Source organism: Scyliorhinus torazame, chromosome 4 (genome assembly GCF_047496885.1).
Source record: "Scyliorhinus torazame isolate Kashiwa2021f chromosome 4, sScyTor2.1, whole genome shotgun sequence".
NCBI classification, from domain to species: domain Eukaryota; kingdom Metazoa; phylum Chordata; class Chondrichthyes; order Carcharhiniformes; family Scyliorhinidae; genus Scyliorhinus; species Scyliorhinus torazame.
The window spans coordinates 72,413,134-72,557,312 of NC_092710.1; the positions used below are offsets into that span (position 1 = coordinate 72,413,134).

Consider the following 144,179-nt stretch of genomic DNA (forward strand, 5'->3'; position numbering starts at 1 on the left):
CTAATCCCAAAACCTCGTCCCACTTTCTGCCCAGACACACACAAGACAGACGCCAGGTAAGAGCCAATGAGAAACAAAATAAAACAGGGATTAAAGGGGTAGGTCTGAGGTGAGTTTTCACTCTGTGGTTGCAGTCTCTGGGAAATAGACGTACTCGAGAGCTCCAGGTTGGCACAATTCTGTCCTTCGACCATCAGATGGTGTTTCACCTCAGAATTCCTGGTCAGTGTAGTTCTCGCCGCCGGCCACCAGATGGTGATGTACACAGGATGCTCAGGTTGGTGCACTTCTGCCTTTCTTCCACCAGATGGAACTTTTGCCTCCCTGTGAGAACAATACAGCTTTGGTCCTGGAAGTTAGTAGTTTTTATTGGCTTGATTCCTGTACATTCCTGTTGGTGTCTACGCTCCTTTACACATAGGAAATTCTTCACAGATTTGGCTACAATGCTTCTTAAAATCATCCAGCAGAGAGAAAGGGTGACTTCTGGGTCCTTCCTTCGCCAGCTGCTGTACCGAACTGAACAAAAGATGGCAATCTCAAGAAGACCCGCCTTCTTCCCTGAAAGTTACCGACTGGCATCATCAACCACAGGCTGCAAAAGGAGGCCATTGAAAATTCCACCTGCACCGATTGGCTGCTTGCCAAGTCCATCAACCAAGATCACAGGTTCAGCCACGGAACCTAAAGGGGATGTTTTCGGACCAGCATATCTATGGGCAGCATGGTAGCACAGTGGTTGGCATTGTTGCTTCACAGGGCCAGGGTTCGATTCCTGATTGGGTCACTGTCTGTGCGGAGTCTGCACGTTCTCCCCGTGTCTCCGTGGGTTTCCTCCGGGTGCTCCGGTTTCCTCTCGCAAGACCGGAAAGACGTGCTTGTTAGGTAATTTGGACATTCTGAATTCTCCCTCTGTGTACCCGAACAGGCGCCGGAATGTGGCAACTAGGGGATTTTCACAGTAACTTCATTGCAGTGTTAATATAAGCCTACTTGTGACAATAAAGATTATTGTTATAAAAAGGGGTTTGTCCCAGTGTGAAAAAACTACGATTTAAACAGAAAACCCAAAGGCTGCAATAACTTTGCAGTAGCCAACCCTGAAGGATGTAGATCAGAACAGGCAGCAGGACGGGCATGAGAAGTGAATACTGGACAGGCGGACAATTCCTAACACTGGACAAAACCCTGCACCTCACTCGTGACACGGCCATACGGCGTTGGGGCTGACCTGGCACTCCGCGTGCCCAATGGCTCGGAGCGACGTCTCGCTTTTGCATCCCACAAGCGGGTGGACGCCAAGCGGAACTACGCCCAGATAGAACAGGAAGGCTTGGCAGTTGTGTGAGGAAATTCTACCAGTACGTTTATGGGCGGACGTTCACGGTATATACCGACCGCAAGCCCCTGCTGGGGGTTATTCAAGCCCCACAGTTTGGGGGGTTTGCCGAATCCCACATTTTGGCAACGGCGGGTGGGGAGTCCCACGGTTGGGGGCATGGCGAGGGGCGTCCCACAATTCCGGGGTGCGGGGCTGTGAGGAATCCCACAGTTTGGATGCGCGGGGAGGAGCCCTACACTTTGTTGGGGGGTGGGTGTGCAGTCCCACTATTCTGGTGGGAAGTGAGAAGCTCCATGGCTTTTGGGGTGAGGTGTCTCTCAGTTTTTTGGGGGGTGGGGGTGAGGTGTCTCACAGTTTTTGGGAGGGGTGGGGGTGAGGTGTCTCATAGTTTTTGGGGAGGTGGGGGTGAGGTGTCTCTCAGTTTTTGGGGGGGTGGGGGTCAGGTGTCTCACAGTTTTTTGGGGGGTGGGGTGAGGTGTCTCACAGTTTTTGGGAGGGGTGGGAGTGGGTGTGAGGTGTCTCACAGTTTTTGGGGTGGTGGGGGTGAGGTGTCTCACAGTTTTTTGGGGGCGGGGGTGAGGTGTCTCACAGTTTTTGGGAGGGGTGGGTGTGGGGGTGAGGTGTCTCACAGTTTTTGGGAGGCTGGGGGTGAGGTGTCTCACAGTTTTTAGGGGGGGTGGGGGTGAGGTGTCTCCCAGTTTTTGGGAGGGGTGGGGGTGGGGTTGAGGTGTCTCACAGTTTTTGGGAGGGGTGGGGGTGAGGTGTCTCACTGCTTTTGGGGGGGTGGGGGTGAGGTGTCTCACAGTCTTTGGGATGGGTGGGGGTGGGGGTGAGGTGTCTCACAGTTTTTTGGAGGGGTGGGGGTGAGGTGTCTCACAGTTTTTTGGAGGGGTGGGGGTGTGGGTGAGGTGTCTCACAGTTTTTTGGGGAGGTGGGGGTGGGGGTGAGGTGTCTCAGTTTTTTGGGGAGGTGGGGGTGAGGTGTCTCACAGTTTTTTGGGGAGGTGGGGGTGGGGGTGAGGTGTCTCACAGTTTTTTGGGGAGGTGGGGGTGAGGTGTCTCACAGTTTTTGGGGGGGGTGGGGATGAGGTGTCTCACAGTTTTTGGAGAGGTGGGGGTGTGGGTGAGGTGTCTCACAGTTTTTTGGGGAGGTGGGGGTGGGGGTGAGGTGTCTCATAGTTTTTGGGGGAGGTGGGGGTGGGGGTGAGGAGTCTCACAGTTTTTGGGGGCGGTGGAGGTGAGGTGTCTCACAGTTTTTTGGGGAGGTGGGGGTGGGGGTGAGGTGTCTCACAGTTTTTTGGGGAGGTGGGGGTGAGGTGTCTCACAGTTTTTGGGGGGTGGGGATGAGGTGTCGAACAGTTTTTTGGGGAGGTGGGGGTGGGGGTGAGGTGTCAAACAGTTTTTGGGGGGGGTAAGGATGAGGTGTCGAACAGTTTTTGGGGGAGGTGGGGGTGAGGTGTCTCACAGTTTTTTGGGGGGGTGGGGGTGAGGTGTCTCACAGTTTTTTGGAGGGGTGGGGGTAGGGGTGAGGTGTCTCACAGTTTTTTGGAGGGGTAGGGGTGGGGGTGAGGTGTCTCACAGTTTTTTGGGGAGGTGTGGGTGAGGTGTCTCAGTTTTTGGGGGGTGGGGGTGAGGTGTCTCACAGTTTTTTGGAGGGGTGGGGGTAGGGGTGAGGTGTCTCACAGTTTTTTGGAGGGGTGGGGGTGGGGTGAGGTGTCTCACAGTTTTTTGGGGAGGTGGGGATGGGGGTGAGGTGTCTCACAGTTTTTTGGAGGGGTGGGGGTAGGGGTGAGGTGTCTCACAGTTTTTTGGAGGGGTGGGGGTGGGGTGAGGTGTCTCACAGTTTTTTGGGGAGGTGGGGATGGGGGTGAGATGTCCCACAGCTTTGGTGGGGGGGAGGGGGGGGGGGTTGTGTGGGGTGAGATGTCTCACAGCTTTGGTGGGGGAGGGGGGGGGGGAGTGAGGAGTTCCAGTTTCCTCTAATTCCTCACAGCGGTCTTCATTCAAATCTCTGAGATATTAACCTGACCCCCCCAATCCGAATCACAATGTGCTAAGTTGCCTTTACAAAGCGCCTTTCACAAAGTCATGCACTCCAAGTTGCTCCTCGGGAATATTGACACCGAGCTATGGAAGTGGAGGTGTTATTTGTGAGAGGTGAGCAAAGCTCAGTCAAAGGAGCACCTTCAAACTGGAAGGAGAGGCGGAGAGAGAGAGGGAGAGAGAGAGCGGCAAGAGAGAGAGAGGGAGAGAAAGAGGCGGAGAGAGAGAGGATGAACGAGAGGATTGTCATAATATCCACTCATGTATGTAATGAGATGCAGACAGGCAGTAATTGACACACAGGATAACCAATGAACACACACGACACATACAACCAATCACCAGACAGGACACCACCACTATAAAGCACACAGGGCATTAAGACTCTCTCTCTCTCTACAGGACACAGCTACTGAGATAGTAAGAGTGCACAAGCCAGTGAGCACCATCTCCATGAGGTAGAGAGTTAGTCTGGCCAAGCCAGTAGGAGGTTATCGGTTAGATTGATAGAGTGTCAACTCACAGCAGACTGTGTACAGCAATCAGGAAGTTCAATAAAACAGTGTTGGACCATCTCCTGTGTCAGAAGCCTGGGCGAAATTCTCCCCCAACGGCGGGATGTCCGCCGACTGGCGCCAAAGACGGCGCCAATCAGACGGGCATCGCGCTGGCCCAAAGGTGCGGAATGCTCCGTATCTTTGGGGGCCGAGCCCCAACATTGAGGGGCTAGGCCGACGCCGGAGGGATTTCCGCCCCGCCAGCTGGCGGAAATGGCGTTTGTCTCCCCGTCAGCTGGCGCGGAAATGCGGCGCATGCGCGGGAGCGTCAGCGGCCGCTGTCAGTTTCCCAGCGCATGCGCGGGAGCGTCAGCGGCCGCTGTCAGTTTCCCAGCGCATGCGCGGGAGCGTCAGCGGCCGCTGTCAGTTTCCCGGCGCATGCGCGGGAGCGTCAGTGGCCGCTGTCAGTTTCCCGCGCATGCGCAGTGGGGAGAGTCTCTTCCGCCTCCGCCATGGTGGAGGCCGTAGCGGAGGCGGAAGGGAAAGAGTGCCCCCACGGCACAGGCCCGCCCGCGGATCAGTGGGCCCCAATCGCGGGCCAGGCCACTGTGGGGGCACCCCCCCGGGGTCAGATCGCCCCGCGCCCCCCCCAGGGCCCCGGAGCCCGCCCACGCCGCCTGGTCCCGCCGGTAAATACCAGGTTTGATTTACGCCTGGCGGGACAGGCAATTTCTGGGCGGCACTTCAGCCCATCCGGGCCGGAGAATTGAGCGGGGGGTCCCGCCAACCGGCGCGGCCCGATTCCCGCCCCCGCCCAATCTCCGGTACCGGAGACTTCGGCGGGGGCGGGGGCGGGATTCACGGCGGCCAACGGCCATTCTCCGACCCGGCGGGGGGTCGGAGAATGACGCCCCCTGTTTCTAGTTTCACTGCATCCAGTTGCAGTCAACGTTGAACCAACTGACGTCACACATCAGGGATTTTGGGCCTGGACAGCTGAAGGAACCAAAGCTGTAGTCAGAGATTGCAATGGTTGGGCTTTTTTTAAAGAGAGATGTACGAAATGAACAGTGTATTTCTGGAAGATTGCACAGGATGTCGGTGCTACGACTGTGGGAGTGACCTCCCCCTTTACCAACCCCGCCTATTAAAAGGTTCCGAGGTGTGACGTTCCAATCTCCGAATTTTCACTTCCTTCTCCGGTGCTGGGCTGCAGCCTGTCCTGTCCCGGGCCGGATCTGGTGGGGGTAAAATGGCAGCTTGTCGTCCCAGTGCCCGGGTTTTCCTCCTGCTGCCTCTCCTCTCTGCCGGTAAGAACCTGTTGTTGGATTCCTGTCTCACTCATCCTGTCAGCAGCCTTGAACGTGCCTTCGCCAGAGCTTCTCCCACTGCCTGCTCGCTGTCAGAGCGGCGAGACAGTAACAACACCCTGTCTTCCTCACCCCGAGCCCTGTCCATCCACTCGTCAACTCCCAGTTTATCAGCCCCTTCCCTCTGGCTCTTTCCATCTCTGTCATTCCTTAGCTTCCCTCTCTCGCTCCCTCCCTCTCCCCTTTCTCTTGCTCCCTTTTCTCTCCCCCTTTTCCCCTTTTCTCTCCCCCTTTTCCCCTTTCTCTCCCCTTTTCTCTCCCCCTTTTCCCCTTTCTCTCTCTCTCCCCCTTTCTCTCTCCCCTTTTCCTCTCCGTCCCACTTTTCTCTCTCTCCCACTTTTCTCTCGTCGCCCTTTTCTCTCTCCCATTATTTTGTTCTCGATATTTTCTCCTGTTTCTCTCTCTCTGCCTCAGTCAGTCTCTCTCTCTCTCGGTTTCCATTTGCTTACTTGTGAACCAGGCTGGGAGGAAGCTGAATAAAACCACCAGGTTTCCTGCTGTCGGCAAGTATCTGCCCTGGGAGTGTCCGAGATGCTCAGAGAGTCGTGGGGGACGGTGTCAGTGGGGTTTGGGGCGGGAATATCACAATCTCCTTGTCTGCAGCCCCCTTCCCGGCATCTCTGGAGAGGCAGCAAGGTGGGGGAAAGATGTCCATTTCTGTTGTGCCTTTTCGTACGAATGTAGTCAGGAATAGAAGGAAGCCAGTCTGTGTCCATTCCACCAAACTCCATTTCCCTCACATTTCCCCCATTATCCCTCGACAGATTAAACCTGTCAATCAGATTCAAACGGGTCAGAATCTCTGTCCCCAATTTCTTTCCTTTTTCTTTACGGGTTTCCAGTCATTTCTGTTTGTTTCCACTCTTTGCTTTTGTCTGTCAGCCATTCATCACACCCTCGCCTGCACGAAACACATTTGTTTCTTTACTTGACCCGTTACCACTTCCTTTGAGCGAGCAGCGTGAACTCTTTTTTTTAATCATTTAATCTCCCCAGTTTTCGAATCATGGAACTCCTACAGTGCAGAAGGCCTTTTGGCCCATCGACCCTGTCAACGATCTGAAAGAGCACTCTAGTTAGGCCCACGCCCCCGCCCTATCCCCGTAACCCCGCACAGTGATCATGGCCAATCCACTGAACCTCTACATCTTTGGACTGCGGGAGGAAATCGGAGCGCTCGGAGGAAACCCACACACATACGGGGAGAAAGGACATGTTGTGTTCTGTACTCTGGGATAACACAGGCTGCAACTGGATGCAGCTTTAACCAAAAGATACTCCAGACCTTGAAGTTAGTTCAATCTGATTTATTGAACCAGTAGCACAGTCAGCACAGTTCTCTCTGAGTTTGACTCTCTGCTAACTTAAGTGTGGTTACTCTGTCTGACTGAACCAGACTAGCTCTTAGCCTCGTGCTGGAGGTGTGATACTGTACATGCACCCTGATTCACTATGTAGATGTTCATCAGTGGAAAGAGGTGGAGTGTGAGTGCCTCGTGCCTTTTATAGCGAGATCCCACCCCTGAGTGTCCTGCCTACTCACTGGTCATGTCCTGTTCTCTGTGTTCATTAGCTGCCTGCCTGTATATCATTATTTGCATGTCTGCAGATCATGACAGGACAAACTCCACACACAGTCAGCCGAGGCCAGAATTGAATCCGGGTCCCTGGCGCTGTGACGCAGCAGTGATGGCCACTGTGTCGACCAATCACAGGCCTTCCCTCTGTTCTCCCATCCCCTGCACTCCCTCCCACTTCACGTAAACCCATTACAATTCCTATTATCTTCTATTTTGATCACGCAAGGCAACCTAAACCGTGAACTCTGTTGCTCTCTTAGCACCGATACGGCCAGGCCGGCTGAGCATTCCCAGCATTTTCACTTTGATCGGAAACCTCCGGCATCCGCAGTGTTTTGCTTTTGTGCAACACCCACCCTCCTGAATTCCCAGTCCCGAGACCGAGCGGTCAGCGATCCATCAGCCTTTTTGAATCTTTCTGTCCCTGACCATCCCTAACCTACCACAACTCTCCTTTCCTGCATTGTCCCTCATTCCCTGATTCCTTCACTACCCAAAATACAGTCTGGAATAAACCCCCCCCCTCACCCCATCCCCTCCGTTTCTGCCATCTTACCTTTCTGCCACTATTGGCACCTTCTCTAGTCCTGAACACTGTCGTTAACACTCCCCCTGTCTTGTGCCCAGGACATCATTGGGCAATCCCTCCCAGCTCCCACCTATCACGGACCTTCTATTTTCCTCCCCGCCCCTCCCCTTAAACATGTCCTCCTATCTTCAGCTTTGAATAATAATAAAAATTTTATTAGTGTCAATGCAACCTCAGGACTGACCCTCTGACAGTGCAGCACTCCCTCAGTACTGACCCACTGACAGTACAGAACTACCTCAGTACTGACCCTCTGACAGTGCAGCACTCCCTCAGTCTTGACTCTCTGACAGTGCAGCACTCCCTCAGTACTGACCCTCTGACAGTGCAGCACTCCCTCAGTACTGACACTCTGACAATGCAGCACTCCCTCAGTACCGACCCACTGACAGTGCAGAACTACCTCAGTACTGACCCTCTGACAGTGCAGCACTCCCTCAGTCTTGACTCTCTGACAGTGCAGCACTCCCTCAGTATTGACCCTCTGACAGTGCAGCACTCCCTCAGTACTGATCCTCTGACAGTGCAGCACTCCCTCAGTACTGACCCTCTGACAGTGCAGCACTCCCTCAGTACTGACCCTGACAATGCAGTACTCCCTCATTACTGACCCTCTGACAGTGCAGCACTCCCTCAGTACTGACCCTCTGACAGTGCAGCACTCCCTCAGCACTGACCCTCTGACAATGCAGCGCTCCCTCAGCACTGACCTTCTGACAGTACAGCACTCCCTCAGCACTGACCTTCTGACAGTGCAGCACTCCCTCAGTACTGACCCTCTGACTGTGCAGTGTTCCCTCAGTACTGATCCTCAGATCGAGCAGCACTCCTTCAGTCGTGATCCTCTGACAGTGCAGCACTCCTACAGTACTAACTGTCTGACAGTGCAGTGCTCCCTCAGTACTGACCCTCTGACATTGCAGCACTCCCTCAGTACTGACCGTCTGACAGTGCAGTGTTCCCTCAGTACGGACCCTCTGACAGTGCAGCGCTCCCTCAGTACTGACCCTCTGACAGTGGAGCACTCCCACAGTACTGACTCTCTGACAGTGCAGCGCTCCCTCAGTACTGACCGTCTGACAGTGCAGTGTTCCCTCAGTACGGACCCTCTGACAATGCATCACCCCCTCAGTACTGATCCTCTGACAGTGCAGTGCTCCCTTAGTCCTGACCCTCTGACAGTGCAGCGCTCCCTCAGTACTGAACATCTGACAATGCAGCGCTCCCTCAGTACTGACTCTCTGAAAGTGCAGCACTCCCTAAGTACTGACCCTCTGACTGTGCAGCGCTCCCTCAGCACTGACCCTCAGATAGAGCAGCACTCCCTCAGTACTCACCCTCTGACAGTGCAGCACTCCCTCAGTACTGACCCTCTGACAGAGCAGCACTCCCTCAGCACTGACCCTCTGAAAGTGCAGCACTCCCTCAGTATTGGCCCTCTGACAGTGCAGCTCTCCCTCAGTACTGACCCTCTGACAGAGCAGCACTCCCTCAGTACTGACCCTCTGATAGTGCAGCACTCCCTCAGTATTGGCCCTCTGACAGTGCAGCTCTCCCTCAGTACTGAACCTCTGACAGGGCAGCACTCCCTCAGCACTGACCCTCTGACAGTGCAGCACTCCCTCAGTATTGGCCCTCTGACAGTGCAGCTCTCCCTCAGTACTGACCCTCTGACAGTGCAGCACTCCCTCAGCACTGACCCTCTAACAGTGCAGCGCTCCCTCAGTACTGACCCTCTGACAGTGCAGCACTCCCTCAGTACAGACCCTCTGACAGTGCAGCACTCCCTCAGTACTGACCCTCTGACAGTGCAGCACTCCCTCAGTACTGACCCTCTGACAGTGCAGCACTCCCTCAGTACAGACCCTCTGACAGTGCAGCTCTCCCTCAGTACTGACCCTCTGACAGTGCAGCACTCCCTCAGCACTGACCCTCTGACAGTGCAGCGCTCCTCAGCACTGACCCTCTGACAGTGCAGCACTCTCTCAGCACTGATCCTCTGACAGTGCAACACTCCCTCAGTATTGGCCCTCAGTGCAATGCTCCCTCAGTACTTACCATCTGACAGTGCAGCACTCCCTCAGTACTGAGCCTCTGACAGTGCAACGCTCCCTCAGTACTGACCTTCTGAAAGTGCAGCACTCCCTCTGTACTGACTCTCTGACAGTGCAGCACTCCCTCAGTACTGACCCTCTGACTGTGCAGCACTCCCTCAGTACTGACCCTCTGATAATGCAGCACTCCCTCAGTACTGACCCTCTGACAGTGCAACACTCCCTCAGCACTGACCCTCTGACAGTGCAGCACTCCCTCAGCACTGACCCTCTGACAGTGCAGCTCTCCCTCAGGACAGACCGTCTGACTGTTCAGCACTCCCTCAGTACTGACTCTCTGACAGTGCAGCTCTCCATCAGTACTGACACTCTGACAGTGCAGCACTCCCTCAGTACTGACCCTCTGACAGTGCAGCACTCCCTCAGTACTGACCCTCTGACAGTGCAGCACTCCCTCAGTACTGACCCTCCGACAGTGCAGCACTCCCTCAGTACTGACTCTCTGACAGTGCAGAACTCCCTCGGTACTGACCCTCTGACAGTGCAGCACTCCCTCAGTACTGACCCTCTGACAGTGCAGCACTCCCTCAGTACTGACTCTCTGACAGTGCAGCACTCCCTCAGTACTGACACTTAGACAGTGCAGTATTCCCCTCAGTTCTGACCCTCTGACAGTGCAGCACTCACTCAGTACTGACCCTCTGACATTGCAGCACTCTGTCAGTACTGATCCTCTGACAGTGCAGCACTCCCTCAGTACTGACCCTCTGACAGTGCAGCACTCCCTCAGTACTGACCATCTGACAGCGCAGCACACCCTCAGTACTGACCATCTGACAGTGCAGCGCTCCTCAGCACTGACCATCTGACAGTGCAGCACTCCCTCAGTACTGAGCCTCTGACAGTGCAACGCTCCCTCAGTACTGACCTTCTGAAAGTGCAGCACTCCCTCTGTACTGACTCTCTGACAGTGCAGCACTCCCTCAGTACTGACCCTCTGACTGTGCAGCGCTCCCTCAGCACTGAGCCTGAGATAGAGCAGCACTCCCTCAGTACTCACCCTCTGACAGTGCAGCACTCCCTCAGTACTGACCCTCTGACAGAGCAGCAATCCCTCAGCACTGACCCTCTGAAAGTGCAGCACTCCCTCAGTATTGGCCCTCTGACAGTGCAGCTCTCCCTCAGTACTGACCCTCTGACAGAGCAGCACTCCCTCAGTACTGACCCTCTGATAGTGCAGCACTCCCTCAGTATTGGCCCTCTGACAGTGCAGCTCTCCCTCAGTACTGAACCTCTGACAGGGCAGCACTCCCTCAGCACTGACCCTCTGACAGTGCAGCACTCCCTCAGTATTGGCCCTCTGACAGTGCAGCTCTCCCTCAGTACTGACCCTCTGACAGTGCAGCACTCCCTCAGCACTGACCCTCTAACAGTGCAGCGCTCCCTCAGTACTGACCCTCTGACAGTGCAGCACTCCCTCAGTACAGACCCTCTGACAGTGCAGCACTCCCTCAGTACTGACCCTCTGACAGTGCAGCACTCCCTCAGTACTGACCCTCTGACAGTGCAGCACTCCCTCAGTACAGACCCTCTGACAGTGCAGCACTCCCTCAGTACTGACCCTCTGACAGTGCAGCACTCCCTCAGTACTGACCCTCTGACAGTGCAGCAGTCCCTCAGTACTGACTCTCTGACAGTGCAGAACTCCCTCTGTACTGACCCTCTGACAGTGCAGCACTCCCTCAGTACTGACCCTCTGACAGTGCAGCACTCCCTCAGTACTGACTCTCTGACAGTGCAGCACTCCCTCATTACTGACACTTAGACAGTGCAGCATTCCCCTCAGTTCTGACCCTCTGACAGTGCAGTGCTCCCTCAGTACTGACCCTCTGACAGTGCAGCACTCTGTCAGTACTGATCCTCTGACAGTGCAGCACTCCCTCAGTACTGACCCTCTGACAGTGCAGCACTCCCTCAGAACTGACCCTCTGACAGTGCAGCACTCTCTCAGTACTGACCATCTGACAGCACAGCACTCCCTCAGTACTGACCCTCTGACAGTGCAGCACTCCCTCAGTACTGACTCTCTGACAGTGCAGCACTCCCTCTGTACTGACCCTCTGACAGTGCAGCACTCCCTCAGTACTGACACTTAGACAGTGCAGCGCTCCCTCAGTACTGACCCTCTGACAGTGCAGTACTCCCTCAGTATTGGCCCTCTGATGGTGCAGCACCCCCCCATGTACTGACCCTCTGACAGTGCAGCACTCCCTCAGTATTGGCCCTCTGACAGTGCAATGCTCCCTCAGTACTTACCATCTGACAGTGCAGCACTCCCTCAGTACTGACGCTCTGATAATGCAGCACTCCCTCAGTACTGACCCTCTGACAGTGCAACACTCCCTCAGCACTGACCATCTGACAGTGCAGCACTCCCTCAGCACTGACCCTCTGACAGTGCAGCTCTCCCTCAGTACAGACCCTCTGACTGTGCAGCACTCCCTCAGTACTGACTCTCTGACACTGCAGCTCTCCCTCAGTACTGACACTCTGACAGTGCAGCACTCCCTCAGTACTGACCCTCTGACAGTGCAGCAATCTCTCAGTACTGACCCTCTGAAAGTGGAGCACTCTCTCAGTACTGACCATCTGACAGTGCAGCCCTCCCTCAGTACTGACCCTCTGACAGTGCAGCGCTCCCTCAGTACTGACACTCTGACAGTGCAGCACTCCCTCAGTGCTGATCCTCTGACAGTGCAGCACGCTCTCAGTACTGACCCTCTGACAGTGCAGCACTCCCTCAGCGCTGACTCTCTGACAGTGCAGCACTCTCTGAGTACTGACCATCTGACAGTGCAGCACTCCCTCAGTACTGACCCTCTGACAGTGCAGCACTCCCTCAGTACTGACCCTCTGACAGTGCAGCACTCCCTCAGTACTGACTCTCTGACAGTGCAGAACTCCCTCTGTACTGACCCTCTGACAGTGCAGCACTCCCTCAGTACTGACCCTCTGACAGTGCAGCACTCCCTCAGTACTGACTCTCTGACAGTGCAGCACTCCCTCAGTACTGACACTTAGACAGTGCAGCATTCCCCTCAGTTCTGACCCTCTGACAGTGCAGTGCTCCCTCAGTACTGACCCTCTGACAGTGCAGCACTCTGTCAGTACTGATCCTCTGACAGTGCAGCACTCCCTCAGTACTGACCCTCTGACAGTGCAGCACTCCCTCAGAACTGACCCTCTGACAGTGCAGCACTCTCTCAGTACTGACCATCTGACAGCACAGCACTCCCTCAGTACTGACCCTCTGACAGTGCAGCTCTCCCTCAGTACTGACCCTCTTACAGTGCAGCACTCCCTCAGTACTGACCCTCTGACAGTGCAGTACTCCCTCAGTACTGACCCTCTGACAGTGCAGCACTCCCTCAGCACTGAATCACTGGCAGTGCAGCACTCCCTCAGTACTGACCCTCTGACAGTGCAGCACTCCCTCAGTACTGACACTCTGACAGTGCAGCACTCCCTCTGTACTGACCCTCTGACAGTGCAGCACTCCCTCAGAACTGACCCTCTGACAGTGCGGTACTCCCTCAGTACTGACCCTCTGACAGTGCAGCACTCCCTCAGTACTGACTTTCTGGCAGTGCAGTACTCCCTCAGTACTGACCCGTTGACAGTGCAGCACTCCCTCAGTACTGACTCTCTGACAGTGCAGAACTCCCTCTGTACTGAACCTCTGACAGTGCAGCACTCCCTCAGTACTGACTCTCTGACAGTGCAGTACTCCCACAGTACTGACTCTCTGACAGTGCAGCACTCCCTCAGTACTGACACTTAGACAGTGCAGCGCTCTCTCAGTACTGACCCTCTGACAGTGCAGCACTCCCTCAGTACTGACACTTAGACAGTGCAGCGTGCCCTCAGCACTGACCCTCTGACAGTGCAGCACTCCCTCAGTACTGACCCTCTGACAGTGCAGCGTTCCCTCAGTACTGACCCTCTGACAGTGGAGCACTCCCACAGTACTGATCCTCTGACAATGCAGCACCCCCTCAGTACTGACCCTCTGACAGTGCAGTGCTCCCTCAGTCCTGACCCTCTGACAGTGCAGCGCTCCCTCAGTACTGAACATCTGACAGTGCAGCGCTCCCTCAGTACTGACTCTCTGAAAGTGCAGCACTCCCTAAGTACTGACCCTCTGACTGTGCAGCGCTCCCTCAGCACTGACCCTCAGATAGAGCAGCACTCCCTCAGTACTCACCCTCTGACAGTGCAGCACTCCCTCAGTATTGGCCCTCTGACAGTGCAGCTCTCCCTCAGTACTGACCCTCTGACAGTGCAGCACTCCCTCAGCACTGACCCTCTAACAGTGCAGCACTCCCTCAGTATTGACCCTCAGAGAGAGCAGCACTCCCTCAGTACTGACCCTCTGATAGTGCAGCACTCCCTCAGTATTGGCCCTCTGACAGTGCAGCACTCTCTCAGCACTGACCCTCTAACAGTGCAGCACTCCCTCAGTATTGACCCTCTGACAGAGCAGCACTCCCTCAGTACTGACCCTCTGATAGTGCAGCACTCCCTCAGTATTGGCCCTCTGACAGTGCAGCTCTCCCTGAGTACTGAACTTCTGACAGGGCAGCACTCCCTCAGCACTGACCCTTTGACAGTGCAGCACTCCCTCAGTATTGGCCCTCTGACAGTGCAGCTCTCCCTCAGTACTGACCCTCTGACAGTGCAGCACTCCCTCAGCACTGACCCTCTAACAGTGCAGCGCTCCCTCAGTACTGACCCTCTGACAGTGCAGCACTCCCTCAGTACAGACCCTCTGACAGTGCAGCACTCCCTCAGTACTGACCCTCTGACAGTGCAGCACTCCCTCAGTACTGACCCTCTGACAATGCAGCACTCCCTCAGTACAGACCCTCTGACAGTGCAGCTCTCCCTCAGTACTGACCCTCTGACAGTGCAGCACTCCCTCAGCACTGACCATCTGACAGTGCAGCGCTCCTCAGCACTGACCCTCTGACAGTGCAGCAAGCTCTCAGCACTGACCCTCTGACAGTGCAGCACTCCCTCAGTATTGGCCCTCTGACAGTGCAATGCTCCCTCAGTACTTACCATCTGACAGTGCAGCGCTCCCTCAGTACTGAGCCTCTGACAGTGCAACGCTCCCTCAGTACTGACCTTCTGAAAGTGCAGCACTCCCTCTGTACTGACTCTCTGACAGTGCAGCACTCCCTCAGTACTGACCCTCTGACTGTGCAGCACTCCCTCAGTACTGACCCTCTGATAATGCAGCACTCCCTCAGTACTGACCCTCTGACAGTGCAACACTCCCTCAGCACTGACCCGCTGACAGTGCAGCACTCCCTCAGCACTGACCCTCTGACAGTGCAGCTCTCCCTCAGTACAGACCCTCTGACAGTGCAGCTCTCCCTCAGTACTGACACTCTGACAGTGCAGCACTCCCTCAGTACTGACCCTCTGACAGTGCAGCACTCTCTCAGTACTGACACTCCGACAGTGCAGCACTCCCTCAGTGCTGATCCTCTGACAGTGCAGCACGCTCTCAGTACTGACCCTCTGACAGTGCAGCACTCCCTCAGCGCTGACCCTCTGACAGTGCAGCACTCTATGAGTACTGACCATCTGACAGTGCAGCTCTCCCTCAGTACTGACCCTCTGACAGTGCAGCACTCCCTCAGTACTGACGCTCCGACAGTGCAGCACTCCCTCAGTACTGACTCTCTGACAGTGCAGAACTCCCTCTGTACTGACCCTCTGACAGTGCAGCACTCCCTCAGTACTGACCCTCTGACAGTGCAGCACTCCCTCAGTACTGACTCTCTGACAGTGCAGCACTCCCTCAGTTCTGACACTTAGACAGTGCAGCATTCCCCTCAGTTCTGACCCTCTGACAGTGCAGCACTCACTCAGTACTGACCCTCTGACATTGCAGCACTCTGTCAGTACTGATCCTCTGACAGTGCAGCACTCCCTCAGTACTGACCCTCTGACAGTGCAGCACTCCCTCAGAACTGACCCTCTGACAGTGCAGTACTCCCTCAGTACTGACCCTCTGACAGTGCAGCACTCCCTCAGCATTGACTCTCTGGCAGTGCAGCACTCCATCAGTACTGACCCTCTGACAGTGCAGCACTCCCTCAGTACTGACTCTCTGACAGTGCAGCACTCCCTCTGTACTGACCCTCTGACAGTGCAGCACTCCCTCAGTACTGACACTTAGACAGTGCAGCGCTCCCTCAGTACTGACCCTCTGACAGTGCAGTACTCCCTCAGTACTGAACCTCTGACAGTGCAGCACTCCCTCAGTACTGACTCTCTGGCAGTGCAGCACTCCCTCAGTACTGACCCTCTGACAGTGCAGCACTCCCTCAGTGCTGACTCTCTGACAGTGCAGAACTCTCTCTGTACTGACCCTCTGACAGTGCAGCACTCCCTCAGTACTGACCCTCTGACAGTGCAGCACTCCCACAGTACTGACTCTCTGACAGTGCAGTACTCCCTCAGTACTGACACTTAGACAGTGCAGCGCTCTCTCAGTACTGACCCTCTGACAGTGCAGCACTCCCTCAGTACTGACCCTCTGACCGTGCAGCACCACCCCATGTACTGACCCTCTGACAGTGCAGCACTCCCTCAGTATTGGCCCTCTGACAGTGCAATGCTCCCTCAGTACTTACCATCTGACAGTGCAGCACTCCCTCAGTACTGACCCTCTGATAATGCAGCACTCCCTCAGTACTGACCCTCTGACAGTGCAACACTCCCTCAGCACTGACCATCTGACAGTGCAGCACTCCCTCAGCACTGACCCTCTGACAGTGCAGCTCTCCCTCAGTACAGACCCTCTGACTGTGCAGCACTCCCTCAGTACTGCCTCTCTGACACTGCAGCTCTCCCTCAGTACTGACACTCTGACAGTGCAGCACTCCCTCAGTGCTGATCCTCTGACAGTGCAGCACGCTCTCAGTACTGACCCTCTGACAGTGCAGCACTCCCTCAGCGCTGACTCTCTGACAGTGCAGCACTCTCTGAGTACTGACCATCTGACAGTGCAGCACTCCCTCAGTACTGACCCTCTGACAGTGCAGCACTCCCTCAGTACTGACCCTCTGACAGTGCAGCACTCCCTCAGTACTGAGTCTCTGACAGTGCAGAACTCCCTCTGTACTGACCCTCTGACAGTGCAGCACTCCCTCAGTACTGACCCTCTGACAGTGCAGCACTCCCTCAGTACTGACTCTCTGACAGTGCAGCACTCCCTCAGTACTGACACTTAGACAGTGCAGCATTCCCCTCAGTTCTGACCCTCTGACAGTGCAGTGCTCCCTCAGTACTGACCCTCTGACAGTGCAGCACTCCCTCAGTACTGACCCTCTGACAGTGCAGCACTTCCTCAGAACTGACCCTCTGACAGTGCAGCACTCTCTCAGTACTGACCATCTGACAGCACAGCTCTCCCTCAGTACTGACCCTCTGACAGTGCAGCTCTCCCTCAGTACTGACCCTCTGACAGTGCAGCACTCCCTCAGTACTGACCCTCTGACAGTGCAGTACTCCCTCAGTACTGACCCTCTGACAGTGCAGCACTCCCTCAGCACTGAATCACTGGCAGTGCAGCACTCCATCAGTACTGACCCTCTGACAATGCAACACTCCCTCAGTACTGACACTCTGACAGTGCAGCACTCCCTCTGTACTGACCCTCTGACAGTGCAGCACTCCCTCAGTACTGACACTTAGACAGTGCAGCGTTCCCTTAGTACTGACCCTCTGACACTGCGGTACTCCCTCTGTACTGACCCTCTGACAGTGCAGCACTCCCTCAGTACTGACTTTCTGGCAGTGCAGTACTCCCTCAGTACTGACCCTCTGACAGTGCAGCACTCCCTCAGTACTGACTCTCTGACAGTGCAGAACTCCCTCTGTACTGACCCTCTGACAGTGCAGCACTCCCTCAGTACTGACTCTCTGACAGTGCAGCACTCCCACAGTACTGACTCTCTGACAGTGCAGCACTCCCTCAGTACTGACACTTAGACAGTGCAGCGCTCTCTCAGTACTGACCCTCTGACAGTGCAGCACTCCCTCAGTAATGACCCTCTGACAGTGCAGCGATCCCTCAGTACTGACCCTCTGGCAGTGCAGCACACTCAGTACTGACCTTCTGACCGTGCAGCACCCCCCCATGTACTGACCCTCTGACAGTGTAGCACTCCCTCAGTATTGACCCTCTGACAGTGCAGCACTCCCTCAGTACTGACCTGCTGACAATGCAGCACTTCCTCAGTACTGACCCTCTGACAGTGCAGCACTCTGTCAGTACTGATCCTCTGACAGTGCAGCACTCCCTCAGTACTGACCCTCTGACAGTGCAGCACTCCCTCAGTACTGACCCTCTGACAGTGCAGCATTCCCTCAGTACTGACCCTCTGACAGTGCAGCACTCCCTCAGTACTGACCCTCTGACAGTGCAGCGCTCCCTCAGTACTGACTCTCTGACAGTGCAGCACTCTGTCAGTACTGATCCTCTGACAGTGCAGCACTCCCTCAGTACAGACCCTCTGACAGTGCAGCGCTTCCTCAGCACTGACCCTCTGACACTGCAGCACTCCCTCAGTACTGACCCTCTGACAGTGCAGCATTCCCCTCAGTACTGACCCTCTGACAGTGTAGTGCTCCCTCAGTTCTGACCCTCTGACAGTGCAGTGCTCCCTCAGTACTGACCTTCTGACAGTGCAGCGCTCCCTCAGTACAGACCCTCTGACAGTGCAGCGCTTCCTCAGCACTGACCCTCTCTACACTGCAGCACTCCCTCAGTACTGACCCTCTGAACGTGCAGCATTCCCCTCAGTACTGACCCTCTGACAGTGCAGCACTCCCTCAGCACTGACCCTCTGACACTGCAGCACTCCCTCAGTACTGACCCTCTGATAGTGCAGCATTCCCCTCAGTACTGACCTTCTGACAGTGCAGCACTACCTCAGTACTGACCCTCTGACAGTGCAGCACTCCCTCAGTACTGACCCTCTGACAGTGCAGCGCTCCCTCAGGACTGACCATCTGACAGTGCAGCACTCCCTCAGTACTGACCCTCTGACAGTGCAGCGCTCCCTCAGGACTGACCATCTGACAGTGCAGCGCTCCCTCAGTACTGACCCTCTGACAGTGCAGCACTTCCTCCGTACTGACCCTCTGACAGTGCAGCTCTCCCTCAGTACTGACCCTCTGACAGTGCAGCACTCCCTCCGTACTGACCCTCTGACAGTGCAGCTCTCCCTCAGTACTGACCCTCTGACAGTGCAGCACTCCCTCAGTACTGACCCTCTGACAGTGCAGTACTCCCTGAGTACTGACTCTCTGACAGTGCAGCGCTCCCTCAGTACTGACTCTCTGACAGTGCAGCACTCACTCAGTACTGACCCTCTGACAGTGCAGCACTCCCTCAGTACAGACCTTCTGTCAGTGCAGCACTACCTCAGTGCTGACCCTCTGACAGTGCAACGCTCCCTCAGTACTGACTCTCTGACAGTGCAACGGTCCCTCAGTACTGACCCTCTGACAGTGCAGCACTCCCTCAGTACTGACCCTCTGACAGTGCAGCACTCCCTCAGTACTGACCCTCTGACAGAGCAGCACTCACTCAGTACTGACCCTCTGACAGTGCAGCACTCCCTCATTACTGACTCTCTGGCAGTGCAGCGCTCCCTCAGTCCAGACCTTCCGTCAGTGCAGCACTCCCTCAGTACTGACTCCCTGTCAGTGCAGCACTCCCTCAGTACTGACCCTCTGACAGTGCAGCACTACCTCAGTGCTGACCCTCTGACAGTGCAACGCTCCCTCAGTACTGACTCTCTGACAGTGCAACGGTCCCTCAGTACTGACCCTCTGACAGTGCAGCACCCCCTCAGCACTCACTCTCTGTCAGTGCAGCACTCCCTCAGTGCTGACACTCTGACAGTGCAGCACTCCCTCAGCACTGACACTCTGACAGTGCAGCACTCCCTCAGTACAGACACTCTGTCAGTGCAGCACTCCCTCAGTGCTGACACTCTGACAGTGCAGCACTCCCTCAGCACTGACACTCTGACAGTGCAGCACTCCCTCAGCACTGACACTCTGTCAGTGCCGCACTCCCTCAGTGCTGACACTCTGACAGTGCGGCACTCCCTCAGTACTGACCCTCTGACAGTGCAGCACTCCCTCAGTACTGACCCTCTGCCAGTGCAGCACTCCCTCAGTACAGACCTTCTGTCAGTGCAGCACTCCCTCAGTACTGACACTCTGAAAGTGCAGCAATTCCTCAGTAATCACCCTCTGACAGTGCAGCACTCCCTCAGTACTGACCCTCTGACAGTGCAGCACTCCCTCAGTACTGACTCTCTGACAGTGCAGCACTCCATCTGTGCTGACCCACTGACAGTGCAGCACTCCCTCAGTACAGACCTTCTGTCAGTGCAGCACTCCCTCAGTACTGACTCCCTGTCAGTGCAGCACTCCCTCAGTACTGACCCTCTGACAGTGCAGCACTACCTCAGTGCTGACCCTCTGACAGTGCAACGCTCCCTCAGTACTGACTCTCTGACAGTGCAGCACCCCCTCAGCACTGACTCTCTGTCAGTGCAGCACTCCCTCAGTGCTGACACTCTGACAGTGCAGCACTCCCTCAGCACTGAGCCTCTGACAGTGCAACGCTCCCTCAGTACAGACCTTCTGAAAGTGCAGCTCTCCCTCAGTACTGACCCTCTGGCAGTGCAGCACTCCCTCTGTACTGACTCTCTGACAGTGCAGCACTCCCTCAGTACTGGCCGTCTGACACTGCAGCACTCCCCCAGTACTGACCCTCTGACTGTGCAGCACTCCCTCAGTACTGACCCTCTGATAATGCAGCACTCCCTCAGTACTGACCCTCTGACAGTGCAACACTCCCTCAGCACTGACCCTCTGACAGTGCAGCACTCCCTCAGCACTGACCCTCTGACAGTGCAGCTCTCCCCCAGTACAGACCATCTGACTGTGCAGCACTCCCTCAGTACTGACCATCTGACAGTGCAGCACTCCCACAGTACTGACCCTCTGACAGTGCAGCGCTCCCTCAGTACTGACACTCTGACAGTGCAGCACTCCCTCAGTTCTGACCCTCTGACAGTGCAGCACTCCCTCAGCGCTGACCTTCTGACAGTGCAGCACTCCCTCAGTACTGACCCTCTGACAGTGCAGCACTACCTCAGTACTGACCCTCTGACAGTGCAGCACTCCCTCAGTACTGACTCTCTGACAGTGCAGCACTCCCTCAGTACTGACCCACTGACAGTGCAGCACTCCCTCAGTATTGACCCTCTGACAGTGCAGCACTCCCTCAGTACTGACCCTCTGACAATGCAGCACTCCCTCAGTACTGACCCTCTGACAGTGCAGCACTCCCTCAGTACTGACCCTCTGACAATGCAGCACTCCCTCAGTACTGACCCTCTGACAGTGCAGCACTCCCTCAGTACTGACCATCTGAGCGTGCAGCATTCCCTCAGTAATGACTCTCTGACAGTGCAGCACTCTGTCAGTACTGATCCTCTGACAGTGCAGCACTCCCTCAGTACAGACCCTCTGACAGTGCAGCACTCCCTCAGCACTGAGCCTCTGACAGTGCAACGCTCCCTCAGTACTGACCTTCTGAAAGTGCAGCTCTCCCTCAGTACTGACCCTCTGGCAGTGCAGCACTCCCTCTGTACTGACTCTCTGACAGTGCAGCACTCCCTCAGTACTGGCCGTCTGACACTGCAGCACTCCCTCCGTACTGACCCTCTGACAGTGCAGCGCTCCCTCAGTACTGACCCTCTGACAGTGCAGTACTCCCTGAGTACTGGCCCTCTGACAGTGCAGCATTCCCTCAGTACTGACTCTCTGACAGTGCAGCACTCCCTCAGCACTGACTCTCTGGCAGTGCAGCACTCCCTCAGTACTGACCCTCAGACAGTGCAGCTCTCCCTCAGTACTGACCCTCTGACAGTGCAGCACTCCCTCCGTACTGACCCTCTGACAGTGCAGCACTCCCTCAGTACTGGCCCTCTGACAGTGCAGCATTCCCTCAGTACTGACTCTCTGACAGTGCAGCACTCCTTCAGCTCTGACTCTCTGGCAGTGCAGCACTTCCTCAGTACTGACCCTCTGACAGTGCAGCACTCCCTCAGTACTGACTCTCTGGCAGTGCAGCACTCCCTCAGTAATGACCCTCTGACAGTGCAGCACTCGCTCAGTACAGACCTTCTGTCAGTGCAGCACTCCCTCAGTACTGACACTCTGACAGTGCAGCACTCCCTCAGTACTGACTCTCAGACAGTGCAGCACTCCCTCAGTACTGACCCTCTGACAGTGCAGCACTCCCTCAGTACTGACCCTCTGACAGTGCAGCACTCCCTCAGTACAGACCTTCTGTCAGTGCAGCACTCCCTCAGTACTGACCCTCTGACAGTGCAGCTCTCCCTCAGTACCGACCCTCTGACAGTGCAGCACTCCCTCATTACTGACCCTCAGACAGTGCAGCACTCCCTCAGTACTGAAACTCTGAAAGTGCGGCACTCCCTCAGTAATCACCCACTGACAGTGCAGCACGCCCTCAGCACTGACCCTCTGACAGTGCAGCACTCCCTCAGTACTGACCCTCTGACAGTGCAGCACTCCCTCAGTACTGACACTCTGAAAGTGCGGCACTCCCTCAGTAATCACCCTCTGACAGTGCAGCACTCCCTCAGTACAGACCTTGTGTCAGTGCAGCACTCCCTCAGTACTGACTCCCTGTCAGTGCAGCACTCCCTCAGTACTGACCCTCTGACAGTGCAGCACTACCTCAGTGCTGACCCTCTGACAGTGCAACGCTCCCTCAGTACTGACCCTCTGACAGTGCAGCACTCCCTCAGTACTGACCCTCTGACAGTGCAGCACTCCCTCAGTACTGACCCTCTGACAGTGCAGCACTCCCTCAGTACTGACTCTCTGACAGTACAGCACTCCCTCAGTACTGACCCACTGACAGTGCAGCACTCCCTCAGTACTGACTCTCTGACAGTGCAGCACTCCCTCAGTACTGACCCACTGACAGTGCAGCACTCCCTCAGTACAGACCTTCTGTCAGTGCAGCACTCCCTCAGTACTGACCCTCTGACAGTGCAACGCTCCCTCAGTACTGACCCTCTGACAGTGCAGCACTCCCTCAGTACTGACCCTCTGACAGTGCAGCGCTCCCTCAGTACTGACCCTCTGACAGTGCAACGCTCCCTCAGTACTGACCCTCTGACAGTGCAGCACTCCCTCAGTACTGACCCTCTGACAGTGCAGCACTCCCTCAGTACTGACCCTCTGACAGTGACGCACTCCCTCAGTACTGACTCTCTGACAGTACAGCGCTCCCTCAGTACTGACCCACTGACAGTGCAGCACTCGCTCAGTACTGACTCCCTGTCAGTGCAGCACTCCCTCAGTACTGACCCTCTGACAATGCAGCACTACCTCAGTGCTGACCCTCTGACAGTGCTACGCTCCCTCAGTACTGACTCTCTGACAGTGCAACGGTCCCTCAGTACTGACCCTCTGACAGTGCAGCACCCCCTCAGCACTGACTCTCTGTCAGTGCAGCACTCCCTCAGCACTGACACTCTGACAGTGCAGCACTCCCTCAGTACAGACACTCTGTCAGTGCAGCACTCCCTCAGTGCTGACACTCTGACAGTGCAGCACTCCCTCAGCACTGACACTCTGACAGTGCAGCACTCCCTCAGCACTGACACTCTGTCAGTGCAGCACACCCTCAGTGCTGACACTCTGACAGTGCAGCACTCCGTCAGTACTGACCCTCTGACAGTGCAGCACTCCCTCAGTACTGACCCTCTGCCAGTGCAGCACTCCCTCAGTACAGACCTTCTGTCAGTGCAGTACTCACTCAGTACTGACACTCTGAAAGTGCGGCACTCCCTGAGTAATCACCCTCTGACAGTGCAGCACTCCCTCAGTACTGACCCTCTGACAGTGCAGCACTCCCTCAGTACTGACTCTGACAGTGCAGCACTCCATCTGTACTGACCCACTGACAGTGCAGCACTCCCTCAGTAAAGACCTTCTGTCAGTGCAGTACTCCCTCAGTACTGACTCCCTGTCAGTGCAGCACTCCCTCAGTACTGACCCTCTGACAGTGCAGCACTACCTCAGTGCTGACCCTCTGACAGTGCAACGCTCCCTCAGCACTGACTCTCTGTCAGTGCAGCACTCCCTCAGTGCTGACACTCTGACAGTGCAACGCTCCCTCAGTACTGACTCTCTGACAGTGCAATGCTCCCTCAGTACTTACCATCTGACAGTGCAGCACTCCCTCAGCACTGAGCCTCTGAAAGTGCAACGCTCCCTCAGTACTGACCTTCTGAAAGTGCAGCTCTCCCTCAGTACTGACCCTCTAGCAGTGCAGCACTCCCTCTGTACTGACTCTCTGACAGTGCAGCACTCCCTCAGTACTGGCCGTCTGACACTGCAGCACTCCCTCAGTACTGACCCTCTGACTGTGCAGCACTCCCTGAGTACTGACCCTCTGATAATGCAGCACTCCCTCAGTACTGACCCTCTGACAGTGCAACACTCCCTCAGCACTGACCCTCTGACAGTGCAGCACTCCCTCAGTACTGACCCTCTGACAGTGCAGCGCTCCCTCAGTACTGACCCTCTGACAGTGCAGCACTCCCTCAGCGCTGACCTTCTGATAATGCAGCACTCCCTCAGTACTGACCCTCTGACAGTGCAGCACTCCCTCAGCACTGACCCTCTAACAGTGCAGCGCTCCTCAGCACTGACCCTCTGACAGTGCAGCACTCCCTCAGTATAGACCTTCTGTCAGTGCAGCACTCCCTCAGTACTGACACTCTGAAAGTGCAGCACTCCCTCAGTAATCACCCTCTGACAGTGCAGCACTCCCTCAGTACTGACCCCCTGACAGTGCAGCACTCCCTAAGTACTGACTCTCTGACAGTGCAGCACTCCATCTGTACTGACCCACTGACAGTGCAGCACTCCCACAGTACAGACCTTCTGTCAGTGCAGCACTCCCTCAGTACTGACTCCCTGTCAGTGCAGCACTCCCTCAGTACTGACCCTCTGATAATGCAGCACTCCCTCAGTACTGACCCTCTGACAGTGCAACACTCCCTCAGCACTGACCCTCTGACAGTGCAGCACTCCCTCAGCACTGACCCTCTGACAGTGCAGCGCTCCCTCAGTACTGACCATCTGACAGTGCAGCACTCCCACAGTACTGACCCTCTGACAGTGCAGCGCTCCCTCAGTACTGACACTCTGACAGTGCAGCACTCCCTCAGTTCTGACCCTCTGACAGTGCAGCACTCCCTCAGCTCTGACCCTCTAACAGTGCAGCGCTCCTCAGCACTGACCCTCTGACAGTGCAGCACTCCCTCAGTAATCACCCTCTGACAGTGCAGCACTCCCTCAGTACTGACCCTCTGACAGTGCAGCACTCCCTAAGTACTGACTCTCTGACAGTGCAGCACTCCATCTGTACTGACCCACTGACAGTGCAGCACTCCCACAGTACAGACCTTCTGTCAGTGCAGCACTCCCTCAGTACTGACCCTCTGACAGTGCAGCACTCCATCTGTACTGACCCACTGACAGTGCAGCACTCCCACAGTACAGACCTTCTGTCAGTGCAGCACTCCCTCAGTACTGACCCTCTGATAATGCAGCACTCCCTCAGCACTGACCCTCTGACAGTGCAGCGCTCCCTCAGTACTGACCATCTGACAGTGCAGCGCTCCCTCAGTACTGACACTCTGACAGTGCAGCACTCCCTCAGTTCTGACCCTCTGACAGTGCAGCACTCCCTCAGTACTGACCCTCTGACAGTGCAGCGCTCCCTCAGTACTGACACTCTGACAGTGCAGCACTCCCTCAGCGCTGACCTTCTGACAGTGCAGCACTCCCTCAGTACTGACCCTCTGACAGTGCAGCACTCCCACAGTACTGACCCTCTGACAGTGCAGCGCTCCCTCAGTACTGACACTCTGACAGTGCAGCACTCCCTCAGTACTGACCCTCTGACAGTGCAGCACTACCTCAGTACTGACCCTCTGATAGTGCAGCACTCCCTCAGTATTGACTCTCTGACAGTGCAGCACTCCCTCAGTACTGACCCACTGACAGTGCAGCACTCCCTCAGTATTGACCCTCTGGCAGTGCAGCACTCCCTCAGTACTGACCCTCTGACAATGCAGCACTCCCTCAGTACTGACCCTCTGACAGTGCAGCACTCCCTCAGTACTGACCCTCTGACAATGCAGCACTCCCTCAGTACTGACCCTCTGACAGTGCAGCACTCCCTCAGTACTGACCATCTGAGCGTGCAGCATTCCCTCAGTACTGACTCTCTGACAGTGCAGCACTCTGTCAGTACTGATCCTCTGACAGTGCAGCACTCCCTTAGTACAGACCCTCTGACAGTGCAGCACTCCCTCAGTACTGACCCTCTGACAGTGCAGCATTCCCCTCAGTACTGACCCTCTGACAGTGCAGTGCTCCCTCAGTACTGACCCTCTGACAGTGCAGCATTCCCCTCAGTACTGACACTCTGACAGTGCAGTGCTCCCTCAGTTCTGACCCTCTGTCAGTGCAGCACTCCCTCAGTACTGACCCTCTGACAGTGCAGCATTCCCCTCAGTACTGACCCTCCGACAGTGCAGTGCTCCCTCAGTACTGACCCTCTGACAGTGCAGCATTCCCCTCAGTACTGACCCTCTGACAGTGCAGTGCTCCCTCAGTTCTGACCCTGTGACAGTGCAGCACTCCCTCAGCACTGACCCTCTGACACTGCAGCACTCCCTCAGTACTGACCCTCTGACAGTGCAGCATTCCCCTCAGTACTGACCCTCTGACAGTGCAGTGCTCCCTCAGTTCTGACCCTCTGACAGTGCAGCACTCCCTCAGTACTGACCCTCTGACAGTGCAGTGCTCCCTCAGTTCTGACCCTCTGACAGTGCAGTGCTCCCTCAGTACTGACCCTCTGACAGTGCAGCATTCCCCTCAGTACTGACCCTCTGACAGTGCAGCACTACCTCAGTACTGACCCTCTGACAGTGCAGCACTCCCTCAGTACTGACCCTCTGATAGTGCAGCGCTCCCTCAGTACTGACCATCTGACAGTGCAGCACTCCCTCAGTACTGACCCTCTGACAGTGCAGCACTCCCTCCGTACTGACCCTCTGACAGTGCAGCGCTCCCTCAGTACGGACCCTCTGACAGTGCAGTACTCCCTGAGTACTGGCCCTCTGACAGTGCAGCATTCCCTCAGTACTGACTCTCTGACAGTGCAGCACTCCCTCAGCACTGACTCTCTGGCAGTGCAGCACTCCCTCAGTACTGACCATCTGACAGTGCAGCTCTCCCTCAGTACTGACCCTCTGACAGTGCAGCACTCCCTCCGTACTGACCCTCTGACAGTGCAGCGCTCCCTCAGTACTGACCCTCTGACAGTGCAGTACTCCCTGAGTACTGGCCCTCTGACAGTGCAGCATTCCCTCAGTACTGACTCTCTGACAGTGCAGCACTCCCTCAGCACTGACTCTCTGGCAGTGCAGCACTCCCTCAGTACTGACCCTCTGACAGTGCAGCACTCCCTCAGTAAAGACTCTCTGGCAGTGCAGCACTCCCTCAGTAATGACCCTCTGACAGTGCAGCACTCGCTCAGTACAGACCTTCTGTCAGTGCAGCACTCCCTCAGTACTGACCCTCTGACAGTGCAGCACTCCCTCAGTACTGACCCTTTGGCAGTGCAGCACTCCCTCTGTACTGACTCTCTGACAGTGCAGCACTCCCTCAGTACTGGCCGTCTGACACTGCAGCAGTCCCTCAGTACTGACCCTCTGACTGTGCAGCACTCCCTCAGTACTGACCCTCTGATAATGCAGCACTCCCTCAGTACTGACCCTCTGACAGTGCAGCACTCCCTCAGTACTGACCCTCAGACAGTGCAGCACTCCCTCAGTACTGAAACTCTGAAAGTGCGGCACTCCCTCAGTAATCACCCTCTGACAGTGCAGCACGCCCTCAGCACTGACCCTCTGACAGTGCAGCACTCCCTCAGTACCTACCCTCTGACAGTGCAGCACTCCCTCAGTACTGACACTCTGAAAGTGCGGCACTCCCTCAGTAATCACCCTCTGACAGTGCAGCACTCCCTCAGTACAGACCTTCTGTCAGTGCAGCACTCCCTCAGTACTGGCCGTCTGACACTGCAGCACTCCCTCAGTACTGACCCTCTGAAAGTGCAACGCTCCCTCAGTACTGACCTTCTGAAAGTGCAGCACTCCCTCTGTACTGACTCTCTGACAGTGCAGCAGTCCCTCAGTACTGGCCGTCTGACACTGCAGCACTCCCTCAGTACTGACCCTCTGACAGTGCAACACTCCATCTGTACTGACCCACTGACAGTGCAGCACTCCCTCAGTACAGACCTTCTGTCAGTGCAGCACTCCCTCAGTACTGACTCCCTGTCAGTGCAGCACTCCCTCAGTACTGACCCTCTGATAATGCAGCACTCCCTCAGTACTGACCCTCTGACAGTGCAACACTCCCTCAGCACTGACCCTCTGACAGTGCAGCACTCCCTCAGCACTGACCCTCTGACAGTGCAGCTCTCCCCAGTACAGACCATCTGACTGTGCAGCACTCCCTCAGTACTGACCATCTGACAGTGCAGCACTCCCACAGTACTGACCCTCTGACAGTGCAGCGCTCCCTCAGTACTGACACTCTGACAGTGCAGCACTCCCTCAGTTCTGACCCTCTGACAGTGCAGCACTCCCTCAGCGCTGACCTTCTGACAGTGCAGCACTCCCTCAGTACTGACCCTCTGACAGTGCAGCACTACCTCAGTACTGACCCTCTGACAGTGCAGTACTCCCTCAGTACTGACTCTCTGACAGTGCAGCACTCCCTCAGTACTGACCCACTGACAGTGCAGCACTCCCTCAGTATTGACCCTCTGACAGTGCAGCACTCCCTCAGTACTGACCCTCTGATAATGCAGCACTCCCTCAGTACTGACCCTCTGACAGTGCAGCACTCCCTCAGTACTGACCCTCTGACAATGCAGCCCTCCCTCAGTACTGACTCTCTGACAGTGCAGCACTCTGTCAGTACTGATCCTCTGACAGTGCAGCACTCCCTCAGTACAGACCCTCTGACAGTGCAGCACTCCCTCAGTACTGATCCTCTGACAGTGCAGCATTCCCCTCAGTACTGACCCTCTGACAGTGCAGTTCTCCCTCAGTACTGACCCTCTGACAGTGCAGCATTCCCCTCAGTACTGACACTCTGACAGTGCAGTGCTCCCTCAGTTCTGACCCTCTGACAGTGCAGCACTCCCTCAGTACTGACCCTCTGACAGTGCAGCATTCCCCTCAGTACTGACCCTCTGACAGTGCAGTGCTCCCTCAGTACTGACCCTCTGTCAGTGCAGCATTCCCCTCAGTACTGACCCTCTGACAGTGCAGTGCTCCCTCAGTTCTGACCCTCTGACAGTGCAGCACTCCCTCAGCACTGACCCTCTGACACTGCAGCACTCCCTCAGTACTGACCCTCTGACAGTGCAGGATTCCCCTCAGTACTGACCCTCTGACAGTGCAGTGCTCCCTCAGTTCTGACCCTCTGACAGTGCAGCACTCCCTCAGTACTGACCCTCTGACAGTGCAGTGCTCCCTCAGTTCTGACCCTCTGACAGTGCAGTGCTCCCTCAGTACTGACCCTCTGACAGTGCAGCACTCCCTCAGTACAGACCCTCTGACAGTGCAGCGCTTCCTCAGCACTGACCCTCTCTACACTGCAGCACTCCCTCAGTACTGACCCTCTGACAGTGCAGCATTCCCCTCAGTACTGACCCTCTGACAGTGCAGCACTACCTCAGTACTGACCCTCTGACAGTGCAGCACTCCCTCAGTACTGACCCTCTGATAGTGCAGCGCTCCCTCAGTACTGACCATCTGACAGTGCAGCACTCCCTCAGTATTGGCCCTCTGACAGTGCAGCACTCCCTCCGTACTGACCCTCTGACAGTGCAGCGCTCCCTCAGTACTGTCCCTCTGACAGTGCAGTACTCCCTGAGTACTGGCCCTCTGACAGTGCAGCATTCCCTCAGTACTGACTCTCTGACAGTGCAGCACTCCCTCAGCACTGACTCTCTGGCAGTGCAGCACTCCCTCAGTACTGACCCTCAGACAGTGCAGCTCTCCCTCAGTACTGACCCTCTTACAGTGCAGCACTCCCTCCGTACTGACCCTCTGACAGTGCAGCGCTCCCTCAGTACTGACCCTCTGACAGTGCAGTACTCCCTGAGTACTGGCCCTCTGACAGTGCAGCATTCCCTCAGTACTGACTCTCTGACAGTGCAGCACTCCCTCAGCACTGACTCTCTGGCAGTGCAGCACTCCCTCAGTACTGACCCTCTGACAGTGCAGCACTCCCTCAGTACTGACTCTCTGGCAGTGCAGCACGCCCTCAGTAATGACCTGCTGACAGTGCAGCACTCGCTCAGTACAGACCTTCTGTCAGTGCAGCACTCCCTCAATACTGACCCTCTGACAGTGCAGCACTCCCTCAGTACTGACTCTCAGACAGTGCAGCACTCCCTCAGTATTGACCCTCTGACAGTGCAGCACTCCCTCAGTACTGACCCTCTGACAGTGCAGCACTCCCTCAGTACAGACCTTCTGTCAGTGCAGCACTCCCTCAGTACTGACCCTCTGACAGTGCAGCTCTCCCTCAGTACCGACCCTCTGACAGTGCAGCACTCCCTCAGTACTGACCCTCAGACAGTGCAGCACTCCCTCAGTACTGAAACTCTGAAAGTGCGGCACTCCCTCAGTAATCACCCTCTGACAGTGCAGCACGCCCTCAGCACTGACCCTCTGACAGTGCAGCACTCCCTCAGTACCTACCCTCTGACAGTGCAGCAATCCCTCAGTACAGACCTTCTGTCAGTGCAGCACTCCCTCAGTACTGACTCCCTGTCAGTGCAGCACTCCCTCAGTACTGACCCTCTGACAGTGCAGCACTACCTCAGTGCTGACCCTCTGACAGTGCAACGCTCCCTCAGTACTGACCCTCTGACAGTGCAGCACTCCCTCAGTACTGACCCTCTGACAGTGCAGCACTCCCTCAGTACTGACCCTCTGACAGTGCAGCACTCCCTCAGTACTGATTCTCTGACTGTACAGCGCTCCCTCAGTACTGACCCACTGACAGTGCAGCACTCCCTCAGTACAGACCTTCTGTCAGTGCAGCACTCCCTCAGTACTGACCCTCTGACAGTGCAACGCTCCCTCAGTACTGACCCTCTGACAGTGCAGCACTCCCTCAGTACTGACCCTCTGACAGTGCAGCGCTCCCTCAGTACTGACCCTCTGACAGTGCAACGCTCCCTCAGTACTGACCCTCTGACAGTGCAGCACTCCCTCAGTACTGACCCTCTGACAGTGCAGCACTCCCTCAGTACTGACCCTCTGACAGTGACGCACTCCCTCAGTACTGACTCTCTGACAGTACAGCGCTCCCTCAGTACTGACCCACTGACAGTGCAGCACTCGCTCAGTACTGACTCCCTGTCAGTGCAGCACTCCCTCAGTACTGACCCTCTGACAATGCAGCACTACATCAGTGCTGACCCTCTGACAGTGCAACGCTCCCTCAGTACTGACTCTCTGACAGTGCAACGGTCCCTCAGTACTGACCCTTTGACAGTGCAGCACTACCTCAGTACTGACCCTCTGACAGTGCAGCACTCCCTCAGTACTGACTCTCTGACAGTGCAGCACTCCCTCAGTACTGACCCACTGACAGTGCAGCACTCCCTCAGTATTGACCCTCTGACAGTGCAGCACTCCCTCAGAACTGACCCTCTGACAATGCAGCACTCCCTCAGTACTGACCCTCTGACAGTGCAGCACTCCCTCAGTACTGACCCTCTGACAATGCAGCACTCCCTCAGTACTGACCCTCTGACAGTGCAGCACTCCCTCAGTACTGACCCTCTGACAGTGCAGCATTCCCCTCAGTACTGACCCTCTGACAGTGCAGTTCTCCCTCAGTACTGACCCTCTGACAGTGCAGCATTCCCCTCAGTACTGACACTCTGACTGTGCAGTGCTCCCTCAGTTCTGACCCTCTGACAGTGCAGCACTCCCTCAGTACTGACCCTCTGACAGTGCAGCATTCCCCTCAGTACTGACCCTCTGACAGTGCAGTGCTCCCTCAGTACTGACCCTCTGTCAGTGCAGCATTCCCCTCAGTACTGACCCTCTGACAGTGCAGTGCTCCCTCAGTTCTGACCCTCTGACAGTGCAGCACTCCCTCAGCACTGACCCTCTGACACTGCAGCACTCCCTCAGTACTGACCCTCTGACAGTGCAGCATTCCCCTCAGTACTGACCCTCTGACAGTGCAGTGCTCCCTCAGTTCTGACCCTCTGACAGTGCAGCACTCCCTCAGTACTGACCCTCTGACAGTGCAGTGCTCCCTCAGTTCTGACCCTCTGACAGTGCAGTGCTCCCTCAGTACTGACCCTCTGACAGTGCAGCACTCCCTCAGTACAGACCCTCTGACAGTGCAGCGCTTCCTTAGCACTGACCCTCTCTACACTGCAGCACTCCCTCAGTACTGACCCTCTGAACGTGCAGCATTCCCCTCAGTACTGACCCTCTGACAGTGCAGCACTCCCTCAGCACTGACCCTCTGACACTGCAGCACTCCCTCAGTACTGACCCTCTGACAGTGCAGCATTCCCCTCAGTACTGACCCTCTGACAGTGCAGCACTACCTCAGTACTGACCCTCTGACAGTGCAGCACTCCCTCAGTACTGACCCTCTGATAGTGCAGCGCTCCCTCAGTACTGACCATCTGACAGTGCAGCACTCCCTCAGTACTGACCCTCTGACAGTGCAGCACTCCCTCCGTACTGACCCTCTGACAGTGCAGCGCTCCCTCAGTACTGACCCTCTGACAGTGCAGTACTCCCTGAGTACTGGCCCTCTGACAGTGCAGCATTCCCTCAGTACTGACTCTCTGACAGTGCAGCACTCCCTCAGCTCTGACTCTCTGGCAGTGCAGCACTCCCTCAGTACTGACCCTCAGACAGTGCAGCTCTCCCTCAGTACTGACCCTCTAACAGTGCAGCACTCCCTCCGTACTGACCCTCTGACAGTGCAGCGCTCCCTCAGTACTGACCCTCTGACAGTGCAGTACTCCCTGAGTACTGGCCCTCTGACAGTGCAGCATTGCCTCAGTACTGACTCTCTGACAGTGCAGCACTCCCTCAGCACTGACTCTCTGGCAGGGCAGCACTCCCTCAGTACTGACCCTCTGACAGTGCAGCACTCCCTCAGTACTGACTCTCTGGCAGTGCAGCACTCCCTCAGTAATGACCCTCTGACAGTGCAGCACTCGCTCAGTACAGACCTTCTGTCAGTGCAGCACTCCCTCAGTACTGACCCTCTGACAGTGCAGCACTCCCTCAGTACTGACTCTCAGACAGTGCAGCACTCCCTCAGTACTGACCCTCTGACAGTGCAGCACTCCCTCAGTACTGACCCTCTGACAGTGCAGCACTCCCTCAGTACAGACCTTCTGTCAGTGCAGCACTCCCTCAGTACTGACCCTCTGACAGTGCAGCTCTCCCTCAGTACCGACCCTCTGACAGTGCAGCACTCCCTCAGTACTGACCCTCAGACAGTGCAGCACTCCCTCAGTACTGAAACTCTGAAAGTGCGGCACTCCCTCAGTAATCACCCTCTGACAGTGCAGCACGCCCTCAGCACTGACCCTCTGACAGTGCAGCACTCCCTCAGTACCTACCCTCTGACAGTGCAGCACTCCCTCAGTACTGACACTCTGAAAGTGCGGCACTCCCTCAGTAATCACCCTCTGACAGTGCAGCACTCCCTCAGTACAGACCTTCTGTCAGTGCAGCACTCCCTCAGTACTGACTCCCTGTCAGTGCATCACTCCCTCAGTACTGATTCTCTGACAGTGCAGCACTACCTCAGTGCTGACCCTCTGACAGTGCAACGCTCCCTCAGTACTGACCCTCTGACAGTGCAGCACTCCCTCAGTACTGACCCTCTGACAGTGCAGCACTCCCTCAGTACTGACCCTCTGACAGTGCAGCACTCCCTCAGTACTGACTCTCTGACAGTACAGCGCTCCCTCAGTACTGACCCACTGACAGTGCAGCACTCCCTCAGTACAGACCTTCTGTCAGTGCAGCACTCCCTCAGTACTGACCCTCTGACAGTGCAACGCTCCCTCAGTACTGACCCTCTGACAGTGCAGCACTCCCTCAGTACTGACCATCTGACAGTGCAGCGCTCCCTCAGTACTGACCCTCTGACAGTGCAACGCTCCCTCAGTACTGACCCTCTGACAGTGCAGCACTCCCTCAGTACTGACCTCTGACAGTGCAGCACTCCCTCAGTACTGACCCTCTGACAGTGACGCACTCCCTCAGTACTGACTCTCTGACAGTACAGCGCTCCCTCAGTACTGACCCACTGACAGTGCAGCACTCGCTCAGTACTGACTCCCTGTCAGTGCAGCACTCCCTCAGTACTGACCCTCTGACAATGCAGCACTACCTCAGTGCTGACCCTCTGACAGTGCAACGCTCCCTCAGTACTGACTCTCTGACAGTGCAACGGTCCCTCAGTACTGACCCTCTGACAGTGCAGCACCCCCTCAGCACTGACTCTCTGTCAGTGCAGCACTCCCTCAGTGCTGACACTCTGACAGTGCAGCACTCCCTCAGCACTGACAGTCTGACAGTGCAGCACTCCCTCAGTACAGACACTCTGGCAGTGCAGCACTCCCTCAGTGCTGACACTCTGACAGTGCAGCACTCCCTCAGCACTGACACTCTGACAGTGCAGCACTCCCTCAGCACTGACACTCTGTCAGTGCAGCACTCCCTCAGTGCTGACACTCTGACAGTGCAGCACTCCCTCAGTACTGACCCTCTGACAGTGCAGCACTCCCTCAGTACTGACCCTCTGCCAGTGCAGCACTCCCTCAGTACTGACCCTCTGTCAGTGCAGCACTCACTCAGTACTGACACTCTGAAAGTGCGGCACTCCCTCAGTAATCACCCTCTGACAGTGCAGCACTCCCTCAGTACTGACCCTCTGACAGTGCAGCACTCCCTCAGTACTGACTCTGACAGTGCAGCACTCCATCTGTACTGACCCACTGACAGTGCAGCACTCCCTCAGTACAGACCTTCTGTCAGTGCAGCACTCCCTCAGTACTGACTCCCTGTCAGTGCAGCACTCCCTCAGTACTGACTCTCTGACAGTGCAGCACTACCTCAGTGCTGACCCTCTGACAGTGCAACGCTCCCTCAGTACTGACTCTCTGACAGTGCTGCACCCCCTCAGCACTGACACTCTGACAGTGCAACGCTCCCTCAGTACTGACTCTCTGACAGTGCAGCACTCCCTCAGCACTGAGCCTCTGAAAGTGCAACGCTCCCTCAGTACTGACCTTCTGAAAGTGCAGCTCTCCCTCAGTACTGACCCTCTGGCAGTGCAGCACTCCCTCTGTACTGACTCTCTGACAGTGCAGCACTCCCTCAGTACTGGCCGTCTGACACTACAGCACTCCCTCAGTACTGACCCTCTGACTGTGCAGCACTCCCTCAGTACTGACCCTCTGATAATGCAGCACTCCCTCAGTTCTGACCCTCTGACAGTGCAGCACTCCCTCAGCGCTGACCTTCTGACAGTGCAGCACTCCCTCAGTACTGACCCTCTGACAGTGCAGCACTACCTCAGCACTGACCCTCTGACAGTGCAGCACTCCCTCAGTACTGACTCTCTGGCAGTGCAGCACTCCCTCAGTACTGACCCACTGACAGTGCAGCACTCCCTCTGCACTGACTCTCTGACAGTGCAGCACCCCCTCAGCACTGACTCTCTGTCAGTGCAGCACTCCCTCAGTGCTGACACTCTGACAGTGCAGCACTCCCTCAGCACTGACACTCTGACAGTGCAGCACTCCCTCAGTACTGACCCTCTGCCAGTGCAGCACTACCTCAGTACAGACCTTCTGTCAGTGCAGCACTCACTCAGTACTGACACTCTGAAAGTGCGGCACTCCCTCAGTAATCACCCTCTGACAGTGCAGCACTCCCTCAGTACTCACCCTCTGGCAGTGCAGCACTCCCTCAGTACTGACTCTGACAGTGCAGCACTCCATCTGTACTGACCCACTGACAGTGCAGCACTCCCTCAGTACTGACTCCCTGTCAGTGCAGCACTCCCTCAGTACTGACCCTCTGACAGTGCAGCACTACCTCAGTGCTGACCCTCTGACAGTGCAACGCTCCCTCAGTACTGACTCTCTGACAGTGCAGCACCCCCTCAGCACTGACTCTCTGTCAGTGCAGCACTCCCTCAGTGCTGACACTCTGACAGTGTAACGCTCCCTCAGTACTGACTCTCTGACAGTGCAATGCTCCCTCAGTACTTACCATCTGACAGTGCAGCACTCCCTCAGCACTGAGCCTCTGAAAGTGCAACGCTCCCTCAGTACTGACCTTCTGAAAGTGCAGCTCTCCCTCAGTACTGACTCTCTGACAGTGCAGCACTCCCTCAGTACTGGCCGTCTGACACTGCAGCACTCCCTCAGTACTGACCCTCTGACTGTGCAGCACTCCCTCAGTACTGACCCTCTGATAATGCAGCACTCCCTCAGTTCTGACCCTCTGACAGTGCAGCACTCCCTCAGCGCTGACCTTCTGACAGTGCAGCACTCCCTCAGTACTGACCCTCTGACAGTGCAGCACTACCTCAGTACTGACCCTCTGACAGTGCAGCACTCCCTCATTACTGACTCTCTGGCAGTGCAGCACTCCCTCAGTACTGACCCACTGACAGTGCAGCACTCCCTCTGTACTGACTCTCTGACAGTGCAGAACTCCCTCTGTACTGACCCCCTGACAGTGCAGCACTCCCTCAGTACTGACTCTCTGACAGTGCAGCACTACCTCAGTACTGACTCTCTGACAGTGCAACGCTCCCTCAGTACTGACTCTCTGACAGTGCAGCACTACCTCAGTACTGACCTTCTGAAAGTGCAGCTCTCCCTCAGTACTGACCCTCTGGCAGTGCAGCACTCCCTCTGTACTGACCCTCTGACACTGCAGCACTCCCTCTGTACTGACTCTCTGACAGTGCAGCACTCCCTCAGTACTGGCCGTCTGACACTGCAGCACTCCCTCAGTACTGACCCTCTGACTGTGCAGCACTCCCTCAGTACTGGCCGTCTGACACTGCAGCACTCCCTCAGTACTGACTCTCTGACAGTGCAGCACTCCCTCAGTACTGACCCTCTGATAATGCAGCACCCCCTCAGCAGTGACTCTCTATCAGTGCAGCACTCCCTCAGTGCTGACACTCTGACAGTGCAGCACTCCCTCAGCACTGTGCCTCTGACAGTGCAACGCTCCCTCAGTACTGACCTTCTGAAAGTGCAGCACTCTCTCAGTACTGACCCTCTGGCAGTGCAGCACTCCCTCTGTACTGACTCTCTGACAGTGCAGCACTCCCTCAGTACTGGCCGTCTGACACTGCAGCACTCCCTCAGTACTGACCCTCTGACTGTGCAGCACTCCCTCAGTACTGACCCTCTGATAATGCAGCACTCCCTCAGTACTGAACCTCTGACAGTGCAACACTCCCTCAGCACTGACCCTCTGACAGTGCAGCACTACGTCAGTACTGACTCTCTGACAGTGCAACGCTCCCTCAGTACTGACTCTCTGACAGTGCAGCACCCCCTCAGCACTGACTCTCTGTCAGTGCAGCACTCCCTCAGTGCTGACACTCTGACAGTGCAGCACTCCCTCAGCACTGTGCCTCTGACAGTGCAACGCTCCCTCAGTACTGACCTTCTGAAAGTGCAGCTCTCCCTCAGTACTGACCCTCTGGCAGTGCAGCACTCCCTCTGTACTGACTCTCTGACAGTGCAGCACTCCCTCAGTACTGGCCGTCTGACACTGCAGCACTCCCTCAGTACTGACCCTCTGACTGTGCAGCACTCCCTCAGTACTGACCCTCTGATAATGCAGCACTCCCTCAGTACTGAACCTCTGACAGTGCAACACTCCCTCAGCACTGACCCTCTGACAGTGCAGCACTCCCTCAGCACTGACCCTCTGACAGTGCAGCTCTCCCCCAGTACAGACCATCTGACTGTGCAGCACTCCCTCAGTACTGACCATCTGACAGTGCAGCACTCCCACAGTACTGACCCTCTGACAGTGCAGCGCTCCCTCAGTACTGACACTCTGACAGTGCAGCACTCACTCAGTTCTGACCCTCTGACAGTGCAGCACTCCCTCAGCGCTGACCTTCTGACAGTGCAGCACTCCCTCAGTACTGACCCTCTGACAGTGCAGCACTACCTCAGTACTGACCCTCTGACAGTGCAGCACTCCCTCAGTACTGACTCTCTGACAGTGCAGCACTCCCTCAGTACTGACCCACTGACAGTGCAGCACTCCCTCAGTATTGACCATCTGACAGTGCAGCACTCCCTCAGTACTGACCCTCTGACAATGCAGCACTCCCTCAGTACTGACCCTCTGACAGTGCAGCACTCCCTCAGTACTGACCCTCTGACAATGCAGCACTCCCTCAGTACTGACCCTCTGACAGTGCAGCACTCCCTCAGTACTGACCATCTGAGCGTGCAGCATTCCCTCAGTACTGACCCTCTGACAGTGCAGCACTCCCTCAGTACTGACCATCTGAGCGTGCAGCATTCCCTCAGTACTGACCCTCTGACAGTGCAGCACTCCCTCAGTACTGACCCTCTGACAGTGCAGCACTCCCTCAGTACTGACTCTCTGACAGTGCAGCACTCTGTCAGTACTGATCCTCTGACAGTGCAGCACTCCCTCAGTGCAGACCCTCTGAAAGTGCAGCGCTTCCTCAGCACTGACCCTCTGACACTGCAGCACTCCCTCAGTACTGACCCTCTGACAGTGCAGCATTCCCCTCAGTACTGACCCTCTGACAGTGCAGTGCTCCCTCAGTTCTGACCCTCTGACAGTGCAGTGCTCCCTCAGTACTGACCCTCTGACAGTGCAGTGCTCCCTCAGTTTTGACCCTCTGACAGTGCAGTGCTCCCTCAGTACTGAACCTCTGACAGTGCAGCATTCCCCTCAGTACTGACCCACTGACAGTGCAGCACTACCTCAGTACTGACCCTCTGACAGTGCAGCACTCCCTCAGTACTGACCCTCTGACAGTGCAGCACTCCCTCAGTACTGACTCTCTGACAGTGCAGTGCTCCCTCAGTACTGACCCTCTGACAGTGCAACACTCCCTCAGCACTGACCCTCTGACACTGCAGCACTCCCTCAGTACTGAACCTCTGACAGTGCAGCATTCCCCTCAGTACTGACCCTCTGACAGTGCAGCACTACCTCAGTACTGACCCTCTGACAGTGCAGCACTCCCTCAGTACTGACCCTCTGACAGTGCAGCACTCCCTCAGTACTGACTCTCTGACAGTGCAGTGCTCCCTCAGTACTGACCCTCTGACAGTGCAGCACTCCCCCAGTACTGACCCTCTGACAGTGCAGCACTACCTCAGTACTGACCCTCTGACAGTGCAGCACTCCCTCAGTACTGACCCTCTGACAGTGCAGCACTCCCTCAGTACTGACTCTCTGACAGTGCAGCACTACCTCAGTACTGACCCTCTGACAGTGCAGCACTCCCTCAGTACTGACTCTCTGACAGTGCAGTGCTCCCTCAGTACTGACCCTCTGACAGTGCAGCGCTCCCTCAGTACTGACCCTCTGAACGTGCAGCATTCCCCTCAGTACTGACCCTCTGACAGTGCAGCACTCCCTCAGCACTGACCCTCTGACACTGCAGCACTCCCTCAGTACTGACCCTCTGACAGTGCAGCATTCCCCTCAGTACTGACCCTCTGACAGTGCAGCACTCCCTCAGCACTGACCCTCTGACACTGCAGCACTCCCTCAGTACTGACCCTCTGACAGTGCAGCACTCCCTCAGTACTGACCCTCTGACAGTGCAGCACTCCCTCAGCACTGACCCTCTGACACTGCAGCACTCCCTCAGTACTGACCCTCTGACAGTGCAGCATTCCCCTCGGTACTGACCCTCTGACAGTGCAGCACTACCTCAGTACTGACCCTCTGACAGTGCAGCACTCCCTCAGTACTGACCCTCTGACAGTGCAGCGCTCCCTCAGTACTGACCATCTGACAGTGCAGCACTCCCTCAGTACTGACCCTCTGACAGTGCAGCACTTCCTCCGTACTGACCCTCTGACAGTGCAGCACTCCCTCCGTACTGACCCTCTGACAGTGCAGCGCTCCCTCAGTACTGACCCTCTGACAGTGCAGTACTCCCTGAGTACTGGCCCTCTGACAGTGCAGCATTCCCTCAGTATTGACTCTCTGACAGTGCAGCACTCCCTCAGCACTGACCCTCTGACAGTGCAGCACTGCCTCAGTACTGACACTGTGACAGTGCAGCTCTCCATCAGTGCTGACCCTCTGACAGTGCAGCACTCCCTCAGCACTGACCCTCTGCCAGTGCAGCTCTCCCTCAGTACTGACCCTCTGACAGTGCAGTGCTCCCTCTGTACTGACCCTCTGACAGTGCAGCACTCCCTCAGTACTGACTCTCTGACAGTGCAGCACTCCCTCAGCACTGACCCTCTGACAGTGCAGCACTCCCTCAGTACTGACACTGTGACAGTGCAGCACTCCCTCAGCACTGACGCTCTGACAGTGCAGCACTCACTCAGTACTGACACTGTGACAGTGCAGCTCTCCATCAGTGCTGACCCTCTGACAGTGCAGCACTCCCTCAGCACTGACCCTCTGACAGTGCAGCACACCCTCAGTACTGGCACTCTGACAGTGCAGCACTCCCTCAGCACTGACGCTCTGACAGTGCAGCACTCCCTCAATACTGACCCTCTGACAGTGCAGCGCTCCATCAGTACTGACGCTCTGACAGTGCAGCACTCCCTCAATACTGACCCTCTGACAGTGCAGCGCTCCCTCAGTACTGACCCTCTGACAGTGCAGCTCTCCCTCAGTACTGACCCTCTGACAGTGCAGCTCTCCCTCAGTACTGACCCCTGACAGTGCAGCACTCCCTCAGCGCTGACCCTCTGACAGTGCAGCTCTCCCTCAGTACTGACCCTCTGACAGTGCAGCACTCCCTCAGTACTGACACTCTGACAGTGCAGCACTCCCTCAATACTGACTCTCTGACAGTGCAGCACTCTCTCAGTACTGACCCTCTGACAGTGCCGCACTCCCTCAACATTGACCCTCTGACAGTGCAGCACTCCCTCAGTACTGACCCTCTGACAGTGCAGCACTCCCTCAATACTGAATCTCTGACAGTGCGGCACTCCCTCAGTACTGACCCTCTGACAGTGCAGCACTCCCTCAGGTCTGACCCTCTGACAGTGCAGCACTCCCTCAGTACTGACCCTCTGACAGTGCTGCACTCCCTCAGTACTGACCCTCTGACAGTGCAGCGCTCCCTCTGTACTGACCCTCTGACAGTGCAGCACTCCCTCAGTACTGACCCTCTGACAGTGCAGCACTCCCTCAGTACTGACCCTCTGACAGTGCAGCGCTCCCTCTGTACTGACCCTCTGAAAGTGCAACTCTCCCTCAGTACTGACCCCCTGACAGTGCAGCTCTCCCTCAGTACTGATCCTCTGACAGTGCAGCACTCCCTCAGTACTGACCCTCTGACAGTGCAGCACTCCCTCAGTACTGATCATCTGACAGCGCAGCACTCCCTCAGTACTGACCATCTGACAGTGCAGCTCTCCCTCAGTCCTGACCCTCTGACAGTGCAGCACTCCCTCAGTACTGACCCTCTGACAGTGCAGTACTCCCTCCGTACTGACCCTCTGACAGTGCAGCGCTCCCTCAGCACTGAGTCTCTGGCAGTGCAGCACTCTCTCAGTGCTGTCCCTCTGACAGTGCAGCACTCCATCAGTACTGACTCTCTGACAGTGCAGCACTCCCTCTGTACTGACACTCTGACAGTGCAGCACTCCCTCAGTACTGACCCTCTGACAGTGCAGCACTCCCTCAGTACTGACCCTCTGACAGTGCAGCATTCCCTCAGTACTGACTCTCTGACAGTGCAGCACTCCCTCAGCACTGACTGTCTGGCAGTGCAGCACTCCCTCAGTACAGACCCTCTGACAGTGCAGCACTCCCTCAGCACTGACTCTGGCAGTGCAGCACTCCCTCAGTACTGACCCTCTGACAGTGCAGCACTCCCTCAGTACTGACTCTCTGACAGTGCAGCACACCCTCTGTACTGACCCTATGACAGTGCAGCACTCTCTCAGTACTGACCCTCTGACAGTGCAGCACTCCCTCAGTACTGACTCTCTGACAGTGCAGCACTCCCTCTGTACTGACCCTCTGACAGTGCAGCACTCCCTCAGTACTGACCATCTGACAGCGCAGCACTCCCTCAGTACTGACCCTCTGACAGTGCAGCTCTCCTTCAGTACTGACGCTCAGACAGTGAAGCACTCCCTCAGTACTGACCCTCTGACAGTGCAGTAGTCCCTCAGTACTGACCCTCTGACAATGCAGCACTCCCTCAGTACTGACCCTCTGACAGTGCAGCACTCCCTCAGTACTGATCATATGAGCGTGCAGCATTCCCTCAGTACTGACCCTCTGACAGTGCAGCACTCCCTCAGTACTGACACTCTGACAGTGCAGCGCTCCCTCAGTACTGACTCTCTGACAGTGCAGCACTCTGTCAGTCCTGATCCTCTGACAGTGTAGCACTCCCTCAGTACAGACCCTCTGAAAGTGCAGCGCTTGCTCAGCACTGACCCTCTGACACTGCAGCACTCCCTCAGTACTGACCCTCTGACAGTGCAGCATTCCCCTCAGTACTGACCCTCTGACAGTGCAGTGCTCCCTCAGTTCTGACCCTCTGACAGTGCAGTGCTCCCTCAGTACTGACCCTCTGACAGTGCAGTGCTCCCTCAGTTTTGACCCTCTGACAGTGCAGCACTCCCTCAGTACTGACCCTCTGACAGTGCAGCACTCCCTCAGTACTGACCCTCTGAACGTGCAGCATTCCCCTCAGTACTGACCCTCTGACAGTGCAGCACTCCCTCAGCACTGACCCTCTGACACTGCAGCACTCCCTCAGTACTGAACCTCTGACAGTGCAGCACTACCTCAGTACTGACCCTCTGACTGTGCAGCGCTCCCTCAGTACTGACCCTCTGACAGTGCAGTGCTCCCTCAGTACTGACCCTCTGACAGTGCAGCACTCCCTCAGTACTGACCCTCTGACAGTGCAGCACTTCCTCAGTACTGACCCTCTGACAGTGCAGCACTCCCTCAGTACTGACCCTCTGACAGTGCAGCACTCCCTCAGTACTGACCCTCTGACAGTGCAGCATTCCCCTCAGTACTGACCCTCTGACACTGCAGCACTCCCTCAGTACTGACCCTCTGACAGTGCAGCATTCCCCTCGGTACTGACCCTCTGACAGTGCAGCACTACCTCAGTACTGACCCTCTGACAGTGCAGCACTCCCTCAGTACTGACCCTCTGACAGTGCAGCGCTCCCTCAGTACTGACCCTCTGACAGTGCAGCACTTCCTCCGTACTGACCCTCTGACAGTGCAGCACTCCCTCCGTACTGACCCTCTGACAGTGCAGCGCTCCCTCAGTACTGACCCTCTGACAGTGCAGTACTCCCTGAGTACTGGCCCTCTGACAGTGCAGCATTCCCTCAGTATTGACTCTCTGACAGTGCAGCACTCCCTCAGCACTGACCCTCTGACAGTGCAGCACTCCCTCAGTACTGACACTGTGACAGTGCAGCTCTCCATCAGTGCTGACCCTCTGACAGTGCAGCACTCCCTCAGCACTGACCCTCTGCCAGTGCAGCTCTCCCTCAGTACTGACCCTCTGACAGTGCAGTGCTCCCTCTGTACTGACCCTCTGACAGTGCAGCACTCCCTCAGTACTGACCCTCTTACAGTGCAGCTCTCCCTCAGTACTGACCCTCTGACAATGCAGCACTCCCTCAGTACAGACCCTCTGACAGTGCAGCACTCCCTCAGCACTGACGCTCTGACAGTGCAGCACTCACTCAGTACTGACACTGTGACAGTGCAGCTCTCCATCAGTGCTGACCCTCTGACAGTGCAGTACTCCCTCAGCACTGACCCTCTGACAGTGCAGCACACCCTCAGTACTGGCACTCTGACAGTGCAGCACTCCCTCAGCACTGACGCTCTGACAGTGCAGCACTCCCTCAATACTGACCCTCTGACAGTGCAGCGCTCCATCAGTACTGACGCTCTGACAGTGCAGCACTCCCTCAATACTGACCCTCTGACAGTGCAGCGCTCCCTCAGTACTGACCCTCTGACAGTGCAGCTCTCCCTCAGTACTGACCCTCTGACAGTGCAGCTCTCCCTCAGTACTGACCCCTGACAGTGCAGCACTCCCTCAGCACTGACCCTCTGACAGTGCAGCTCTCCCTCAGTACTGACCCTCTGACAGTGCAGCACTCCCTCAGTACTGACACTCTGACAGTGCAGCACTCCCTCAATACTGACTCTCTGACAGTGCAGCACTCTCTCAGTACTGACCTCTGACAGTGCCTCACTCCCTCAACATTGACCCTCTGACAGTGCAGCACTCCCTCAGTACTGACCCTCTGACAGTGCAGCTCTCCCTCAGTACTGACCCCTGACAGTGCAGCAGTCCCTCAGCACTGACCCTCTGACAGTGCAGCTCTCCCTCAGTACTGACTCTCTGACAGTGCAGCACTCCCTCAGTACTGACACTCTGACAGTGCAGCACTCCCTCAGTACTGATCATCTGACAGCGCAGCACTCCCTCAGTACTGACCATCTGACAGTGCAGCTCTCCCTCAGTCCTGACCCTCTGACAGTGCAGCACTCCCTCAGTACTGACCCTCTGACAGTGCAGTACTCCCTCCGTACTGACCCTCTGACAGTGCAGCGCTCCCTCAGCACTGAGTCTCTGGCAGTGCAGCACTCTCTCAGTGCTGTCCCTCTGACAGTGCAGCACTCCATCAGTACTGACTCTCTGACAGTGCAGCACTCCCTCAGTACTGATCATCTGACAGCGCAGCACTCCCTCAGTACTGACCATCTGACAGTGCAGCTCTCCCTCAGTCCTGACCCTCTGACAGTGCAGCACTCCCTCAGTACTGACCCTCTGACAGTGCAGTACTCCCTCCGTACTGACCCTCTGACAGTGCAGCGCTCCCTCAGCACTGAGTCTCTGGCAGTGCAGCACTCTCTCAGTGCTGTCCCTCTGACAGTGCAGCACTCCATCAGTACTGACTCTCTGACAGTGCAGCACTCCCTCTGTACTGACACTCTGACAGTGCAGCACTCCCTCAGTACTGACCCTCTGACAGTGCAGCACTCCCTCAGTACTGACCCTCTGACAGTGCAGCATTCCCTCAGTACTGACTCTCTGACAGTGCAGCACTCCCTCAGCACTGACTGTCTGGCAGTGCAGCACTCCCTCAGTACAGACCCTCTGACAGTGCAGCACTCCCTCAGCACTGACTCTGGCAGTGCAGCACTCCCTCAGTACTGACCCTCTGACAGTGCAGCACTCCCTCAGTACTGACTCTCTGACAGTGCAGCACACCCTCTGTACTGACCCTATGACAGTGCAGCACTCTCTCAGTCCTGACCCTCTGACAGTGCAGCACTCCCTCAGTACTGACTCTCTGACAGTGCAGCACTCCCTCTGTACTGACCCTCTGACAGTGCAGCACTCCCTCAGTACTGACCATCTGACAGCGCAGCACTCCCTCAGTACTGACCCTCTGACAGTGCAACTCTCCTTCAGTACTGACGCTCAGACAGTGAAGCACTCCCTCAGTACTGACCCTCTGACAGTGCAGTAGTCCCTCAGTACTGACCCTCTGACAATGCAGCACTCCCTCAGTACTGACCCTCTGACAGTGCAGCACTCCCTCAGTACTGACCATATGAGCGTGCAGCATTCCCTCAGTACTGACCCTCTGACAGTGCAGCACTCCCTCAGTACTGACACTCTGACAGTGCAGCGCTCCCTCAGTACTGACTCTCTGACAGTGCAGCACTCTGTCAGTCCTGATCCTCTGACAGTGTAGCACTCCCTCAGTACAGACCCTCTGAAAGTGCAGCGCTTGCTCAGCACTGACCCTCTGACACTGCAGCACTCCCTCAGTACTGACCCTCTGACAGTGCAGCATTCCCCTCAGTACTGACCCTCTGACAGTGCAGTGCTCCCTCAGTTCTGACCCTCTGACAGTGCAGTGCTCCCTCAGTACTGACCCTCTGACAGTGCAGTGCTCCCTCAGTTTTGACCCTCTGACAGTGCAGCACTCCCTCAGTACTGACCCTCTGACAGTGCAGCACTCCCTCAGTACTGACCCTCTGAACGTGCAGCATTCCCCTCAGTACTGACCCTCTGACAGTGCAGCACTCCCTCAGCACTGACCCTCTGACACTGCAGCACTCCCTCAGTACTGAACCTCTGACAGTGCAGCACTACCTCAGTACTGACCCTCTGACAGTGCAGCGCTCCCTCAGTACTGACCCTCTGACAGTGCAGTGCTCCCTCAGTACTGACCCTCTGACAGTGCAGCACTCCCTCAGTACTGACCCTCTGACAGTGCAGCACTTCCTCAGTACTGACCCTCTGACAGTGCAGCACTCCCTCAGTACTGACCCTCTGACAGTGCAGCACTCCCTCAGTACTGACCCTCTGACAGTGCAGCATTCCCCTCAGTACTGACCCTCTGACACTGCAGCACTCCCTCAGTACTGACCCTCTGACAGTGCAGCATTCCCCTCGGTACTGACCCTCTGACAGTGCAGCACTACCTCAGTACTGACCCTCTGACAGTGCAGCACTCCCTCAGTACTGACCCTCTGACAGTGCAGCGCTCCCTCAGTACTGACCATCTGACAGTGCAGCACTCCCTCAGTACTGACCCTCTGACAGTGCAGCACTTCCTCCGTACTGACCCTCTGACAGTGCAGCACTCCCTCCGTACTGACCCTCTGACAGTGCAGCGCTCCCTCAGTACTGACCCTCTGACAGTGCAGTACTCCCTGAGTACTGGCCCTCTGACAGTGCAGCATTCCCTCAGTATTGACTCTCTGACAGTGCAGCACTCCCTCAGCACTGACCCTCTGACAGTGCAGCACTCCCTCAGTACTGACACTGTGACAGTGCAGCTCTCCATCAGTGCTGACCCTCTGACAGTGCAGCACTCCCTCAGCACTGACCCTCTGCCAGTGCAGCTCTCCCTCAGTACTGACCCTCTGACAGTGCAGTGCTCCCTCTGTACTGACCCTCTGACAGTGCAGCACTCCCTCAGTACTGACCCTCTTACAGTGCAGCTCTCCCTCAGTACTGACCCTCTGACAATGCAGCACTCCCTCAGTACAGACCCTCTGACAGTGCAGCACTCCCTCAGCACTGACGCTCTGACAGTGCAGCACTCACTCAGTACTGACACTGTGACAGTGCAGCTCTCCATCAGTGCTGACCCTCTGACAGTGCAGTACTCCCTCAGCACTGACCCTCTGACAGTGCAGCACACCCTCAGTACTGGCACTCTGACAGTGCAGCACTCCCTCAGCACTGACGCTCTGACAGTGCAGCACTCCCTCAATACTGACCCTCTGACAGTGCAGCGCTCCATCAGTACTGACGCTCTGACAGTGCAGCACTCCCTCAATACTGACCCTCTGACAGTGCAGCGCTCCCTCAGTACTGACCCTCTGACAGTGCAGCTCTCCCTCAATACTGACCCTCTGACAGTGCAGCTCTCCCTCAGTACTGACCCCTGACAGTGCAGCACTCCCTCAGCACTGACCCTCTGACAGTGCAGCTCTCCCTCAGTACTGACCCTCTGACAGTGCAGCACTCACTCAGTACTGACACTCTGACAGTGCAGCACTCCCTCAATACTGACTCTCTGACAGTGCAGCACTCTCTCAGTACTGACCTCTGACAGTGCCTCACTCCCTCAACATTGACCCTCTGACAGTGCAGCACTCCCTCAGTACTGACCCTCTGACAGTGCAGCTCTCCCTCAGTACTGACCCCTGACAGTGCAGCAGTCCCTCAGCACTGACCCTCTGACAGTGCAGCTCTCCCTCAGTACTGACTCTCTGACAGTGCAGCACTCCCTCAGTACTGACACTCTGACAGTGCAGCACTCCCTCAATACTGACTCTCTGACAGTGCAGCACTCTCTCAGTACTGACCCTCTGACAGTGCCGCACTCCCTCAACATTGACCCTCTGACAGTGCAGCACTCCCTCAGTACTGACCCTCTGACAGTGCAGCACTCCCTCAGTACTGACCCTCTGACAGTGCAGCACTCCCTCAATACTGACCCTCTGACAGTGCGGCACTCCCTCAGTACTGACCCTCTGACAGTGCAGCACTCCCTCAGGTCTGACCCTCTGACAGTGCAGCACTCCCTCAGTACTGACCCTCTGACAGTGCTGCACTCCCTCAGTACTGACCCTCTGACAGTGCAGCGCTCCCTCTGTACTGACCCTCTGACAGTGCAGCACTCCCTCAGTACTGACCCTCTGACAGTGCAGCACTCCCTCAGTACTGACCCTCTGACAGTGCAGCGCTCCCTCTGTACTGACCCTCTGAAAGTGCAACTCTCCCTCAGTACTGACCCCCTGACAGTGCAGCTCTCCCTCAGTACTGATCCTCTGACAGTGCAGCACTCCCTCAGTACTGACCCTCTGACAGTGCAGCACTCCCTCAGTACTGACCATCTGACAGCGCAGCACTCCCTCAGTACTGACCATCTGACAGTGCAGCTCTCCCTCAGTCCTGACCCTCTGACAGTGCAGCACTCCCTCAGTACTGACCCTCTGACAGTGCAGTACTCCCTCCGTACTGACCCTCTGACAGTGCAGCACTCCCTCAGCACTGAGTCTCTGGCAGTGCAGCACTCTCTCAGTGCTGTCCCTCTGACAGTGCAGCACTCCATCAGTACTGACTCTCTGACAGTGCAGCACTCCCTCTGTACTGACACTCTGACAGTGCAGCACTCCCTCAGTACTGACCCTCTGACAGTGCAGCACTCCCTCAGTACTGACCCTCTGACAGTGCAGCATTCCCTCAGTACTGACTCTCTGACAGTGCAGCACTCCCTCAGCACTGACTGTCTGGCAGTGCAGCACTCCCTTAGTACAGACCCTCTGACAGTGCAGCACTCCCTCAGCACTGACTCTCTGGCAGTGCAGCACTCCCTCAGTACTGACCCTCTGACAGTGCAGCACTCCCTCAGTACTGACTCTCTGACAGTGCAGCACACCCTCTGTACTGACCCTATGACAGTGCAGCACTCTCTCAGTACTGACCCTCTGACAGTGCAGCACTCCCTCAGTACTGACTCTCTGACAGTGCAGCACTCCCTCTGTACTGACCCTCTGACAGTGCAGCACTCCCTCAGTACTGACCATCTGACAGCGCAGCACTCCCTCAGTACTGGCACTTAGACAGTGCAGACCTCCCTCTGTACTGACCCTCTGACAGTGCAGCACTCTCTCAGTACTGACACTTAGACAGTGCAGCGCTCCCTCAGTACTGACCCTCTGACAGTGCAGTACTCCCTCAGTACTGACCCTCTGACAGTGCAGCATTCCCTCAGTACTGACTCTCTGACAGTGCAGCACTCCCTCAGCACTGACTCTCTGGCAGTGCAGCACTCCCTCAGTACAGACCCTCTGACAGTGCAGCACTCCCTCAGTACTGACCCTCTGAGCGTGCAGCATTCCCTCAGTACTGACCCTCTGACAGTGCAGCGCTCCCTCAGTACTGACTCTCTGAGAGTGCAGCACTCCCTCAGTACTGACCCTCTGACAGTGCAGCACTCACTCAGTACTGACACTGTGACAGTGCAGCTCTCCCTCAGTGCTGACCCTCTGACAGTGCAGCACTCCCTCAGCACTGACCCTCTGACAGTGCAGCTCTCCCTCAGTACTGACGCTCTGACAGTGCAGCACTCCCTCAATACTGACCCTCTGACAGTGCAGCGCTCCATCAGAACTGACCCTCTGACAGTGCAGCTGTCTCTCAGTACTGACCCTCTGACAGTGCAGCTCTCCCTCAGTACTGACCTCTGACAGTGCAGCACTCCCTCAGCACTGATCCTCTGCCAGTGCAGCTCTCCCTCAGTACTGACCCTCTGACAGTGCAGTGCTCCCTCTGTACTGACCCTCTGACAGTGCAGCACTCCCTCAGTACTGACCCTCTTACAGTGCAGCTCTCCCTCAGTACTGACCCTCTGACAATGCAGCACTCCCTCAGTACAGACCCTCTGACAGTGCAGCACTCCCTCAGCACTGACGCTCTGACAGTGCAGCACTCACTCAGTACTGACACTGTGACAGTGCAGCTCTCCATCAGTGCTGACCCTCTGACAGTGCAGCACACCCTCAGTACTGGCACTCTGACAGTGCAGCACTCCCTCAGCACTGACGCTCTGACAGTGCAGCACTCCCTCAATACTGACCCTCTGACAGTGCAGCGCTCCATCAGTACTGACGCTCTGACAGTGCAGCACTCCCTCAATACTGACCCTCTGACAGTGCAGCGCTCCCTCAGTACTGACCCTCTGACAGTGCAGCTCTCCCTCAGTACTGACCCTCTGACAGTGCAGCTCTCCCTCAGTACTGACCCCTGACAGTGCAGCACTCCCTCAGCACTGACCCTCTGACAGTGCAGCTCTCCCTCAGTACTGACCCTCTGACAGTGCAGCACTCCCTCAGTACTGACACTCTGACAGTGCAGCACTCCCTCAATACTGACTCTCTGACAGTGCAGCACTCTCTCAGTACTGACCTCTGACAGTGCCTCACTCCCTCAACATTGACCCTCTGACAGTGCAGCACTCCCTCAGTCCTGACCCTCTGACAGTGCAGCTCTCCCTCAGTACTGACCCCTGACAGTGCAGCAGTCCCTCAGCACTGACACTCTGACAGTGCAGCTCTCCCTCAGTACTGACTCTCTGACAGTGCAGCACTCCCTCAGTACTGACACTCTGACAGTGCAGCACTCCCTCAATACTGACTCTCTGACAGTGCAGCACTCTCTCAGTACTGACCCTCTGACAGTGCCGCACTCCCTCAACATTGACCCTCTGACAGTGCAGCACTCCCTCAGTACTGACCCTCTGACAGTGCAGCACTCCCTCAGTACTGACCCTCTGACAGTGCAGCACTCCCTCAATACTGACCCTCTGACAGTGCGGCACTCCCTCAGTACTGACCCTCTGACAGTGCAGCACTCCCTCAGGTCTGACCCTCTGACAGTGCAGCACTCCCTCAGTACTGACCCTCTGGCAGTGCTGCACTCCCTCAGTACTGACCCTCTGACAGTGCAGCGCTCCCTCTGTACTGACCCTCTGACAGTGCAGCACTCCCTCAGTACTGACCCTCTGACAGTGCAGCACTCCCTCAGTACTGACCCTCTGACAGTGCAGCGCTCCCTCTGTACTGACCCTCTGAAAGTGCAACTCTCCCTCAGTACTGACCCCCTGACAGTGCAGCTCTCCCTCAGTACTGATCCTCTGACAGTGCAGCACTCCCTCAGTACTGACCCTCTGACAGTGCAGCACTCCCTCAGTACTGACCATCTGACAGCGCAGCACTCCCTCAGTACTGACCATCTGACAGTGCAGCTCTCCCTCAGTCCTGACCCTCTGACAGTGCAGCACTCCCTCAGTACTGACCCTCTGACAGTGCAGTACTCCCTCCGTACTGACCCTCTGACAGTGCAGCACTCCCTCAGCACTGAGTCTCTGGCAGTGCAGCACTCTCTCAGTGCTGTCCCTCTGACAGTGCAGCACTCCATCAGTACTGACTCTCTGACAGTGCAGCACTCCCTCTGTACTGACACACTGACAGTGCAGCACTCCCTCAGTACTGACCCTCTGACAGTGCAGCACTCCCTCAGTACTGACCCTCTGACAGTGCAGCATTCCCTCAGTACTGACTCTCTGACAGTGCAGCACTCCCTCAGCACTGACTGTCTGGCAGTGCAGCACTCTCTCAGTGCTGTCCCTCTGACAGTGCAGCACTCCATCAGTACTGACTCTCTGACAGTGCAGCACTCCCTCTGTACTGACACACTGACAGTGCAGCACTCCCTCAGTACTGACCCTCTGACAGTGCAGCACTCCCTCAGTACTGACCCTCTGACAGTGCAGCATTCCCTCAGTACTGACTCTCTGACAGTGCAGCACTCCCTCAGTACTGACCCTCTTACAGTGCAGCTCTCCCTCAGTACTGACCCTCTGACAATGCAGCACTCCCTCAGTACAGACCCTCTGACAGTGCAGCACTCCCTCAGCACTGACGCTCTGACAGTGCAGCACTCACTCAGTACTGACACTGTGACAGTGCAGCTCTCCATCAGTGCTGACCCTCTGACAGTGCAGTACTCCCTCAGCACTGACCCTCTGACAGTGCAGCACACCCTCAGTACTGGCACTCTGACAGTGCAGCACTCCCTCAGCACTGACGCTCTGACAGTGCAGCACTCCCTCAATACTGACCCTCTGACAGTGCAGCGCTCCATCAGTACTGACGCTCTGACAGTGCAGCACTCCCTCAATACTGACCCTCTGACAGTGCAGCGCTCCCTCAGTACTGACCCTCTGACAGTGCAGCTCTCCCTCAGTACTGACCCTCTGACAGTGCAGCTCTCCCTCAGTACTGACCCCTGACAGTGCAGCACTCCCTCAGCACTGACCCTCTGACAGTGCAGCTCTCCCTCAGTACTGACCCTCTGACAGTGCAGCACTCCCTCAGTACTGACACTCTGACAGTGCAGCACTCCCTCAATACTGACTCTCTGACAGTGCAGCACTCTCTCAGTACTGACCTCTGACAGTGCCTCACTCCCTCAACATTGACCCTCTGACAGTGCAGCACTCCCTCAGTCCTGACCCTCTGACAGTGCAGCTCTCCCTCAGTACTGACCCCTGACAGTGCAGCAGTCCCTCAGCACTGACACTCTGACAGTGCAGCTCTCCCTCAGTACTGACTCTCTGACAGTGCAGCACTCCCTCAGTACTGACACTCTGACAGTGCAGCACTCCCTCAATACTGACTCTCTGACAGTGCAGCACTCTCTCAGTACTGACCCTCTGACAGTGCCGCACTCCCTCAACATTGACCCTCTGACAGTGCAGCACTCCCTCAGTACTGACCCTCTGACAGTGCAGCACTCCCTCAGTACTGACCCTCTGACAGTGCAGCACTCCCTCAATACTGACCCTCTGACAGTGCGGCACTCCCTCAGTACTGACCCTCTGACAGTGCAGCACTCCCTCAGGTCTGACCCTCTGACAGTGCAGCACTCCCTCAGTACTGACCCTCTGGCAGTGCTGCACTCCCTCAGTACTGACCCTCTGACAGTGCAGCGCTCCCTCTGTACTGACCCTCTGACAGTGCAGCACTCCCTCAGTACTGACCCTCTGACAGTGCAGCACTCCCTCAGTACTGACCCTCTGACAGTGCAGCGCTCCCTCTGTACTGACCCTCTGAAAGTGCAACTCTCCCTCAGTACTGACCCCCTGACAGTGCAGCTCTCCCTCAGTACTGATCCTCTGACAGTGCAGCACTCCCTCAGTACTGACCCTCTGACAGTGCAGCACTCCCTCAGTACTGACCATCTGACAGCGCAGCACTCCCTCAGTACTGACCATCTGACAGTGCAGCTCTCCCTCAGTCCTGACCCTCTGACAGTGCAGCACTCCCTCAGTACTGACCCTCTGACAGTGCAGTACTCCCTCCGTACTGACCCTCTGACAGTGCAGCACTCCCTCAGCACTGAGTCTCTGGCAGTGCAGCACTCTCTCAGTGCTGTCCCTCTGACAGTGCAGCACTCCATCAGTACTGACTCTCTGACAGTGCAGCACTCCCTCTGTACTGACACACTGACAGTGCAGCACTCCCTCAGTACTGACCCTCTGACAGTGCAGCACTCCCTCAGTACTGACCCTCTGACAGTGCAGCATTCCCTCAGTACTGACTCTCTGACAGTGCAGCACTCCCTCAGCACTGACTGTCTGGCAGTGCAGCACTCCCTTAGTACAGACCCTCTGACAGTGCAGCACTCCCTCAGCACTGACTCTCTGGCAGTGCAGCACTCCCTCAGTACTGACCCTCTGACAGTGCAGCACTCCCTCAGTACTGACTCTCTGACAGTGCAGCACACCCTCTGTACTGACCCTATGACAGTGCAGCACTCTCTCAGTACTGACCCTCTGACAGTGCAGCACTCCCTCAGTACTGACTCTCTGACAGTGCAGCACTCCCTCTGTACTGACCCTCTGACAGTGCAGCACTCCCTCACTACTGACCATCTGACAGCGCAGCACTCCCTCAGTACTGGCACTTAGACAGTGCAGACCTCCCTCTGTACTGACCCTCTGACAGTGCAGCACTCTCTCAGTACTGACACTTAGACAGTGCAGCGCTCCCTCAGTACTGACCCTCTGACAGTGCAGTACTCCCTCAGTACTGACCCTCTGACAGTGCAGCATTCCCTCAGTACTGACTCTCTGACAGTGCAGCACTCCCTCAGCACTGACTCTCTGGCAGTGCAGCACTCCCTCAGTACAGACCCTCTGACAGTGCAGCACTCCCTCAGTACTGACCCTCTGAGCGTGCAGCATTCCCTCAGTACTGACCCTCTGACAGTGCAGCGCTCCCTCAGTACTGACTCTCTGAGAGTGCAGCACTCCCTCAGTACTGACCCTCTGACAGTGCAGCACTCACTCAGTACTGACACTGTGACAGTGCAGCTCTCCCTCAGTGCTGACCCTCTGACAGTGCAGCACTCCCTCAGCACTGACCCTCTGACAGTGCAGCTCTCCCTCAGTACTGACGCTCTGACAGTGCAGCACTCCCTCAATACTGACCCTCTGACAGTGCAGCGCTCCATCAGAACTGACCCTCTGACAGTGCAGCTGTCTCTCAGTACTGACCCTCTGACAGTGCAGCTCTCCCTCAGTACTGACCTCTGACAGTGCAGTACTCCCTCAGTACTGACCCTCTGACAGTGCAGCATTCCCTCAGTACTGACTCTCTGACAGTGCAGCACTCCCTCAGCACTGACTCTCTGGCAGTGCAGCACTCCCTCAGTACAGACCCTCTGACAGTGCAGCACTCCCTCAGTACTGACCCTCTGAGCGTGCAGCATTCCCTCAGTACTGACCCTCTGACAGTGCAGCACTCCCTCAGTACTGACTCTCTGACAGTGCAGCACTCCCTCAGTACTGACCCTCTGACAGTGCAGCACTCACTCAGTACTGACACTGTGACAGTGCAGCTCTCCCTCAGTGCTGACCCTCTGACAGTGCAGCACTCCCTCAGCACTGACCCTCTGACAGTGCAGCTCTCCCTCAGTACTGACGCTCTGACAGTGCAGCACTCCCTCAATACTGACCCTCTGACAGTGCAGCGCTCCCTCAGAACTGACCCTCTGACAGTGCAGCTGTCCCTCAGTACTGACCCTCGGACAGTGCAGCTCTCCCTCAGTACTGACCCCTGACAGTGCAGCACTCCCTCAGCACTGACCCTCTAACAGTGCAGCTCTCCCTCAGTACTGACCCCCTGACAGTGCACCTCTCCCTCAGTACTGATCCTCTGACAGTGCAGCACTCCCTCAGTACTGACCCTCTGACAGTGCAGCACTCCCTCAGTACTGACCCTCTGACAGCGCAGCACTCCCTCAGTATTGACCATCTGACAGTGCAGCTCTCCCTCAGTCCTGACCCTCTGACAGTGCAGCACTCCCTCAGTACTGACCCTCTGACAGTGCAGTACTCCCTCCGTACTGACCCTCTGACAGTGCAGCACTCCCTCAGCACTGAGTCTCTGGCAGTGCAGCACTCTCTCAGTGCTGTCCCTCTGACAGTGCAGCACTCCATCAGTACTGACTCTCTGACAGTGCAGCACTCCCTCTGTACTGACACTCTGACAGTGCAGCACTCCCTCAGTACTGACCCTCTGACAGTGCAGCACTCCCTCAGTACTGACCCTCTGACAGTGCAGCATTCCCTCAGTACTGACTCTCTGACAGTGCAGCACTCCCTCAGCACTGACTGTCTGGCAGTGCAGCACTCCCTCAGTACAGACCCTCTGACAGTGCAGCACTCCCTCAGCACTGACTCTCTGGCAGTGCAGCACTCTCTCAGTACTGACCCTCTGACAGTGCAGCACTCCCTCAGTACTGACTCTCTGACAGTGCAGCACACCCTCTGTACTGACCCTATGACAGTGCAGCACTCTCTCAGTACTGACCCTCTGACAGTGCAGCACTCCCTCAGCACTGACCCTCTGACAGTGCAGCACTCCCTCAGTACTGACACTGTGACAGTGCAGCTCTCCATCAGTGCTGACCCTCTGACAGTGCAGCACTCCCTCAGCACTGACCCTCTGCCAGTGCAGCTCTCCCTCAGTACTGACCCTCTGACAGTGCAGTGCTCCCTCTGTACTGATCCTCTGACAGTGCAGCACTCCCTCAGTACTGACCCTCTTACAGTGCAGCTCTTCCTCAGTACTGACCCTCTGACAATGCAGCACTCCCTCAGTACAGACCCTCTGACAGTGCAGCACTCCCTCAGCACTGACGCTCTGACAGTGCAGCACTCACTCAGTACTGACACTGTGACAGTGCAGCTCTCCATCAGTGCTGACCCTCTGACAGTGCAGTACTCCCTCAGCACTGACCCTCTGACAGTGCAGCACACCCTCAGTACTGGCACTCTGACAGTGCAGCACTCCCTCAGCACTGACGCTCTGACAGTGCAGCACTCCCTCAATACTGACCCTCTGACAGTGCAGCGCTCCATCAGTACTGACGCTCTGACAGTGCAGCACTCCCTCAATACTGACCCTCTGACAGTGCAGCGCTCCCTCAGTACTGACCCTCTGACAGTGCAGCTCTCCCTCAGTACTGACCCTCTGACAGTGCAGCTCTCCCTCAGTACTGACCCCTGACAGTGCAGCACTCCCTCAGCACTGACCCTCTGACAGTGCAGCTCTCCCTCAGTACTGACCCTCTGACAGTGCAGCACTCCCTCAGTACTGACACTCTGACAGTGCAGCACTCCCTCAATACTGACTCTCTGACAGTGCAGCACTCTCTCAGTACTGACCTCTGACAGTGCCTCACTCCCTCAACATTGACCCTCTGACAGTGCAGCACTCCCTCAGTACTGACCCTCTGACAGTGCAGCTCTCCCTCAGTACTGACCCCTGACAGTGCAGCAGTCCCTCAGCACTGACCCTCTGACAGTGCAGCTCTCCCTCAGTACTGACTCTCTGACAGTGCAGCACTCCCTCAGTACTGACACTCTGACAGTGCAGCACTCCCTCAATACTGACTCTCTGACAGTGCAGCACTCTCTCAGTACTGACCCTCTGACAGTGCCGCACTCCCTCAACATTGACCCTCTGACAGTGCAGCACTCCCTCAGTACTGACCCTCTGACAGTGCAGCACTCCCTCAGTACTGACCCTCTGACAGTGCAGCACTCCCTCAATACTGACCCTCTGACAGTGCGGCACTCCCTCAGTACTGACCCTCTGACAGTGCAGCACTCCCTCAGGTCTGACCCTCTGACAGTGCAGCACTCCCTCAGTACTGACCCTCTGACAGTGCTGCACTCCCTCAGTACTGACCCTCTGACAGTGCAGCGCTCCCTCTGTACTGACCCTCTGACAGTGCAGCACTCCCTCAGTACTGACCCTCTGACAGTGCAGCACTCCCTCAGTACTGACCCTCTGACAGTGCAGCGCTCCCTCTGTACTGACCCTCTGAAAGTGCAACTCTCCCTCAGTACTGACCCCCTGACAGTGCAGCTCTCCCTCAGTACTGATCCTCTGACAGTGCAGCACTCCCTCAGTACTGACCCTCTGACAGTGCAGCACTCCCTCAGTACTGACCATCTGACAGCGCAGCACTCCCTCAGTACTGACCATCTGACAGTGCAGCTCTCCCTCAGTCCTGACCCTCTGACAGTGCAGCACTCCCTCAGTACTGACCCTCTGACAGTGCAGTACTCCCTCCGTACTGACCCTCTGACAGTGCAGCACTCCCTCAGCACTGAGTCTCTGGCAGTGCAGCACTCTCTCAGTGCTGTCCCTCTGACAGTGCAGCACTCCATCAGTACTGACTCTCTGACAGTGCAGCACTCCCTCTGTACTGACACTCTGACAGTGCAGCACTCCCTCAGTACTCACCCTCTGACAGTGCAGCACTCCCTCAGTACTGACCCTCTGACAGTGCAGCATTCCCTCAGTACTGACTCTCTGACAGTGCAGCACTCCCTCAGCACTGACTGTCTGGCAGTGCAGCACTCCCTTAGTACAGACCCTCTGACAGTGCAGCACTCCCTCAGCACTGACTCTCTGGCAGTGCAGCACTCCCTCAGTACTGACCCTCTGACAGTGCAGCACTCCCTCAGTACTGACTCTCTGACAGTGCAGCACACCCTCTGTACTGACCCTATGACAGTGCAGCACTCTCTCAGTACTGACCCTCTGACAGTGCAGCACTCCCTCAGTACTGACTCTCTGACAGTGCAGCACTCCCTCTGTACTGACCCTCTGACAGTGCAGCACTCCCTCAGTACTGACCATCTGACAGCGCAGCACTCCCTCAGTACTGGCACTTAGACAGTGCAGACCTCCCTCTGTACTGACCCTCTGACAGTGCAGCACTCTCTCAGTACTGACACTTAGACAGTGCAGCGCTCCCTCAGTACTGACCCTCTGACAGTGCAGTACTCCCTCAGTACTGACCCTCTGACAGTGCAGCATTCCCTCAGTACTGACTCTCTGACAGTGCAGCACTCCCTCAGCACTGACTCTCTGGCAGTGCAGCACTCCCTCAGTACAGACCCTCTGACAGTGCAGCACTCCCTCAGTACTGACCCTCTGAGCGTGCAGCATTCCCTCAGTACTGACCCTCTGACAGTGCAGCGCTCCCTCAGTACTGACTCTCTGAGAGTGCAGCACTCCCTCAGTACTGACCCTCTGACAGTGCAGCACTCACTCAGTACTGACACTGTGACAGTGCAGCTCTCCCTCAGTGCTGACCCTCTGACAGTGCAGCACTCCCTCAGCACTGACCCTCTGACAGTGCAGCTCTCCCTCAGTACTGACGCTCTGACAGTGCAGCACTCCCTCAATACTGACCCTCTGACAGTGCAGCGCTCCATCAGAACTGACCCTCTGACAGTGCAGCTGTCTCTCAGTACTGACCCTCTGACAGTGCAGCTCTCCCTCAGTACTGACCTCTGACAGTGCAGCACTCCCTCAGCACTGACCCTCTGCCAGTGCAGCTCTCCCTCAGTACTGACCCTCTGACAGTGCAGTGCTCCCTCTGTACTGACCCTCTGACAGTGCAGCACTCCCTCAGTACTGACCCTCTTACAGTGCAGCTCTCCCTCAGTACTGACCCTCTGACAATGCAGCACTCCCTCAGTACAGACCCTCTGACAGTGCAGCACTCCCTCAGCACTGACGCTCTGACAGTGCAGCACTCACTCAGTACTGACACTGTGACAGTGCAGCTCTCCATCAGTGCTGACCCTCTGACAGTGCAGTACTCCCTCAGCACTGACCCTCTGACAGTGCAGCACACCCTCAGTACTGGCACTCTGACAGTGCAGCACTCCCTCAGCACTGACGCTCTGACAGTGCAGCACTCCCTCAATACTGACCCTCTGACAGTGCAGCGCTCCATCAGTACTGACGCTCTGACAGTGCAGCACTCCCTCAATACTGACCCTCTGACAGTGCAGCGCTCCCTCAGTACTGACCCTCTGACAGTGCAGCTCTCCCTCAGTACTGACCCCTGACAGTGCAGCACTCCCTCAGCACTGACCCTCTGACAGTGCAGCTCTCCCTCAGTACTGACCCTCTGACAGTGCAGCACTCCCTCAGTACTGACACTCTGACAGTGCAGCACTCCCTCAATACTGACTCTCTGACAGTGCAGCACTCTCTCAGTACTGACCTCTGACAGTGCCTCACTCCCTCAACATTGACCCTCTGACAGTGCAGCACTCCCTCAGTACTGACCCTCTGACAGTGCAGCTCTCCCTCAGTACTGACCCCTGACAGTGCAGCAGTCCCTCAGCACTGACCCTCTGACAGTGCAGCTCTCCCTCAGTACTGACTCTCTGACAGTGCAGCACTCCCTCAGTACTGACACTCTGACAGTGCAGCACTCCCTCAATACTGACTCTCTGACAGTGCAGCACTCTCTCAGTACTGACCCTCTGACAGTGCCGCAGTCCCTCAACATTGACCCTCTGACAGTGCAGCACTCCCTCAGTACTGACCCTCTGACAGTGCAGCACTCACTCAGTACTGACACTGTGACAGTGCAGCTCTCCATCAGTGCTGACCCTCTGACAGTGCAGTACTCCCTCAGCACTGACCCTCTGACAGTGCAGCACACCCTCAGTACTGGCACTCTGACAGTGCAGCACTCCCTCAGCACTGACGCTCTGACAGTGCAGCACTCCCTCAATACTGACCCTCTGACAGTGCAGCGCTCCATCAGTACTGACGCTCTGACAGTGCAGCACTCCCTCAATACTGACCCTCTGACAGTGCAGCGCTCCCTCAGTACTGACCCTCTGACAGTGCAGCTCTCCCTCAGTACTGACCCCTGACAGTGCAGCACTCCCTCAGCACTGACCCTCTGACAGTGCAGCTCTCCCTCAGTACTGACCCTCTGACAGTGCAGCACTCCCTCAGTACTGACACTCTGACAGTGCAGCACTCCCTCAATACTGACTCTCTGACAGTGCAGCACTCTCTCAGTACTGACCTCTGACAGTGCCTCACTCCCTCAACATTGACCCTCTGACAGTGCAGCACTCCCTCAGTACTGACCCTCTGACAGTGCAGCTCTCCCTCAGTACTGACCCCTGACAGTGCAGCAGTCCCTCAGCACTGACCCTCTGACAGTGCAGCTCTCCCTCAGTACTGACTCTCTGACAGTGCAGCACTCCCTCAGTACTGACACTCTGACAGTGCAGCACTCCCTCAATACTGACTCTCTGACAGTGCAGCACTCTCTCAGTACTGACCCTCTGACAGTGCCGCAGTCCCTCAACATTGACCCTCTGACAGTGCAGCACTCCCTCAGTACTGACCCTCTGACAGTGCAGCACTCCCTCAGTACTGACCCTCTGACAGTGCAGCACTCCCTCAATACTGACCCTCTGACAGTGCGGCACTCCCTCAGTACTGACCCTCTGACAGTGCAGCACTCCCTCAGGTCTGACCCTCTGACAGTGCAGCACTCCCTCAGTACTGACCCTCTGGCAGTGCTGCACTCCCTCAGTACTGACCCTCTGACAGTGCAGCGCTCCCTCTGTACTGACCCTCTGACAGTGCAGCACTCCCTCAGTACTGACCCTCTGACAGTGCAGCACTCCCTCAGTACTGACCCTCTGACAGTGCAGCGCTCCCTCTGTACTGACCCTCTGAAAGTGCAACTCTCCCTCAGTACTGACCCCCTGACAGTGCAGCTCTCCCTCAGTACTGATCCTCTGACAGTGCAGCACTCCCTCAGTACTGACCCTCTGACAGTGCAGCACTCCCTCAGTACTGACCATCTGACAGCGCAGCACTCCCTCAGTACTGACCATCTGACAGTGCAGCTCTCCCTCAGTCCTGACCCTCTGACAGTGCAGCACTCCCTCAGTACTGACCCTCTGACAGTGCAGTACTCCCTCCGTACTGACCCTCTGACAGTGCAGCACTCCCTCAGCACTGAGTCTCTGGCAGTGCAGCACTCTCTCAGTGCTGTCCCTCTGACAGTGCAGCACTCCATCAGTACTGACTCTCTGACAGTGCAGCACTCCCTCTGTACTGACACTCTGACAGTGCAGCACTCCCTCAGTACTGACCCTCTGACAGTGCAGCACTCCCTCAGTACTGACCCTCTGACAGTGCAGCATTCCCTCAGTACTGACTCTCTGACAGTGCAGCACTCCCTCAGCACTGACTGTCTGGCAGTGCAGCACTCCCTTAGTACAGACCCTCTGACAGTGCAGCACTCCCTCAGCACTGACTCTCTGGCAGTGCAGCACTCCCTCAGTACTGACCCTCTGACAGTGCAGCACTCCCTCAGTACTGACTCTCTGACAGTGCAGCACACCCTCTGTACTGACCCTATGACAGTGCAGCACTCTCTCAGTACTGACCCTCTGACAGTGCAGCACTCCCTCAGTACTGACTCTCTGACAGTGCAGCACTCCCTCTGTACTGACCCTCTGACAGTGCAGCACTCCCTCAGTACTGACCATCTGACAGCGCAGCACTCCCTCAGTACTGGCACTTAGACAGTGCAGACCTCCCTCTGTACTGACCCTCTGACAGTGCAGCACTCTCTCAGTACTGACACTTAGACAGTGCAGCGCTCCCTCAGTACTGACCCTCTGACAGTGCAGTACTCCCTCAGTACTGACCCTCTGACAGTGCAGCATTCCCTCAGTACTGACTCTCTGACAGTGCAGCACTCCCTCAGCACTGACTCTCTGGCAGTGCAGCACTCCCTCAGTACAGACCCTCTGACAGTGCAGCACTCCCTCAGTACTGACCCTCTGAGCGTGCAGCATTCCCTCAGTACTGACCCTCTGACAGTGCAGCGCTCCCTCAGTACTGACTCTCTGAGAGTGCAGCACTCCCTCAGTACTGACCCTCTGACAGTGCAGCACTCACTCAGTACTGACACTGTGACAGTGCAGCTCTCCCTCAGTGCTGACCCTCTGACAGTGCAGCACTCCCTCAGCACTGACCCTCTGACAGTGCAGCTCTCCCTCAGTACTGACGCTCTGACAGTGCAGCACTCCCTCAATACTGACCCTCTGACAGTGCAGCGCTCCATCAGAACTGACCCTCTGACAGTGCAGCTGTCTCTCAGTACTGACCCTCTGACAGTGCAGCTCTCCCTCAGTACTGACCTCTGACAGTGCAGTACTCCCTCAGTACTGACCCTCTGACAGTGCAGCATTCCCTCAGTACTGACTCTCTGACAGTGCAGCACTCCCTCAGCACTGACTCTCTGGCAGTGCAGCACTCCCTCAGTACAGACCCTCTGACAGTGCAGCACTCCCTCAGTACTGACCCTCTGAGCGTGCAGCATTCCCTCAGTACTGACCCTCTGACAGTGCAGCACTCCCTCAGTACTGACTCTCTGACAGTGCAGCACTCCCTCAGTACTGACCCTCTGACAGTGCAGCACTCACTCAGTACTGACACTGTGACAGTGCAGCTCTCCCTCAGTGCTGACCTTCTGACAGTGCAGCACTCCCTCAGCACTGACCCTCTGACAGTGCAGCTCTCCCTCAGTACTGACGCTCTGACAGTGCAGCACTCCCTCAATACTGACCCTCTGACAGTGCAGCGCTCCCTCAGAACTGACCCTCTGACAGTGCAGCTGTCCCTCAGTACTGACCCTCGGACAGTGCAGCTCTCCCTCAGTACTGACCCCTGACAGTGCAGCACTCCCTCAGCACTGACCCTCTAACAGTGCAGCTCTCCCTCAGTACTGACCCCCTGACAGTGCACCTCTCCCTCAGTACTGATCCTCTGACAGTGCAGCACTCCCTCAGTACTGACCCTCTGACAGTGCAGCACTCCCTCAGTACTGACCCTCTGACAGCGCAGCACTCCCTCAGTATTGACCATCTGACAGTGCAGCTCTCCCTCAGTCCTGACCCTCTGACAGTGCAGCACTCCCTCAGTACTGACCCTCTGACAGTGCAGTACTCCCTCCGTACTGACCCTCTGACAGTGCAGCACTCCCTCAGCACTGAGTCTCTGGCAGTGCAGCACTCTCTCAGTGCTGTCCCTCTGACAGTGCAGCACTCCATCAGTACTGACTCTCTGACAGTGCAGCACTCCCTCTGTACTGACACTCTGACAGTGCAGCACTCCCTCAGTACTGACCCTCTGACAGTGCAGCACTCCCTCAGTACTGACCCTCTGACAGTGCAGCATTCCCTCAGTACTGACTCTCTGACAGTGCAGCACTCCCTCAGCACTGACTGTCTGGCAGTGCAGCACTCCCTCAGTACAGACCCTCTGACAGTGCAGCACTCCCTCAGCACTGACTCTCTGGCAGTGCAGCACTCTCTCAGTACTGACCCTCTGACAGTGCAGCACTCCCTCAGTACTGACTCTCTGACAGTGCAGCACACCCTCTGTACTGACCCTATGACAGTGCAGCACTCTCTCAGTACTGACCCTCTGACAGTGCAGCACTCCCTCAGCACTGACCCTCTGACAGTGCAGCACTCCCTCAGTACTGACACTGTGACAGTGCAGCTCTCCATCAGTGCTGACCCTCTGACAGTGCAGCACTCCCTCAGCACTGACCCTCTGCCAGTGCAGCTCTCCCTCAGTACTGACCCTCTGACAGTGCAGTGCTCCCTCTGTACTGACCCTCTGACAGTGCAGCACTCCCTCAGTACTGACCCTCTTACAGTGCAGCTCTCCCTCAGTACTGACCCTCTGACAATGCAGCACTCCCTCAGTACAGACCCTCTGACAGTGCAGCACTCCCTCAGCACTGACGCTCTGACAGTGCAGCACTCACTCAGTACTGACACTGTGACAGTGCAGCTCTCCATCAGTGCTGACCCTCTGACAGTGCAGTACTCCCTCAGCACTGACCCTCTGACAGTGCAGCACACCCTCAGTACTGGCACTCTGACAGTGCAGCACTCCCTCAGCACTGACGCTCTGACAGTGCAGCACTCCCTCAATACTGACCCTCTGACAGTGCAGCGCTCCATCAGTACTGACGCTCTGACAGTGCAGCACTCCCTCAATACTGACCCTCTGACAGTGCATCGCTCCCTCAGTACTGACCCTCTGACAGTGCAGCTCTCCCTCAGTACTGACCCTCTGACAGTGCAGCTCTCCCTCAGTACTGACCCCTGACAGTGCAGCACTCCCTCAGCACTGACCCTCTGACAGTGCAGCTCTCCCTCAGTACTGACCCTCTGACAGTGCAGCACTCCCTCAGTACTGACACTCTGACAGTGCAGCACTCCCTCAATACTGACTCTCTGACAGTGCAGCACTCTCTCAGTACTGACCTCTGACAGTGCCTCACTCCCTCAACATTGACCCTCTGACAGTGCAGCACTCCCTCAGTACTGACCCTCTGACAGTGCAGCTCTCCCTCAGTACTGACCCCTGACAGTGCAGCAGTCCCTCAGCACTGACCCTCTGACAGTGCAGCTCTCCCTCAGTACTGACTCTCTGACAGTGCAGCACTCCCTCAGTACTGACACTCTGACAGTGCAGCACTCCCTCAATACTGACTCTCTGACAGTGCAGCACTCTCTCAGTACTGACCCTCTGACAGTGCCGCACTCCCTCAACATTGACCCTCTGACAGTGCAGCACTCCCTCAGTACTGACCCTCTGACAGTGCAGCACTCCCTCAGTACTGACCCTCTGACAGTGCAGCACTCCCTCAATACTGACCCTCTGACAGTGCGGCACTCCCTCAGTACTGACCCTCTGACAGTGCAGCACTCCCTCAGGTCTGACCCTCTGACAGTGCAGCACTCCCTCAGTACTGACCCTCTGACAGTGCTGCACTCCCTCAGTACTGACCCTCTGACAGTGCAGCGCTCCCTCTGTACTGACCCTCTGACAGTGCAGCACTCCCTCAGTACTGACCCTCTGACAGTGCAGCACTCCCTCAGTACTGACCCTCTGACAGTGCAGCGCTCCCTCTGTACTGACCCTCTGAAAGTGCAACTCTCCCTCAGTACTGACCCCCTGACAGTGCAGCTCTCCCTCAGTACTGATCCTCTGACAGTGCAGCACTCCCTCAGTACTGACCCTCTGACAGTGCAGCACTCCCTCAGTACTGACCATCTGACAGCGCAGCACTCCCTCAGTACTGACCATCTGACAGTGCAGCTCTCCCTCAGTCCTGACCCTCTGACAGTGCAGCACTCCCTCAGTACTGACCCTCTGACAGTGCAGTACTCCCTCCGTACTGACCCTCTGACAGTGCAGCACTCCCTCAGCACTGAGTCTCTGGCAGTGCAGCACTCTCTCAGTGCTGTCCCTCTGACAGTGCAGCACTCCATCAGTACTGACTCTCTGACAGTGCAGCACTCCCTCTGTACTGACACTCTGACAGTGCAGCACTCCCTCAGTACTGACCCTCTGACAGTGCAGCACTCCCTCAGTACTGACCCTCTGACAGTGCAGCATTCCCTCAGTACTGACTCTCTGACAGTGCAGCACTCCCTCAGCACTGACTGTCTGGCAGTGCAGCACTCCCTTAGTACAGACCCTCTGACAGTGCAGCACTCCCTCAGCACTGACTCTCTGGCAGTGCAGCACTCCCTCAGTACTGACCCTCTGACAGTGCAGCACTCCCTCAGTACTGACTCTCTGACAGTGCAGCACACCCTCTGTACTGACCCTATGACAGTGCAGCACTCTCTCAGTACTGACCCTCTGACAGTGCAGCACTCCCTCAGTACTGACTCTCTGACAGTGCAGCACTCCCTCTGTACTGACCCTCTGACAGTGCAGCACTCCCTCAGTACTGACCATCTGACAGCGCAGCACTCCCTCAGTACTGGCACTTAGACAGTGCAGACCTCCCTCTGTACTGACCCTCTGACAGTGCAGCACTCTCTCAGTACTGACACTTAGACAGTGCAGCGCTCCCTCAGTACTGACCCTCTGACAGTGCAGTACTCCCTCAGTACTGACCCTCTGACAGTGCAGCATTCCCTCAGTACTGACTCTCTGACAGTGCAGCACTCCCTCAGCACTGACTCTCTGGCAGTGCAGCACTCCCTCAGTACAGACCCTCTGACAGTGCAGCACTCCCTCAGTACTGACCCTCTGAGCGTGCAGCATTCCCTCAGTACTGGCCCTCTGACAGTGCAGCGCTCCCTCAGTACTGACTCTCTGAGAGTGCAGCACTCCCTCAGTACTGACCCTCTGACAGTGCAGCACTCACTCAGTACTGACACTGTGACAGTGCAGCTCTCCCTCAGTGCTGACCCTCTGACAGTGCAGCACTCCCTCAGCACTGACCCTCTGACAGTGCAGCTCTCCCTCAGTACTGACGCTCTGACAGTGCAGCACTCCCTCAATACTGACCCTCTGACAGTGCAGCGCTCCATCAGAACTGACCCTCTGACAGTGCAGCTGTCTCTCAGTACTGACCCTCTGACAGTGCAGCTCTCCCTCAGTACTGACCCCTGACAGTGCAGAACTCCCTCAGCACTGACCCTCTAACAGTGCAGCTCTCCCTCAGTACTGACCCTCTGACAGTGCAGCACTCCCTCAGTACTGACACTCTGACAGCACAGCACTCCCTCAGTACTGACCCTCTGACAGTGCAGCACTCTCTCAGTACTGACCCACTGACAGTGCCGCACTCCCTCACCATTGACCCTCTGACAGTGCAGCACTCCCTCAGTACTGACCCTCTGACAGTGCAGCACTCCCTCAATACTGACCCTCTGACAGTGCAGCACTCCCTCAGTACTGACCCTCTGACAGTGCAGCACTCCCTCAGTACTGACCCTCTGACAGTGCAGCACTCCCTCAGTTCTGACCATCTGACAGCGCAGCACTCCCTCAGTACTGACCCTCTGACAGTGCAGCTCTCCTTCAGTACTGACCCTCAGACAGTGAAGCACTCCCTCAGTACTGACCCTCTGACAGTGCAGTAGTCCCTCAGTACTGACCCTCTGACAGTGCAACACTCCCTCAGTACTGGCACTTAGACAGTGCAGACCTCCCTCTGTACTGACCCTCTGACAGTGCAGCACTCTCTCAGTACTGACACTTAGACAGTGCAGCGCTCCCTCAGTACTGACCCTCTGACAGTGCAGTACTCCCTCAGTACTGACCCTCTGACAGTGCAGCATTCCCTCAGTACTGACTCTCTGACAGTGCAGCACTCCCTCAGCACTGATTCTCTGGCAGTGCAGCACTCCCTCAGTACAGACCCTCTGACAGTGCAGCACTCCCTCAGTACTGACCCTCTGAGCGTGCAGCATTCCCTCAGTACTGACCCTCTGACAGTGCAGCACTCCCTCAGTACTGACTCTCTGACAGTGCAGCACTCCCTCAGTACTGACCCTCTGACAGTGCAGCACTCACTCAGTACTGACACTGTGACAGTGCAGCTCTCCCTCAGTGCTGACCCTCTGACAGTGCAGCACTCCCTCAGCACTGACCCTCTGACAGTGCAGCTCTCCCTCAGTACTGACGCTCTGACAGTGCAGCACTCCCTCAATACTGACCCTCTGACAGTGCAGCGCTCCCTCAGAACTGACCCTCTGACAGTGCAGCTGTCCCTCAGTACTGACCCTCGGACAGTGCAGCTCTCCCTCAGTACTGACCCCTGACAGTGCAGCACTCCCTCAGCACTGACCCTCTAACAGTGCAGCTCTCCCTCAGTACTGACCCCCTGACAGTGCACCTCTCCCTCAGTACTGATCCTCTGACAGTGCAGCACTCCCTCAGTACTGACCCTCTGACCGTGCAGCACTCCCTCAGTACTGACCCTCTGACAGCGCAGCACTCCCTCAGTATTGACCATCTGACAGTGCAGCTCTCCCTCAGTCCTGACCCTCTGACAGTGCAGCACTCCCTCAGTACTGACCCTCTGACAGTGCAGTACTCCCTCCGTACTGACCCTCTGACAGTGCAGCACTCCCTCAGCACTGAGTCTCTGGCAGTGCAGCACTCTCTCAGTGCTGTCCCTCTGACAGTGCAGCACTCCATCAGTACTGACTCTCTGACAGTGCAGCACTCCCTCTGTACTGACACTCTGACAGTGCAGCACTCCCTCAGTACTGACCCTCTGACAGTGCAGCACTCCCTCAGTACTGACCCTCTGACAGTGCAGCATTCCCTCAGTACTGACTCTCTGACAGTGCAGCACTCCCTCAGCACTGACTGTCTGGCAGTGCAGCACTCCCTCAGTACAGACCCTCTGACAGTGCAGCACTCCCTCAGCACTGACTCTCTGGCAGTGCAGCACTCTCTCAGTACTGACCCTCTGACAGTGCAGCACTCCCTCAGTACTGACTCTCTGACAGTGCAGCACACCCTCTGTACTGACCCTATGACAGTGCAGCACTCTCTCAGTACTGACCCTCTGACAGTGCAGCACTCCCTCAGTACTGACTCTCTGACAGTGCAGCACTCCCTCTGTACTGACCCTCTGACAGTGCAGCACTCCCTCAGTACTGACCATCTGACAGCGCAGCACTCCCTCAGTACTGACCCTCTGACAGTGCAGCTCTCCTTCAGTACTGACCCTCAGACAGTGAAGCACTCCCTCAGTACTGACCCTCTGACAGTGCAGTAGTCCCTCAGTACTGACCCTCTGACAATGCAGCACTCCCTCAGTACTGGCCCTCTGACAGTGCAGCACTCCCTCAGTACTGACCATCTGAGCGTGCAGCATTCCCTCAGTACTGACCCTCTGACAGTGCAGCACTCCCTCAGTACTGACACTCTGACAGTGCAGCGCTCCCTCAGTACTGACTCTCTGACAGTGCAGCACTCTGTCAGTCCTGATCCCCTGACAGTGCAGCACTCCCTCAGTACAGACCCTCTGAAAGTGCAGCGCTTCCTCAGCACTGACCCTCTGACACTGCAGCACTCCCTCAGTACTGACCCTCTGACAGTGCAGCACTCCCTCAGTACTGACCCTCTGACAGTGCAGCATTCCCCTCAGTACTGACCCTCTGACAGTGTAGTGCTCCCTCAGTACTGACCCTCTGACAGTGCAGTGCTCCCTCAGTACTGACCCTCTGACAGTGCAGCATTCCCCTCAGTACTGACCCTCTGACAGTGCAGTGCTCCCTCAGTACTGACCCTCTGGCAGTGCAGTGCTCCCTCAGTACTGACCCTCTGACAATGCAGCGCTTCCTCAGCACTGACCCTCTCTACACTGCAGCACTCCCTCAGTACTGACCCTCTGAACGTGCAGCATTCCCCTCAGTACTGACCCTCTGACAGTGCAGCACTCCGTCAGCACTGACCCTCTGACACTGCAGCACTCCCTCAGTACTGAACCTCTGACAGTGCAGCATTCCCCTCAGTACTGACCCTCTGACAGTGCAGCACTACCTCTGTACTGACCCTCTGACAGTGCAGCACTCCCTCAGTACTGACCCTCTGACAGTGCAGCGCTCCCTCAGTACTGACCCTCTGACAGTGCAGTGCTCCCTCAGTACTGACCCTCTGACAGTGCAGCTCTCCCTCAGTACTGACCCTCTGACAGTGCAGTGCTCCCTCAGTACTGACCCTCTGACAGTGCAGCACTCCCTCAGTACTGAGCCTCTGACAGTGCAGCACTCCCTCAGTACTGACCCTCTGACAGTGCAGCATTCCCCTCAGTACTGACCCTCTGACAGTGCAGCACTTCCTCAGCACTGACCCTCTCTACACTGCAGCACTCCCTCAGTACTGACCCTCTGACAGTGCAGCACTCCCTCAGTACTGAGCCTCTGACAGTGCAGCACTCCCTCAGTACTGACCCTCTGACAGTGCAGCATTCCCCTCAGTACTGACCCTCTGACAGTGCAGCACTCCCTCAGCACTGACCCTCTCTACACTGCAGCACTCCCTCAGTACTGACCCTCTGACAGTGCAGCATTCCCCTCAGTACTGACCCTCTGACAGTGCAGCACTCCCTCAGTACTGACCCTCTGACAGTGCAGCACTCCCTCAGTACTGACCCTCTGAACGTGCAGCATTCCCCTCAGTACTGACCCTCTGACAGTGCAGCACTCCCTCAGTACTGAGCCTCTGACAGTGCAGCACTCCCTCAGTACTGACCCTCTGACAGTGCAGCATTCCCCTCAGTACTGACCCTCTGACAGTGCAGCACGTCCTCAGCACTGACCCTCTCTACACTGCAGCACTCCCTCAGTACTGACCCTCTGACAGTGCAGCATTCCCCTCGGTACTGACCCTCTGACAGTGCAGCACTACCTCAGTACTGACCCTCTGACAGTGCAGCACTCCCTCAGTACTGACCCTCTGACAGTGCAGCGCTCCCTCAGTACTGACCATCTGACAGTGCAGCACTCCCTCAGTACTCACCCTCTGACAGTGCAGCACTTCCTCCGTACTGACCCTCTGACAGTGGAGCACTCCCTCCGTACTGACCCTCTGACAGTGCAGCGCTCCCTCAGTACTGACCCTCTGACAGTGCAGTACTCCCTGAGTACTGGCCCTCTGACAGTGCAGCATTCCCTCAGTATTGACTCTCTGACAGTGCAGCACTCCCTCAGCACTGACCCTCTGACAGTGCAGCACTCCCTCAGTACTGACACTGTGACAGTGCAGCTCTCCATCAGTGCTGACCCTCTGACAGTGCAGCACTCCCTCAGCACTGACCCTCTGCCAGTGCAGCTCTCCCTCAGTACTGACCATCTGACAGTGCAGTGCTCCCTCTGTACTGACCCTCTGACAGTGCAGCACTCCCTCAGTACTGACCCTCTTACAGTGCAGCTCTCCCTCAGTACTGACCCTCTGACAATGCAGCACTCCCTCAGTACAGACCCTCTGACAGTGCAGCACTCCCTCAGCACTGACGCTCTGACAGTGCAGCACACACTCAGTACTGACACTGTGACAGTGCAGCTCTCCATCAGTGCTGACCCTCTGACAGTGCAGCACTCCCTCAGCACTGACCCTCTGACAGTGCAGCACACCTTCAGTACTGGCACTCTGACAGTGCAGCAGTCCCTCAGCACTGACGCTCTGACAGTGCAGCACTCCCTCAATACTGACCCTCTGACAGTGCAGCGCTCCATCAGTACTGACGCTCTGACAGTGCAGCACTCCCTCAATACTGACCCTCTGACAGTGCAGCGCTCCCTCAGTACTGACCCTCTGACAGTGCAGCTCTCCCTCAGTACTGACCCTCTGACAGTGCAGCTCTCCCTCAGTACTGACCCCTGACAGTGCAGCACTCCCTCAGCACTGACCCTCTGACAGTGCAGCTCTCCCTCAGTACTGACCCTCTGACAGTGCAGCACTCCCTCAGTACTGACACTCTGACAGTGCAGCACTCCCTCAATACTGACTCTCTGACAGTGCAGCACTCTCTCAGTACTGACCCTCTGACAGTGCCACACTCCCTCAACATTGACGCTCTGACAGTGCAGCACTCCCTCAGTACTGACCCTCTGACAGTGCAGCTCTCCCTCAGTACTGACCCCTGACAGTGCAGCACTCCCTCAGCACTAACCCTCTGACAGTGCAGCTCTCCCTCAGTACTGACCCTCTGACAGTGCAGCACTCCCTCAGTACTGACACTCTGACAGTGCAGCACTCCCTCAATACTGACTCTCTGACAGTGCAGCACTCTCTCAGTACTGACCGTCTGACAGTGCCGCACTCCCTCAACATTGACCCTCTGACAGTGCAGCACTCCCTCAGTACTGACCCTCTGACAGTGCAGCACTCCCTCAGTACTGACCCTCTGACAGTGCAGCACTCCCTCAATACTGACCCTCTGACAGTGCGGCACTCCCTCAGTACTGACCCTCTGACAGTGCAGCACTCCCTCAGGTCTGACCCTCTGACAGTGCAGCACTCCCTCAGTACTGACCCTCTGACAGTGCTGCACTCCCTCAGTACTGACCCTCTGACAGTGCAGCGCTCCCTCTGTACTGACCCTCTGACAGTGCAGCACTCCCTCAGTACTGACCCTCTGACAGTGCAGCACTCCCTCAGTACTGACCCTCTGACAGTGCAGCGCTCCCTCTGTACTGACCCTCTGAAAGTGCAACTCTCCCTCAGTACTGACCCCCTGACAGTGCAGCTCTCCCTCAGTACTGATCCTCTGACAGTGCAGCACTCCCTCAGTACTGACCCTCTGACAGTGCAGCACTCCCTCAGTACTGACCATCTGACAGCGCAGCACTCCCTCAGTACTGACCATCTGACAGTGCAGCTCTCCCTCAGTCCTGACCCTCTGACAGTGCAGCACTCCCTCAGTACTGACCCTCTGACAGTGCAGTACTCCCTCCGTACTGACCCTCTGACAGTGCAGCACTCCCTCAGCACTGAGTCTCTGGCAGTGCAGCACTCTCTCAGTGCTGTCCCTCTGACAGTGCAGCACTCCATCAGTACTGACTCTCTGACAGTGCAGCACTCCCTCTGTACTGACACTCTGACAGTGCAGCACTCCCTCAGTACTGACCCTCTGACAGTGCAGCACTCCCTCAGTACTGACCCTCTGACAGTGCAGCATTCCCTCAGTACTGACTCTCTGACAGTGCAGCACTCCCTCAGCACTGACTGTCTGGCAGTGCAGCACTCCCTCAGTACAGACCCTCTGACAGTGCAGCACTCCCTCAGCACTGACTCTCTGGCAGTGCAGCACTCCCTCAGTACTGACCTTCTGACAGTGCAGCACTCCCTCAGTACTGACTCTCTGACAGTGCAGCACACCCTCTGTACTGACCCTATGACAGTGCAGCACTCTCTCAGTACTGACCCTCTGACAGTGCAGCACTCCCTCAGTACTGACTCTCTGACAGTGCAGCACTCCCTCTGTACTGACCCTCTGACAGTGCAGCACTCCCTCAGTACTGACCATCTGACAGCGCAGCACTCCCTCAGTACTGACCCTCTGACAGTGCAGCTCTCCTTCAGTACTGACCCTCAGACAGTGAAGCACTCCCTCAGTACTGACCCTCTGACAGTGCAGTAGTCCCTCAGTACTGACCCTCAGACAGTGCAACACTCCCTCAGTACTGGCACTTAGACAGTGCAGACCTCCCTCTGTACTGACCCTCTGACAGTGCTGCACTCTCTCAGTACTGACACTTAGACAGTGCAGCGCTCCCTCAGTACTGACCCTCTGACAGTGCAGTACTCCCTCAGTGCTGACCCTCTGACAGTGCAGCACTCCCTCAGCACTGACCCTCTGACAGTGCAGCTCTCCCTCAGTACTGACGCTCTGACAGTGCAGCACTCCCTCAATACTGACCCTCTGACAGTGCAGCGCTCCCTCAGAACTGACCCTCTGACAGTGCAGCTGTCTCTCAGTACTGACCCTCTGACAGTGCAGCTCTCCCTCAGTACTGACCCCTGACAGTGCAGAACTCCCTCAGCACTGACCCTCTAACAGTGCAGCTCTCCCTCAGTACTGACCCTCTGACAGTGCAGCACTCCCTCAGTACTGACACTCTGACAGCACAGCACTCCCTCAGTACTGACCCTCTGACAGTGCAGCACTCTCTCAGTACTGACCCACTGACAGTGCCGCACTCCCTCAGCATTGACCCTCTGACAGTGCAGCACTCCCTCAGTACTGACCCTCTGACACTGCAGCACTCCCTCAATACTGACCCTCTGACAGTGCAGCACTCCCTCAGTACTGACCCTCTGACAGTGCTGCACTCCCTCAGTACTGACCCTCTGACAGTGCAGCACTCCCTCAGTACTGACCATCTGACAGCGCAGCACTCCCTCAGTACTGACCCTCTGACAGTGCAGCTCTCCTTCAGTACTGACCCTCAGACAGTGAAGCACTCCCTCAGTACTGACCCTCTGACAGTGCAGTAGTCCCTCAGTACTGACCCTCTGACAGTGCAACACTCCCTCAGTACTGGCACTTAGACAGTGCAGACCTCCCTCTGTACTGACCCTCTGACAGTGCAGCACTCTCTCAGTACTGACACTTAGACAGTGCAGCGCTCCCTCAGTACTGACCCTCTGACAGTGCAGTACTCCCTCAGTACTGACCCTCTGACAGTGCAGCATTCCCTCAGTACTGACTCTCTGACAGTGCAGCACTCCCTCAGCACTGACTCTCTGGCAGTGCAGCACTCCCTCAGTACAGACCCTCTGACAGTGCAGCACTCCCTCAGTACTGACCCTCTGAGCGTGCAGCATTCCCTCAGTACTGACCCTCTGACAGTGCAGCGCTCCCTCAGTACTGACTCTCTGACAGTGCAGCACTCCCTCAGTACTGACCCTCTGACAGTGCAGCACTCACTCAGTACTGACACTGTGACAGTGCAGCTCACCCTCAGTGCTGACCCTCTGACAGTGCAGCACTCCCTCAGCACTGACCCTCTGACAGTGCAGCTCTCCCTCAGTACTGACGCTCTGAGAATGCAGCACTCCCTCAATACTGACCCTCTGACAGTGCAGCGCTCCCTCAGAACTGACCCTCTGACAGTGCAGCTGTCCCTCAGTACTGACCCTCGGACAGTGCAGCTCTCCCTCAGTACTGACCCCTGACAGTGCAGCACTCCCTCAGCACTGACCCTCTAACAGTGCAGCTCTCCCTCAGTACTGACCCTCTGACAGTGCAGCACTCCCTCAGTACTGACACTCTGACAGTGCAGCACTCCCTCAGTACTTAGCCTCTGACAGTGCAGCACTCCCTCAATACTGACCCTCTGACAGTGCAGCATTCCCTCAGTACTGACCCTCTGACAGTGCAGCACTCCCTCAGTACTGACCCTCTGACAGTGCAGCAGTCCCTCAGTACTGACCCTCTGACAGTGCAGCACTCCCTCAGTACTGAGCCTCTGACAGTGCAGCGCTCCCTCAGTACTAACCCTCTGACAATGCAGCACTCCCTCAGTACTGACCCACTGACAGTGCAGCACTCCCTCAGTACTGACCCTCCGACAGTGCAGCACTCCCTCAGTACTGACCCTCTGACAGTGCAGCACTCCCTCAGTACTGACCCACTGACAGTGCAGCACTGCCTCAGTACTGACCCTCTGACAGTGCAGCACTCCCTCAGTACTGACCCTCTGGCAGTGCAGCGCTCCCTCTATACTGACCCTCTGACAGTGCAGCACTCCCTCAGTACTGACCCTCTGACAGTGCAGCACTCCCTCAGTACTGACCCTCTGGCAGTGCAGCGCTCCCTCTGTACTGACCCTCTGAAAGTGCAGCTCTCCCTCAGTACTGACCCTCTGACAGTGCAGCTCTCCCTCAGTACTGATCCTCTGACAGTGCAGCACTCCCTCAGTACTGACCCTCTGACAGTGCAGCACTCCCTCAGTACTGACCATCTGACAGCGCAGCACTCCCTCAGTACTGACCCTCTGACAGCGCAGCTCTCCCTCAGTACTGACCCTCTGACAGTGCAGCACTCCCTCAGTACTGACCCTCTGACAGTGCAGTACTCCCTCAGTACTGACCCTCTGACAGTGCAGCACTCCCTCAGTACTGACCCTCTGACAGTGCAGCACTCCCTCAGCACTGAGTCTGTGGCAGTGCAGCACTCCCTCAGTACTTACCCTCTGACAGTGCAGCACTCCCTCAGTACTGACTCTCTGACAGTGCAGCACTCCCTCTGTACTGACCCTCTGACAGTGCAGCACTCCCTCAGTACTGACTCTCTGACAGTGCAGCACTCCCTCTGTACTGACCCTCTGACAGTGCAGCGCTCCCTCAGTACTGACCCTCTGACAGTGCAGTACTCCCTCAGTACTGAACCTCTGACAGTGCAGCATTCCCTCAGTACTGACTCTCTGACAGTGCAGCGCTCCCTCAGTACTGACCCTCTGACAGTGCAGTACTCCCTCAGTACTGACCCTCTGACAGTGCAGCATTCCCTCAGTACTGACCCTCTGACAGTGCAGCACTCCCTCAGTACTGACCCTCTGACAGTGCAGCATTCCCCTCAGTACTGACCCTCTGACAGTGCAGCGCTCCCTCAGTTCTGACCCTCTGACAGTGCAGTGCTCCCTCAGTACTGATCCTCTGACAGCACAGCACTCCCTCAGCACTGACCCTCTGACAGTGCAGCACTCTCTCAGTACTGACCCACTGACAGTGCCGCACTCCCTCAGCATTGACCCTCTGACAGTGCAGCACTCCCTCAGTACTGACCCTCTGACAGTGCAGCACTCCCTCAATACTGGCCCTCTGACAGTGCAGCACTCCCTCAGTACTGACCCTCTGACAGTGCAGCACTCCCTCAGTACTGACCCTCTGACAGTGCAGCACTCCCTCAGTACTGACCCTCTGACAGTGCAGCACTCCCTCAGTACTGACCTTCTCACAGTGCAGTGCTCCCTCAGTACAGACCCTCTGACAGTGCAGCGCTTCCTCAGCACTGACCCTCTGACAATGCAGCACTCCCTCAGTACTGACCCTCTGACAGTGCAGCATTCCCCTCAGTACTGACCCTTTGACAGTGCAGCACTCCCTCAGTACTGACCCTCTGACAGTGCAGCACTCCCTCAGTACTGACCCTCTGACAGTGCAGCACTCCCTCAGTACTGACCCTCTGACAGTGCAGCACTCCCTCAGTACTGACTCTCTGACAGTGCAGCACTCCCTCTGGACTGACCCTCTGACAGTGCAGCACTCCCTCAGTACTGACCCTCTGACAGTGCAGCACTCCCTCAGTACTGACTCTCTGACAGTGCAGCACTCCCTCTGGACTGACCCTCTGACAGTGCAGCACTCCCTCAGTGCCGACCCTCTGACAGTGCAGCACTCCCTCAGTACTGACCCTCTGACAGTGCAGTACATCCTCAGTATTGACCCTCTGACAGTGCAGCACTCCCTCTGTACTGACCCTCTGACAGTGCAGCACTCCCTCAGTACTGACACTCTGACAGTGCAGCACTCCCTCTGTACTGATTCTCTGACAGTGCAGCACTCCCTCAGTACTGACCCTCTGACAATGCAGCACGCCCTCAGTACTGACCCTCTGACAGTGCAGCACTCCCTCAGTACTGACCCTCTGACAGTGCAGCACTCCCTCAGCACTGACCCTCTGACAGTGCAGCACTCCCTCAGTACTGACCCTATGTCTCACCTGCTCATCTCTGGAGAATTGTCTCCATTTGCTGCCTTTTCATTCCCTGCTCCGTTACCTGTGATGTTCCACAAGTTTCACTAACAGAGGCGTAGAGCAGAACTAAGTGATTTTGTGTGAGAGAGAGGCAGTAAATTGTCTTTTATGTTTACCATTTGAAGGTCTGGGTGAAGTGAGTGTTAAAACTCCAGATTATCCGGTGAATGGGAGCCTGGGACAATCTGTGTGGTTACCTGTGGAAATTTACCCAATCCCAAAGGATGCAGAAATCACCTGGAAATTCATTGGAAGCACTGAAATCACTATCGCCCGATATGAAACCAGCATCAACAGAACAAAGATCTTTCCAGGCAGATTCGCAGGAAGAGTCCAAATGCTTGTGAATTTTACACTTCAGATAAACGGACTCGAAAGAATCGATGAAGGAATTTACACAGTGTCCCTGGAAACATCAACAAATCAAAAAAAACAACTTTCTCTCCATGTTTATGGTGAGTATTTTTCAGTTTTGTTTGAGATAAGAGTAACTCGGTCCCGTCTCTCACCGAGGGGAGAGTCTGGGGACAGGAGCCTCTCAGTCCCGTCTCTCACCGAGGGGAGAGTCTGGAGACAGGAGTCTCTCAATCCCGTCTCTCACCGAGGGGAGAGTCTGGGACAGGAGCCTCTCAATCCCGTCTCTCACCGAGGGGAGAGTCTGGAGACAGGAGCCTCTCAATCCCGTCTCTCACCGAGGGGAGAGTCTGGAGACAGGAGTCTCTCAATCTCGTCTCCCACCGAGGGGAGAGTCTGGAGACAGGAGCCTCTCAATCCCGCCTCTCACCGAGGGGAGAGTCTGGGGACAGGAGCCTCTCAATCCCGCCTCTCACCGAGGGGAGAGTCTGGGGACAGGAGCCTCTCAATCCCGTCTCTCACCGAGGGGAGAGTCTGGGGACAGGAGCCTCTCAGTCCCGTCTCTCACCGAGGGGAGAGTCTGGAGACAGGAGTCTCTCAATCCCGTCTCTCACCGAGGGGAGAGTCAGGGGACAGGAGCCTCTCAGTCCCGTCTCTCACCGAGGGGAGAGTCTGGAGACAGGAGCCTCTCGCTTCCGTCTCTCACCGAGGGGAGAGTCTGGAGACAGGAGTCTCTCAGTCCCGTCTCTCACCGCGGGGAGAGTCTGGGGACAGGAGCCTCTCAGTCCCGTCTCTCACCGCAGGGAGAGTCTGGAGACAGGAGCCTCTCAATCCCGTCTCTCACCCAGGGGAGAGTCTGGAGACAGGAGCCTCTCAATCCCGTCTCTCACCGAGGGGAGAGTCTGGAGACAGGAGCCTCTCAATCCCGTCTCTCACCGAGGGGAGAGTCTGGGGACAGGAGCCTCTCAGTCCCGTCTCTCACCGCGGGGAGAGTCTGGAGACAGGAGCCTCTCAGTCCCGTCTCTCACCGAGGGGAGAGTCTGGAGACAGGAGCCTCTCGGTCCCGTCTCTCACTGAGGGGAGAGTCTGGGGACAGGAGTCTCTCAATCCCGTCTCTCATCGAGGGTAGAGTCTGGGGACAGGAGCCTCACAATCCCGTCTCTCACCGAGGGGAGAGTCTGGAGACAGGAGCCTCACAATCCCGTCTCTCACCGAGGGGAGAGTCTGGAGACAGGAGCCTCTCGGTCCCGTCTCTCACCGAGGGGAGAGTCTGGAGACAGGAGCCTCTCGGTCCCGTCTCTCACTGAGGGGAGAGTCTGGGGACAGGAGTCTCTCAATCCCGTCTCTCATCGAGGGTAGAGTCTGGGGACAGGAGCCTCACAATCCCGTCTCTCACCGAGGGGAGAGTCTGGAGACAGGAGCCTCTCAATCCTGTCCCACACCGAGGGGATAGTCTGGGAACAGGAGAGTCTCAATCCCGTCTCTCACCGAGGGGAGAGTCTGGAGACAGGAGCCTCTCAATCCCGTCTCTCACCGAGGGGAGAGTCTGGAGACAGGAGTCTCTCAATCCTGTCTCTCACCGAGGGGAGAGTCTGGGGACAGGAGCCTCTCAATCCCGTCTCTCACCGAGGGGAGAGTCTGGAGACAGGAGCCTCTCAATCCCGTCTCTCACCGAGGGGAGAGTCTGGGGACAGGAGCCTCTCGGTCCCGTCTCTCACCGAGGGGAGAGTCTGGGGACAGGAGCCTCTCAATCCCGTCTCTCACCGAGGGGAGAGTCTGGGGACAGGAGTCTCTCAATCCCGTCTCTCACCGAGGGGAGAGTCTGGGGACAGGAGTCTCTCAATCCCATGTCTCACCGAGGGGAGAGTCTGGGGACAGGAGCCTCTCAATCCCGTCTCTCACCGAGGGGATAGTCTGGAGACAGGAGTCTCTCAGTCCCGTCTCTCACCGAGGGGAGAGTCTGGGGACAGGAGTCTCTCAATCCCATCTCTCACCGAGGGGAGAGTCTGGAGACAGGAGCCTCTCGGTCCCGTCTCTCACCGAGGGGAGAGTCTGGGGACAGGAGCCTCTCAATCCCGTCTCTCACCGAGGGGAGAGTCTGGGGACAGGAGTCTCTCAATCCCTTCTCTCACCGAGGGGAGAGTCTGGGGACAGGAGCCTCTCGGTCCCGTCTCTCACCTAGGGGAGAGTCTGGAGACAGGAGCCTCTCAATCCTGTCTCTCACCGAGGGGAGAGTCTGGGGACAGGAGTCTCTCAGTCCCGTCTCTCACCGAGGGGAGAGTCTGGGGACAGGAGTCTCTCAGTCCCGTTTCTCACCGAGGGGGAGAGTCTGGGGACAGGAGCCTCTCTGTCCCGTCTCTCACCGAGGGGAGAGTCTGGAGACAGGAGTCTCTCAGTCCCGTCTCTCACCGAGGGGAGAGTCTGGGGACAGGAGCCTCTCGGTCCCGTCTCTCACCCAGTGGAGAGTCTGGAGACAGGAGTCTCTCAGTCCCGTCTCTCACCGAGGGGAGAGTCTGGGGACAGGAGTCTCTCAATCCCGTCTCTCACCGAGGGGAGCGTCTGGAGACAGGAGCCTCTCAATCCCGTCTCTCACCGAGGGGAGAGTCTGGGGACAGGAGTCTCTCAATCCCGTCTCTCACTGAGGGGAGAGTCTGGGGACAGGAGTCTCTCAATCCCGTCTCTCACCGAGGGGAGAGTCTGGGGACAGGAGCCTCACAATCCCGTCTCTCACCGAGGGGAGAGTCTGGAGACAGGAGCCTCTCAATCCCGTCTCTCACCGAGGGAAGAGTCTGGAGACAGGAGCCTCTCAATCCCGTCTCTCACCGAGGGGAGAGTCTGGAGACAGGAGCCTCTCAGTCCCGTCTCTCACCGAGGGGAGAGTCTGGAGACAGGAGCCTCTCAGTCCCGTCTCTCACCGAGGGGATAGTCTGGAGACAGGAGTCTCTCAGTCCCGTCTCTCACCGAGGGGAGAGTCTGGAGACAGGAGCCTCTCGGTCCAGTCTCTCACCGAGGGGAGAGTCTGGGGACAGGAGCCTCTCGGTCCCGTCTCTCACCGAGGGGAGAGTCTGGAGACAGGAGCCTCTCGGTCCCGTCTCTCACCGAGGGGAGAGTCTGGAGACAGGAGACTCTCAGTCCCGTCTCTCACCGAGGGTAGAGTCTGGAGACAGGAGCCTCTCGGTCCCGTCTCTCACCGAGGGGAGAGTCTGGAGACAGGAGACTCTCAGTCCCGTCTCTCACCGAGGGGAGAGTCTGGGGACAGGAGTCTCTCAATCCCGTCTCTCACCGAGGGGAGAGTCTGGGGACAGGAGTCTCTCAATCCCGTCTCTCACCGAGGGGAGAGTCTGGGGACAGGAGCCTCTCGGTCCCGTCTCTCACCGAGGGGAGAGTCTGGAGACAGGAGCCTCTCAATCCCGTCTCTCACCGAGGGGAGAGTCTGGGGACAGGAGTCTGTCAATCCCGTCTCTCACCGAGGGGAGAGTCTGGGGACAGGAGTCTCTCAATCCCATGTCTCACCGAGGGGAGAGTCTGGGGACAGGAGCCTCTCAGTCCCGTCTCTCACCGAGGGGATAGTCTGGAGACAGGAGTCTCTCAGTCCCGTCTCTCACCGAGGGGGAGAGTCTGGGGACAGGAGCCTCTCAATCCCATCTCCCACCGAGGGGAGAGTCTGGAGACAGGAGTCTCTCAGTCCCGTCTCTCACCGAGGGGAGAGTCTGGGGACAGGAGCCTCTCAATCCCATCTCTCACCGAGGGGAGAGTCTGGAGACAGGAGTCTCTCAGTCCCGTCTCTCACCGAGGGGAGAGTCTGGGGACAGGAGCCTCTCGGTCCCGTCTCTCACCCAGTGGAGAGTCTGGAGACAGGAGTCTCTCAGTCCCGTCTCTCACCGAGGGGAGAGTCTGGGGACAGGAGTCTCTCAATCCCGTCTCTCACCGAGGGGAGCGTCTGGAGACAGGAGCCTCTCAATCCCGTCTCTCACCGAGGGGAGAGTCTGGAGACAGGAGCCTCTCGGTCCCGTCTCTCACCGAGGGGAGAGTCTGGAGACAGGAGTCTCTCAATCCCGTCTCTCAACGAGGGGAGAGTCTGGGGACAGGAGCCTCTCAATCCTGTCTCTCACCCAGTGGAGAGTCTGGAGACAGGAGTCTCTCAGTCCCGTCTCTCACCGAGGGGAGAGTCTGGAGACAGGAGTCTCTCAATCCCGTCTCTCACCGAGGGGAGAGTCTGGAGATAGGAGCCTCTCAATCCCGTCTCTCACCGAGGGGAGAGTCTGGAGACAGGAGTCTCTCAGTCCCGTCTCTCACCGAGGGGAGAGTCTGGGGACAGGAGCCTCTCGGTCCCGTCTCTCACCCAGTGGAGAGTCTGGAGACAGGAGTCTCTCAGTCCCGTCTCTCACCGAGGGGAGAGTCTGGGGACAGGAGTCTCTCAATCCCGTCTCTCACCGAGGGGAGCGTCTGGAGACAGGAGCCTCTCAATCCCGTCTCTCACCGAGGGGAGAGTCTGGAGACAGGAGCCTCTCGGTCCCGTCTCTCACCGAGGGGAGAGTCTGGAGACAGGAGTCTCTCAATCCCGTCTCTCAACGAGGGGAGAGTCTGGGGACAGGAGCCTCTCAATCCTGTCTCTCACCCAGTGGAGAGTCTGGAGACAGGAGTCTCTCAGTCCCGTCTCTCACCGAGGGGAGAGTCTGGAGACAGGAGTCTCTCAATCCCGTCTCTCACCGAGGGGAGAGTCTGGAGATAGGAGCCTCTCAATCCCGTCTCTCACCGAGGGGAGAGTCTGGAGACAGGAGCCTCTCAGTCCCGTCTCTCACCGAGGGGAGAGTCTGGAGACAGGAGTCTCTCAATCTCGTCTCCCACCGAGGGGAGAGTCTGGAGACAGGAGCCTCTCAATCCCGCCTCTCACCGAGGGGAGAGTCTGGGGACAGGAGCATCTCAATCCTGTCTCTCATCGAGGGGAGAGTCTGGAGACAGGAGCCTCTCAATCCCGCCTCTCACCGAGGGGAGAGTCTGGGGACAGGAGCCTCTCAATCCCGTCTCTCACCGAGGGGAGAGTCTGGGGACAGGAGCCTCTCAATCACGTCTCTCACCGAGGGGAGAGTCTGGAGACAGGAGCATCTCAATCCTGTCTCTCATCGAGGGGAGAGTCTGGAGACAGGAGCCTCTCAATCCCGCCTCTCACCGAGGGGAGAGTCTGGGGACAGGAGCCTCTCAATCCCGTCTCTCACCGAGGGGAGAGTCTGGGGACAGGAGCCTCTCAGTCCCGTCTCTCACCGAGGGGAGAGTCTGGAGACAGGAGTCTCTCAATCCCGTCTCTCACCGAGGGGAGAGTCAGGGGACAGGAGCCTCTCAGTCCCGTCTCTCACCGAGGGGAGAGTCTGGAGACAGGAGCCTCTCAATCCCGTCTCTCACCGAGGGGAGAGTCTGGGGACAGGAGCCTCTCGCTTCCGTCTCTCACCGAGGGGAGAGTCTGGAGACAGGAGCCTCTCAATCCCGTCTCTCACCGAGGGGAGAGTCTGGGGACAGGAGCCTCTCAGTCCCGTCTCTCACCGCAGGGAGAGTCTGGAGACAGGAGCCTCTCAATCCCGTCTCTCACCCAGGGGAGAGTCTGGAGACAGGAGCCTCTCAATCCCGTCTCTCACCGAGGGGAGAGTCTGGAGACAGGAGTCTCTCAATCCCGTCTCTCACCGAGGGGAGAGTCTGGGGACAGGAGCCTCTCAGTCCCGTCTCTCACCGCGGGGAGAGTCTGGAGACAGGAGCCTCTCAATCCCGTCTCTCACCCAGGGGAGAGTCTGGAGACAGGAGCCTCTCAATCCCGTCTCTCACCGAGGGGAGAGTCTGGAGACAGGAGCCTCTCGGTCCCGTCTCTCACTGAGGGGAGAGTCTGGGGACAGGAGTCTCTCAATCCCGTCTCTCATCGAGGGTAGAGTCTGGGGACAGGAGCCTCACAATCCCGTCTCTCACCGAGGGGAGAGTCTGGAGACAGGAGCCTCTCAATCCCGTCTCTCACCGAGGGGAGAGTCTGGAGACAGGAGACTCTCAATCCTGTCTCTCACCGAGGGGAGAGTCTGGGGACAGGAGCCTCTCAATCCCGTCTCTCACCGAGGGGAGAGTCTGGAGACAGGAGCCTCTCAATCCCGTCTCTCACCGAGGGGAGAGTCTGGGGACAGGAGCCTCTCGGTCCCGTCTCTCACCGAGGGGAGAGTCTGGGGACAGGAGCCTCTCAATCCCGTCTCTCACCGAGGGGAGAGTCTGGGGACAGGAGTCTCTCAATCCCGTCTCTCACCGAGGGGAGAGTCTGGGGACAGGAGTCTCTCAATCCCATGTCTCACCGAGGGGAGAGTCTGGGGACAGGAGCCTCTCAATCCCGTCTCTCACCGAGGGGATAGTCTGGAGACAGGAGTCTCTCAGTCCCGTCTCTCACCGAGGGGAGAGTCTGGGGACAGGAGTCTCTCAATCCCGTCTCTCACCGAGGGGAGAGTCTGGAGACAGGAGCCTCTCGGTCCCGTCTCTCACCGAGGGGAGAGTCTGGGGACAGGAGCCTCTCAATCCCGTCTCTCACCGAGGGGGGAGTCTGGGGACAGGAGTCTCTCAATCCCGTCTCTCACCGAGGGGAGAGTCTGGGGACAGGAGCCTCTCGGTCCCGTCTCTCACCGAGGGGAGAGTCTGGAGACAGGAGCCTCTCAATCCTGTCTCTCACCGAGGGGAGAGTCTGGGGACAGGAGTCTCTCAGTCCCGTCTCTCACCGAGGGGAGAGTCTGGGGACAGGAGTCTCTCAGTCCCGTCTCTCACCGAGGGGGAGAGTCTGGGGACAGGAGCCTCTCAGTCCCGTCTCTCACCAAGGGGAGAGTCTGGAGACAGGGGTCTCTCAGTCCCGTCTCTCACCGAGGGGAGAGTCTGGGGACAGGAGCCTCTCAATCCCGTCTCTCACCGAGGGGAGAGTCTGGAGACAGGAGCCTCTCAGTCCCGTCTCTCACCGAGGGGATAGTCTGGAGACAGGAGTCTCTCAGTCCCGTCTCTCACCGAGGGGAGAGTCTGGAGACAGGAGCCTCTCGGTCCCGTCTCTCACCGAGGGGAGAGTCTGGGGACAGGAGCCTCTCAATCCTGTCTCTCACCGAGGGGAGAGTCTGGGGACAGGAGCCTCTCGGTCCCGTCTCTCACCGAGGGGAGAGTCTGGAGACAGGAGACTCTCAGTCCCGTCTCTCACCGAGGGGAGAGTCTGGGGACAGGAGCCTCTCGGTCCCGTCTCTCACCGAGGGGAGAGTCTGGGGACAGGAGTCTCTCAATCCCGTCTCTCACCGAGGGGAGAGTCTGGGGACAGGAGTCTCTCAATCCCGTCTCTCACCGAGGGGAGAGTCTGGGGACAGGAGCCTCTCAGTCCCGTCTCTCACCGAGGGGATAGTCTGGAGACAGGAGTCTCTCAGTCCCGTCTCTCACCGAGGGGATAGTCTGGAGACAGGAGTCTCTCAGTCCCGTCTGTCACCGAGGGGGAGAGTCTGGGGACAGGAGCCTCTCAATCCCGTCTCTCACCGAGGGGAGAGTCTGGAGACAGGAGTCTCTCAGTCCCGTCTCTCACCGAGGGGAGAGTCTGGGGACAGGAGCCTCTCGGTCCCGTCTCTCACCCAGTGGAGAGTCTGGGGACAGGAGCCTCTCAATCCCGTCTCTCACCGAGGGGAGAGTCTGGAGACAGGAGTCTCTCAGTCCCGTCTCTCACCGAGGGGAGAGTCTGGGACAGGAGCCTCTCAATCCCGTCTCTCACCGAGGGGAGCGTCTGGGGACAGGAGTCTCTCAATCCCGTCTCTCACCGAGGGGAGCGTCTGGAGACAGGAGCCTCTCAATCCCGTCTCTCACCGAGGGGAGAGTCTGGAGACAGGAGTCTCTCAGTCCCGTCTCTCACCGAGGGGAGCGTCTGGAGACAGGAGCCTCTCAATCCCGTCTCTCACCGAGGGGAGAGTCTGGAGACAGGAGCCTCTCGGTCCCGTCTCTCACCGAGGGGAGAGTCTGGAGACAGGAGTCTCTCAATCCCGTCTCTCAACGAGGGGAGAGTCTGGGGACAGGAGCCTCTCAATCCTGTCTCTCACCCAGTGGAGAGTCTGGAGACAGGAGTCTCTCAGTCCCGTCTCTCACCGAGGGGAGAGTCTGGGGACAGGAGTCTCTCATTCCCGTCCCTCACCGAGGGGAGAGTCTGGAGACAGGAGCCTCTCAATCCCGTCTCTCACCGAGGGGAGAGTCTGGAGACAGGAGTCTCTCAATCCCGTCTCTCACCGAGGGGAGAGTCTGGAGATAGGAGCCTCTCAATCCCGTCTCTCACCGAGGGGAGAGTCTGGAGACAGGAGCCTCTCAGTCCCGTCTCTCACCGAGGGGAGAGTCTGGAGACAAGAGCCTCTCAATCCCGTCTCTCACCGAGGGGGGAGTCTGGAGACAGGAGCCTCTCAATCACATCTCTCACCGAGGGGAGAGTCTGGAGACAGGAGCCTCTCAATCACATCTCTCACCGAGGGGAGAGTCTGGGGACAGGAGTCTCTCAGTCCCGTCTCTCACCGAGGGGAGAGTCTGGGGACAGGAGTCTCTCGGTCCCGTCTCTCACCGAGGGGAGAGTCTGGGGACAGGAGCCTCTCAATCCCGTCTATCACCGAGGGGAGAATCTGGGGACAGGAGTCTCTCAGTCCCGTCTCTCACCGAGGGGAGAGTCTGGGGACAGGAGCCTCTCGGTCCCGTCTCTCACCGAGGGGAGAGTCTGGAGACAGGAGCCTCTCAATCCCGTCTCTCACCGAGGGGAGAGTCTGGGAGAGGAGCCTCTCAGTCCCGTCTCTCACCGAGGCGAGAGTCTGGAGACAGGAGCCTCTCAATCCCGTCTCTCACCGAGGGGAGAGTCTGGGGACAGGAGTCTCTCAATCCCGTCTCTCACCGAGGGGAGAGTCTGGGGGCAGGAGTCTCTCAGTCCCGTCTCTCACCGAGGGGAGAGTCTGGAGACAGGAGCCTCTCAGTCCCGTCTCTCACCGAGGGGAGAGTCTGGGGACAGGAGTCTCTCAATCCCGTCTCTCACCGAGGGGAGAGACTGGGGACAGGAGCCTCTCAGTCCCGTCTCTCACCGAGGGGAGAGTCTGGGGACAGGAGCCTCTCAGTCCCGTCTCTCACCGAGGGGAGAGTCTGGAGACAGGAGTCTCTCAATCCCGTCTCTCACCGAGGGGAGAGTCTGGAGACAGGAGCCTCTCAGTCCCGTCTCTCACCGAGGGGAGAGTCTGGAGACAGGAGCCTCTCGGTCCCGTCTCTCACCGAGGGGAGAGTCTGGAGACAGGAGTCTCTCAGTCCCGCCTCTCACCGAGGGGAGAGTCTGGAGACAGGAGCCTCTCGGTCCCGTCTCTCACCGAGGGGAGAGTCTGGGGACAGGAGCCTCTCAATCCTGTCTCTCACCGAGGGGAGAGTCTGGGGACAGGAGCCTCTCGGTCCCGTCTCTCACCCAGTGGAGAGTCTGGAGACAGGAGTCTCTCAGTCCCGTCTCTCACCGAGGGGGAGAGTCTGGGGACAGGAGTCTCTCAGTCCCGTCTCTCACCGAGGGGAGAGTCTGGGGACAGGAGTCTCTCAATCCCGTCTCTCACCGAGGGGAGCGTCTGGAGACAGGAGCCTCTCAATCCCGTCTCTCACCGAGGGGAGAGTCTGGAGACAGGAGCCTCTCGGTCCCGTCTCTCACCGAGGGGAGAGTCTGGAGACAGGAGTCTCTCAATCCCGTCTCTCAACGAGGGGAGAGTCTGGGGACAGGAGCCTCTCAATCCTGTCTCTCACCCAGTGGAGAGTCTGGAGACAGGAGTCTCTCAGTCCCGTCTCTCACCGAGGGGAGAGTCTGGAGACAGGAGTCTCTCAATCCCGTCTCTCACCGAGGGGAGAGTCTGGGGACAGGAGTCTCTCATTCCCGTCTCTCACCGAGGGGAGAGTCTGGAGACAGGAGCCTCTCAATCCCGTCTCTCACCGAGGGGAGAGTCTGGAGACAGGAGCCTCTCAATCCCGTCTCTCACCGAGGGGAGAGTCTGGAGACAGGAGCCTCTCAGTCCCGTCTCTCACCGAGGGGAGAGTCTGGAGACAAGAGCCTCTCAATCCCGTCTCTCACCGAGGGGGGAGTCTGGAGACAGGAGCCTCTCAATCACATCTCTCACCGAGGGGAGAGTCTGGAGACAGGAGCCTCTCAATCACATCTCTCACCGAGGGGAGAGTCTGGGGACAGGAGTCTCTCAGTCCCGTCTCTCACCGAGTGGAGAGCCTGGGGACAGGAGCCTCTCAATCCTGTCTCTCACCGAGGGGAGAGTCTGGGGACAGGAGTCTCTCAATCCCGTCTCTCACCGAGGGGAGAGTCTGGGGACAGGAGCCTCTCAATCCTGTCTCTCACCGAGGGGAGAGTCTGGGGACAGGAGTCTCTCAGTCCCGTCTCTCACCGAGGGGAGAGTCTGGGGATAGGAGCCTCTCGGTCCCGTCTCTCACCGAGGGGAGAATCTGGAGACAGGAGCCTCTCAGTCCCGTCTCTCACCGAGGGGAGAGTCTGGGGACAGGACCTCTTCCGAACCATACTCACAGCCTCTCTTTGTTCACACAGAGCCGGTATCCAAGCCTCGAGTAGAGTTGATCAACACCACCATTAGTGAGGTCTGTAACGTGACCCTGCGCTGCTCCGTGGAGAGGGGAGATCGTGTCTCCTATAGCTGGTCTCCAGTCGGAGACTTTGACAGGGACGACTCCGTTCAGCCAGTCTCCAGGAATATGGAGCAGTTGGAAGTGTCGGTGGGAATGTCCGGCTCCATCAACTACCGCTGCACAGTCCAGAACCCTGTCAGTGAGGAGAGCGCAGCGTTCAGTCAAGGTGAACCTTGTCAACACACACAGACAGGTCAGTGTCCACCTTGTATCTGCCAGGGGGAAGCTGGAGTCGGGAATGGAGTGGATTCAGACACAACTGCGGGACCCCAAGGGTTCAGCGTCAATAGACTGGACTGGTGTCTCTGGAATGGAGAAAGTTAAAGGGCGATTGTGTCCAGGTTTTCAAGATGGGAAGAGGAACAGTGAGGATATCACAGAGTCTCAGAATTCAATGGTGCAGAGGTGCGACACGGTGGTACAGTGGTTAGCACTGCTGCCTCACAGCACCAGTGTCCCAGGTTCGATTCCCCGTTGGGTCACTGTCTGTGCGGAGTCTGGGTTTCCTCCGGGTGCTCCGGTTGCCTCCCACAGTCCAAAACTGTGCAGGTTAGTTGGATTGGCCATGCTACATTGCCCCTTAGTGTCCAACGGTTCGATCAGGCCACGGGAATACAGTGGGGGAGCCGAGTAGGGTGCACTTTCGGTGGGTCGGTGTAGAGTCAATGGCTCAATGGCTTCCTGCGCCTAGATTCTATTCCATGATTCACAGTCCAAGGATATACAGGTTAGGTGGATTGGCTATGATCCGTGCACAGGGTTACGGGGACAGGGCGGGGATGTGGGACTAGGTAGGATGCCCTTTAGATGGGTCGGTGAAGATTCGATGGGCTGAATGGTCATCTCCTGCCCTGGAATGATTCGATGGATAGAAGGAAGCCATTGAACCCTTTATCTCTGCAATGGCTCTCCAACAAGCATCATGACTTTGTGCTATTTTCCTGCCCTTTCCACGTACCCCTGCACCTTGTTTACTTTATAAAGAAATTTAGAGCACCCAATTATTTTTTCCCAATTAAGGGGCAATTTAGCGTGGCCAACCCACCTAGCCTGCACATCTTTGGGTTGGGGGGGGCGAAACCCACGCAGACACGGGGAGAATGTGCAAACTCCACACGGGCAGTGACCCAGAGCCGGGATCGAACCTGGGACCTCCAGCATTTATTGCCCAACCCTGAGGGCAATTGAGAGTCAATCACATTGCTGTGGGTCTGGAGTCACATGTAGGCCAGGCCAGGTACGATCGACAGATTTCCTTCCCTAAAGGACATTAGCGAACCTGGTGGGTTTTTACGACAATCGACCTTGGACCATGGCCTTCCTCAGATCTTTAATTCCAGATTTTATTTTCCTGAATTCAAATTTCACCATCTCTCATTGCGGGATTGGAACCTGGGTCCCCAGAGCACGACCCTGGGTCTCTGGATTACGTGTCCACGGGATTACTAGTCCAGAAACTGTACCACTATGCCAACGCCTCCCCTGATGCCGCCTTGCCCATCCAATGCCCTCCTGAATGCCTCGATTGAACTTGCCTCCACCACACTAAAGGGCAGTGAATTCCAGACCAAATCACTCGTCGTGTGAAAAGATTTTTCTCACGTGTAAGAATCCTTCCCTCATTCCCCTTTCTTTTATTTTGCTGTCGCATTTTTGATCCACGGGTGATTAGTGGATCTGTGATTTTCATGCAAGACGCCTGCACCTTTAATACAAGCAGGGGAGTCTGGGAGACTGTGCTGGTTTAAATTGGGGAGTTTGACCAATGACAGAGAGATTAGTGAGCACTCGGTTTGATTGATTGGACGGTGGCCAATGAATTGGCCTAAAGGTCTGTGCCATGCTCGGTAACAGGTGGTGATTAGATCTGATCCCACTGGCATGTTTTTGGAGCTTCAAGGCTTGAATTTCCTTTCTTGCAACCGGTGAAGGAATCCAACTAACACTCTCCAAAAAGACCCAGCTAATTCTGGCGGCACGGTGATTAGCACTGCTGCCTCACAGCGGCAAGGACCCGAGTTCAGTTCCGACCTCGGGCGACAGTCAGTGTCGACATTTGCTCCATACCTGCGTGGGCTTTCTGCAGGTGCTCCGGTTTCCTCCCACAGTCCAAAGATTTGCATTGGTGGATTTGCCCTTCCAGGTAGTTTGCAAGAATAGGGTGGGGAATCGGGCCGAGGATGGGGTGCTCTTTCCAAGGGTTGTTGCAGATTCGATGGGCCCAATGGCCTCCTTCTGCACTGCAGGGAATCTATGATACCCACCAGAAGGCCACTGTGAGGGCTGACTCTCTCTCCAGGGAGACGTGGGTGCTGGGTCCAAGGAGGACAATCCCCACCTCACCAACAAGAACAGAGACGGCTGGATAAACTCAGCAGGTCTGGCAGCACCTGTAAGGAGGGGAAAACAGAGTTAACATTCCGAGTCCTTTCACCTCTTCGTTAGAACCGAAGGGAGGGAGAATGTGTTAGATAGTAAAATGTAGCTGTGAGAGATTGCAACAAAAAGTAGCAAGTTTAAGAACAAGAGACAGATGACCTGGTTTGGGGGGAGGGACGGGGGGATTGCATTGAGGCAATACATAGGCCTTTTCTGATTGGCAGTCAGTGACTAGTGGGGTACCACAGGAATCTGTGCTAGGACCCCAACTGTTCAGATTGTATATTAATGATTTGGACGAGGGATCTAAATGTATTATCTGCAAATTTGCAAATGATACAAAGGTATGTGGGAGGGTGAGCTGTGAGGAGGATACAGAGATGACTCAGTGGGATTTGGACAGGCTGAGTGAGTGGGCACATGCATCGCAGATTTAGTATAATGTGGATAAATGTGAGGTTATCCACTTTGGTAGCAAAAATAGGCAGGCAGATCATTATTTGAATGGGTGTAAATTGAGAGAGGTGGATACTCAGCGAGACCTTGTTGTCCTCGTGTATCAGTCACTGAAAGTAAGCGATCAGGTACAGCAGGCAGTAAAGAAGGCAAATGGTTGGCCTTCATAGTGAGAGGATTTGAGTATTGGAATGGAGATGTTTTACTGTTATTGTGTCGGGCATTGGTGAGGCCACACCTGGAGTATTGTGTGGAGTTTTGGTGGCCTTATCTGAGGAAGGATGTCCTTGCTATGGGGGGGGGGGTGCAGCAAAGATTCACCAGACTGATTCCTGGGACGGCGGGACTGTCATATCATAGAATCATAGAATCATAGAAGTTTACAGCATGGAAACAGGCCCTTCGGCCCAACCAGTCCATGCCGCCCAGTTTTTACCATTCAGCTAGTCCCAGTTGCCCGCACTTGGCCCATAATCCTCTATACCCATCTTACCCATGTAAGTATCTAAATGCTTTTTAAAAGACACAATTGTACCCGCCTCTACTACTACCTCTGGCAGCACATTCCAGACACTCACTACCCTCTGGCATATTCTTACACGTGAGAAAAATCTTTTCACACGACGAGTGATTTGGTCTGGAATTCACTTCACTTTAGTGTGGTGGAGGCAAGTTCAATCGAGGCATTCAAGAGGGCATTGGATGGGCAAGACGGCATATGAGGAGAGACTAAATCGGTTGGAATTATATTTTTTGGAGTTTAGAAGAGTGAGGGGGGATCTCATAGAAACTGACAAAACTCTAACAGGATTAGACAGGGTAGATTCAGAAAGAATGTTCCCGATGGTGGGCGAGTCCAGAACGAGGGGGTCATAGTTTGAGGATAAGGGGTAAACCTTTTAGGACTGAGGTGAGGAGCAATTTCTTCACCCAGAGAGTGGTGAATCTGTGGAATTCACCACCATAGAAAGTAGATGAGGCCAAAACATTGTGTAATTTCAAGAAGGAATTAACTATAGCTCTCGGGGTTAAAGGGATCAATGGGATATGGGGGGGAAGGCGGGGTCAGGGTATTAAACTTGATGATCAGCCATGATCGTAACGAATGGCGGAGCAGCCTCGAAGGGCCGAATGGCCTCCTCCTGCTTCTATTTCCGTTGTTTCTGTGTGTGAGATGTTTTATAAGGGGAGGAGATTCACAATCTAAAGTTGCTGACCTCTACATTGAGTCTGGAGGGCTGCAACGTGCCCGACCGGAAGATGAGGTCTGCTCCTCCAGCTTGCGACCAGCTTCACTGGAACATTGCGGCAGAACAAGGACAGACATATGGACATGCGAGCAAGGTGCTGAGTTAAAACGGCAAGAAATAGGAAATGGTCAGGATTGCAGTCTGAACGAAGGTATTGTGCAAGGCAGTTCCTCAGTCTGCATTTAGTCTACCCGGTGTAGAAGCGACCAAATTGGGATCAGCAATAAACTAAATTGAAGGAATTGCAACTGAGACACTGCTAGCCTGAAAGGAGAGTTTGGGGCCCTGAATGGCGACGAGGAAGTAGGTAATGGGGCAGTGCAGAAGCGGCGATATATTTCCAAATCAGGATGGTGAGTGACTTGGAGGAGAACTTCCAGGAGCTGGGGTTCCCAGGTATCTGCTGTCCTTGTCCTTCTAGGTGGTAGCGCTCGTGGGTTTGGAAGGTGCTGTCTGACGAACCCTGGTGAGTTACTGCAGTGCTTGTAGATACCAAGTTACTTGTAGATGGTGCGCACGGCTGCCACTGTTCGTCGGTGGTGGAGGGTTTGAGTGTCTGTGGGTGGGGCAAAAGTTATGTGTTGCTGCTTTGTCCTGGATGCTGTCCAGCTTCTTGAGTGTTGTTGGAGCTGCACTCATTCAGGTGTGTGGAGAGTAAGGGTCACAGGGTGTTCTTATAAGGCCTTCTCCTATGTAATTGTTTTCATGGCGTCTGTTGAGGGTTATGAGTAGTCTTTGGGTGGGCTAATATAGTCTGTAAGAGTGTGTTCTGCAAGCTGGGCCTTTTTTACTAGAGCTGTTTTCATAGTTATTACTCATTTTGTTAAACGTTATTTATTTATACAAAGAAGTTCCTTTTTTTATCAATGCATTTGACTCACTTGTTTGTGGTATCAAAGTCAACAAATCTTTGGTGACGAGAGAGAAACGGAAGAGAAAGAAATCACATTTTTTTTATTGTTCGAGTTGGCAACACCAGGGTGCATACAGTGGATATCTGGTTTCTTTGTGAATTTATTAGATGAAAGTTTGAATTAGCAACAAAATGGCTTTGTTTGGGGCAGCGGGAGAGTTTAATGAGCGGAGTGAGGACTGGGCAGAATACGAGGAGAGGCTGCAGCACTTCTTTTGAGCAAATGGAGCAGAGGATGCTGCAAAGCAGGGCTTGGTTCTCCCACGTGTGTGTGTGTGTGTTGGGGGGGGGGGGTGGGGGGGAGGACTAACAAGTTGATGAGGAAGCTGGTCACGCCACGCAAACCAGGGCAGATTTCATTTGCAGACTTAATCGCTCTGGACCAGAACCTCTATAATCCAAAGCCCTTGGTGATCGTTCAGACATTCAAATTTCATAATCATTTTCAAAACGCAGGTCGACTGATAGCTAATTCTGTGGGAGAATTATGCCAGCTTTCAGAACGCTGTGATTTCGGAACAGTTTTAGATGATATGCTTCGAGAGAGGCTGGCCTGCGGCATTAACAAAGGCAACATTCAGCGTCAGTTATTGAGTGAAGCCACACTTATCTTTAAGAAGGCTCTAGAAATTCCTCAGGGTTTAGAAATGGTTGCCAGCAATGCCAGAGCTATTCAGCAGGCTAATAGTAGTGCCCGGGCAGGGGGGCACTGCACCAATTACAGAAAGAAGTTCCCAGGAAAAACTTGAAAGCAGTGGAATGTTTTAGCTGTGGAGGGCCACATTATGACAATAATTGCAAGTTTCTGGATGCTGTTTGTCACCAACGCAAAAAAGAAGAGACATTTAGTGAAGAAATGCAGGGTGTGAAAAGCAAGGTGAAGGCGGAACAGGAAAATTTAAATTTGAGGAAGCTTCAAGCAGCTCCATGCCACGTGGAAAGCTCGGAGCAGGCACAGGGGCATCCTTACAACATGTTTAATGTGAACAATGCACGAGCAGTGCCTCTTTATACAACGGTGGCAGTATGGGAAGCAAATCAAGGTGGAGATGGACACAAGGGTGACCGAGGATGTTGTCAAGAAGTATTCGGAGGTGCTCAAGAATACATTGATACATTGCGTGGTCCTACTGTGAAGTTGTACATAGATCCTCGGGTACTCCTCACTTTTCCAAGCCCAGGACGGTGCCCTATTCCATGAGAAGGGAAGTGGAGGAGGAGTTGGGACAGCTTCAAAGGCTTGGAATCGTTGAGCCCATTCAATTTTCTCATTGGGCAGCTCCAATCGTTCCTGTCCTTAAGGCTGAAGATACGGTGTGCATATGTGGTGACTCCAAGTTTGGCATTAACCAGATTTCCAAGTTTATCCATTACCGAGGGTGATTTATTTTGAACAATTGTGGAAGGCAAGACATTTTCAAAACTGGACTTGAGCCTGCTCTATCAACAATAATAATAATTTTGATTGTCACAAGTCGGCTTACATTAACACTGCAATGAAGTTACTGTGAAAATCCCCTCGTCGCCACATTCGGGCGCCTGTTCGGGCACACACAGAGGGAGAATTCAGAATGTCCAATTCACATAACAAGCATGTCTTTCGGCACTTGTGGGAGGAAAACGGAGCTCTCGGAGAAAACCCACGCAGACACGGGGAGAACGCGCAGACTCCGCACAGACAGTGACCCAAGCGGGATTTGAACCTGGGAAACTGGCGCTGTGAAGCAACAGTGCTCACCACTGTGCTGCTGTGCCAACTCTTGCTAGAGGAAGATTCGAAGCAGTACACGAGGGTTGTTCAAGTCCAATTGTTTGGTTTTCGGCATTTCCTCCACTCGATATTCCAAAGGGCGATGCACACGTGACAAGTCATTCCCCATGCTGCAGTCCACCTAGGTGACATTTTAATTTAGGGTAGGACTGAGGAGCAACACCTCAGCAACCTGGGTCAAGTTTTTAAAAGAGTTTCAGAGGCAGGACAGCATCTCAAACAGAGCAAGTGCATTTTTCAGGCACCGAGCATGGAGTATCTCAGCCACACAACCACTGCACTAGGTTTATCTCCTGTGGAAGGGAAGGTTTGAGCGATTAAGGAAACCCCGGAGCCCAGGAACATGTCAGAGCTCAAGTTATTTTTGGTAAGCTATTGCGTAAAATTATTCCCAGACCCGTCGACAGTGTTAGCTCCACTGCAAAAAGAAACCAACTGGAAGTGAGAGTCTGCACAGAAGGTGGCTTTCAAAGATGTGAAAGCGCTGCTGCAATTGACTAACCCGCTAGCCTATTTTGATCCAGACAGGAAACCTATTCTGTCATGCGATGCCTTGCCCTGTGGTGTGGGGGCGGTACTTTCTCATGTACTGGGGGACGGATACAAAAAACTCATTGGTATTTCATCTAGAACACTGACAAAGGCTGAAAAGGAGTATTCACAGTTGGGCACAGAAGGTCTAGCTATCGTTTTTGTGGTAAAAAGATTCCATCAGTCGTGCCTCTATGGTCGTTCATTCACCATATTGTTATGGGCCAGGGCCTGGAAACTCCAAAGTGTATTATGATGTTCACCTGACCTCTAACTTTTTATGTTGAATTTGGCTAGAGTGAGCACAAGAGCCTTCCCTTCAGGTGTGATTCAACAGACTTCCGAGACGCTTTTATCAAAACAAAGTTTATTATAAGAATGTAATTGACACATTTAAAACACAGCAAGAATTTGTGATCAATTACAAACATAAAGAAAACACAACGCCTCCAATAATGTATGTATGTAACTCTTAACGAATCCTCCGTAGTAACTGTTCCAATTCAATACAACATCCAATAATCCAAACCCCCTTTCAAGGGCGAGGCCCAGCACACTGTAATCTCACTTGAATGGGACCGGTCCTTTCCCTGAGATTCTCGTCCAGTTCCAACCATAGATTTCATAGAATTTACAGTGCAGAAGGAGGCCATTCGGCCCATCGAGTCTGCACCGGCTCTTGGAAAGAGCACCCCACCCAAGGTCAACACCGCCACCCTATCCCCATAACCCAGTAACCCCACGAGCAATTTTGGACACTAAGGGCAATTTATCATGGCCAATCCACCTAACCCGCACATCTTTGAACTGTGGGAGGAAACCGGAGCACCCGGAGGAAACCCACGCACACACGGGGAGGATGTGCAGACTCCGCACAGACAGTGACCCAAGCCAGAATCGAACCTGGGACCCTGGAGCTGTGAAGCAATTGTGCTATCCACAAGGCTACCGTGCTGCCAGCAGATTCAAAACTCCTTCCGGAAAGCAACTATATCTTTAAAGTTACCAAACCCAATGTGCTTTCAGTTCAATAGGAACAGTTTTAAAATGAGTACGGGAAACATTGCTTCTCTTCTGCAGTCCAAAGCAATAAACCAAAACTGAAACCCAAACACTAAACCCCTCTCATCTGACAGCCACAGCCCAGGTCCACCCCCAAAATGACTTCACTGAAACCATGCTACAAGTCATGTGATAAGACAAAATGTTTCTTAAAGGGACGCTCACATGACACCTCCCCACAAGAAAAAAAATAAACATCAACTTCAAAGATGGTTTCATTTTTCAAACCTTTTCACCTGCCCATTCCTAACCCTTGACAATAAACATACATACATTTTATAAACTCAAAACAGACAAACATTTACAGTAATATAGTCCATTTCAGTTCTTTGTCTTCCACCATCAAACCTTCTTACCCCAAAAACCATCTGGGCCTCTGAAAGATCTATTGTCCACAACACACTCCCTTTATAAACTTGAATACAGCACCTGAAAAAGCAAACACAATTATGCTTACCCCTCACTGTCTGTAAGTTCACCAAGCCAACCCAATCACGAAAGGGGGACTTTTATCCGACGATCCCCCAATTTGTTATGGGCAAGGGCTTAGAAACTCCAAAGTGTATTGTAAAGTTCACCTCACCTTTACCTTTTACTTTGAATATGGCTAGAGTGAGCACAAGAACATACAGAACATACAGTGCAGAAGGAGGCCATTCGGCCCATCGAGTCTGCACCGACCCACTTAAGCCCTCACTTCCACCCTATCCCCGTAACCCAATAACCCCTCCTAACCTTTTTGGTCACTAAGGGCAATTTATCATGGCCAATCCACCTAACCTGCACGTCTTTGGACTTGTGGAAGCAAACCGGAGCACCCGGAGGAAACCCACGCAGACACGGGGAGAACGTGCAGACTCCGCACAGACAGTGACCCAAGCCGGGAATCGAACCTGGGACCCTGGAGCTGTGAAGCCACGGTGCTAACCACAATGCTACCGTGCTGCCCTAAAGAGTCTTCACTTCAGGTGTGATTCATCAGACTTCATAGACGCTTATATCAAAACAATGTTTATTATAAGAATGCAGTTAACATATTTAAAACACAGCAAGAATTTGTGATCAATAACAAACATAAAGAAAACACAACACCTCCAATAATGTATGCATGTAACTCTTAACGAATCCCCCGTAGTAACTGTTCCAATTCAATACAACATCCAATAATCCAAGCCCCCTTTCAAGGGCGAGGCCCAGCACACTGTAATCTCACTTGAATGGTACTGGTCCTTTCTCTTAGATTCTGGCCCAGCCTCCAACCAGCAGATTAAAAATTCCTTCCGGAAGGCAGCTCTATTTTTAAAGTCACCAAGGCAGTTTGCCACACCCAATGTTCCCTGGAACAGCTTTACAATGAAAACAGGGAAACGCAGCTTCTCTTCTGCAGTCCAAAGCAACAAACCGAAACTGAAACCCCAAACACTAAATCCCCTCTCACCTGACAGCCACAGCCCGGCTCCACCCACAAATGACATCACTGAAGCTGTGCTACAAGTCAGGTGATAAGACAAAACTTTTCTTAAAGGGACACTCACACGACAATATGTACTGGCCACGAGCTGTTGATGATTCTTTTCAGTGAGTCGAAATGTGTTCCTCCCATGGCCTCAGCAAGAATCCAGGGCTGGGTGCTTACATTGTCAGTGTACCAGTATAATATCGTGTCCAGAACAGGAAAAAAACAACAAAAATGCGGACACATTGAGTCGTCTGCCGTAACCAAATTTTCCATTCGAGGTAGCGTGTCCTCCTGAGGCAACCTTCTTAACAAAGGACTGGCGCGTTTTCCAGTAAGTGCAAAGCAGATTAAGCAGTGGATGGACAGAGATGTATTCTGTCTCAAGATAAAATATTTCTAATGCAAGAATGGCCAACGATCACAGCAACAGCGCCAGGGACCCGGGTTCGATTCCCGGCTTGGGTCACTGTCTATGCGGAGTCGGCACGTTTTCCCCGTGTCTGCATGGGTTACCTCCGGGTGCTCCGGTTTCCTCCCACAGTCCCGAAAGACATGCTGTAATTTGGACATTCTGAATTCTCCCCCTGTGTACCCGAACAGGCGCCGGAATGTGGCGACGAGGGGATTTTCACAGTAACATTGTTGCAGTGTTAATGTAAGCCTACTTGTGACACGAATAAAGATTATTATTAGAAGATGATGAGTTGAAACCTTGTGTGAAGGGCAGGGATGAGCTAAGTGTGCCGGGTTGATACATACTATGGGGTCGCGGGTAGTCGTTGGCCCCCTGCTCATTCGCAAGTCATGTAGGAAATTCATGAGGCTCACCTTAGTGCTTCTGGAATGAAAAGTTTAGCCAGGTCGGATGTTTGGTGGCCTAATATGGATCTGGACTTGGAGAACAATCTGAAATCCTGTTCGGCATGTCAGATAGACCAGAAGGTGGCACCACCAGCATCACTCCATCCTTGGTAGTGGCCTGATAGGCTGTGGTCCTGACTTCATACGTGCTTTGCGGGACCTTTTACGAACCACATGTTTCTGGTTGCCGTAGAAGCTGATTTGAAATGGTCGGAAGCTCACATCACATAATGACATTGCAATTCCTGTAACAATGGAGATGCTGCTTCAAACTTCTTCAACTCGTGGTCTACCAGATTCGCCTGCAACGGCACTACGCTTACAAGTGAATTGTTTCAAGAATTGCATATGCCATGTGCGTACTGCGCCCTTTCATCCAGTTTGGAGCGATTTGGTGCTGTGAGCTGTCCAAACTCTGAAAAGGAGAGATTGAAGAGAATGGCAGGTGATGTTGCGGATTCCAAGCATTTTTTATTCCAGTATAGTTCCACTCCCCAATCCACGACATGGTTCGCTCCGGTGGAATCATTGTTAGGTAGAAGGCCGAAATCCCGTCTGCATTTGGTTCATTCATAGCTGCCACGTCTCAGAGGATTCGCCTGAGGAAGGAGCAGCGCTCCGAAAGCTAGTGACATCGAAACAAACCTGTTGGACTTTAACCTGGTGTTGTAAGACTTCTTACTGTGCTCACCCCTGTCCAAACCTAGCATCTCCACATCGTGTCACGGAGAGGCTGATCAAACTGGATGATCGAGTTTACATTCAGAACTTTTATCGTACCCAGAGGTGTTTACCGGGAATAATTTTAAACCAAGTATCTTGAATCCTGAGACTGCAACACAGAAGGGTTGTTTGCAGACACCAAGACTATATTTGATTGCGTTATGATTCAGAGAAGGTACTGCTGCTAGTGGTGTTCAGCAGGAAATAGTTCCTGTGTTTCCAGGTTTGCCAGTTGACTCTGCTGGGGGAGTGGAACAGGTAGGTAGGCACATGTTCGGATTCTCCATCTACTTCTTCACCTACGATCCCAGATCAACCGCTACAAGATTCACTGGTGGTAACGCATAGGTCGCAACTGCAAAGTCGCCCGGCAGCCTTTTGTATAGTTAACACATTACTTTATTGTATTTCTGTCCTGGAGAAGGATTGAAATTTAAGGGGAAAGAAATGTTGTCGAGTGTCATTTTGAACCTTCTCTGATTTTTTTTTTTATTGGCACCTGTTGAGGGTACTGAGCTTGTGCAAGCTGTGGGCGGGGTTTTAGCACTCTGCAAGAGGGTGTTCTACAAGCAAACGTGTTTTACTACTGTCATGATATTCAAACACACACATCATGATAGACACACCAACAGGCAAATCAGAGCACACAACACCACAACCAATCACAGACAAGAACACCAACCACATAAAAAGCACGAGCACGACACCTGGTGGTCAGTAGGTCTGGGGACAAAGAAACAGAGAAGAGCTGTTACAACATCACAAGCAGGGAACCCCCACGTGCAGAGTGCAAAGACAAAACTGTACATAGTAAGTTTAAATAAAATAGCGTTGTACCATATACAACCGTGTTGGCTCATCTGTGTGTCAGAACACCCAACACCACATGGTACAGGAGTGGATCGATACCTGCCTACTAACCTGCCATTCTGGACATGGACCGCACCGACAAACCGCAGCCGTTGCAAGTCGCGGGGAACCTAGGTACCAATTGGAAGCTCTTCAGGCAGCGATTTGACCTGTACATCCGTGCCACCGAAAAACAGAGTGCCTCGGATGAAACGAAGATTGCCATGCTCCTCTTCTACGCAGGTCAGCACGCCACCGACGTCTTCAACTCACTGGTGTTCGAAGAAGGCGAAAACCAATCCAAATATGACACGGTCATCCTCAAACTGGACCAGCACTTTCAAGTTGAAGTAAATGAAAGTTTTGAAAGATACCTCTTTCAGCAACGCCTGCAAGGTAAGGAGGAGCTTTTTCAACCCTTCTTGACGCACCTCCGGATTCTAGCGCATGCGCTTACGGCACCACCACAGAGTCCATGATCAGGGACCAGATTGTTTTTGGCGTTGCCTCTAGTGGCCTACGCCAGCAGCTTCTTAAAATAAAAAGCCTCACCTTAGCGTCTGCTGTGGAAGCCTGTGTCCTCCACGAAAATGCTACCTGCCGTTTTGCCCGATTTCAGGCGTCCGAGTTGGCACGGAGGGGGTCCCCAGCCGTCGAATCGGCAAGCCAGGCCGCCCACGACGTCGAACGCATCCAGGCCGTCGATTACTTCCCGACCCACGGCCCGGACGATAGCGGCCGCTTCCCGCGCTTTTCGCGGTCTCCCGCGCAGGTGCGCGTCAAAAATAACGGCCACAACGAGTGACGCACTGCGCAGGCGCGCCCACCGCAAGATCGCACTGTGCATGCGCAGTGGCGCAACGAACGCCGTGACGTCATGACGTGCGGCAATTGTGGAGCTCTACATTTAAAAGGGCAATGTCCTGCAAAAAACCGACAGTGCCTCAGATGTGGCAAGATGGGCCACTACGCAGCCCACTGTCGTTCGGCTCAACCCATGGATCCGGCGCATCCTCGACAATCTCGCAGACAAGTCAGGACCGTCCAGCCCACGCATCAAGACTTCCAGTTAAGTGATGCAGATGACCAGGATGCCTTCCGCGTTTCCGTCATCGATGTCAACAAGGTCAATGCCATCAATCCAGCCGATGAGTGGTGTGCCACCCTGACGGTCAACCGATCGCGCGTCGCCTTCCGTCTGGACACCGGCGCATCCGCCAACCTGATTGCATATTCTGCAGTCCAGGCCATGAAGGTCAAACCACCCATCACGCCATCCCGGCTCAAGATGGTTGACTATAACGGGAACGTCATCCCGTCCATAGGATCTTGCCAGCTACAGGTAACTCACAAGATGCACACGGCCACACTCCCCTTCGAAGTTGTCGGCTCATCAAAGGACTCGTTACTGGGCGCACAGGCGTGTAAGGTCCTTCACCTGGTACAGCGCATTATGTCTCTCTCTCCAGATGAGATATCCGACTTCCCGGATGCTGAGTTCCACGCAAATCTCCATTCCCTCCTTGCTCACAACCAGGAGGTTTTTGAAGGCATGGGGACATTGCCATACACGTACAAGATTCGACTCAGACCGGACGCCATCCCTGTCGTTCACGCACCTCGCAGGGTTCCTGCGCCACTCAAAGACCGCCTCAAGGTACAACTGCAGGTTCTTCAGGACCAAGGGGTCCTATCCAGGGTCACGGAGCCCACGCCATGGGTCAGCTCCATGGTCTGTGTAAAGAAGCACTCTGGCGAGCTCCGTATATGTATAGATCCTAAAGATCTGAATAACAACATCATGCGGGAACACTATCCCATCCCGAAACGAGAGGACCTCACCAGCGAGATGGCGCGAGCCAAAATATTCACCAAATTGGATGCGTCCAAAGGATTTTGGCAGATCCAACTGGACCCGGCCAGCCGAAGACTATGCACATTCAACACCCCTTTTGGCAGATTCTGCTACAACCGGATGCCATTCGGCATCATTTCAGCATCTGAAGTTTTCCACCGCATTATGGAGCAGATGATGGAAGGCATCGAAGGGGTACGTGTATATGTGGACGATATCATCATTTGGTCCACCACTCCGCAGGAACACATGCATCGTCTACGACGTGTCTTCACCCGCATACGACAAAATGGCCTGCGTCTCAACCGTGCGAAGTGTGCCTTCGGCCAGACGGAGCTGAAATTCCTCGGGGACCACATCTCAAGGTCAGGGGTCCGTCCCGATGCAGACAAGGTTAGCGCCATCACAGCCATGCCACGACCGGCTGACAAGAAGGCTGTCCTAAGATTCCTGGGCATGGTCAACTTCCTTGGGAAGTTCATTCCCAACCTGGCTTCTCATACAACAAATATGCGCCATCTCGTAAAAAAATCGACAGAATTCAACTGGCACCAATCGCATCAGCGGGAATGGGAGGAGCTCAAGCACAAACTGGTCACGGCACCAGTGCTGGCCTTCTTTGACACGACTCGCCCTACAAAGATCTCAACAGACGCCAGCCAATCTGGTATTGGAGCGGTACTCCTGCAAAAAGACAGCACGTCGTCATGGGCCCCGGTTGCATATGCCTCACGAGCCATGACCCCTACCGAACAGCGCTACGCGCAAATCGAAAAAGAATGCCTGGGCTTGTTAACTGGACTGGACAAGTTCCACGACTATGTGTATGGCCTGCCACGATTTACGGTCGAAACTGACCACCGCCCCCTGGTCAACATCATTAACAAAGACCTGAACGACATGACTCCTCGCCTCCAGCGCATCTTACTTAAACTCAGGAGGTACGATTTCGAACTGATCTACACTCCGGGGAAGGATCTCATCGTGGCGGACACTCTTTCCCGAGCAGTGAGCACACCACCAGATGCGGAGGGGTTCGTGCGTCAAATTGAGGCACACGTAACTCTGACAGCAGCAAATCTGCCAGCTGATGATCCTAGTCTGGCCCACATACGCGCAGAGACGGCGACTGACCCCCTTCTGCAGCGAGTGATGCGCCACATGACGGAAGGGTGGCTCAAAGGGCAGTGCCCCCAGTTTTATAATGTGCGAGATGATCTTACCAACATAGACGGGGTCCTTATGAAATCAGACAGGATCGTTATTCCGCATGCGTGCGCCAGATGATTCTTCATCAACTACACAAAGGCCACTTGGGCGTCGAAAAATGCAGACGAAGGGCCCGGGAGGCGGTATATTGGCCGGGTATTAATGAAGACATAGCCAACATGGTGCTCAACTGCACAACCTGTCAGAGGTTTCAGCCGGCGCAACCTCCGGAAACACTTCTACCACACGAGATGGTGACGTCCCCCTGGGCGAAGGTGGGTGTTGACCTATTTCACGCGCTCGGCAGAGATTACATCGTTATTATAGACTACTTCTCAAACTACCCGGAAGTCATGCCTCTCCATGATCTGACGTCGTCCGCAGTCATTGGGGCCTGCAAGGAAACATTTGCTCGCTATGGCATTCCCAGGACTGTCATGTCAGACAATGGACCCTGCTTCGCCAGCCGTGAATGGTCGTCCTTTGCCGCAGCATATGGTTTCACTCATGTGACATCCAGCCCTCTACATCCACAATCGAACGGGAAGGCTGAAAAGGGTGTCCACATCGCCAAGCGGCTCCTGTGCAAGGCGGCTGCTGCCGGATCGGACTTTAACCTTGCCTTGCTGGCCTATCGATCGGCCCCGCTATCCACGGGTCTCTCGCCAGCGCAGCTACTAATGGGTCGCTCCCTCAGGACGACGGTACCTTCCATCCTGGCACCAACAACAGACCATGAGACGGTTCTTCGGAACATGCAAATGCAGCGTGATCGCCAGAAAAGTCGGTACGACACACGAGCGACGGACCTGCCCCCCCTGTCCTCCGGAGACAAAGTACGCGTCCATCAACCGTATGGTGGCTGGTCAGCACCGGCCGAAGTCCTCCGACAAGTGGCTCCCCGCTCGTTCCTGGTTCGCATGCCTTCCACGCCGACTTCCACGCTCACAGCCACACAGTACGCACACGCCAGATCCTCAACAGGCTTCCGAGGATGACTTTGTGGAGCGGACGCACATCACGCCCTCTCCATCGCCACCCATGGCCATGCCTGCACAGCAGCCGGTGGTTCTTGATCCACTCTTGAGGCGGTCAACCCGAACTCGTCGCAAGCCCATTAGACTGGACTTATAACACCGTTCATATGTTTAACAAGTTGCACAATTTTACATGATAACCTGTTGTTGTTTATCGTTCCAGATGTCGTCTGACTGGACAACTGTTCAAGTTTTTTTTTCTTCTTCTCTCGTTCGCATTTATGTTATGTTATGGTACAACTTGGTTCATGTGACGCACCCGACATCGCCCCATGTACATAGTTCCGTCATATGCACATGCTGCACACGACACACACACACTCTTAGATGCACTCACGACACGATCATATTTATTACCACGTAGGCACATATCTTTGTGAAAAGGGGGGATGTCATGATATTCAAACACACACATCATGATGGACACACCAACAGGCAAATCAGAGCACACAACACCACAACCAATCACAGACAAGAACACCAACCACATAAAAAGCACGAGCACGACACCTGGTGGTCAGTAGGTCTGGGGACAAAGAAACAGAGAAGAGCTGTTACAACATCACAAGCAGGGAACCCCCACATGCAGAGTGCAAAGACAAAACTGTACATAGTAAGTTTGAATAAAATAGCGTTGTACCAGATACAACCGTGTTGGCTCATCTGTGTGTCAGAACACCCAACACCACAACTACTGCTCCTGTTTTCATAGTTATTACTGTTACTACTGTTCTGTTGAGTTACTGCTGTTAAACTTCGTTATTTATTTATATAAATAAGTTCCTTTGTTTAATAATGCATTTGGCTACCTTCCTTGAACACTAAAGTTAACAGGGTAATCCATCACAATCCTGACTTGTGTCTTATGGATGGTGAACAGGCTTTGGGGAGTCAGGAGGTGAGTTACTCACCATAGGATTCATAGCCTCTGACCTGCTCTTGTAGCCACAGTATTTATATGGGTGGTCCAGTTCAGGTTCTGGTCAATGGTAACCCCAGGAGCTGAGATGGTTGAACTCCACAACCATCCTATTTTGGTAGGTAAAGACGTTTCACTTGAATTCCCCATTGGATTTATTGGTGATTGTCTTCAATTTATGAACCCTAGTATCGATTGCCCCCCCCCCTCAGGAAGCACTCTCTCTATCAAAGCCATTCATAATTGTAAAGACAATGAGATTAGTCCTCAGTCTTCTACTTTCTAGAGAAATGTACATGACCGTTTGTCCTGAATAGATATTTTCTCCTAATTTGCCTGCTTTTCAAACCTTTTTTTAAATAGCTCCATGACCAAAACTTTACATGGTGCCCCAACATTGTGTCTAACCAAATGACCTGGAGACCAGAATAGTGCACAATGCTCTCATGTGTGGTCCAACCGAGGGTTATGGAGACCAGAACTGTGCTCCAATTGTGGTGTAACCAAAGTTTAATACAAGTTTCACCTAAATTGTCTGCCTTTCAATTCGAACGCTGTAGAAATAAACCCAGGACATGCTTTGCTGCTTACTTACACCCTCAGTAACCTGTGTCACCACCTTTAGTGATCTGTACATCAGCATTCAAACCGCCTCACTCAACAAGATATTTACCCGTGTCAATAAAAGCAAAATACTTTGGATGATGGAAATCAGAAATTAAATCAAACTGCTGGATAAACCCATCTGATCTGGCAACATCTGTGGAGTGAGAAACTGAGTTATCATTTCGAGTCCATATCACCCTTCTACAGTCAATGAATTGCGTGCTCCTCTACCCCATTTATGGGAGTTTGTGGTCTAGTGGTATTGTCACTGGACTAGTAATCGAGAGATCCAGGGCATTGCTCTAAGAACCCAGGTTCAAATCCCATCAAAGCAAAAAGTGCAGAGGATACTGGAAGTCTGCAGAGGGATTTGGATAGGCTAGGTGAATGGGCTAGGGTCTGGCAGATGGAATACAATGTTGACAAATGTGAGGTTATCCATTTTGGTAGGAATAACAGCAAAAGGGATTATTATTTAAATGATAAAATATTAAAACATGCTGCTGTGCAGAGGGACCTGGGTGGCCTAGTGCATGAGTTGCAAAAAGTTGGTTTACAGGTGCAACAGGTGATTAAGAAGGCAAATGGAATTTTGTCCTTCATTGCTAGAGGGATGGAGTTTCAGACTAGGGAGGTTATGCTGCAACTGCATAAGGTGTTAGTGAGGCCACACCTGGAGTATTGTGTTCAGTTTTGGTCTCCTCATCTAAGAAGGGACGTAGTGGCGTTGGAGGATGTGCAGAGGAGATTACGAGGAGAGGTTGATTAAATTGGGACTGTATCGTTGTAATTTAGATGGATGCGGGGGGGATCTTATAGAAACATATAAAATTATGAAGGGAATAGATAGGATAGATGCGGGCAGGTTGTTTCCACTGGCGAGTGAAAGCAGAACTAGGGGGCATAGCCTCAAAATAAGGGGAAGTAGATTTAAGACTGAGCTTAGTAGAACTTCTTCACCCAAAGGATTGTGAATCTATGGAATTCCTTGCCCAGTGAAGCAGTTGAGGCTCCTTTATTAAATGTTTTCAAGATAAAGATAGATAGTTTTTTGAAGAATAAAGGGATTAAGGGTTATGGTGTTCGGGCCGGAAAGTGGAGCTGAGTCCACAAAAGATCAGCCATGATCTCATTGAATGGTGGAGCAGGCTCGAGGGGCCTGATGGCCTACTCCTGCTCCTAGTTCTTATGTTCTTATGGCAGATGAAATTAGAATTCAATAAAAATCTGGAATGAAAAGTCAAATGATGACCATGAAACCATTGCTGATTGTGGTAAAATCCCATCTGGTTCACTAATGTACTTTAGGGCAGAAAATCTGCCATCCTTACCTGCCTGGCCTACATGTGACTCCAGACCCACAGCAATGTAGTTGACTCTCAATTACCCCGTAAAGGGCCATTAGTGATGGGCTGTCAATGCTGTCCCAGCCGGTGACGCCCATGGCCCCCCAAATATTTTTTTTCAATTGGTCCTGAGAAAATTATAGGTGATATTGTAACTTGTCTACTGGGAATCTGTTTGGCAAATGCTTCTCTTTATTTCCTGTCTTGCAGATGTACAAGGGGCTGGGCCCAACAACATCACCATTATCGTCTCCATCATTGCCCTCATTGCCATCATCATCATCATCATCATCATCGGCATCACATTATATTGTAAACCACTTCAGAAATCATGTTGTGGAAACATAGAAGGTAATAGTTCACTTTAATCTTGGGTAGTATGCCATGGTCGCATGACATCAAAATCCAGCTGGTCACCATCGGCCATTTTGTGTGTTAGATTCGGCCATCTTGTCTCTCAGAATCACTTGTCATTATCATGGTCAAGATGTGAACATGGGAATCGTCACACTGAGCTCGACGTTGGGTATTCAGCCGTGTCCCTCAGGATCCCAACCCTTGACCTCTCCACCTCTCTCGTTTCAGATTCGACTCCGCTCGATCAGCGCCTGGCTCGAGCTCCCACGATTCCCAACAACTACGTGAGTAATTGCTAAGGGGGGTAACCACTCCCCCCCCCAGCAGCTCCTCCCCCCCCCAACCCCCCCACCCCACCCCCCCCCCCCCCCCCCACCCACACACACACATAAAGCCACAAAGATTCCATTCCACCTCCTGGGCAGAGCAACACTTGTTAAACTCAGCAGTTCCTTGTTTAATTCTACATCAAGTGATAGACAGCGACAGCAGTTTCCATTTATTGGGGGTGATGATGGCGTAGTGGGATTGCCACTGGACTATTAATTCAGAGGCCCAGGGTAATGCTCTGGGGACCAGTGTTCAAATCCCACCACGGCAGATGGTGAACTTTGAATTCAATAAAAATCTGGAATTAAAAGTCTAACGATGACCATGAAACCATTGCTGACTAAAAACCGATCTGATTCACTAATGTCCTAAAGGGAAGAAAATCTGCCACCCATACCTGGTCTGGCCTACATATGACTCCAGAGCCATGGCAATCTGGTTGACTCTTAACTGTTCTCGGAAATGGCTGGGCGAGCCGCTCAGTTCAAGGGGCAATTAGAGATGGGCAATAAATGATGGCCCAGCCAACGACACCCATATCCCATGCATAAAACAAAAATTAAATGCAGGGAACCTCATAATATAAATAAAAAGCATTTGCCCAAACTTTTATGATGCTTTAATTGCACCCCTGACTCCCCAAAAACCCAGGCTTTTAACCCTTACTGTACCTATAATATAATATATCTTTAATTCAGACATCCCCCTTAAAAAAACGAACCAGCAGTATAAAAAGATGGCTTCATTTTCCAAAGCCTTCAAACACTAAACATTTCTCATTACGAAACACAACAATTTATAAGTTACATATCATATTACATTTAAGTATGCAAACTTAAACATGAGTATAGTCCATTTCAGTCTTTCTTTTCCACCTTCGAACGATCCATCCTTTGCACATTTCATATCATCATAAAGCATTAGCAATCACGTTTTCTCTCACTGCTACATGTATAATTTTTAAGTTAAATGGATGAAGCAATAAACTTCATCGAAAGTCTTGCATTAAACCTTTCCAAAAATCTTAATGTATTGTGGTCTGTATATACAATTGTCTCTGATGAATTGTCAGCAACATAAATGTCAAAATGTTGCAACACCAATACCAAACTCAATGTATCCTTCTCGATGGTTGAAATAGAATATTTCTTTTGATAAATATTTAGATTCCGAGAAAAATAACTAACAGACCTTTCTATTCTTTTGTCATCTTTCTGTAACAGTACAGCACCAACACCCACATCACTCACATTAATTGCCCTTTAAGTCACGTTTGGTAATAAAATTCACCTGTGCCACATTTTCAGCACAGTCTTCCAATGTTGAATAGGATATGAATTTGACTTTGTAATTGCGTTGACTTTTCTGTAGTCCACAAACAATTGTGTTCCATCGAGTTTTGGTACCATCACAGTAGGTGAGCTCCAATCGCTGCAACTCACATCGATGATATCATTCAATTTCCGTTTGTACCTGTGTTAACTTTAGTGGATTGAGCCTGCATGGGTGTTGCTTAATCGGAGTAGCATTGCCTACATCTACCTCAGGTATAATTATTTTTGTACTTCCCAATTTAGTTGGTGCTATACTGTTACAGGAAGAGGACAAAAGCATAGAAAGGCCTGTTAGTTATTTTTCTCGGAATCTAAATATTTCAATTTAGTTCCACATACAACTCTATGTGACTGCAATAACTCTTTCAGGTCACTTTGATCTTCCTCTGGAAGGTAACTCAGTATTTTATCCCAATTTCTTATCACTTCCTCTTTGTCCAATCTAATTTGAGATTTCTTTTGGTTGTACCTATCTGGTAAAAAAAATTAGTTAACTCCTCTTTGCTTTAATCTTTCCTCATGGAATTGCCTCTGGAAATCAGTAGACACATCCATTATGGTCGACAAATACTGATTCCCACTTTTTGTTTTAGTCAGAGGTCCCAAGCAATCAGTCAGAACCCTTGTAAAATGTTACTCAAGTGCTGGAATGGGCATTAAGGGTGCTGGTTTGTCCGACATGTATCGCCTGACGTGTGTCATGTACAGCAAAATTCATCGACATCCTGATGCAGTCCAGGCCAATAAAAATATTTCTGTATTTTTGTTTGAGTTTTCCTTACTCCTAAATGACCCCCTACTGGAGCCTCATGCGCTACCCGACTAACCTCCTTTCTATAACCCACCGGTAACACCACTTGATGGCTATCTGTCCACTTCTCATCTGCGTGAATATGTAATGTTCTCCATTTTTTCATTAATACATTATTTCTAGCTGGTATACAATCAGCTTCTATTTCCGTATATGCTTTCTGATACAACTACTTTATCTCTGAGTCTTTCTGCTGCAGTTCTACCAACCTTCTTGAACTAAAGATACCCACGTCATCCACCACTTCTCTTGTTCTTTATTTTGTTTAATTCATTCAAATTCTGTGCATGCCTGACATGGTTCTTTCCTTAGATTTCTAAACCTCTGTCTGTAGGTGTCTGGTACGAGTACATATGCACTTAATGTGTGTTTTTACTCACCTGATCATAATCCTAGATTCCGCCTCTGACAGTGATGCAAACATTTCACTAGCTCTACCGACCAACTTTGTTTCAACCAACACTACCCAAGTGGTCTTTGGACAATTCAATTGCTTAGCCACTTTCTCAAAGGAGATGTATAAGAAGGACGGGTCGCATCTAAACCGGAGAGGCATAAATATCCTGGCCGCGAGGTTTGCGAGTGTCACACGGGAGGGTTTAAACTAGTATGGCAGGGGGGTGGGCACGGGAGCAATAGGTCAGAAGGTGAGAGCATTGAGGGAGAACTAGGGAATAGGGACAGTGTGGCTCTGAGGCAGAGCAGACAGGGAGAAGTTGCTGAACACAGCGGGTCTGGTGGCCTGAAATGCATATGTTTTAATGCAAGGAGCATTACGGGTAAGGCAGATGAACTTAGAGCTTGGATTACTACTTGGAACTATGATGTTGTTGCCATTACAGAGACCTGGTTGAGGGAAGGGCAGGATTGGCAGCTAAACGTTCCAGGATTTAGATGTTTCAGGCGGGATAGAGGGGGATGTAAAAGGGGAGGCGGAGTTGCGTTACTTGTTCGGGAGAATATCACAGCTGTACTGCGAGAGGACACCTCAGAGGGCAGTGAGGCTATATGGGTAGAGATCAGGAATAAGAAGGGTGCAGTCACAATGTTGGGGGTATACTACAGGCCTCCCAACAGCCAGCGGGAGATAGAGGAGCAGATAGGTAGACAGATTTTGGAAAAGAGTAAAAACAACAGGGTTGTGGTGATGGGAGACTTCAACTTCCCCAATATTGACTGGGACTCACTTAGTGCCAGGGGCTTAGACGTGGCGGAGTTTGTAAGGAGCATCCAGGAGGGCTTCTTAAAACAATATGTAGACAGTCCAACTAGGGAAGGGGCGGTACTGGACCTGGTATTGGGGAATGAGCCCGGCCAGGTGGTAGATGTTTCAGTAAGGGAGCATTTCGGTAACAGTGACCACAATTCAGTAAGTTTTAAAGTACTGGTGGACAAGGATAAGAGTGGTCCAAGGATGAATGTGCTAAATTGGGGGAAGGCGAATTATAACAATATTAGGCGGGAACTGAAGAACATAGATTGGGGGCGGATGTTTGAGGGCAAATCAACATCTGACATGTGGGAGGCTTTCAAGTGGCAGTTGAAAGGAATACAGGACCGGCATGTTCCTGTGAGGAAGAAAGATAAATACGGCAATTTTCGGGAACCTTGGATGACAAGTGATATTGTAGGCCTCGTCAAAAAGAAAAAGGAGGCATTTGTCAGGGCTAAAAGGCTGGGAACAGACGAAGCCTGCGTGGAATATAAGGAAAGTAGGAAGGAACTTAAGCAAGGAGTCAGGAGGGCTAGAAGGGGGTCACGAAAAGTCATTGGCAAATAGGGTTAAGGAAAATCCCAAGGCTTTTTACACGTACATAAAAAGCAAGAGGGTAGCCAGGGAAAGGGTTGGCCCACTGAAGGATAGGCAAGGGAATCTATGTGTGGAGCCAGAGGAAATGGGCGAGGTAGTAAATGAATACTTTGCATCAGTATTCACCAAAGAGAAGGAATTGGTAGATGTTGAGTCTGGAGAAGGGGGTGTAGATAGCCTGGGTCACATTGTGATCCAAAAAGACGAGGTGTTGGGTGTCTTAAAAAATATTAAGGTAGATAAGTCCCCAGGGCCTGATGGGATCTACCCCAGAATACTGAAGGAGGCTGGAGAGGAAATTGCTGAGGCCTTGACAGAAATCTTTGGATCCTCGCTGTCTTCAGGGGATGTCCCGGAGGACTGGAGAATAGCCAATGTTGTTCCTCTGTTTAAGAAGGGTAGCAAGGATAATCCCAGGAACTACAGGCCGGTGAGCCTTACTTCAGTGGTAGGGAAATTACTGGAGAGAATTCTTCGAGACAGGATCTATTCCCATTTGGAAGCAAATGGACGTATTAGTGAGAGGCAGCACGGTTTTGTGAAGGGGAGGTCGTGTCTCACTAACTTGATAGAGTTTTTCGAGGAGGTCACTAAGATGATTGATGCAGGTAGGGCAGTAGATGTTGTCTATATGGACTTCAGTAAGGCCTTTGACAAGGTCCCTCATGGTAGACTAGTACAAAAGGTGAAGTCACACGGGATCAGGGGTGAGCTGGCAAGGTGGATACAGAACTGGCTAGGCCATAGAAGGCAGAGAGTAGCAATGGAGGGATGCTTTTCTAATTGGAGGGCTGTGACCAGTGGTGTTCCACAGGGATCAGTGCTGGGACCTTTGCTCTTTGTAGTATATATAAATGATTTGGAGGAAAATGTAACTGGTCTGATTAGTAAGTTTGCAGATGACACAAAGGTTGGTGGAATTGGGGATAGCGATGAGGACTGTCGGAGGATACAGCAGGATTTAGATTGTCTGGAGACTTGGACGGAGAGATGGCAGATGGAGTTTAATCCGGACAAATGTGAGGTAATGCATTTTGGAAGGTCTAATGCAGGTAGGGAATATACAGTGAATGGTAGAACCCTCAAGAGTATTGAAAGCCAAAGAGATCTAGGAGTACAGGTCCACAGGTCATTGAAAGGGGCAACACAGGTGGAGAAGGTAGTCAAGAAGGCATACGGCATGCTTGCCTTCATTGGCCGGGGCATTGAGTATAAGAATTGGCAAGTCATGTTGCAGCTGTATAGAACCTTAGTTAGGCCACACTTGGAGTATAGTGTTCAATTCTGGTCGCCACACTACCAGAAGGATGTGGAGGCTTTAGAGAGGGTGCAGAAGAGATTTACCAGAATGTTGCCTGGTATGGAGGGCATTAGCTATCAGGAGCGATTGAATAAACTCGGTTTGTTCTCACTGGAACGAAGGAGGTTGAGGGGAGACCTGATAGAGGTATACAAAATTATGAGCGGCATAGACAGAGTGGATAGTCAGAGGCTTTTCCCCAGGGTAGAGGGGTCAATTACTAGGGGGCATAGGTTTAAGGTGAGAGGGGCAAGGTTTAGAGTAGATGTACGAGGCAAGTTTTGTACGCAGAGGGTAGTGGGTGCCTGGAACTCGCTACCGGAGGAGGTAGTGGAAGCAGGGACGATAGGGACATTTAAGGGGCATCTTGACAAATATATGAATAGGATGGGAATAGAAGGATACGGACCCAGGAAGTGTAGAAGATTGTAGTTTAGTCGGGCAGCATGGTCGGCACGGGCTTGGAGGGCCGAAGGGCCTGTTCCTGTGCTGTACATTTCTTTGTTCTTTGTTCTTTGTTCTTTGAGATGCAAAGCATTTCCACATATTTCTCATCAAACCTTGGCAGTATTTGAATATATTTAAACGTATCCCTACTGGGCACGTTTCTCCTTCCTCGAGACCTTCCTCAGCTTCTGCCTTTACTCCAACCTTGTCCGTTGATATTCGTTTTGAATTCCAGCTTCCAAAATTCAAATACTTTCTCATTTTCCATTGCTTTTCTCGCTTTTTCCTCCTCCCTTTCTTCCTTTGCCAATCTTTCCAATTCTCCCTCTTTCTTTCTCTTCTGCCACAGACACTCTCTCCTTTTCTTTTCCTGAACCTCTAATGTTTCATTTGTAATTGAATTCTAACTAATTCTAATGATTCAGGCTGTATCCCTGGCAAGTTTAAATGCTGAGCTATTGTTTGTATCACCTCCATCTTCCTCACCCCTTCTGGTAAACGTGTCCGCCAAACCGAAAATTTTAGTTTTAGTCAGCCTTTGCAAACCAGCCCAAATCACCTCTTCCACACCAAGAATACCTTTTGCAACCGAAAGAGCCATCTCCAGTCTTTCCCTGTTTAAACTGGACCACCTGAAAGAAAGCATCCATTCCTCACACACTCACACCCAAGCCAAACAAGGAATTATACTTTTAAATCCCAGTAAAGAGCCCCAGTTTTATTACAACCGCGGGCCAGACCCCAACAGTGGATAGGATACTGGACAGAAACCCCGATATTTATTGTAATTTTGTAAGACTGGAAAGGACACCTCCCTCCAGGCGTGATTTCACAAAGAAACAAGGATGTGGTACATTAAAACAAACTTTATTACACTCAGGGATACTTGCTGTACAGAGATGTCTTGAGTACTCCATTTTGAGAAAGAGGGAGATCCTTTGAGATTGCTTAAAAGAAAGAGACCTGACACCCTGTCAGAACTAGGCAGAATCTCTGGCTCTACTTCTTCAGAGGCCTCTCAGCTTGCCTCCCAGCCCCGAAATAATGCTGGAGTTCAACACCAGACTGCTTCAACCCCTTGCTCCTCCCATTAACTACATCATCTTGTTCAGCTGAACACAATGTCTCTAATTATCTCCTCCGCAGAGAACCCTCTTCACATAAATAAAAATCCATGAGTCCAAACTTTTACGATGCTTTAATTGCACCTCATGGCAAAAAAAAAAAAGAAGCTGACTTGCAAACCAGAATTTTGAAAAACATGATTGCAGCAGTCGCACACACTAACCCAGGCTTTTAACCCTTACTGCAGCAAATACATACAATGCAATAGGTCTGAAATTCCTACATTCATCACAGACTTGAAACATTAATTCTGTTTCTATCCTGAAAGATGCCGCCGGGCCTGCTGAGTTTTTCCGACGTCCTCTGTTCTTGTCTCAGATTCCGGAATCCGCAGTATTTTGCACATTTCCCTCTCCCCATTGTCTCCGTGCAATTTCACAGGGATCCACAGACTACATTCCATCTCAAGTGTGTGAGGGGGTTTCACACAGTTTCCAAAACCCAGGGAGACCAGAACTGCACGCGGTGCCCTCAAGGTCTTTGGACAATGACTTTGCCCCGAGTTTTAGTGTGTCTCTCGTCATGTAGTGCTGGGCATTGGGAGGCGCCAGTGTCTTTCACTGAGTTGATGGTCAATATCAGGAGCCTAGCAATTGTCTTCAGGCAGGCGGGTGTGGAATGTGCTCGATGGAGAGAAGGTGCACTTTCTACGATGCAGTTGCTGTTCACTTTAATAGAGCTGATGCACAGCGTGACTATTTGGAAAGTGAAACAGCAGCAACAATAATTAGATAGAACCCTGAGAATACCAAAATATTTCACCAGAGCTTCGGTCAATCACACTTAACACTGAGCCACAGGAAGAGATAGTAGGGAACCATGACCGCAGGCTCTGGGACAGAGGGAGCTTTTCAGGAGCATCTTCAAGGAGGAGAGAGAGAACGAGGCTCGGAGGTTTAGGGGGGGAATTCTGCCGCTGAAGTAATTCCACTGGCGGAGTGGTGGGTGTTTGGCACACCAGAATTGGAGAAGGGCAGAAATCTTGAGGGATTGTCATGGCGGCAGGAGTTTTCAGAGGGAGGGTTTAAGAGACTGGCGGAGGTTACAGAGATCGGGAGGGTTGTAGGGGCTGGAGGAGGTTACAGAGAGAGGGAGGGTTGTAGGGGCTGGAGGAGGTTACAGAGATAGGGAGGGTTGTAGGGGCGGGAGGAGGTTACAGAGATAGGGAGGGTTGTAGGGGCGGGAGGAGGTTACAGAGATAGGGAGGGTTGTAGGGGCGGGAAGAGGTTACAGAGATTGGGAGGGTGGTAGGGGCTGGAGGAGGTTACAGAGATAGGGAGGGTTGTAGGGGCTGAGGGAGGTTATAGGGATAGGGAGGGTTGTAGGGGCTGGAAGAGGTTACAGAGATAGGGAGGGTTATAGGGGCTGGAGGAGGTTACAGATTGGAAGGGTTGTATGGGCTGGAGGAGGTTACAGAGATAGGGAGGGTTGTAGGGGCTGGAGTAGTTTACAGAGATAGGGAGGGTTGTAGGGGCTGGAGGAGGTTACAGAGATTGGGAGAGCTGTAGGGGCTGGAGGAGGTTACAGAGATAGGGAAGGTTGTAGGGACTGGAGGAGGTTACAGAGCTAGGGAGGGTTGTAGGCACTGGAGGAGGTTACAGAGATAGAGAGGGTTGTAAGGGGCTGGAGGAGGTTACAGAGATAGGGAGGGTTGTAGAGGCTGGAGGAGGTTACAGAGATCAGGTGGGTTGTAGGGGCTGGAGGAGGTTACAGAGATAGGGAGGGCTGTAGTGTCTGGAGGAGTTTACAGAGATAGGGAGGGTTGTAGAGGCTGGAGGAGGTTACAGAGATAAGGAGGGTTGAAGGGGCTGGAGGAGGTTACAGAGATAGGGAGGGTTGTAGGGGCGGGAGGAGGTTACAGAGATAGGGAGGGTTGTAGGGGCTGGGGGAGGATACAGAGATTGGGAGGGTTGAAAGGGGTTGGAGGAGGTTACAGAGATAGGGAGGGCTATAGGTACTGGTGGAGGTTTCAGAGATAGGGAGGGCAATTGGTGCTGATGTTAGTTTCAGAGATAGGGAGGGCTGTAGGTGCTGATGTTAGTTTCAGAGATAGGGAGGGCTGTAGGTGCTGGTGAGGTTACAGAGTAGGGACGGCTGTGGGTGCTGGAGGAGGTTTCAGAAGCAGGGAGGCTTCTGGGGGCCTGAGGGGGTGACCGGGATAGGAAGGGTAAAGGCATGGGAATGTTTGAAGAAATGTTCAGAATTGAAGTGTTTCCTGAATGGTAAACGTATCAGCAACCAAGGTTCGTGATGGGTAAATGGAACTAGGTGCAGCATAGGGCATGGGGGATAACAGAGTGGCAGATGAGCTGAGGAAGGGGTTAAAGGTGGGATATAACCCAGGAGACTCATGGGGCCTCTGTTGCTCCGGATTGGGTTCAGCAGCAGTCTGGAGCCGAGCGACATTGCCGATCAGGAGAGGCGGGCTGAAATTCAGCTCGGGGCCCGAGTGGGATTGGGGGCATCGCGGGTGACCACGCATTGGAAGGTTCTTTGTTAACATTGCCCCCTTGAACTTTGCAGGAAAACGGAGCAACGGAGCAGGAAGCTACGACAATTTATGCCGTGGTGCAGCGTCCGAGCCCGACGTGAAACGGATAGGAGCAAAGCAAGGTGCCGCGAGGCAGTCGAAGGGCCCACAACTGGTACAACCGGCGTCCATTGTGTTCACAGCAAGATCCCGCCAGCAGCAGCACTGAAAGAGAAACGTGAAAGAGAAAAGAGACTTTGCTTCAGATAATGTTTCCGAGCGTGCTTCCTTCACCCTACGATTGTCGTTTACAGTCCTTATGTCGCAGCCCGTCCTGGTTTTCCTGCAGTTTTTCAAAGCACAGCATTCACTTCTTTCCTGGAGAGACAGATACCCTGTTGCATCAAACTGTGCTTTCAAGTCGTGGCCTGATTTCAGGCCCATGGAGTGTAGAAAAGGCAGTGCTCACAGGCAGCAGGCCCTCCAGAGAAAGACAGTCAATTCATCCCAGCTTCTCTGGGGAGAGTTAGCAGATTCTGGCCTTGGCCTGGACAGCCTGGAATGGTTCCCCTGTGAGCAGGTTCATCCAGGCTCTCTCCCAGTTCAGCCTTCCTGGAGGAAAACGGAAGGAGGAGAGAGTGGGCCTTCTCCCAAAGCCGCCAGGAGTCAAACGGAAACCAAACTGAAAACCTCGTGACCCTGAAAACATTCCGGTGGGAGCTCCAATCACCACCTGTTACTGGGCACAGCACAGCCTTTTGGGAGCTCCAATCACCACCTGTTACCGGGCACAGCACAGCCTTTTGGGAGCTCCAATCACCACCTGTTACTGGGCACAGCACAGCCTTTTGGGAGCTCCAATCACCACCTGTTACCGGGCACAGCACAGCCTTTTGGGAGCTCCAATCACCACCTGTTACCGGGCACAGCACAGCCTTTTGGGTCAGTCATCGACCGTCAGCCAAATCAATCAAACCGAGACCCGGCCAATCTCTGTCATTGGTGCCGGCCAGTCCACAGGTCCAGTCCAAACCAGCACAGGCTCCTACTTGAATTAAAGGCACAGGCCGCTACTTTCTTTTGCTTGAATTAAGGATACAGGCTGACTTAAAGTCACATGTCCATAAATCATCCATGGATCAAAAATGTAGCAACAAAAGAAAAGAAAAGGAAAATAAGGGAATGAACAGGAAGGACCCTTACCCCATATAAAATGAAACCTCAGGGCACGGACTTTTCATTATGAGATATGCAAGATATAAGTCGCAAACACATATTCATCCCTAGCATACAAATTCTCTTCCCAGTCTCTACATTGGTACTCAGCCCCTAAACATGTGACAAAGCAGCCCCAATCATGTTATCCTTTCCGGGAATATGTACAATTTTAATATTGAACTGTGGTAATGATGAACTCCAATGGAATAACCTTGAATCCCGAGTTCTAACCTCCTCTATCAGCGCAAGTGGATTATGGTCTGGAAATGTCTAGGCTGGCCAGCGCTGCTTCGCCCACTAACATGGCCGTCAATCTCCCAAACTCCACTTGCCGATCTGTGCACCACAATGGTTTCGCTTTTTTCTGCAACATGTCCAACGCGCACTGTATTTCAGTCTCTAGCTGAGCCAGTCACCGTGCTTTTAGTCAAGACGGATGAGGCATTATTCAGAGTTTCTTACGTCTACATCATGATTAATTAACACAGTGCCCCCTGGTGTTTCCCAATAACTCTGTCTGGACTTTTTCAGTATCTCGTCTAGTGCCGCCAGTCTTTTCTGATTGTCTAAATAATGTTTATCCAAATTTCAAGGATCTCCTGTATCAAAACTGGAAGTGCTAGTGGCAATGCTGAGGGAAATATGGGGTGCATTTTTAACCAATAAAACACTCTTCAACCCCTCCAGCTTTATGTTAACTCTTTTCCTTCACGTGGCTGCCTTCAGTAACAAGTAAAACTGAGGGTTCAATCTCTGCAGAGTTGACTGGCTGTGTCTGCACCATTCTTTGATTTACAGCATTTACCTTCTGATCGGAGTTTCCACAATCGGAGCCCTGCTGTGGGATTCTCCGTCGGCGGGATACTCCGCTTTGCCAGCGGCGCACCCCGTGCCCACGGCTTTACCAATGGTGTAGGGGTGGCCCAATGGCCGGCTGTGGCAATGGAGGTGCCCACTGCCGGCGGGGGGGGGGGGGGTGAGCCGCGCCAGAATGCGGGGCTGGCAGGACGGAGAATCCCGCCCCTTATCTCCAATTCGTAATATGGGCTGGAGCAATTTGTTCTTTCCAGATTTCAACTTTTCTGCTTTACTTTCAGAATCGGGGATCACACTTTATTGACTTGAGGAACTTCCTGGTTTTAGCTAACAGCTGCGGTGGCAGCATCACTGCTTGGTTCTCCATCTACCTTCCTCGCAATTTTCAAAAGCAATTGATTACTGATGACTTCACCTCCTTTGCTATTTGCTTCTTTTACCTTGAAGAGGCACTGTGGACCGTTAAAAGGATGTGGGTGAGCCAGCTGTCTGTTTGGTATCACCTCACAGTCCTTACTGTCCTCATCCTGTCACGTTATCGTGTATATTTCCCTTCAAAGCAGGCATGCTCCGGGACGCTATCGTGTATATTTCCCTTCAAAGCAGGCATGCTCCAGGGAATATTTGCACCTGAATTGAATGGCAATGGCTTTGCTACAAGAGGCCACAACAAATTACTTTTGGAAAAGCCTGAGTCACCTCCTTTTTCTGATTTTCTGTCTTCTTTCCTAGCTTGGGAAGGATTATTTGCCACTTGTTCTAGATCAGAACCAAAACCAAATTCAGAACTCTCGTCTGAATCTTCACCCCTGTTAGTACGACTAAATTCAAACTCCTCTTTCTTATGACTTTGGTCTTAGAATTCTCAGAATCTGGTTCACTCCCACCGTCATTCGATATGTGATTAGGGTATTTCAACATGTCTTTTGCTGAGTCATTTGCTACCTCCCACATGGCCTACCGTTGGCATCTCATGTACTATCTGCAGTACCTCCCTCCGACTCTCTGTAATCTTGTGAGAAGCTACAACCCACACTCCTACCAAATCATTCCCCCAAAGTTGGTCTACTCTGTCCACTGGGAATCCCTCAACCAGCCCGACAAATACTGGAGCTGACATAAATCACATTCCAAATGTACTTTATACAATGGAACTGGGAAACAATCTCCATCTATCCCATTCACTAATACCTCGGCTTTCATTTGCTCTCTGGAGGGAAAAACAATTCCTCCTCCAGTAAGAGTTTGAGTCGCACCTGTGTCCATTAAGCTTGTTATGGGTTTGGCGACATCAGTTGAGGAAAATGGGGTAACTTTCCCCTGAGGCAGAAACCTGGCATATCTCTCATCCACCCCATTCCTCACACCTCCTAAAGTAGCGTTTCCCTCAGGTCTCCTAAGTCCAGCTACAGTCTGCCCTGGAGAATTCTCCACTTGCGTTCCCTTTTCACGATCCTCCTTATAAACTCCCGCAAGTCCCATGGGCTTTCCTTGTAACTTCCAACATGCTGAGCAAACATGTCCCATCTTTTTACAATGGGAACACCTCAGCTTTCGAGTCGCACCTTCACCCTCAGTACCTCCCTTCCTGGTCTGAGGAGGAGATCTCGGAAACATTCCCAGCCATCCATTCCTTACCTTGTCTACCTGCCTTCCTCTCACTCTCCCACTTCCTATCCTTTTCAAAATTATGGGGGTGATGCAACAAATGTTTAAATTATGGATTCGCTGATAATCGTCAGCCATAATTGCTGACGATTACCAGTTTGTACCCTCTGGTCTTCAACATGAGTTCTTATTATCAAAGGTAAGGAGATCTTAAATTGCTCTAAGAGAATGACCTCTCTCAGAGCCTCATAGTTCGTTGCCACTCCCAATGTGTTGCCACTCCCAATGTTCGTAGCCATCTATTAAAATTGTTCTGTTTACCCTTTCAAATACTGTATAAGTCTGTCCATGCTGTCTCCTTTAATTCCAATTTTTTTTTTCCTATATGCGTCAGAACCCAATTCATACGCATCCAGATTAGCATTTGTTACCTCGTCGGAATTCATAAAATCATAGAATTTACAGTGCAGAAGGAGGCCATTTGGCCCATCGAGTCTGCACCGGCTCTTGGAAAGAGCACCCGACTTAAGCCCACACCTCCACCCTATCCCTGTAACCCAGCAACCACCTAACCTAAGGGCAGTTTATCATGGCCAATCCACCTAACCCGCACATCTTTGCACTGTGGGAGGAAACCGGAGCACCCGGAGGAAACCCACGCACACACGGGGAGGACGTGCAGACTCCGCACAGACAGTGACCCAAGCCGGGAATCGAACCCGGGACCCTGGAGCTGTGAAGCAACGGTGCTAACCACAGTGCTACCGCGCTCTGAGAGAGAAGCATAAACTTCCTGAACCCCCTGTGCTTATCCGGTCTGCGTGAGTCACGCCCACTTTTCTCTGGGCAACTCCATTTGGTTTACTATTTTCTCAAAAACTCTAAGAAAGGGTTTTACCGCCTTCTCACCGAGGTTTGAGCTAGCTTGTGTAAATTTAAACATATCGCCATTGGGTTCTGTCCTAGGATTAAGCTCTTCTCTACTTTTTGGCAGCCTCTCACCCATTTCTAGTGCCGTACGACGGAAGTCTTTCTCTAACTCCAACGTCCTCATTTCCATCTCCATTTCCTTCTGCTTCCTTTCCATTCCTCTCTGCTGCATCTCCATTTCTTGTCCTTTTTTTGTCTCTGTTCCCTTTCCTTTTGCACCCCCTCCATTTCTATTCTTTTCCATTCCCTGTCGCGCTCTAACAGCAACTGAATTCTCTCCAGCTCAACGTCCTCGGAAAATGTCCCTGATGCTGCGCCGTGGGCTCCCCTGTGCTGCTCTCATCTCTTCCAAGTTTAAATGCTGAGCGACCACTTCAATTATCTCCACCTTTTTAGCTCCAGCGGGTACCTCTATTCCTAATTCAACTACCAATTTGACTAGCTTGTCTTTTCGAAGCTCTTTTCAATAAACCCAAGACAAGTCTTCCACCTGAAGAAAATGCTTAGCTTCCAGAGCCACCCTGTTAGATCACTGCAAACCTGGTGTCTTTTTGTTTAATTTATACTGGAACGCAAACTTTGCTGTCCACCAGTCCAAAGATCCCGGACCCAAGCCCCCTGTTATAACACGCTGGACTCAGGAGCGGTCAATCACAGCCCCATCAGGGCCCCGGAGTCACTACACAAGTGAATTAAGGAATCATTCTTATAAAAATACCCACGGTCTTTGGCTCTTGGCTGTCCAATAATTATACTCACCAGGTTTGTAAGTTGAAACACAATTACTGGCTGTTTACAAAAAGAATAATGATGAAATATGCAACAGAAACAGTTGGCTAAATGTAACCTAACTCCTATTTTAACTTGCCTCCCCACTTTTGTAAGGGCCACGAAGAATCCAGCACGAGTTTTAAGGATACAAAGTAATAACATTTATTTACTATAACATATATACATAACAGTAGCAGTAACTTCCCTTGCTACATACTCCTTCCTGCTGGTTCCTGAACTGGCCAGCTTTATTTATACTAGGAGTTTACTAGTGGTTTTTCCACCCCCCTCATTGGGGAAGCTCATACTCCCACAGGATTGTGGGATAGTCATTAGTCCCCAGCCAATGGTAAGTAGGCAGGTTATAACATCCCTCCCCCCCCAAAGTCCAAGGAATCCACCGAAGACCCTGGCGAAGGAGGGCGTCGGACTCGTTTTGCCGCAGGCCGGACACCATTTGCACCCGGCGCTGGATCAGGCGGTGTGTAACGAGACGAAGACCGGCGCTTCCGTGATGAACGGCGCAACGGTTGTACATCCACGGCCCGTGGACCCGAGGATTCCCCCTCTGATGCATCCTGTGTCTCCATCTCGGAGTCAGAGCCTGCTGCCTCCGTCATGTCAGCGTCTCTATCTCCATTTGGTCCCGTAACGACCTGTGCAGGCTTCGAGTGAGGCACCAGTGGAAGATTGTGAGGACTACCTTCCCTTGTCTCTGGTCTCTGCGGTGTAGAAATTAGCTCCGGGGGCGGGGAATCTTTTGAGGGGATAGTCTTCTGGACCGAACGTGGTCTACATGTTTTCGCTGGAGACGACCCTGGGCTTGCACTTGGTAAGATATAGGGCCCGTCTGGTGAAAGATTACACCAGGAACCCATTGGGCACCACCAGCAAAATTCCGAACGAACACTGGGTCACCGGGCGCAAACTGCCGAATCGGCCGATGCCGGGAAAATCCCTGTCCCTGCCGTTCTTGTGTGTGGCGTACTTTTGCGCCAATGTCCGGGAAAACCATACTAAGGCGGGTGCGAAGTCTCCGGCCCATTAGGAATTCTGCGGGAGCTACCCCAGTCACTGCATGGGGGGTGGTCCTGTACGTAAACAAAAAGCGAGCCAGTCTCGTGTCCATTGATCCGGAAGACTGCTTCTTTAGGCCTCTTTTGAATGTCTGCACTGCGCGCTCTGCCAACCCATTTGAAGCCGGGTGGTAAGGGGCAGTGCGGATATGGCGGATGCTGTTCATCTTCGTGAACCTCGCGAACTCCTCACTCGTGAATGGAGTGCCGTTATCCGTGACCAGCACCTCGGGGAGGCCATGCGTACTAAACGATAAACGCATCTTTTCAATTGTTGCGCAGGACGTTGTCCCCTGCATCTTATGCACCTCTAGCCATTTGGACTGGGCGTCAATTAGTGGAAGGAACATGGATCCTTGAAAAGGGCCTGCGAAATCCGCATGCAAGCGTGCCCAAGGCCGCCGTGGCCACTCCCAGTGATGTAGGGGCGCGGCCGGCGGAAGCTTCTGATGCTCCTGGCAAATGGAGCAGTTTTGGGCCACCTTCCCAATGTCGGTGTTGAGGCCTGGCCACCAGACATAACTCCGGGCCAACATTTTCATTTTGGTCACACCTGGATGCCCATTGTGCAAGTCTGTTAGTATCAGCTCCTGGCCTTTTTCCGGGACAATCACACGCGTCCCCCACAAGAGGATGCCGTCTTCCACGCTGAATTCTGACAGCTTGGAGGAAAATGCCCGCAACTCGCCTGGGAGCTGTCTATGCTGCCCACCATACACGACTATGTGCCGAACCTTTGACAGGACTGGCTCCGTCTGGGTCCCACTCACGGATCTGTGATGCCATGACAGGCAAGGTGTCCATAAAATTTAGGGTTGCAACCACCTCACCGGTCGTGGGGGTCGACATGGGGCCGGTCGATAAAGGCAATCGGCTCAGTGCGTCAGCATTTGCTATCTGCGTACCTGGTTTGTGCTCCAGAGAATACTCGTATGCAGCGAGCAACAAAGCCCAGCGCTGGATCCGTGCAGAAGCAATGGGCGGTATTGGCTTATCCTCTCTGAAAAGTCCCAGCAGGGGCTTATGATCAGTCACGATAGTGAAATGGCGGCCGTACACGTACTGGTGGAAGCGTTTCACCGCAAAAACCACTGCCAGGCCCTCCTTCTCGATCTGCGCGTACTTCTTCTCCGCTGCAGTCAATGTGCGGGAGGCGAAAGCTATCGGTCGCTCGGCCCCGTTCTCCACCTTGTGGGGCAGGACGGCCCCAATACCATACGGGGATGCATCACATGTGACGAGCAAAGGCTTTCCCGGATCATAGTGGGTTAGTAACCCAGACGACGACAATTGTTGCTTTACCCGCCGGAAAGCGGTTTCTTGCGGCTGACCCCAAACCCAGGTGTGATTTTTCTTTAGCAGCAGGTGTAAGGGGGCCAGCGTAGTTGCCAGATTGGGGTGGAACTTCCCGTAATAGTTTACGAGACCGAGAAAAGAACGAAGATGCGAAGTGTCAGTCGGGGTGGGGGCATGTTGAATTGCACGCACCTTCTCTGCGACGGGGTGCAGACCTCCGCGGTCCACCCGATAACCTAGGTAGACTACTTCCTTTGCCTGAAATACGCACTTTGTGCGACGTAAACGGACTCCAGCCTCCGAAAGGCGTCTAAGGACAGCCTCCAGATTTTCCAAATGTTCCTGCTCCGACGTCCCTGTAATCAAAACGTCATCTAGGTAGACAGCCACAGGTGGTAAACCTCTCAAAATGCCCTCCATAACACGTTGAAAAATTGCGCAGACAGAGGATACTCCAAAGGACAACCGTGTATAGTCATACAGGCCCCGGTATGTATTAATCGTTACATATGGTCGGGAGGCAGGGTCCAGCTCCAACTGCAGGTAGGCGCGACTCAGATCTAATTTTGTGAACGAGAGTCCACCTGCAAGCTTCGCGTAGAGATCCTCTATGCGAGGCATTGGATATCGGTCGAGTCGGGGAGCCGTATTCACTGTAAGTTTATAGTCGCCACACAAGCGAACTGTGGCATCTGGCTTCATTACAGGTACAATTGGTGCTGCCCAGTCAGCAAAACGGACGGGCCTGATGATACCCAAACTCTCCAAATGAGTAAGCTCCCCTTCTACCTTCTTGAGCAAGGCATAAGGCACTGGGCACACCCGGAAATAGCACGGCGTGGCTCCTGGTTCAACTTGGATACGGGCTACGGCCCCTTTTATTTTCCCCAAACCAGGCTGGAATACATCTGGGTATCGTCCTAGCACCTCAGTCAACCCTCCAGAAACTGTTTGGAGGATGTGCTGCCATTGCAACCGCAAATGGCGCAACCAGTCCCGACCCAACAGGCTGGGCCCATGGCCGCGCACCACAATAAGTGGGAAACGCCCCTCCTGGCGTCCATAGACAACAGGGGTCATTGTAGTTCCTGCAATGTCCAGTGGTTCCCCCGTGTAGGTGGCCAAACTGGCCTGTGAGTCGGTTAATGTAAGGGTCTGTATACCCTGCTTGATGCGGTCGAATGTCCTCTGGGCGATCACGGAGACCGCTGCGCCAGTATCCAACTCCATCTCAAGCGGGTGGCCATTGACCCGTACTGTCACCTTAATGGGGGCCACATGGGGAGCTGCCACACAATGCAGCTGCAGGCAGTCGTCCTCCGTCTCCACGTCCTCAGGAGTAGTCGCCGCAGGTTCATCCACATGGAACGTACGGCCTCTGGGCTGGTCCCAGTTACGGCCCCTGGGCTGGTCCCAGTTTCGGTCGGAACGACGGCACCTCTGGCGCCCCCAGGACCGCCATCCGCGACGGGGTCGGCGCCTACAAGTCTGACACGGACATGGCTCCTCATCCATTGGCTCTGGAGAAGACTCCCTTCGGGGAGGAATGTCCGACGCCCACTGGCGTCGGTCCAGACGTTGCCTCGCCCAAGGTACTGCAGGAGTGCGGGGGGACGTTTTTGGACGGAAGGGGTTGCGCCCCAAGGCATGCACTTCCATTCCCTGTAGCTCTTGTACTCCTCACTCTGCGCTCTCGCGGGACAATACTATTTGAATGGCCTGTTGAAAAGTCAATGTTGGCTCCGCTAACAACGTTCTCTGGGTGGCCGCATTGTTAATACCGCAAACCAAACGGTCGCGTAACATTTCTGACAAGGTCTCACCATAGGCACAGTATTCCGCAATCCCGCGTCGCCTGGATAAAAAAAATCGGCAAGGGATTCTCCAGGGGTCCTCTCAGCAGTATTAAACCGGTAACACTGGACTATCGTGGACGGGGTTGGGTTAAAGTGTTGCCCCACTATATTCACAAGTTCATCAAACGTTTTGGTGTCCGGCGCAGCTGGGTACGTAAGGCTCCTAATCACCCCAAAGGTATGCGGGCCGCAGGCGGTGAGCAATATGACCACCTGGCGCTCGTTTTTGGTGATATTGTTTGCCCGGAAATAGTAACGCATCCGTTGTGTGTACTGGTTCCAGCTTTCCAGCGCAGCATCAAAAACATCCAAACGTCCGTACAGAGGCATGGTCTAATAGAAAACAACTTCCAACCTGTATCCAACAAAAATCCAGGGAGGTGGCTTCAGCAGTGTAGACAGCTATTCACTTTAACCTTCGTCGCCAGTTTTGTAAGGGCCACGAAGAATCCAGCACGAGTTTTAAGGATTCAAAGTAATAACATTTATTTACTATAACATATATACATAACGGTAGCAGTAACTTCCCTTGCTGCACACTCCTTCCTGCTGGTTCCTGAACTGGCCAGCTTTATTTATACTAGGAGTTTACTAGTGGTTTCTCCGCCCCCTCATTGGGGGAGCTCATACTCCCACAGGATTGTGGGATAGCCATTAGTCCCCAGCCGATGGTAAGTAGGCAGGTTATAACGCCCACCCTCCACACTCACATCAGGCAGACAAACACAGAGGGGTGGAAAAGGGGGAAAACCTATGTGATAGAGAAAAGGGCCTTTGCTTCAGATGCTTCCTCGCAAACTTTATTCACAGTCGCCTTGTAGATTACAGTCAGTGTGTTACAGCCCAGACTGTTTTTCCTGCCGTTTTCCAAAGCACCATATTCACTCCATTCTGGAGAGGCGCTGTCCCTGTTTCATCAAACTATGCGTTCAGTTCGTGGCCTGACCTCAGGACTCTCTGGCGTAGAAAAGGCAGTGCCCCCAGGCAGCAGGCCTCTGGAGAAAGATGGTCGATTCACACCAGCTTTTCTGGGGGGAGTTAACAGATTCTGGACTTCGCCTTTACAGCCTGGTATGGTTGTCCTGTAAACTGATTCACCCGGGCTCTCTCCCAGTCCAGCCTTTCTGGGGAAAACAGAGGGAAGAGAGAGTGGGTCTTCTCTCTAAGCTGCCAGGACTCAAACTGAAACCAAGCTGAAAACCTTGTGACTCTGAAAACATTCCAGTGGGAGATCCAATCAGCACCAGGGGCGGGATTCTCCGACCCCCCCGCCGGGTCGGAGAATCGCCGGGGGCTGGCGTGAATCCCGCCCCCGCCGGTTGCCGAATTCTCCGGCACCGGAGAGTCGGCGGGGGCGGGAATCGCGCCGCGCCGGTTGGCGGGCCCCCCCCCCCCCCCCGCGATTCTCCGGCCCGGATGGGGCACCAAAGGCCTTTTCCGCCAGCTGGCGGGGCGGAAATTCATCCGGCACGGGCCTAGCCCCTTAAGGTTGGGGCTCGGCCCCCAAAGATGCGGAGCATTCCACACCTTTGGGGCGGCGCGATGCCCGACTGATTTGCGCCGTTTTGGGCGCCGGTCGGCGGACATCGCGCCGATACCGGAGAATTTCGCCCCTGTTACCGGGCACCGCACAGCCCTTTGGGTCAATTTGTTTGCCATCAGCCAAATCAATCAAACCGAGACCCGGCCAATCTCTGTCACTGGTGCCGGCCAGCCCATAACACCAGTCCAAAGCAGCGCAGGCTTCTGCTTGAATTAAAGGCACAGGCCACTGCTTCCTTCTGCTTGAATTAAAGGCACAGGCCACTGCTTCCTTCTGCTTGAATTAAAGGCACAGGCCACTGCTTCCTTCTGCTTGAATTAAAGGCACAGGCCACTGCTGCTTTCTGCTTGAATTAAAGGCACAGGCTGCCTTAAAGACGCATGTCCATAAATCATCCATGGATCAAAAACGTAACAGCAAAATAAATGAAAAGGGAAATTAGGTGATAAGCAGAAAAATCAGGAAGGCCTCTGATAATATCAAATGGTTGGCAGCCTGCTGAGCCAAGGACAGTAACAGTGAGGCTCACAGCAATTAGGTACCTGTGCGGGGTGGTCATGTGGAAAAGGCACCATAGTGCCGAATCGAGGTGAGTGTCTCTGGGATGGGAGAGGGTGCAGAAGCATTGAGAAGTCAGCGTCGGACCAGTCATGTGCTCTGCAGGGTTGCGGGGCTGTGGGTGGGGGTCAGGGACACCGGAAGGACACGCTGCATCGCCAGGTGGTCCTGCAAGACAAAACACAAGGTGCAGGGCGAAATCGCGGGCAGGCACGGTGTTGGTGGGAGGGTTGACACGCGTGCCAAAGGGACATCGCAATTCATTGCGGGGTTCGCTTGGATCTGCGATGCCGACTTCCGCCTCTCCGACTGCCGCCCACCAATCAGGTCCATCACCCACTGATCTACGACAGTGAAGGTCCGGCGAGCCCCTTCCGGTGTTCTCCCGCTGCCTACACTTGTGGACACCCTTTCCCTGGAGCGATAGAGGAGGCAGAGTGTGGGACACACGGGTGCAGGCAGCGCAGGGGATGAATTTCGGTAGCGCTCATCATGGTGGCACCTTGCTGGCAGGAAGGAGAGTGTGCGGGGCGTGGAGTGTTTACGCAGCTGCAACTTGTCATACTGCAGAGTGCCAGTCTCGGCCAATCACACAGCGGCGTGCGTTCGAACCGGACCATTCCATGTGACCCTGGTGTTGGGACATTAGCATCTGTTGAATGGACCAAGGGCAGGCGCCATTACTGGGGACGTAGAATACGCAGGATTCAGGATCACACACTGCACTTAATCTCTGAAAAAGAGAATCCCGCCCCATTGAGGCCAAGAAACTGGCATAACCAACGCAGAACTCCCTCAGTACTGACCCTCTGACAGTGCAGCACTCCCTCAGTACTGACCCTCTGACAGTGCAGCACTCCCTCAGTACTGACCCTCTGACAGTGCAGCACTCCCTCAGTACTGACCCTCTGACAGTGCAGCGCTCCCTCAGTACTGACCCTCTGACAGTGCAGCACTCCCTCAGTACTGACCCTCTGACAGTGCAGCGCTCCCTCAGTACTTAGCCTCTGACAGTGCAGCATTCCCTCAGTACTGACCCTTTGACAGTGCAGTACTCCCTCTGTACTGACCGTCTGACAGTGCAGCACACCCTCAGTACAGACTCTCTGACTGTGCAGCACTCCATCATTACTGACCCTCTGACAGTGCAGCATTCCCTCAGTACAGACTCTCTGACAGTGCAGCACTCCCTCAGTACTGACCCTCTGACAGTGCAGCATTCCCTCAGTACAGACTCTCTGACTGTGCAGCACTCCATCATTACTGACCCTCTGACAGTGCAGCATTCCCTCAGTACAGACTCTCTGACAGTGCAGCGCTCCCTCAGTACTGACCCTCTGACAGCGCAGCGGTCACTCAGTACTGACCCTCTGACAGTGCAGCACTCCCTCAGTACAGACCCTTTGACAGTGCAGTACTCCCTCTGTACTGACCGCCTGACAGTGCAGCATTCCCTCAGTACAGACTCTCTGACAGTGCAGTGTTCCCTCAATACTGACCCTCTGAAAGTGCAGCGCTCCCTCAGAACTGACCTTCCGACAGTGCAGCACTCCCTCAGTACTGGCCCTCTGACAGTGCATCACTCCCTCAGTACTGACCATCTCACAGCGCAGCACACCCTCAGTACTGACCCTCTGACAGTGCAGCAATCCCTCAGTACCGACTCTCTGACAGTGCTACACCCACTCAGTGCTGACCCTTTGACAGTGCAGCACTCCCTCAGTACTGACCCTCTGACAGTGCAGCACTCCCTCAGTACTGACCCTCTGACAGTGCAGCGTTCCCTCAATACTGACCCTCTGACAGTGCAGCACTGCCTCTGTACTGATACTCTGACAGTGCAGCACTCCCTCAGTACTGACCATCCGACAGTGCAGCTCTCCCTCAGTACTGACCCTCTGACAGTGCAGCACTCCCTCAGTACTGACCCTCTGACAGTGTAGCACTCCCTCAGTACAGACTGTCTGACTGTGCAGCACTTCCTCAGTATTGACCCTCTGACAGTGCAGCACTCCCTCAGTACTGACCCTCTGACAGTGCAGCACTCCTGACACTCTGACAGTGAAGCTCTCCCTCAGTATTGACCTCTGACAGTGCAGCACTCCCTTAGTACTGACCATCTGACAGTGCAGCACTCCCTCAGCACTGCTGCTCTGACAGTGCAGCACTCCCTCAGAACTGACCCTCTGACAGTGCGGCGCTCCCTCAATACTGACCCTCTGACAGTGAAGCTCTCCCTCAGGACTGACTCTCTGAAAGTGCAGCGCTCCCTCAGTACTGACCCTCTGACAGTGCAGCACTCACTCAGTCCTGACCCTCTGACAGTGCAGCACTCCCTCAGTACTGACCCTCTGACAGTGCAGCACTCACTCAGTCCTGACCCTCTGACAGTGCAGCACTCCCTCAGTAATGACCCACTGACAGTGCAGCGCTCCCTCAGTACAGACCCTCTGACAGTGCAGCACTCCCTTAGTCCTGACCCTCTGACAGTGCAGCACTCCCTCAGTACTGACCCTCTGACATTGCGGCACTCCCTCAGTACTCACTCTCTGACAGTGCAGCACTCCATCAGCATTGACCCTCTGACAGTGCAGCACTCCCTTAGTCCTGACCCTCTGACAGTGCAGCACTCCCTCAGTACTGACCCTCTGACAGTGCAGCGCCCCCTCAGAACTGACCCTCTGACAGTGCAGCACTCCCTCAGTACAGACCCTCTGACAGTGCAGCACTCCCTCAGTACTGACCCTCTGACAGTGCAGCGCTCCCTCAGTACTGACCCTCTGACAGTGCAGCACTCCCTCAGTACTGACCCACTAAAAGTGCAGCACTCCCTCAGTACCGACCCTCTGACAGTGCAGCACTCCCTCAGTACTGACCCTCTGACAGTGCAGTGCTCCCTCAGTACTGTCCCTCTGACAGTGCAGCACTCCCTCAGTCCTGACCCTCTGACAGTGCAGCTCTCCCTCAGTATTGACCTCTGACAGTGCAGCACTCCCTCAGTACTGACCCTCTGACAGTGCAGTGCTCCCTCAGTACTGTCCCTCTGACAGTGCAGCACTCCCTCAGTACTGACCCTCTGACAGTGCAGTGCTCCCTCAGTACTGACCCTCTGACAGTGCAGCACTCCCTCAGTCCTGGCCCTCTGACAGTGCAGCACTCCATCATTACTGACCCTCTACCAGTGCAGCGTTCCCTCAGTCCTGACCCTCTGACAGTGCAGCACTCCCTCAATATTGACCCTCTGACATTGCAGCACTCCCTCAGTACTGACCCACTAACAGTGCAGCACTCCGTTAGTACTGACCCTCTGACAGTGCAGCTCTCCCTCAGTACTGACCCTCTGACAGTGCAGCACTCCCTCAGTAGTGACCCTCTGACAGTGCAGCACTCCCTCAGTACTGACCCTTTGACAGTGCAGTGCTCCCTCAGTCCTGACCCTCTGACAGTGCAGCACTCCCTCATTACTGACCTCTGACAGTGCAGTGCTCCCTCAGGACAGACCCTCTGACAGTGCAGCACTCCCTCAGTAGTGACCCTCTGACAGCGCAGCACTCCCTCAGTACTGACTCTGACAGTGCGGCACTCCCTCAGTACTGACACTCTGACAGTGCAGCACTCGCTCAGTGCTGACCCTCTGACAGTGCAGCACTCCCTCAGTACTGACCCTCTGACAGTGCAGCACTCTCTCAGTACTGATTCTCCGACAGTGCAGCACTCCCTCAGTACTGACCCTCTGACTGTGCAGCACTCCCTCAGTACTGACTTTCTGACAGTGCAGCACTCCCTCAGTACAGACCCTCTGACAGTGCAGCACTCCCTCAGTACTGACCCTCCGACAGTGCAGCACTCCCTCAGTATTGACCCTCTGACAGTGCAGCACTCCCTCAGCACTAACCCTCTGACGGTGCAGCACTCCCTCAGTACTGACCCTCTGACAGTGCAGCACTCCCTCAGTACTGACCCTCTGGCAGTGCAGCACTCCCTCAGCACTGACCCTCTGACAGTGCAGCACTCCCTCAGTACTGACCCTCTGACAGTGCAGCACTCCCTCAGTACTGACGCTCTGACAGTGCAGCACTCCCTCAGTACTGACCCTCTGACAGTGCAGCACTCCCTCAGTACTGACCCTCTGACAGTGTAGCACTCCCCCTGTAACGACACTCTGACAGTGCAGCTCTCCCTCGATACTGACCTCTGACAGTGCAGCACTCCCTCAGTCCTGACCCTCTGACAGTGCAGCTCTCCCTCGATACTGACCTCTGACAGTGCAGCTCTCCCTCAGTACTGACCCTCTGACAGTGCAGATCTCCCTCAGTCCTGACCCTCTGACAGTGCAGCACTCCCTCATTACTGACCTCTGACAGTGCAGTGCTCGCTCAGGACAGACCCTCTGGCAGTGCAGCACTCCCTCAGTAGTGACCCTCTGACAGCGCAGCACTCCCTCAGTACTGACTCTGACCGTGCGGCACTCCCTCAGTACTGACCCTCTGACAGTGCAGCACTCCCTCAGTACTGACTCTGACCGTGCGGCACTCCCTCAGTACTGACACTCTGACAGTGCAGCACTCGCTCAGTACTGACCCTCTGACAGTGCAGCACTCCCTCAGTACAAAGAACAAAGAACAAAGAAATGTACAGCACAGGAACAGGCCCTTCGGCCCTCCAAGCCCGTGCCGACCATACTGCCCGACTAAACTACAATCTTCTACACTTCCTGGGTCCGTATCCTTCTATTCCCATCCTATTCATATATTTGTCAAGATGCCCCTTAAATGTCCCTATCGTCCCTGCCTCCACTACCTCCTCCGGTAGTGAGTTCCAGGCACCCACTACCCTCTGCGTAAAAAACTTGCCTCGTACATCTACTCTAAACTTTGCCCCTCTCACCTTAAACCTATGCCCCCTAGTAATTGACCCCTCTACACTGGGGAAAAGCCTCTGACTATCCACTCTGTCTATGCCGCTCATAATTTTGTATACCTCTATCAGGTCACCCCTCAACCTCCTTCGTTCCAGTGAGAACAAACCGAGTTTATTCAATCGCTCCTCATAGCTTATGCCCTCCATACCAGGCAACATTCTGGTAAATCTCTTCTGCACCCTCTCTAAAGCCTCCACATCCTTCTGGTAGTGTGGCGACCAGAATTGAACACTATACTCCAAGTGTGGCCTAACTAAGGTTCTATACAGCTGCAACATGACTTGCCAATTCTTATACTCAATGCCCCGGCCAATGAAGGCAAGCATGCCGTATGCCTTCTTGACTACCTTCTCCACCTGTGTAGCCCCTTTCAGTGATCTGTGGACCTGTACTCCTAGATCTCTTTGACTTTCAATACTCTTGAGGGTTCTACCATTCACTGTATATTCCCTACCTGCATTAGCCCTTCCAAAATGCATTACCTCACATTTGTCCAGGTTAAACTCCATCTGCCATCTCTCCGCCCAAGTCTCCAGACAATCTAAATCCTGCTGTATCCTCAGACAGTCCTCATCGCTATCCGCAATTCCACCAACCTTTGTGTCGTCTGCAAACTTACTAATCAGACCAGTTACATTTTCCTCCAAATCATTTATATATACTACAAAGAGCAAAGGTCCCAGCACTGATCCCTGTGGAACACCACTGGTCACAGCCCTCCAATTAGAAAAGCATCCCTCCATTGCTACCCTCTGCCTTCTATGGCCTAGCCAGTTCTGTATCCACCTTGCCAGTTCACCCCTGATCCCGTGTGACTTCACCTTTTGTACTAGTCTACCATGAGGGACCTTGTCAAAGGCCTTACTGAAGTCCATATAGACAACATCTACTGCCCTACCTGCATCAATCAACTTAGTGACCTCCTCGAAAAACTCTATCAAGTTAGTGAGACACGACCTCCCCTTCACAAAACCGTGCTGCCTCTCACTAATACGTCCATTTGCTTCCAAATGGGAGTAGATCCTGTCTCGAAGAATTCTCTCCAGTAATTTCCCTACCACTGAAGTAAGGCTCACCGGCCTGTAGTTCCCGGGATTATCCCTGCCACCCTTCTTAAACAGAGGAACAACATTGGCTATTCTCCAGTCCTCCGGGACATCCCCTGAAGACAGCGAGGATCCAAAGATTTCTGTCAAGGCCTCAGCAATTTCCTCTCCAGCCTCCTTCAGTATTCTGGGGTAGATCCCATCCGGCCCTGGGGACTTATCTACCTTAATATTTTTTAAGACACCCAACACCTCGTCTTTTTGGATCACAATGTGACCCAGGCGATCTACACCCCCTTCTCCAGACTCAACATCTACCAATTCCTTCTCTTTGGTGAATGCTGATGCAAAGTATTCATTTAGTACCTCGCCCATTTCCTCTGGCTCCACACATAGATTCCCTTGCCTATCCTTCAGTGGGCCAACCCTTTCCCTGGCTACCCTCTTGCTTTTTATGTAAGTGTAAAAAGCCTTGGGATTTTCCTTAACCCTATTTGCCAATGACTTTTCATGACCCCTTCTAGCCCTCCTGACTCCCTGCTTAAGTTCCTTCCTACTTTCCTTATATGCCACACAGGCTTCGTCTGTTCCCAGCCTTTTAGCCCTGACAAATGCCTCCTTTTTCTTTTTGACGAGGCCTACAATATCATTCGTCATCCAAGGTTCCCGAAAATTGCCGTATTTATCTTTCTTCCTCACAGGAACATGCCTGTCCTGTATTCCTATCAACTGACACTTGAAAGCCTCCCACATGTCAGATGTTGATTTGCCCTCAAACATCCGCCCCCAATCTATGTTCTTCAGTTCCCGCCTAATATTGTTATAATTAGCCTTCCCCCAATTTAGCACATTCATCCTCGGACCACTCTTATCCTTGTCCACCAGTACTTTAAAACTTACTGAATTGTGGTCACTGTTACCGAAATGCTCCCCTACTGAAACACCTACCACCTGGCCGGGCTCATTCCCCAATACCAGGTCCAGTACCGCCTCTTCCCTAGTTGGACTGTTTACATATTGTTTTAAGAAGCCCTCCTGGATGCTCCTTACAAACTCTGCCCCGTCTAAGCCCCTGGCACTAAGTGAGTCCCAGTCAATATTGGGGAAGTTGAAGTCTCCCATCACCACAACCCTGTTGTTTTTACTCTTTTCCAAAATCTGTCTACCTATCTGCTCCTCTATCTCCCGCTGGCTGTTGGGAGGCCTGTAGTATACCCCCAACATTGTGACTGCACCCTTCTTATTCCTGATCTCTACCCATATAGCCTCACTGCCCTCTGAGGTGTCCTCTCGCTGTATAGCTGTGATACTCTCCTGAACAAGTAGCGCAACTCCGCCTCCCCTTTTACATCCCCCTCTATCCCGCCTGAAACATCTAAATCCTGGAACGTTTAGCTGCCAATCCTGCCCTTCCCTCAACCAGGTCTCTGTAATGGCAACAACATCATAGTTCCAAGTAGTAATCCAAGCTCTAAGTTCATCTGCCTTACCCGTAATGCTCCTTGCATTAAAACATATGCACTTCAGTACTGACCCTCTGACAGCGCAGCACTCCCTCAGTACTGACTCTGACAGTGCGGCACTCCCTCAGTACTGACCCTCTGACAGTGCAGCACTCCATCAGTACTGACCCTCTGACAGTGCAGCGTTCCCTCTGTACTGACCCTCTGACAGTGCAGCACTCCCTCAGTACTGACCCTATGTCAGTGCAGCACTCCCTCAGTACTGACCCACTAAGAGTGCAGCACTCCCTCAGTACTGACCCTCTGACAGTGCAGCACTCCCTCAGTACTGACCCACTAAGAGTGCAGCACTCCCTCAGTACTGACCCTCTGACAGTGCAGCACTCCCTCACTACTGACCCACTAAGAGTGCAGCACTCCCTCAGTACTGACCCTCTGACAGTGCAGCACTCCCTCACTACTGACCCTCTGACAGTGCTACACACACTCAGTACTGACCCTCTGACAGTGCAGCACTCCCTCAGTACTGACCCTCTGACAGTGCAACACTCCCTCAGTACTGACCCTCTGACAATGCAGCCCTCCCTCAGTACTGACACTCTGTCAGTGCAGCACTCCATCAGTACTGAGCCTCTGACAGTGCAGCGTTCCCTCAGTACTGACCCTCTGACAGTGCAGCACTCCCTCTGTACTGACCCTTTGACAGTGCAGCACTCCCTCAGTACTGACCCCCTGACAGTGCAGCACTCCCCAGGTACTGACCCTCTGACAGTGCAGCACGCCCTCAGTACTGACCCACTAAGAGTGCAGCACTCCCTCAGTCCTGACCCTCTGACAGTGCAGCACTCCCTCTGTACTGTCTCTCTGACAATGCAGCGCTCCCTCAGTACTGGCTCTCTGGCAGTGCTGCACTCCCTCAGTACTGACCCTCTGACAGTGCAGCACTCCCTCAGCACTGACCCTCTGACGGTGCAGCACTCCCTCAGTACTGACCCTCTGACAGTGAAGCACTCCCTCAGTACTGACCCTCTGACAGTGCAGCACTCCCTCAGTACTGACCCTCTGACAGTGCAGCACTCCCTCAGTACTGACCCTCTGACAGTGCAGCTCTCGCACAGTACTACTCTGAATTTGTAGCTTAGATATTTGTGCTGTAGTTTCCGTTTCTGTATATTACTGGTCAGTACCTACTGCTGTTTTCGGAACAATGCTGTATGTTCAAGACAAACTGCCTTCCCTTTCTTTGTAACCTCCCTAAGACCCCATGACTGTCCCTATCTCTGTAAAGTCCACCATCCCATACAACGCTCCCCCCCCCCATATCTGAAACCTCCTTCAGCCGCTACAACCCTCCCTATCCCTGTATCCTCCTCCAGCCCCTACAACCCTTCCTTTCTCTGTAACCTCCTCCACCCCCTACAACCCTCCCTATCCCTGTAACCTCCTCCAGTCCTTACAACCCTCTCTATCTCTGTAACCTCCTCCACCCCCTACAACCCTCCCTATCCCAGTAACCTCCTCCAGTCCTTACAACCCTCTCTATCTCTGTAACCTCCTCCAGACCCTACAACCCTTCCTATCTCTATAATCTCCTCCACCCCCTACAACCCTCCCTATCTCTGTAACCTGCTCTAGTCCTTACAACCCTCTCTATCTCTGTAACCTCCTCCACACTCTACAACCCTCTCTGTCTCTGTAACCCCCTCCAGCCCCTACAACCCTCCCTATCTCTGTAACCTCCACTAGCCCCTAAAACCCTCCCTATCTCTGTAATCTCCTCCAGCCCCTACAACCCTCCCTATCTCTGTAACCTCCTCCAGCCCCTACAACCCTCCCTATCCATGAGGTGATGCATTTTGGCAGATCGAATCAGGCCAGGACCTACTCAGTTAATGGCATGATGTTATAGAATAAAGAGATCTAGGAGTACAGGTTCATAGCTCCTTGAAGGTGGAGTCGCAGGTGGACAGGATGGTGAAGAAGGCATTCGGCATGCTTGGTTTCATTGGTCAGAACATTGAATACAGGAGTTGGGACGTCTTGTTGAAGTTGTACAAGGCATTGGTACGGCCACACTTGGAATACTGTGTGCAGTTCTGGTCACCCTATTATAGAAAGGATATTATTAAACTAGAAAGTGTGCAGAAAAGATTTACTAGGATGTTACCGGGACTTGATGGTTTGAGTTATAAGGAGAGGCTGGATAGACTGGGACTTTTTTCCCTGGAGCGTAGGAGGCTTAGGGGTGATCTTATAGAGGTCTATAAAATAATGAGGGGCATAGATAAGGTAGATAGTCAACATCTTTTCCCAAAGGTAGGGGAGTCTAAAACTAGAGGGCATAGGTTTAAGGTGAGAGGGGAGCGATTCAGAAGGGCCCAGAGGGGCAATTTCTTCACTCAGAGGATAGTTAGTGTCTGGAATGGGCTGCCAGAGGTAGTAGTAGAGGCGGGTACAATTGTGTCTTTTAAAAAGCATTTAGATAGTTACATGGGTAAGATGGGTATAGAGGGTTATGGGCCAAGTGCGGGCAACTGGGACTAGCTTAATGGTAAAAACTGGGCGGCATGGACTAGTTGGGCCGAAGGGCCTGTTTCCATGCTGTAAACTTCTATGATTCTATCTCTGTACCTCCTCCAGCCCCTACAAGCCTCCCTATCCCTGTATCCTCCTCCAGCCGCTACAACCTTCCCTATCTCTGTAACCTCCTCCAGCCCCTACAACCCTCCCTATATCTGTAACCTCCTGAAGCCCCTGCAACCCTATGAGATATCTGTGCTCCTACAATTCTGGCTTCTCCAGCACCCCCAGATTTCCATCGCTCTACCTTCAGCTGTCTGTGGCCCTAATCTTTGAAATTCCCACCTGAAACCTCTTCACCTTTCGCTCTCTCTCTCTCTCCCTCTCTCTCTGTCTCTGGCTTGTCTGTCTCGCTGAGCCTTCCTCGCTCCCTGTCTCTCCCTCTCTCTGTCTCATTCTCACCCTTTGTCTGACTTTCTGTCTCTCCTTGCCTTTCTCTCTCTCTTTCTTTCTTAGTTTTGCTCTCTCTTTGTCTGTCTGTCTGTCTCTCTCTCTCTCTCTGTCTCTCTCTCTCTGTCTCTCACTTGATGCACTATCAATTACGACGAGACGAGAGTAGAGAGTATTTGAGGCTTTATTACACAGAGATGTGTGGCCTCCCGCAGCTGCTGCCGAAATGGCTGCAGCTCGGAGAGCACACACATTTATACTCCGCCTACTGGGCGGAGCCAGCAGGCAGGGATCTACCCCCGTACCTGTAGTACAGGGGCCTTTCCGTAATACCCTTGAATGCAATGCAGTATATACAATATAATACAACAGTGGTGACTACCACATTCACCCCCTGTTAAAAATGAGTCCAGCGGGGGTGGTGGAAAACTATTTACATACAGGTTGTCATTAAAATTTCAGAGAAGGTTACAAATTTGGATGGTCGGGCGCCTTGATCCGGTATTGAGAGCGCCGCAGTGCTGGTGGTGAGTCAGGCGTCGGCTCGGTCGTCCGTGACTCCGGGAGCATGTCAACATCCTCTTCATCCCCGGGGTGGGACCAAGGGGAGGACGGATTGTCCTGGATTGGGGGCTGTGGTGGGGAGTGTAGGGTGGCGCCGAGGCAGAGGGGGGGGGGTGGGTAGCCAGCTGGTGCCAGATCCCTGAGAGAAACTGTGTCTTGGCGGCCGCCGGGGTACGCTATGTAGGCGTACAGCGGGTTCGCATGGAGTAGTTGTACCCTCTCAACCAACGGGTCCGCCTTGTGGAGCCGTACGTGCTTGCGGAGGAGAACGGGTCCTGGAGCTGCCAGCTACGTTGGGAGCGAAACCCCGGAGGTGGACTTCCTGGGGAAGGCAAATAGACGTTCATGGGGGGGTTAGTCGCGGTGCACAGGAGCGACCGAATGGAGCGAAGTGCATCTGGGCGGACCTCCTGCCAGCGGGAGGCCGGGAGATTTCAGGACCGTAGGGCCAGCTGGACGGCCTTCCAGACCGTCCCATTCTCCCGCTCCACCTGCCCGTTTCCCCGGGGGTTGTAGCTGGTCGTCCTGCTCGAGGCAATGCCCCTGTTGAGCAGGTACTGGCGCAGCTCATCGCTCATAAATGAGGATCCCCGGTCGCTGTGGACAGAGGCGGGGAAGCCGAACCGAGCGAGAAGATAGTGTTGAGGGCTTTGACGACGGTGGCAGACGTCATATCGGGGCATGGGATGGCGAAGGGGAATCTGGAACATTCGTCGACCACATTAAGAAAGTACGTGTTACGGACAGTGGAGGGGAGGGCCCCTTTGAAGTCCACACTGAGGCATTCAAAGGGGCGGGAGGCCTTCACCAGGCACGCATGGTCAGGCCAGTAGAAGTGCGGTTTACACTCCGCGCAGACCTGGCAGTCTCTGGTGATAGCCCTGACTTCCTTGATGGAGTAGGGCAGATTGCGGGCCTTAATGAAGTGATAAAAGCGGGTGACCCCTGGGTGACAGAGATCGTCGTACAGGGTCTGGAGTCGGTCCACTTGTGCGCTGGCACATGTACCTCGGGATAGAGCATCGGGGGGCTCATTGAGCTTACCGGGGCGATACAAAATCTCATAGTTGTAGGCGGAGAGCTCGATCCTCCACCGCAAGTTCTTATCATTTTTGATCTTACCCCGCTGTGTGTTGTTAAACATGAAGGCAACCGACCGTTGGTCAGTGAGGAGAGTGAATCTCCTGCCGGCCAGGTAATCCCTCCAGTGCCGCACAGCTTCAACGATCGCTTGGGCCTCCTTTCCGACGGAGGAGTGTCGAATTTCGGAGACATGGAGAGTGCGGGAAAAGAATGCCACGGGCCTGCCTGCCTGGTTGAGGGTGGCGGCCAGAGCGACGTCTGATACATCGCTCTCGACTTGGAAGGGGAGCGTTTCGTCGACTGCGTGCATCGTGGCCTTGCCGATGTCGGCCTTGATACGGTTGAAGGCCTGGTGAGCCTCGGCTGTCAGTGGGAAAGTGGTGGAGTGAATGAGTGGGCGGGCCTTGTCCGCATAGTTTGGGACCCACTGGGTGTAGTACGAGAAGAACGCCAGGCATCGTTTGAGGGCCTTGGGGCAGTGGGGAAGGGGGAGATCCATGAGGGGGCCCATGCGATCGGGGTCGGGCCCTAGAACTCCGTTCTGAACCACATAGCCGAGGATGGCTAATCGGTTCGTGCTGAACACGCACTTCTCCTTGTTGTAGGTTAGGTTGAGGAGTTTGGTGGTGTGGAGGAATTTGGAAAGGTTAGCATCGTGGTCCTGCTGGCCGTCGCCGCAGACGGTGACGTTATCCAGGTACGGGAAAGTGGCCCGCAGTCCGTACCGGTCAACCATTCGGTCCATCTCCCGTTGGAAGACCGAGACCCCGTTAGTGACGCCGAAGGGAACCCTAAGGAAGTGGTAAAGGCGGCCGTCTGCCTCGAAGGCAGTGTATGGGCGGTCCGCCTTGCGAATAGGGAGCTGGTGGTAGGCAGATTTCAGGTCCACTGTCGAGAAGACCCGGTACTGTGCAATCTGATTGACCATATCCGATATGCGTGGGAGGGGGTACGCGTCGAGCTGCGTGTACCGATTGATGGTCTGACTGTAGTCAACGACCATCCTGTTTTTCTCCCCGGTTTTCACCACTACCACTTGGGCTCTCCAGGGGCTGTTGCTGGCCTCGATGATACCTTCCCGTAGCAGCCGCTGGACCTCAGATCTGATGAAGGTCCTGTCCTGGGCGCTGTTCCGTCTGCTCCTGGTGGCGACGGGTTTGCAATCCGGGGTGAGGTTTGCAAACAGAGAAGGCGAGTCGACCTTAAGGTTCATGAGACCGCAGACAGTAAGGGGTGGTGGGGGCTGCCGAATTTCAGGGTTAGGCTCTGGAGGTTGCACTGGAAGTCCAGGCCGATTAGCAAGGCAGCCCAGAGGTTGGGGAGGACGCAGAGCCAGAAGCCGCTGAACTCTACGCCCTGGATGGTGTAGGACCATCAATATGACGCAAAGCAGGTTGTATTAACATCAATCAAGGCTTCATTGAGCAGACTTGTTCCCCAGCAGCTCGGTTACAGAATGCAGCTGCTGGGAGAACCTGGGTTCTTATACCCGCATTTCTGGGTGGAGCCCAGTAGGCGGCAGATCCTATCAGGACCCAGTATCCATCCACCAATAGCCTCTCGGTATCATGGTGTACCGTATTACCCCTAATACATACCACCACAGATGGTGAGGGTGATGCTGCAGTACCCCCGGATCGCCACAGAGTGGGATCTGGAGGCCAGGGAGATTCTTTGGTTAATGGGGTGTACCACGAGGGAGAAGCGTCTTACCAAATCGGGGTGGATGAAGCTTTCAGTGCTCCCGGAGCCCAGAAGGCAGGAAATCTCGTGCCCGTCGACCTTCACCTTTGTCAACGCGTCGCGAGGTTGTGCGGTCGGGACTGGTCGATCGTGATGGAGGCGAGACGTGGCTGGTCGTCGGCGGTTGCAGGCGATGAGCGGCCCGATGAGGTGCCCGACGGGCAGGGGTCCTGAGGCAGGCAAGATGGCGGCACCCACGGGTCGCACGTGTCCTGGGGCAGGCAAGATGGCTCCACCCATTGGTTGTGAGGCAAGCAAGATGGCGGCACCCTTGGGCCACACGTGTTGTGAGGGGAGCAAGATGGCGGCGCCCACGGGTCGCACATGGTCTGAGGTGAGGAAGATGGCGATGCCCACTGGCCGCACACAGGGGGTGCAGGGACAATAGCGGCGACCGAGCGGGCCTGGCACACAGCAGCAAAATGTCCTTTCTTCCCGCAGGCCTTGCAGAGCGCGCTCCGCGCCGGGCAGCGCTGCCGGGGGTGTTTTGTCTCTTCGCAGAAGTAGCACTTGGGTCCCCCGGGGTTGGTTGGCTGCCGCGAGGCGCAGGCCTGGGGTTGGCTGGGGGCGGTCGCTGATGGGGTCCAGGATGGGTTGGCCGCTGGCGGGGTCCACGATGCCCAGGAGGGATGGGCCGTGCGGTCGGGGGCATCCGCCTGTACATTGCGTGAGGCGACTGTGAGCGAGAGCGGTAGTTTCTTGGTCGCCGCGAGGTCAAGCGTAGCCCCTTCTAAGAGGCGCTGGCGGATGTAGGCCGACCCTATGCCCGTAACGAACGTGTCTCTCATTAGCAGGTTGGAATGTTCAGCGGCCGAAACGGCCTGGCAATCACAGTCTCTCACCAGGACGAGCAGGGCACGCCAGAAATCTTCCACAGACTCACCGGGAAGTTGGTGCCGCGT

The 144,179-nt window shown here is 54.3% G+C and overlaps 1 protein-coding gene across 1 annotated transcript; it reads left to right on the forward strand.

Moving 5' to 3' along the window:
• Positions 1–5,084: 5,084 nt before the first annotated feature.
• On the forward strand, positions 5,085–119,719 carry LOC140410299 (CD48 antigen-like). Its single transcript, XM_072498277.1, has 6 exons — positions 5,085–5,191; positions 77,706–78,035; positions 88,508–88,798; positions 108,042–108,182; positions 108,417–108,472; positions 117,869–119,719. The coding sequence occupies exons 1-6, from the start codon at positions 5,134–5,136 to the stop codon at positions 117,935–117,937; spliced, it is 945 nt and encodes a 314-aa protein (XP_072354378.1). The 5' UTR covers positions 5,085–5,133; the 3' UTR covers positions 117,938–119,719.
• Positions 119,720–144,179: the final 24,460 nt, after the last annotated feature.

What these genes read in the sequence shown, in the direction of transcription:
- LOC140410299 (XM_072498277.1), top strand. Translation starts at nt 5,134, where the DNA reads ATGGCAGCTTGTCGTCCCAGTGCCCGGGTTTTCCTCCTGCTGCCTCTC. An exon ending in GCTGCCTCTCCTCTCTGCCG is followed by an intron (nt 5,192 to 77,705) that starts GTAAGAACCTGT and finishes TACCATTTGAAG; the next exon opens with GTCTGGGTGAAGTGAGTGTT. An exon ending in TTGTCAACACACACAGACAG is followed by an intron (nt 88,799 to 108,041) that starts GTCAGTGTCCAC and finishes CCTGTCTTGCAG; the next exon opens with ATGTACAAGGGGCTGGGCCC.